This window comes from Myxine glutinosa, chromosome 12 (assembly GCF_964187855.1).
Source record: "Myxine glutinosa chromosome 12, kmMyxGlut1.1, whole genome shotgun sequence".
Classification (NCBI taxonomy): Eukaryota; Metazoa; Chordata; class Myxini; order Myxiniformes; family Myxinidae; genus Myxine; species Myxine glutinosa.
The window spans coordinates 38,111,510-38,255,688 of NC_136272.1; the positions used below are offsets into that span (position 1 = coordinate 38,111,510).

General features: G+C 44.2%; 2 protein-coding genes and 1 non-coding gene across 7 annotated transcripts; 1 reads left to right on the forward strand and 2 right to left on the reverse strand.

Moving 5' to 3' along the window:
* Positions 1–4,921: 4,921 nt before the first annotated feature.
* On the reverse strand, positions 4,922–121,372 carry CORIN (corin, serine peptidase). 5 transcript variants are annotated; one of them, XM_078766745.1, is made up of 17 exons: positions 121,237–121,372; positions 118,808–118,965; positions 82,894–83,649; positions 81,047–81,154; positions 69,521–69,637; positions 54,047–54,278; positions 53,686–53,822; positions 43,470–43,586; positions 39,758–39,868; positions 33,172–33,301; positions 31,200–31,322; positions 19,712–19,761; positions 19,398–19,581; positions 19,256–19,279; positions 18,972–19,105; positions 7,711–7,847; positions 4,923–7,564 (listed from the first exon to the last, which is right to left on the reverse strand). In XM_078766745.1, the coding sequence occupies exons 2-17, from the start codon at positions 118,944–118,946 to the stop codon at positions 7,388–7,390; spliced, it is 2,676 nt and encodes an 891-aa protein (XP_078622871.1). In that variant the 5' UTR covers positions 118,947–118,965; positions 121,237–121,372; the 3' UTR covers positions 4,923–7,387. The 5 variants fall into 5 exon arrangements, with proteins under 5 accessions (XP_067958639.2, XP_067958636.2, XP_078622870.1 ...); XM_068102538.2 differs by having other exon boundaries at positions 4,922–7,564; positions 18,972–19,279; positions 43,470–43,583; XM_068102535.2 differs by having other exon boundaries at positions 4,922–7,564; positions 18,972–19,279.
* Positions 40,017–40,123, forward strand: LOC137416876 (U6 spliceosomal RNA). Its single transcript, XR_010982351.2, has one exon. It is a non-coding gene; the product is annotated as a U6 spliceosomal RNA (small nuclear RNA).
* LOC144888452 (uncharacterized) lies at positions 102,141–103,589 on the reverse strand. Its single transcript, XM_078766365.1, has 2 exons — positions 103,352–103,589; positions 102,141–103,184 (listed from the first exon to the last, which is right to left on the reverse strand). Exons 1-2 carry the CDS (start codon positions 103,466–103,468, stop codon positions 102,141–102,143), a joined length of 1,161 nt encoding a protein of 386 aa, XP_078622491.1. The 5' UTR covers positions 103,469–103,589.
* Positions 121,373–144,179: the final 22,807 nt, after the last annotated feature.

Below are 144,179 nucleotides of genomic sequence, written 5' to 3' on the forward strand. Positions count from 1 at the left end.
TATGTATGTATGTCTCTCACAAACGTACACCAATCAGAGCTGAGGATCTGGTCACATGACAGTGGTGATGTGATGTGATTACGTCTGTGATGTCATTAAGGTGTACAAAGGCCGACTCCACACACCGCCATTTTGATTTCTGTGCTAGCCAGGCTGAACATATCATCAAACCTGTCATATATCACAATCATCATGCTGTACCTTTACATTTTTTTATTCAGTGTAAAACACAAACTAATCGATTGTTAAAATAACCATCAAATGTCGAAAGCATAGGTGGTACGGGTCTTCCAAAGACACAGTATATATAGGCCTTAGGCTTCATGCCTCACCTTCACACCGCTTCGGCCAAATTAGCCCAGGTTTCTTAATACAGTAGTATCGTTTTCATAATATAATAATAATAATAATAACGTTAATAATAATAATAATATAGTAAATATAATCGAAACGCTGCAATCCCTTTGTCGTGACTGCAAAGTTACTGGATTGAAGTGGTGTATGGTTGGTTCATTGTTGACTCGAATCATAGAGAATAAATCAGTGTCTCAATGCAATCTCTTAATTTCCATGGTGACAGCCAGCTTAGAGATGTACAGTACTTCAAAAAAATTTAATACATTATTTGCTAACTGTTATCTCCACCCAGGTCACACTATCCTCTTCAATTAACGTATCAAACAAGCCCGGCTATGCCGTGTTAGACTTTCGGTCTTGGTTTTTTTTTGGGGGGGGGGGGGGGATAGGAGGTGAGGCGGAGCCAGAGACAGAAGGCCATTCCTCAAGTGAGAGGGCAGCTTCCATTCCCTTCCAGTTGCCCTGACTGAATTGCCAGACTACGACTCCGACATCAGCCAGAGAGATGTGCATTTCCACAATAACATGATCAGAAGAACCAACCAAGTGAAACAGTCGAGGAATAGGAGACATGAGAAAGAAAGTCGTTTATTACCATGTCTAGAAGGAAGAATTTGCAATTGCCAGAAATCTGGGTCAGAAAGTTCACAGATTGAGTCAGGCCCAAGGAGTCACATTGTCCTTACTTGCAGTGCCACGGCCAGCTGAAAATTTACCAACTCCCAGCCAATTGGAGAGGGTTGATATGAGGAGGAGAGGGTTGGTGGGTGGTTATAAGTTGGCTCATGTTGGCAGAGGCACAGGCATACATGGAGTCGTCACTGCGAGGATTAAAGTACAGCACACAGTCAAACAAAAGGTGGTGGCAGAGGGAAAATCACAACCAAAGGTACTCCTGGGGGATTACAGTGGTGGGAGCATTTAACGGATAGTGAGAAATGGACTTCTTGATATAAACTGCAACTTTGCCACTGGGACAGGATTTAGGCCTGTCAAAAAGGAGGAAATAATAGTCAAAGACAAGTCAGGAGACGACGATGGTTCACGAGCGAGCGGTATTCAATGACAAAGGACGGACTATAACCGAAACAGGCCCAGACTGTGGGGTCGGGGGCCCACGTGGCAGGTGTCGGCCCCCGACATGCGGTGTACATGCCTATTTACAAAGGGCCCCAATGCGCTGCGTGCGCAGGCCTTTAAGAGCCAGCTGTACGTAATTGAGTGTGGTGCTGGCCTGGAAATGTGAAAACGAAGGTTACTGACCTTGAAATGAGATAGAAAATAATGTATAATTAGTTATGAGGTTAGTTAGCTACACAATACCGAAAATTCGGTTTGATTCTGACAACTTTGAAAATTTGATCTTTGTGACCTTCAAAGGTCAAAGATTCTGAAATTTGTTGGAAAACTTGTATTTCATGATGTATGTGATAATATAAGATCATGTACGACATTTCACCCAATCGGGAAGCGAACAATGTAATAAAACCATCAAAAATCGACTTTTCTAAATTTTGTGACCTTGTGACCTTGACCTTGGGACGAAAACGAAACATCGAGCTCCGTGGGGCTAGACACATGACATTGGCCTAACCAAATACCGAAACCCCTGTCAGATTCCACCAAACCCCTCGGAGAAGATGTAGCTTGAACTCGATTACCCCCTAAAAAGACATCTTTTTCGGGCGTGGCTCCGCCCACAATTGGGCGCAATACGCCCACTCTAGGCAGGACACAACTAGATCATGATATCAACCTCCCACCCAAGTTTCATCAAGATCGGATGATATCATCGGGTAGTTATGCTGCGGACAGACAGACAGACAGGCACACACCCATGACGTACATAGTGGTCACTGTTTGATAATTCGTGAACCAAAAAACACAGAAATATCAGGAACATCCTGTGGGAGGAATGATTCTTTGAATCAATGTCAAATTTATAAGTAGCAGCGTGGATTGAGAGATGTCAGATTGGAGCAGAGGACTCGGAAGTTGGAGGCCCATACAGTTAGGAACAGTGAGCAGATGCGGAGTTGGCTGGGTGAGGAAACATGTGGAGGGGAAGGGGCGAAGGAATATGGAAAGCAGGTCGATGTGGAAGGACATGCGGTGAGGGAGAGGGAATGGTGGCACTTGGATGAGGGGACACAGAGCAGGGATGGGATCATGGGAAGGCAGTGCTGGGCGGATGAAGACACAATGAAAGACAACGCTGTATAAGCGGGATTATGTAGGTTTGCGAGCGATCCAGGAATGAAACAGAAGGAAAGTGAAGTGGAGGAGGCAGTATGGGAGAAAGACATTTGGAAATGAGAGTAAAGGAATGTTGATGAGTGTTTTGTGAGTTGTAAATGTGTTGAAAAAGTTTTGTCTGTTTGGAAAAGAAAGAAGAAGACGGCGAGGGAGCGATGGGTGGGAATTAGGGTGACAAGGATATGTGTGATGGAAAGGCGAGGAAAGAAAGCGATTGGGAAGGAGTTTAGTTGCAGGTGTTTGCGAACACGTGGTCAACACAATCAGGAATGAAACCATCAAGCAGCACAAAATGGGGTACGAGGGCTCGTTTTATTAAAATGAGTGTGCAGAGAAGTTAGAATGAGTGTGACAATAGGGGATCGTACAAGAGGACGGAAGGAAAAAATGACAAACGGGTGTGCGAGTATGGATAGGCCCAAATAACCATGGCAGACCAAGCAATCACACAAGAGGAAATAAAAAAATTGGACAACAATCGACGGCAACAGAGATAATTCTGGAACAGTATATTTAGTTTTGAAATGCGTCAGAGCAATCAAAAGAAGGCGGAAACCAGAAACAGCAATTTTTATCTTTGGACATTTATATCCGATGAAGATGGAGCTGCAATGCTTCATTAAAAAAAAAAAAAAACACCTTTAGAGGCCATTTTTTTCCCCGCAAGCGGGGGTTGGCCTTTTTCGGGGACCGTGGTTGTTGTTGTTTTTCGGTCCCCTTTTTGAAGCAATGTTTTACTTCATTAAGGGGTATTAAATTAAATGAATTAAATGCTTAATTAAATGCTTTAATGCCGGGGTATTAAATGCTTCATTAAGCCATGATATTAATATCATACCTCTCCATAAAAACGTTTTGCTCTAAAACCTATGAAACCAAATATTTTTAGAGAAAGATATTTTTTGGTGGAAACTAAATGTGAAACCAATAAAAAAAACAATATTATATTTAATGAACCACTCCATTTCAAAACCACCTGTATGGGCCTGTAATTGTCACTTCATTCTCTAGAGTCTAGACTCTAGATGATGGCAAATTTCACACATTTATGAATCAAAACATTTATTTTATGACAAAAGAGTGAAATAAACAGAAACATACTTTGGACATCATCATCAGATTTGCATCACATCATCAATAACTATAAAGTACGAAAGATTAATTGAACCAAAGCTACTTTATTTATTTATTTATTTAGTTTAGAAAACCTGTATATTTCGGCAAAACCGTTTTTAAAAATAGATTGCGATGAGAATGTTGATGTGTTTTTCTGCATCTTTTTGAATGAGAGATCTTGATTGAATTTGGTAAAATATTTTGGAGAAAAAATGATGGATATACAGTCCTGGCCAAAAATATTGGCACCCTTGCTCTTTTTTCAAATAATGCACCATTTCTTCCAGAATACTGTTGAAATTAAAAAATCTTATGGTATCCACATTTGTATTTCTTTAGTTTTCAGTGGAATAAAACAAAAAAGCTGAAAAAATGACTAAATCTTACCTTTAGTCATTAAGGAATGATTATTTGTTTCATTCCTTAATGACTTTGTCTTAAATTTCCACACAGAAATCCTAAAATAGCCCGGACAATATTACTGGCACCTTTTGGAAGTTGTTAGAAATAATCAGATTTCATGCAGGTAGATTCTCTTTTACTTTGGAATTGAACTCACCTGTGGTGAGTTGCAGGTGCCTGCAATATAAAAATCACTCATTCAACCAGTTTGAATGGAGAAAAGGAGTCATTCTGCTGTTTTGTGTCACAGTGTGTACCACAATGAGCATGGAGAAAAGAAAGAAAACCAGATAATTGTCTGATGAGGGGATCTTCAAGATGGGATTAAAGCTTTATTATATATTAATCTATATATATAAAAGAAAGTTTTTGTTTGTTTGTTTGTTTGTTTGTCTGCACGCACTAATCTCCTGAACGGTGAAAAATATGAGGAAACCTCTGGAACAAAAAAATGTCGGGACGGGCCCCGGGAAGGTCATAGGCTTAGGAGGTGAGGCCGGTCGAGGCCGCCTCGGCCGGGCTGGGGCCATTTCGCAATAAATCTTCTTCTTCTTTCAAAATTCTCTTTAAGTACAACTTATGCACTTAATAGGAATATCTGACTGATTGCAACACATGCTTTCAAAATTCTCTCTCGCGGGGCCCGACAGAAGAAAGAACAAGGAATCGTTGAGCACTAGCTGATACTGGGCTCATGTCAGACCTATGTACAGGAGATTAAATTCATTCAAAAAGAACCCGGGCAACGCCGGGTGCATTCAGCTAGTTTATTATAATTAAAGATGGGATTAAAGATCACAGTAGCTTTATTGAAGAAATGCCGGTAACAAAGGAATGCACGATAAAATTATGATTCCTAAACGGGACGTCCCCACACAGGTCAGGTCACACACAAGATTGTAGCCAAGCATGGACAATCTCAAGGCTACAAGGCCATCTCCAGAGACCTCGATGTTCCTGTGTCCACCGTACGCATTGTTATCAGGAAGTTTAAGGCCCATGGCACTGACGCCAACCTCCCAGGACGTGGCCGCAAGAGAAAACTTGATCGAAGATTGCAGCGAAGGATTGTTTGAATGGTGGATAAATCACCTCGATCCAGGAAACCGAGGAGGACCCCACTGCTGAGCGAGAGACATAAGAAAGACCGAATGGAGTTGGCCAAAACACACCTGAACAAGCCAAAATCCTTCTAGGAAAATATGCTGTGGACAGATGAGACCAAATTATAGCTTTTTGGCAAAGCACATCATCTCTATGTTTACAGAAAACAAAATGAAGCCTTCAAATTAAAGAACACATTCCCTACAGTCAAACATGGAGGAGGTTCAGTGATTTTTTGGGGGTTTATGTGCTGTCTCTGGCACCCAGGCACCCAGGAATGGTTCAAGACAAAACGCTGGACTGTTCAGAAGTGGCCAGCAATGAGTCCAAATCTAAATCCCATTGAACACATGTGGGGAGATCTGAAAACAGCAGTTGGGAGAAGGCACCCTTCAAATCTGGGAGAACTGGAGCAGTTTGCACAAGAAGAGTAGAGAGGTGTAGGAAGCTCAATCATGGGTGTAGGAAGCTCATTCATGGCTATAGGAAGCGCTTGACTGCATTAATTTTGTCCAAAGGTTGTGCTACCAAATATTAAGTCGCAGGTGTCAATAATTTTGTCAATGCCATTTCTTTTTGTTTTCTGATTCAAAAGGATATATTAAGTTCTGAATCAAAAACAAAGCTTCTGTAATATCAACAATGAAATAAAGAAATGTGAGTCATTTGAAAAAAGTGCAAGGGTGTCAATATTTCTGGCCACGACTGTAGGTCTCCTGCAAAATTTCACAACTACCATTTCTGACCATCAACTTGCTCTTTAATTCAAGCCTGATCCAGACTAATCTCCACAACTAAATGGCATATCGTTAATTTTTATAGAAATTAAACATGCATTGCAACTTCAGTGAGATGTGACTTTATTAGCTTGGCACCATTACAGTGAAATCGAATTAGAGTGAAGCTGCCCAAATATTTCTGTGTGCAGGAAGTGTGCAGGCCGTGTGCTGTGTGCAGGAAGGGTGTCGGAGTGAACTCCATTCAATGTACAATGTGCGCTGAGTGGGTTCATCAAAAATGTAGTGGTCTGAGAGGGTCATTTACCAGTGTGGCAGCTACATTCAAATGTAAGGTGTGCACAGAGGGAGCTGCAGATGGAGGAAATGTTGAGTTGGATCTTGGAGACGGCGTGAAGCTGGAAGGTGTGAAAACATTTTGCTACCTCGGAGACATGCTGAATGGAGAAGGTGGATCAGACTCGGCAACGGTTGCTCGAGTGAGATGTGCATGGAAGAAGTTTCGGGAACTGAGTGGCGTGCTGATGAGGAGGAGAGTGTCGCTGAAGCTGAAGGGAAAGGTGTATGCTGCATGTGTGAGAAGTGTTATGATTTATGGGAGCGAGACATGGGTAATGAACGTAGAGCAGCAACGAAGGCTGGAAAGGGTGGAAATGCGAATGGTTCGATGGATGTGCGGAGTATCGTTGAGAGAGAGGAAGACAAATGATGAATTGCGAAAGATGATGGGAATATTGCCTGTGATTGATGCTGTGAAGAGGAACAGGCTGAGATGGTTTGGTCATGTGTTGAGGAAGGATGAAAGTGACTGGTTGAGAAGAGTGATGGAAATTGATGTAGAAGGAAGTAGAGGACGAGGAAGACCGAGAAAGACTTGGCTAAAGATGGTGGAAGAAGAAATGCGGGCAAGGGGGTTAACAAGGAGAGATGCAGAAAATAGGGCAAAATGGAGAAGATTGTCATGGGGACCGCAAGGCTAACCCCCACTCTAGCAGGGAAAATGGCCTTAAAATGCATGTTGTTGTTGTTGTTGTTGCCCAAATATTTCAATGTCTCAATGTTATGAATCACTACCTCATCACAACAGCATCACAGTCATCTGGTTACACCTTAGCAATTGCTCACTTTTCGAAGTAAGACTACGGTAAACTAGAATTCATGAAGATTAGTATTCTCTTTTCAGTAACGCAGACCTTTGACCCTGAAGAAGTTTCTCCGGTCCCTTTGATATTTGGCCCCTGACCATTGGCCAAGTCCCTTTCACTTTTGACCCATTCCCATCACTATGTACAACCTCGCTCAGCACACAGTCTCCTCTTTTTCTCTTAGGAAAGGGCGAATGTGGCTTTCCACAAAAATGAACAAACTCTTATTGCTTTTCAGTTGATAAAATCCATTTATTTTCCTTGATCGATTTAGCTGACGTTATGAGTGAACATTTTCCAATGAATCCAACTTAGCATGGCAGTCACATTGGTGTATACTCCAGGACCCCCAGCACGTCCAGAGCAGGCCGGCCCGAAGGACGTAAGACCGTATAAAGTCCATTTATTGTCCAAGTCTTGACACACGAGTGGTCCGCCGCTATCTCCCTACAAAATCACAAAAACAAGATATATTGCATAAACCTCACCCATTCAAAATGGAGGAAGTCTATACGTTTATCTGCGGAAGCCCATTATTGTGCAGCATACTTTAATGACAATATAGACAAGAAAAGTGAGTATTTAGGACTTGCCATGCAGGAGTCAACATAGCCAGCATCGTGTCCAGCACAGAGCATTCGAGGAGTGAGGTGGACGCCGGGAAAAAATGCCTCACAGGTCTTACGAGGAACAATTCTCACCTCTCCTTCTTGTAACTTCGAAGGTGTTGCTAGGGACAGAGATATAACATTTGCATTGTCTTGAGATATTAATGTCATGAGAGTACATCAATTATGAAATTCAAAGCAAAATTAAACTTAGTCAGCTAATCTTTTTCCTCAAATCTAAAAGCAACATTGCACATCTCACTTGAGTAAGACACAAGAATGACTGCACTGTGGTCACAACCTGTCACAAAATCTGGTAAAAGGCAATTGGGAAACACGCATTTAAAACTTTCTTAAAAGATGAACAGCACGATTGGGAAACGCACTTTTAATGCGCTACTAAAGTTTAACTCAACACCTCTCATCCATGTCAGCCTCCACCATGGTTATATCAGAATGAGCTGATTCGTCACACGGTCACAGATTGATTAACCCAGATATGGGGCCATTCAAAAATTACATATCACTATTTTTTTGGGAGTCACATACCGTGCGTGCTGACGGATTTGATTAAACCTTACAAATAATTTTTATTTGATATTGATTAGATTTTTTGGGGTTCCCTCATCATGAGTAGTGCTTGACCCAAACAAAGCCAATGGAAATCTGACACAACAAACCCGGGCAGTGTATAATCAGCAGAGGTCTACAGGCCGGATGTCTTGGGCCCACCAGAAAACCAAGATGGCGGCCATACTATTTAGTCTGGGTGCCATGGTGGGTGGAGTCAAGCGACAAATGTGGGTGGGGTCCGGCAGCTATCCGACCAATGGGTGCATATTTCAAAAATCGACCCCCAACAACAACCACAACAGCAACAAAAACAACCATGTGGAGACAACTATTGGGGATGCCATCTTCGCAGTGGTTGTACCCTTTAATGCAAGACTGGCTAAATCTTCCTGCTGCCTAGATTCATCAGGGCAGTGAGGTTACAGTCAGAGCGTCAATCAGTCCCCATGGACTCGCTCACTTCCTCTCATTTTCCACACGAACACATCACACACAAACACTCAAATCACCATACATCACACTCACACATGCATCATATATCCACAACAAACATTTGTATATTTTCTCTTTTTTTTCTTCTTTGGGTAGTGACCTCCCTCTCAACAGACCTCCCCTTTCTCCTCATTCTAACTGGAGACATAGAAACTAACCTGGGGCCCACCACAGTATACATTTGCCCAGCATGTAAAACTCTTGTCACTAGCTCCGTTTGCTGCACAAGATGCGGCGAATGGTTCCATGTGGCCTGTACTGCTCTCAGTAAATTATCAAACCATACAGACTATAGGCACCGACTTCGGACATCACAAAGAAACAACATCACAATATGCAAACGGTACATTAGAGCAGTCGTTGACTATACCAGCTCATCTTGGGCCTCCACCCTATCAAACACACATCTCAACACCCTGCAGACCCTAAAAAGCAAAGCCCTTCACATCATCACATGTTGCACATTAACAACACCCAACGAACACCTACACACAGAAGTAAAAATGCTAAAAATCAAAGACCACTTGGACATGAGAGGTGTATACCAACAGCAAGTACCAACACTATCACCCATGCCACTTCATGTCCAACCACCCACAGACCCCTAGACACATTAGAACCACACCACAAAGATGTTACAATGCCATCCTTTAAAACATCCCCCACCGAATGATGACAACTTCAAAAAACACATCCATACCCACATCACCATAAACGCAATCAATGACCTGGGCCCAAACAGTATCTTAGGCACAAAACCTCCACCTATCGATGGCACAGAGAAACTACTCCCCAGATCTGATCGTTTTCACTTTTCATGCCTCCGCTGTGAACACCACCCACAGCTTTTACAGTACAAACACAGACTCAACTATACCACCGACAACACCTGCAACCTTTGCCAGGCCGCCACACACAATAAAACACATCATGGAAGATTGTGCGCTCCTGGCTTCACTAAGACAAGAACACAACATAGTAGATGTGAGGGATCTCTGGGTCACTCCTGAGAAATCGATCAGCTATCTCCGTGCCACGGGCCAGATCAAGCAGAACTGATCGGGGCTACCCAACAACAACTAACATGTGGAGCTCTTCTACACCTGTGACAAATCAAAGGTAAAAATACTACCACACAAGTTTACCACCTGTATTATGGTAATGAAAAAGTCTCACTTTACTATTGATCATTGTGCAAAAATAGCTCAAAAATAGTGCTCCAACAAATCATGGGAAGATTAGGTTAGGTACATATTATCCCATTTATGACCAATAACATTATTTTATGTATACAATTTTGGCAGAACCTTTTGTGCTTGTATACATGCTTTATTGAATCATGGAGTTACAGTATTCATTATGCTCTTCAGGAGCTACAGTAATAAAATAAGGTTTTATATTTTTGCAGATGTGGCCTCTGTCTATCTTCCCATGCTTCTCTTACATTAACCTGACTATACATACGAGTAACACTGCTATGGAGTAGCATCTCTCTGTCAATTAGGTAGCGAAGTACTAATTTTATTCACCACAAGCTTGAAGTTCTGAAAGGCTCTTGGCAAGCTCATAAGGTCCAGCAAGTGAAACTTAGTATGTCTATGTACAAATAAAAACTTCTTTATTATTGTCTTGAATCTCCTAGAGGTCATCATTGACAAGATGCTGAACTGGGCCTGCCACATAACACTGTTGCTACAATATCAGGACAGCTTTGATACCCTGTGATGAGTAGCTCACCTTCTAGCCCCTCCAGACCTCTCCACCTTCTACAAGGCTCAGGCCAGAAGTATGATAGAATACTCTTCGCTTGCCTGGACGAGGGAGGACATACAAAAAAAACACTTCAGACCCCTTTCCACCCCCTTTCACAATGGCATTGCGTGGCTGCTCTCTGTATTATCTGCAGAATGTACTGCAAGCAACTCACCCTCTCTATTCCATTAATTCCTCCTAGGCTGGTGACATATACCTTCAGGCCCACCTGAAGCATGGCAGTCACAGTAGACTGGTGCGCAGAGCACCAGTAGAACACTGGTACAGTTTTCCAGAGGACCTGGGTTAGATTCCTGGTCTGGGAATGTAATTTTCCCACATATATAAATTTAATAATAAAGAAAACGAAGGTATGGACATCTGAACAAAATGGTTAAATTTATCCGTCGTAAAAGATCACAAAGTGCCGATGTTTTGCAGTTTTTACCACATTTTGCTCTGATAAACGGTAAAGCCAGAAACATCAGCACTTTGTGATCTTTTACGGTGGATAACTAAACATTTTTACCCCACGCACGTGAAGCAAAAAAACGGGGTGAAGCAATTGGTTCATGTCCGCCTGTCCGTCCGTCCATCAGTCTATCCACAAAAGTCAGTTTATGATCGAGGAACAACTTATTTAAATTGAATGTTGTATTTTGAACATGAATCGGAAAACAAACCTGCCATTTTTACCGTACTTTGTCTCTGAATTATTCCCAATCGCACATGCGCAGAGAGGAGTGAGATAATATTTTTAGTCGATCTGCCTGCCTGGCAATCAAACAAAGTTGAAAATAATTCAAAGCAGGAAACTTACTGTTTTTAAGGATGTCATAAAGGCCACAAACAACAGCCATGAAGAGCGAATGTACAGTGTTAATAAGGTGGTGTAATAGACACTGCGTCAACAGTGGTAAACTCCAGAATTAATTTATTTTTATGACTTTTACAACCTTTATTTAATTTAAATTGCATATTTACTTGAACATTGTAGAACACAAATCATCTTCTTATCACTTCCAAGAACCTCTAGTGTTGCAGTACAGAGGCGCGTGCGATTTGGTCTCTTCCGAAGACAGAAGCCTCTTCCGGAAGATTGCTTTGCGCCGAACAGGCAAAAGAGAAGCAAGATGGCGGCCAAACATGTATTACTCACGCTCATGATGGAAGAATTAGACAAAGATGACACTACATCACAAGTTGATGCAAATATCCAGATTGTGTTTTCACTTGCAAGTTTTGCTGCGTAAGTATAACCTCTTCTCTTCCGCCTCTGCCGCCTCTTCTTCCTCTTCCTCTTCTAACCGCCTCTTCTGGATAACGGAAGAGGCAGAAGAGCTTCCGAGAAGAGAAGAGACCAAATTGAACGACCGGAAGAGTCTTCCGGAAGTCTCTTCCTCTTGCAGAAGTGCAAATCGCACGCACCTCAGTACTTGGACATGTTAAATGAGGTGGTGTATGAGACTGTTTCAATAGCGCTAAACTTCCGGAATATTTTAAAAAGATCTTCAAATTATTATTATTTTTTAACTGAAGTACTGTGTATACTTGAACAGCGTTGGGTAACGTGTTCTACTGTTCTATTAACTCTCTAGTATTCTCGTGTTTTTACTCTCTTGCGCCGCCATTGATGATTGCTAGTTCTTTGCTGGAATTTGTCCAGCACTGATACATTTGTTATCGTTTCCTCATTTAGTGATAACAAATATATACCAAAATTGTGCTACCCCAAGCAGTCAATGTTATCATTAAATATATGCCACCTACTATTGGTATAAATAAATCATAATCAGGTCTATGCGTCATGGATTCAACATCAATCACCTGAAATTAAGTTTGCCTTTTCCTATTTGTTGCAAAATTGATTGACTAATACCGAGCATAAATTCTTGCTCCACTGTGCTTCTTTTTTTTCTTTTCTGTTCTTTTCCTCTGAGTAATGGATGTTCCTCACTGCTCTAAGTTAATGTCAAGCACGGAGAATAGTTATTAGATTTCCTGTGAGCTCACAAAGAGTGGGTTGCTTTGGACAGAATTCTATCACATGCTGTACCGCAAGATGCCAGGGTCCTTCAAGGTCATTTTAGCCGACCAATCATTTTCTTGATATTCATCAAAAGCATGCCTTTGTCACTGGACAATCTATTAATTGTATCACTTTGCGCATGACTCCATTCTGTGCAGAAGAGTTGCACGCAACTCCACGAGTAACATTACCTCTCTGTAATCTGGAGAAAATAAGCAACTGGTCATCGACATGGAACGTGTCTTACAGTGAAAAAGACACATATTATCACTTCCTTATAGACAGGCAGGAAAACCTCCTGATCTATTTCTATGGTTAGTCTCTGCCTTGGTACCGTCTCCAAAGCTCCTGGTCTTCAATGTCAATAATAACCTGTTTTGGGCAGATTACATCTCAAAACTGACCTCAAATCTGGCCACTGCCTTGGAATTCTCCACAGGCCCAAGTCTTTCGCCTGTCAACTTCAGCTTACAATGGTGTACAAATCCTTCATCCTAAGTGTCAAGCAACATAGCTCCCCACTGTGAATTGGTATTATAGCTTCCCAGCTTGCCCACCCATGAAGCCCTGTAATTTGAGGCCCTCCAAGCCAATGGGATCTCTCATCAGGAATCAGATTCTCAGGGTGTGCTTCTTGCTTACTGTTAGGAGGTTGCTGGCCTTGGAAGTTTTTAACTGGCTCCATTTCGGTCTTGCACCTCCTATCCCCTCACATCCTTATTGTCAGGCCGTGGTCCCTCCAGACCACATGCATTCTATCAGAAACCCTTTCCTTGTTATCCTCGCAAAAACTAAACTGAACACTCGCCTTCATTTATCTTTGCCTCATTTTGATTGTTCATATATTGCCCTCCTGGTGTTAGCTTAGCGGTTAGGGTGCCGGCTTGGGATCCTAGGATCCCAGGTTCGAATCCCGGTCGATCGCTGAATTAATGCCAGGGGGGTTGACTCAGCCTGTCATCCTTCCGAGGTCGGCAAATTGAGTACCAGTTCACTGGTAATTCCCTGTGTGTCGCAAAAGGCGACTAACAGGGTTGGCGGCAGGAAGGGCATCCGGCCATAAAACATTGCTTCAAAAAGGGGACCACAGTGCCCGAAAAAGGCCAACCCCTGCTCTGCGGGGGAAAATGGCCTCTAAAGGTGGTTCATATATTGCCCTCCTGTTGTTCTGCACTTCAATGAGCCTCGATACCTGCCATTCCAACTTCCATTTCAGAAACGATATTGACACATGACTATTTAGCTCCCTGTTAACTTCTTGTTGGCCAGTTGTGAATGGCAATTTTAGCTGCTGCAGACGCACTGAAGAAAGAGTGTGGCAAAAGGAAAGAATGACAGTGTCCCTCTGTAAGAGGAGCAAGACTGGTTCAGAGACAAGGACCAGGTGACTCAGGCACAAAGGGGAAAAGAGTGAAAAAGGTGGATGGTGAGGGGCAGAAAAACAAGGGAGTGCAGCAGAATGAGGGAGAGGAGGATGGTGAAGATTATGAAGAGCAGCATAGACTGGAAGAAGAGTGAGCCAACAAAATAGAAGAGATGAAATTGATAAAACTCAGACCAAAACTTTATCGCATAGAAAACAATAAATGGACAAAAATTCTTAGTGAGGCGAACCAACCATTCAATTAGAAAACTGATTTCAAAATCACCCACCTTGACGGAAATCAATGTCGTGTAATTCGCAGCGGCACTTCATTCAAGATTCATTCAATTCATTCAAGAAAAATTAACGGGCAAACAACACCAGAAGCAGAAAAAAATCAGGCCCTACAAATAGAAACCAAATTCCACCTCGGAGACAGAGATTAGAGACACAAAGAGAGCAACTGTGGAAGGAAATAGGACACATACAACAGTTCAGGAAAGGAAACAGACACCCAAAATTAACAAAGAGAATCCAAAAAATAAAAAACAAATATAAAATCGAAGAAAAAGACCTAAAGTGCTTGGGTGCTGAAAACAAACTCAAAATAGAAATGATAGCAATGAAGATTTAAAAAAAACTATGAAGAAGGAAACAACAGGAAAAAACAAAACCACATGTTTGAAAGTAATCCAAAGAGATTTTACCATAAATTGGGGAAACAAAAGCAGAATGTGTCAACACCCCATGAAAAAGAAAAACTGGAAAAATTCTGGAAAGGATTTGTTGAAGGTCAAAAAGAACACAACAAGGAAGCAGAATGGATCCCAAACCCAGAAAAGAAGAAACAACATCTCGAAGAAATACCCCCATTGATTTATTGATGAAGAGAAAATTAGAAAACAACTTCAAAAAATGGTAAACTTCAAAAGCCCAGGCCCAGATGGAATTCCAAATTTCTGGCCAAAACAAATTGATGCTCTCCCCAATGACTATGCCAGGACATTTAACGAACTGATCCAAGAGGAAAAGGCAGTGGATGGAATGGCTCGTAAATGGGAACATCTTTCTCATCTCAAAATCGGAGGAAACCCAACTTCCCCATAAATACCGGCTGATAACTTGCTGACCAACCACATACAAACTGCTAACAGGAATCATCGCAGAAATGATGTACCATCATCTAACACAGCAAGGAGGTTTAGAGGCAGAACAAAAGGGATGTAAGAGGGTGTTATGAAACAATTGACCACCTACTACTGAACAAGGCCATATTTGAATATTACAAAATGCGAAGAACTAAATTGTCCACCGCCTGGATAGAGTATAAGAAAGCTTTTGACAGTGTCCCACATTCATGAATGATAAAATGCATGCAAATATACAAAATCAATCCCCAAATAATCAAACTGATTGAGAAAGCAATGGAGCTCTGGAATACCACATTAAATTACAGTACTCAGAAGGAAAAATCGAAATACCAGATGTGAAGATACGGCGTGGAATCTTCCAGGGAGACAGTCTTTCCCCCTTCTGTTTGTCTGGCTCTGGACCCACTAAATACCCTCATCAATGAACAAGGACATGGATACACCCTAACAACCAATAGAAGAACATCCAAATAAATAGGAAAGGTGACACAACTACTATACATGGAATATTTTAAAGCTCTTCTCGCCAAATGACAAAATATTGACAGAACAACTAAAACTAGTAAAACAGTTTTCCGAGGACATTCAAATGGACTTTGGACTAGACAAGTAAGCCAAGTACGCATTTGTACAAGGTAAACCAACAAAAACAGACAACATAAAAATTGACCTTGAAACAACAATACAGCAGTTAGAAAAGGAAGCATCATACAAATACCTCTGAGTATTCCAGTAAAACTGGCCCCAATCAGAAATCAACACGTTAGACATCTAAACAAGAAAACTCCTCACCATACACAAAATATTTCACAAAAACCAGTGCATCCCGAAAATGTACCTGCCGAGATGAGAGAGAGGGAGCGGCTTGGTGGATCTCAACCAAGTGCACAGAGCGACGAGTATAGGGCGAGCTGAGTATGTGAAATGCTCAACAGACTATCAGATGCAATTTGTAAACAAACATGAATACAACAAACCTGAAAAGGTATCCCTAACTCACCTTGCAAATAATTTCCAAAAACAGGTGTGAATGGATGATGCCACACAGGAAAATGAAGCAGCAACAAATACAGCTCCAACAATTGCAAAAAAGACAAAACAAGTGAATCCTCTTGGATTGCGCTGAGGTTCGGGCATGGAATTTCGAGCCTCGATCATGGTTCGAGCCTCGATCTTGTATACAAAAATAATAATAATAATAATAAGAACCTTGGGCCGAATCTCGCGCTTCACCAGTGCACGTGCGCGAATTTACGTCACGTCGGCAGCGAGAAGGGGTTCCCCAACACGAACCAATCAGGAACTGCCACGTCACACTTATATGATCTCAGAATTCCTGTGACAGGAATTTGCGTTACACTGGCTGGAAGTCATTCGCTAGAGGCGCTTCCTCAGCGCTAATAAATACATAAAAGAAATATTATGTTTTTGAGGTATGGATGAAATACCTTAATGAGTTCAGAATATGTAGATTAGCATGCTCCGAGTGTCGCAAAGAAGAAGAACCCACCTCGATGTAAATCAATTTAGGCCGACTGTCCGGGTAAGAGCGTTTATGTGTCTCCACACGGAGGAGTGTTGCTTTATTTAGTTAGGGATTATGGGTAATAAATCCCCTATGTGTAAAAGCCTCTTGTAATTTTGCCCTTCATTTTTATATTCATCAAAAAGCCAAGCCACAAATGCTCCATTCACCCACAACACCGGCAGGGCTAGCAAAAACCCCACAGCTGCCCGATAGGACTAAACCGCACCCCTCCTACAACCGACGTCACATGAACCTTCTCGATAAAGGACTCGGCTCCACCTCGATGACGCGTGTAAAAGGAAACCATGCCCTGAGCTCTGTGAGTGGTTAAGGAACGATGGGGTGATTGAATCGCGCTCGGCAATTGGTGATGTGACGTCAAGCAGTTCGGGCTGAAAAGGATAAGGAGGAAGATTCCGCTTGCTCTTCGTCTCTTCTTGCCTGGTCGCTGATGAAGGAAGACGCGATCGTGCGACGTGCACCTAAGAGACGGTCAGAGCTCGGTTCAGCCGAACGAGAAGGACCAAGGGAGGAGCCCTTGCCTGTTTGCCTTGCACCGGCGGCTGGCTGTGGACGTGACTTCGCGCCAACACATGTTTTCCTGTGCTGGTACGCTGGACCTGTGAACCACACCAAACCCTCATTGAGACTGGAGCTAAGTGGCTGCAGACACTGAACATTTATTTTCGTTATTTTTCCCTTGTTCATGTCTTTGAGTCTGTGTGGAGGGAGCCTCATTTATAACTTTTAATTTACCTCACCTTCCCTGTTACTTTGCATTATTTAAATAAACCCCGTATTGATTGCATTTCTTTGTCATGCCTGTCTTGTTCGTTTATTCGTTTGTGGGGCAAGGAATAACCCCTGTCGCCCCTCCTCCCCCCACCCGTTCAGGTAAAGCCTCGGGTCCTACCCCCGTGCGCAACAAAGAGATAATCCCGCCAGGTTCGGCTTACACGCCTCGGAGTAAAGCTCATTTTGGCCGTCCATCACCCTGAGGTGCTCACTACAGGGTCGACATGACAATATCAAGAAATATACACCAAAAACTGGGAGAATGACAAAAGAGCAGGACAATACAAAAAGGAATTGGACAGAGTGGGGATAGACAAAGAAGGCTCATTGGAATAGCTCAGAAGAGGTCAGCTCAACTGGGACAGCGAACAAATCATAATAAATTCCCAAGATCAAGGACACGACACCAATGGGTTTAAAAAGATGGTGGGACTGAACCAGATGGACAAGTGTCTATTCTGCAAGACAGAAACAGAAAGTACGAGTCACCTGCTCTCAGGATGCAAAAAACTATTATCACAACAACTTTACACACAACGGCACAACAAAGTATGCAAAGTGATTGATTGGCATATCTGCAAAAATTTAAACATCCCAGTACCAGAAAACTAATGGAAACATGAACCAAGGGCAATCATTGAAAATGAGGATGTCATGCTCACGTATGACCTGATGATTCCATCGAGTGTGAATATAGAAAACAAAGCATTGCGTCTGGACATTGTACTCCGGAACAAAAAGGAAAAGACAGTATTGCTGATTGAGATATCATTATCCAGCGATTTTGGCCGAAACAACACAGATATCAAGAAAATGACCAAATACCAGGACCTCAAAAATGAGGTCAAGAGATTCTGGAAACTGAAGAATATTGAAATTGTACCAGTGATGATTGGAGCAACCGGAATGATGAAGAAGAACCTCAATGAGATTTTTTTTTTAAACCATGCCTGGGAATATTACCACAAATGAACTACAACTGGGGACAATCTGGAGTTCGTTTATGCTCCTGAGAAGAACCTTTGGAACAAAACTCTGAAAATGTTGGACAGCTTGTTCCATGAACTGTGATCCCTTACCGAAGCGGAGGTGGATACTTTGGGTCCTGGGAGGAATCTGTTCCACCTCCTGAAACCCGCAAATGGAGATAACAACCAACGACACACACACACACACACACACACACACACACACACACACACACACACACACACACACACACACACTGACACTCACACACACTGACACTCACACATACAGACACTCACACACTGACACACACACACACACACACACACACACACACACACACACACGGACACACACACATACAGACACACTGACACTCACACACACACTGTGACACACACACACACACACACACACACACACACACACACACACACACACACACACACACACACACAACCTATTACAGCCTCTTGTTATGAAAGCAGAGAGACAAATTAATGTTATTTGTGACACTGAAGCTTATAATTGGGTTGTTGTTTGTGTATTAAATGATATTCTTTTTTTTTTTTTAAAGGAAAAAAAAAAGCATACCTTTAGAATCAGTAATGCCCCATCCAGTGATATAACACTTCGAATCCAGTGGACCAGGCCAGACATTCCACCGAGGAAGGCAGGCTTGACCAACAAGAGGATGGCCCTTGCTTTTCATCAAAGGCACCTGTGCCCTGCCCACAGTAGAGGCAAGGTGAAGCAGAGCTATATCATAGTCGAGCGAGGCAGGCCGAAAATGCTCGTGTCGATACACTGCTTGCACAGGCCTTTCTACACGACTAGGAGTGTGTCGTGTGAGTATTCCATCCCCCAACACCACCCACCAATGAGAGTCCCCAGATTGGTACCTGAAAAAATGAATTGGATCAATTAGACAAAGTAAGATCCAGGGAAAGTGATGAGTTGTGGGTAAGGAACAATAAATAAATCATTTTTTAAATGTGCATGCGAAGAAACAATGCATACCGGCTCACACAATGTGCACCTGTGAGGGCCCATTTTGAGGCAATAAGAACACAACCACACACGTGAAGACCATTTGGGCTCTGCAATGAGCATTGCCAGGGCCAGGCTCCAAGACCACTTGCTCGACCACCCACAATGCGTTTACGATGACGACGTAAGGTGACTGGCGGACGAATCCCACAGTCTGCACAGCCCAAGAACAAGAATGAAAATTATATGGCAGACAGCATGTGCTTTGTATATTATGATCCCATGTGCTTTGTGGATCACATCCCACAATTCTGCCATATACAAAGAAAGTTCATTTCATTTACCTTTTGGAAAGCAGGTCAGTGAGATCACATCTTTACTACCGCATGTGACACTGCAATGGAAGCAAACGAGATGAGCAGTGTAGAGCTAGAGGGTGGTGATGAACAGTGGAGATTCTCACATTGGGACATGCACAATGCAGTACTGTGAACCAAACAACGATGTTTGAATCATATATCTATATATACAGGGTGTCCCATAAGTCTGGAACCATAGGGCAAAATAAGTGATTCATGCATTTTTTCGTTTAAGATTTTATCATGATTTTTTTCGTTTCTTGCAGGTATCCATGATGTCACTGAGTAAGGAAGAACTCATCCAGGTAATCCTGCTCGTAGGAAATCGGAGTCATAGGGAGGTCACTGAGGAATTCAACAGATTGCATCCGAACCGTGCACCGATTACACACAGCTGTGTCGGCAAACTGGTAGCAAAGTTCAGGGAAACGGGATCCATAGGAGATAAACCACACAGTGCACCCCCGAGGCCATCCACGGATGACCACACAGCTACTACCATCCTCCCTCATTTCATGAAAAGCCCCAAAAGGTCTCTTCGGTGGTTGTCCACTGAGACAGGAGTGTCGAAAAGCAGTATCCCTGGCATTTTTCAAGCACACAAATGGCATCCTTACAAACTTCAAATCCTGCAGAAATTAAGCGAATATGATCTGGACCGACGGATGGAATTTTGTGAATGGGCTATGGAACAATGTGCTCAAAATTCCGATTTCCCATCCACCATTCTGTTCAGTGATGAGGCCACTTTTTACGCAGATGGTGAGGTGAACCGACAGAACACCAGCTACTGGTTGCAAGACAACCCTCATTGGTTTACTGCTTCAAAGGAACAAGGTGTCGCTCGTGTGATTGTGTGGTGTAGCATTTGGAAAGACCGCATCATAGGCCCCTTCTTTTTTGATGGCGCAGTCACAGGAGACGCCTACTTGCGTATGCTCAACGAGGAAGCATTCCCCATTGTCTTGAACACAGATGGGGATTTCCCAACACGGTTCCAGCAGGATGGCGCTCCTGCCCATTACAGCATCCACATGAGAGAGTGGCTGAACCAACAATTCCCTTTGGATAGGAGGTGGAGGGCCTGTGGAGTGGTCGACGAGGAGCCCTGATCTCAGCCCGTTGGATTTTTATCTCTGGGGTCACTTGAAGGCGCTGGTCTACACGGAAAAAAAAAAATCAGAGTGCTGCACATTGGAGAGAGCGCAACATGACTGCTGACTGGATTCACCGTCTGCATTTTTGTATCAATCACAATAGTGGGCACATTGCACACATTTCATCATTTTCATCATTTTGCCCTATGGTTCCAGACTTATGGGACACCCTGTATGTGTATACTAGCAGAAGTACCCGGCATTGCCGGGCGGGGGAGGGGAGGGGAGGGGGAAGAGGAGGGGAGGGGAACGGGGGGGAGGGGAGGAGAGGGGGGGAGGGGAGGAGAGGGGAGAAGAGGGGGGGGGGAAGTACCCGGCATTCCATGTATAAACGTGAGGGAGAAGAGGGGGGAGGGGGAGGGGGAGGGGGAGGGGGGAGGGAAGGGGAAGGGGGAGGGAGGGGAGGGGGAGGGGTAGGGCAGGGGGAGGGGAAGGGGTAGGGGGGAGAGGGAAAAGGGAGGGGGAGGGGGAAAAGGGAGGGGGAGGGGGAGGGGGAAAAGGGAGGGGGAGGGGGAAAAGGGAGGGGGAGGGGGAAAAGGGAGGGGGAGGGGAGAAGGGGAGGGGGTAGGGTGGAGGGGGAAGGGAGAGGGAGGGGAGGACGGAGGACGGAGGGAAGGGGAGGGCCAGTCAACAATGACGTTGCAGTTCTCATGGTCGGAGAGCAGCACAACAATCGCGACATCGTCCTGAATCTTCGCAACAGCACGAAGCGGATTTTGGAGACTCACCAATCCTGTGACGCCCTCCAGTACCGGCGTTGCCGGGTGGGGGAAGGGAGACCCGTACATTCCCAACCCGTACATTCGCCCTCTCGACTCAAGCTCACTCGGACAAAAGCCTCGCACAAATTACACTGTGAAGGCCCAATGGCCATGTCTATGCCACAAATCAAGTACATGAGCGAGTCGGGCGCACTGAATTGAAAATATATAGAACGCTCATACTCCGTGAAAAGTGAAGCCAACTGGCGGCGGAGATGGAACATCACGTGATCGCTCTGAGCGAATCAGCACGCTGCTCTGCCACCGGTCAGAATCCGTGTATAATATTCCTCGCTGAAAAAAAATCTATGTGAAACATGCTACTATCTATGCTAAATCATGCTAAATGCTAATCATGCTAAAATCTATGCTACTTGCTGTGAGTTTATGGCGGCAAGGAACATCACGTGATCGCGTCACGAACATCATTCGTGATCACGTCATCACGTGATCGTGATCATCAATGAGCGTGAATGAGCGAATCAGCGCGCTGGAAATTTTCCTTCCTTACTCATGGCGTAAATAAATATACTGCCGTAAATACGGTACATTATTAAAAAATAAATGTACTACAATATTTTTGAAAAATTTCATTGGTTGCTAGGAGACGGCAGCATGTAAAAACCGTTTGAATATTTGAAATACAGTTTGATCCAGAGGTAAGTGGTATGGTCTTGCTGGTTGGTGGACACGATATGTGTAAGGGAAATTATTTTGGTGTCCTGTATCTGGTCGTGCTCGTTGGTGAACACGATAAATTTAAGGGAAATGATTTTCTGTCATTCTTCTGAGTGGTTGTTTCTCCTTCCCCGTATTTTTGTTCATTTTATTGTTTTTTTCCACTCTCTTGAGTTGTGGGCCTTCCTTGAGTGGTATTACATTTATCATCATCATCATTGGAATGTCTGTTGTAAAGATATGGACATCAAGTCCGTATCTTGACGCAGAGAGCATCAAGCACCATCTTTTTATACCAGGCAACGGCAACGGCAACGCACTAACGCAGACCTCGCTCGGCCCCGCCCATAGCTGCCTCGCTCGGCCCCGCCCACAGCGACCTCGCTCGGTCCCGCCCACAGCGACCTCGCTCGGTCCCGCCCACAGCGACCTCGCTCAGTCCCGCCCACAGCGACCTCGCCCGGCCCCGCCCACAGCGACCTCGCTCGGTCCCGCCCACAGCGACCTTGCTCGGTCCCTCCCACAGCGGCATCACTCCGCCCTACACGGCACTATCTATATATTATTCGTACAATGCCGGGTACTTCTGCTCGCTGAAAAAAAATCTATGTGAAACATGCTACTATCTATGCTAAATCATGCTAAATCATGCTAAATGCTAATCATGCAGAAGTACCCGGCAAAAACGCAATCGCTTTTCGCTCTGAAATACGTGCGAACGCGTAACTGAGTTAATGGCGGCAACGAACATCACGTGATCGCTCTGAGCGAATCAGCGCGCTGCTCTGCTACCGGTCAGATTCCGGTCATAATATTCCGCGCTGAGGTAAAAATATGGTAAAAAAAATATTATGAAATAAATTTTTAGGTCGGCCATGTTCTTCCCGGGCTCAATGGCCATGTCTGTGCCAAATATCAAGTACGTGGGCCTTTCCGTTTAGGAGTCTATCGGTAACATTACACACACATACACACACACACACACACACACACACACACACACACACACACACACACACACACACACACAAACTGTGTTTTATATATATAGATATATTTTAGGAGTTGCCGAAGGCGAGAAGAAGAGGCCATTTCGTTGGGTACAAAGCTTGTTTATTGTACAGAAATCTCCAGCAACTGCTCGCGAACGGAAGTCGTAACGGCTTATATAAAACCAAAAACCCTCTTCGGAGGGCGTGGCTCCAACAGCCACGCGTGCGTCACAACCACACAACCAAACGCCTGTGCGTGTGGGTTAGACCAAACATATGGTATTGGTAACCGTCATATGCAGATAAGATAACCGCGACATGTGAATAAGGTAACCGCTACATGGGCCCCCCCAGAAGGCACGCCACGGGCGTGTACGTTGTTCGCAGGCGCGCTCGGCAGTGCCGAGAAGGCTCGAGCAGGGCCCGGCCCCGGTACGCGCGAAAAAACGCAGCCGTGGGGTTGAGCTGACCGAGGGGCTGGTCAAGGCCTCGGGGGAGGCTGCCGAGGTTCCTCGCGGGCCTCCCGAGGATGTAGAGTAGGAGTCGTAGTTGCGCGAGTGGCGAGCAGCGGTAGCAGTTGTAGTTGCAGCAGTAGGAGTTGCGGGAGTGGCGAGCAGCGGTAGCAGTTGTAGTTGCAGCAGTAGGAGTTGTGGGAGTGGCGAGCAGCGGTGCGCGCCAAGGTAACGAGGCTCCAGCGCGCGCGAAGGTAACGAGACTCCAGTGCGCGGAGGTTACGAGCAGCAGTGCTCGGCCTGTGTGCGCGGAGGTTACCAGCAGCAGTGCTCGGCCTGTGTGCGCGAAGGTTACGAGCAGCAGTACTCGGCCTGTGTGCGCGGAGGTTACGAGCAGCAGTGCTCGGCCTGTGTGCGTGGAGGTTACGAGCACCAGTGCTCGGCCTGTGTGTGCGGAGGTTACGAGCAGCAGTGCTCGGCCTGTGTGCGCGGAGGTTACGAGCAGCCGTACTCGGCCTGTGTGCGCGGAGGTTACGAGCAGCAGTGCTCGGCCTGTGTGCACGGAGGCTACGAGCAGCAGTGCATGCGAAGACGACGAAGTAGCTGTGCCGCCAACGCCTCGTAACGGCGTTCCTTCGGAGGGTCCCGGAGCAGGCTCGCCCCTCTAGTCGTAGAGGAGGAACCGAGCGCGATGCGCAAACCACATGGCCGCTCGTCGTTGCTAAAACTCCGGCAGTTCGAGTTCAGGTCTTGTGGAAGAAATTGCGGTCGCAATACCGCCGTTTTAATTTGCAGCCCCCGAATATGTTCGGGGGCACCGAGGTCACCAGTTTAGGAGTTGCCGAAGGCGAGAAGAAGAGGCCATTTCGTTGGGTACAAAGCTTGTTTATTGTACAGAAATCTCCAGCAACTGCTCGTGAACGGAAGTCGTAACGGCTTATATAAAACCAAAAACCCTCTTCGGAGGGTGTGGCTCCAACAGCCGCGCGTGCGTCATGACCACACAACCAAATGCCCATGCGCGTGGGTTAGACCAAACATATGGTATTGGTAACCATCACATGCGGATAAGATAACCGTGACATGTGAATAAGGTAACCGCTACAATATGTTATGCGCCATCGATTGATTTGCGCTATCGACTGATCACGCTGCGCTATCAATGGATCCATCGTTCACGCAGGCATCGATCGATCGCGCATATCAGTACCACTCTTGCCTTGGCATTAGTCACATTCGATCATTAATTTGCCGTCATCTGGGCAACGTGTGTAATTTCTCCCCCTTACCTTTTCATTTCAACTAGCTTTTTGTCACTAATGTAAATTCAAATAAAAATGGTTTTAATTAAGTAGTGAAGCGCGGTGCTACGCGCGTTACTTGCTTACCAAGGAGGAAGCGGACAACGCGGTAAATCAAAAGAGTCTTTATTGAAAGAGCCCTACTGTAGCACTGAGGAGCTCGGGGCTGCGAGCCCCGTGTATATCCCGAGGCCACGCCTACCCCTCGGGCGTGGCCGACGCCCACTTGGTGCGCGGAATGATGCCATCACGCCAGTGAGCTTTCGTGTCCACCACACGCGCCCCCCCAGAATTCCCGCGCACCCCCAGAATTCCCAGAATCCCCAGAACCCCAGAATCCCCAGAATTCCCGCGTCGCTCACACCAGTGAGCTTTCGTGTCCGCCACAGTAGCGTATTAAAAATACATTTTATATAGAAACGATTAGAAAATAATAGAACGTTGAAAGGCAAATTAAATAAAGAAAGAGTTTCGCTTTGGTTTTATCAACGCGCCTTCCGAGCCGATTTTAACATCCGTGTGCCAAATCCCCAATGTGATTGCCAAGGTATTTCTCCGGGTACTGTGCGGTATTTCCATGTTTCCCCATGCATTACTTCAGCTCGTGATTGTGGTTGACGTTGATTTGTGTTCCATATACAGCTAATTGTTCCTTCCATTCCTCACGTGAGGAAAGTTACACATTACTAATAATATCTTATTGAAGAGCAACGAGTTTCCAAAGGGAAGGACAGAGTTTCAAACCTATATGAACGGCTACGTGTTCTGATTGGGCTGCGGGGGAACCAATCGGAATGAGGTTTGGAGTAGATGTAATAACGAGTGTGGTGTTTGTGGGCGGGTCTGCTGCAGGTGCGTGTGCATGGATTATTGACTACGCCTCCTGCACTCCAGGCTCGCCCCAGGCCTCGGGCCCACCGCTCGCAACCGTAGGTTGGGGAGGGCGGTTGGTGGTGATTGCATAATCCTCGGTAAGAAAAGCATGAAGGTCCGCATGACGATTAATGGCCGTGTGCCCGACATCCATGCTTCGAGGATTTCCCGACTTGCCCGCCGGGTGCAAGATTTGACGTTGTGGCGGACACGAAAGCCCACTGGCGTGGTGACATCATTCCGCGCACCAAGTGGGCGGCGGCCACGCCCAAGGGGTAGGCGTGGCCTCAGGATATACACTGGGCGCGCAGCCCGGAGCGCGCCAGTGCTACAGTGACCTCTTGTCAATAAAGACACTTTTGTTTAACCGCGTTGTCCGCTTCCTCCTTGGTAGCAAGTCACGCGCGTAGCACCGTGCTTCATTGGTGACTCCGGCGTTTTGGTCAGCCGTCACTGACCACCCGAACCCGCCACAGCCATGGCAACCAACGCGGTAGCAATAAAGCTCCCCGAGTTCTGGGAAGCTAAGGCGGAGATCTCGTTCCTGCAGGCCGAAGCCCAGTTCAGGCTTCGACGCATCACGGCGGACGAGACACGCTACTGCCACGTGGTCGCCTCCCTCGGGGCCGGCGCGGCCACCCGCGTCGTGTCGGTCTTGAGGAACCCACCGGCCCACGACAGGTACGGGGCGATCAAGCGTCTCCTCCTCGCCACATTCGGCCTCACCGTGGACGCACGGGCCGATCGCCTCTTGGACCTCCCCGAGCTCGGTGACACGCGACCGTCAGTCCGAATGGACCATATGCTGTCGCTCATGGGCGACGAAACCCCGAACGCTCTATTCTGGGCGTTGTTTCGACGCCAGCTGCCGGCACGAGTCCGCCTCGCGTTGGCCGGTTCTGCGACAACGGAACCCCGTGCGTTCGCGGCCGAGGCCGACAAGTACTACGCGGCTTTGGACACGCGGGCGAGTTTCGGTGCGGCCGTAGCGGCTCCCGAGCCCGAACCTCCTGCGGGTGCCCACCCCTGCTCCGAGGGGCGCCTCGTGGCGGCCGCCACGCCCCGCCCACCACCACCGCGGAAACCGCGGCCTCCGGCTTTGCCGCAAACCTGGTGCCATTTCCACGCTAGGTTCGGCCACGAGGCTCGGCAATGTCGCCCGCCATGCTCATTCGGCAGGTTGGGAAACGCCCGGGCCGGCCCTCGGTAGTGGCACTGAGCGCCGGCCGATTAAACAGCCTCCGATACATAACGGACACCTTATCCGGGCGCCGTTAACTGTGCGACACGGGAGCGCAGGTGAGTGTCGTTCCCACCGGTACGTCCGACAAGCAGTCCGCGGGCCGGGGCCCCGCACTGCTTGCTGCCAATGGTACGCCCATTCGCACGTACGGAAAACGCTGCCTTTCTCTGCGGTTCGGAGGGCAGGTTTTCCGGTGGTCATTCGTCACTGCCGACGTGCCTATGGCACTGCTCGGCGCGGACTTCCTCTGTGCCAATGGCCTGTTGGTCGACGTCAAGCACAGAAGGCTTGTCCAGGCTGAGACATTCAGCTCACTCGCGTGCGCGCTGCCCGCCTCGTTGAGCAGCTCACTGAGCGGCTCATCGAGCGGCTCGCCGAGCGGCTTGCTGAGCGGCTCGGTTCCGGCCAGGTTCATCTGCACGCTTCCGGCAGCGGACGAATTCACCCGCCTCCTCGTGGGTTTCCCGGCCCTCACGAGGCCCACCTTCTCGGCGGGGACCGTCAAGCACGGGGTGGAACATCACATCCCCACCGCTGGGCCACCGGTCTACGCCCGGACACGCCGCCTCGAGCCGACGAAGCTCGCCATAGCTAAAGCGGAGTTTGCTACGCTGGAGCGGCTCGGCATCGTGCGGCGCTCCGAGAGCGCTTGGGTGTCGCCGCTCCACATCGTGCCCAAGCCCGGCAGGGGATGGCGACCGTGCGGGGACTACCGCCGTCTCAACGACTCCACCACCCCCGACCGCTACCCCGTCCCCCATATTCAGGACTTTTCCGCCCGCTTGGCGAATATGTCCTTCTTCTCGAAGGTGGACCTCATACGCGGTTACCACCAGGTACCCGTCAGACCGGAGGACATCCCGAAGACGGCTGTCATCACGCCGTTCGGTCTTTTCGAATTTCTTCGGATGCCCTTCGGTTTGAAGAATGCGGCTCAGGCGTTCCAGCGCCTCATGGACAGCGTCTTGCGCGACTTGGATTTTGTGTACGTATACCTGGACGACATCCTCGTCGCAAGCGCATCCCGCGAAGAGCACCTACACCATCTCCGCACGCTCTTCGAATGTCTGGGCCAGCACGGCCTGATCGTGAACCCCGCCAAGTGCCGGTTCGGTGTCGCCGAAATCGACTTTTTGGGGCACCGCGTCACCAGGCACGGGGCCGTCCCCCTACCGGCCAAGGTGGAGGTGGTGAAAGGGTTTCCGCGCCCCCGCACGATCAGGGGGCTCCAGGAGTTCCTGGGCATGGTAAACTTTTACCACCGTTTCCTGCCCCGCATCGCCCAGCTCCTGCGCCCCTTGCACGAGGCCCTCCAGGGGAAGCCGGGCAAAGGTGATGTCACCTGGACCGAGCAGATGGATGCGGCGTTCGTGGGCGCGAAGCTCGCCTTGGCTAATGCCACCATGCTCGCGCAACCAGCGCCCGATGCACCGATCGCCCTCACCACCGACGCCTCGGACTACGCGGTGGGCGCGGTGCACGAGCAATGGGTGCGTGGAGCCTGGCAACCGCTGGCGTTCTTCAGCCGGCAGCTTCGCCCGCCTGAACGCCGGTACAGTACCTTCGACCGCGAGTTGCTCGGGCTCCACCTGGCGGTCAGGCACTTCCGCCATCTGCTCGTGGGCCGTGCGTTCACGGCCTTCGTCGACCACAAGCCACTGGTGTTCGCGATGGGCAAGGTCGCCGAGCCGTGGTCGGCCCGGCAGCAGCGTCACCTCTCGGCCGTGTCCGAATACACGATGGACATCCGGCATGTCGTGGGGAAGGACAACCCGGTGGCGGATTGCCTTTCCCGGTCCGTTGCCCACGCGGTCCACCTCGGCATCAACTATGCCCGGATGGCGGCGGACCAGGCCGCCGACCCCGATGTCCAGGCCTTGCGGACCGCCGTTATGGGCCTCCGCATCACCGAGGTGCCATTCAACGGCGCGGGCACGGCCCTCTGGTGCAACGTCTCCCTCGGGCGGCCTCGCCCCATCGTGCCCGCGGGCTGGCAGCGCCGGATTTTCGACTCCATCCACGGCCTGTCCCACCCGGGCACGAGGGCCTCCCAGAGGTTGATCGCCGACAAGTTTGTCTGGCATGGCCTCCGGAAGGCCGTCCGCGGCTGGGCCAGGACGTGCCTCGCGTGCCAGCACGCGAAGGTGCACCGACACACCCAGGCCCCATTGGCCCCGTTTGCGGTGCCGGAACGTCGGTTTGACCACGTTCACGTGGACCTGGTGGGACCTCTGCCCCCCTCGTGGGGTTTCACCCACGTCCTGACCTTGATGGACCGCACCACCCGGTGGCCGGAGGCCGTGCCTTTGGCGTCAACGACGGCGGCGGACGTCGCGCAGGCGTTCATCGCCACCTGGGTCGCCCGGTTCGGCGCCCCCTGGGACATCTCGTCCGACCGCGGCCCCCAGTTCACCTCAGAGCTCTGGGGGGGCGGTCGCGCGGGGGCTCGGGGTCCAGCTGCACTGCACCACGGCCTACCACCCCCAGGCTAACGGCCTGTGCGAGCGGTTCCACCGCTCATTGAAGGCCGCGCTCCGGGCCACCCTCCGCGACGGCGGCTGGGTCGACAGGCTCCCCTGGGTCCGGCTGGGCCTCCGGACGGCGCCGAATGAGGACCTGCGCGCATCCGCGGCGGAGTTGGTCTTTGGACAACCGCTGCGGGTGCCAGGCGAGTTCCTCCCCGACCCCACGGCACCTTGGTCCATGGCGCAGGAGCGCTTCACGCTGCAGGAGACCACCCGGAGGTTCGCCCCGGTGCCGACGGCGCACCACGGGCACCCACCCACGCACGTCGCCCCGGAGCTTCACACCGCGGAGTATGTCTTCGTCCGGCACGACGCCCACCGGACACCACTGCGGCCCCTGTACGACGGGCCTTTCCGCGTGCTGGAGACCGGGGCGAAATTCTTCACCTTAGACATCGGCGGTACTCCGGACTGCGTCTCGGTGGATCGACTCAAGCCGGCCCACCTCGACGTGGACCACCCACCGCCGGTGGCTCGGCCCCCGCATCGCCCCCCCCCCCCGGCGGGCGGACCCCCGGCACCGCCCAGCACCGCCGGCACACCGCCCCCCGGTCCGGCACCCATCCCGGGTACAGCCGGGGGCATCCCAGCTGGCATCCCTGCACCCTGGACGCCGCCGGTCGCCAGAGGGCGCTTCGGCCGGGTCATCCGTTTGCCCCGCAAACTGGCCCTCCAGGTGCGCGGGAATTCTGGGGGGGCGCGTGTGGCGGACACGAAAGCCCACTGGCGTGGTGACATCAATCCGCGCACCAAGTGGGCGGCGGCCACGCCCGAGGGGTAGGCGTGGCCTCAGGATATACACTGGGCCCGCAGCCCGGAGCGCGCCAGTGCTACAATGACCTCTTGTCAATAAAGACACTTTTGTTTAACCGCGTTGTCCGCTTCCTCCTTGGTAGCAAGTCGCGCGCGTAGCACCGCGCTTCAACGTAGCCGTTCCCGGCGAACAAAAAGTGCAGCTGATCCAATCACAGCTGCAGACGTCATGGTTCCCATTACCTCTGAGGATATATACCTGGTGTTGGCCTAATGGTTATGGTGGTGGGCTTGGGGTCCCAAGGTGCTGAGGTTGAATCCCGTTGAATTTAATGCCAGGTGAGGTTGACTAAACCTGTCATCCTTCCGAGGTTGGTGAAATGGTTATAGAGAGGCACTGCATCAGCGGCAGACATGCCCACAGAAATGATGCAACCAGCATCTGGGTGGCTGCACACGAACCACCACCACCTCTGAGGATGGAAGATCCCAGTCTTCCGAAACGAAAGTTGTACAGCAAGAATTTTTATTCTTTACGGCTTTAAGGCGTTTTTTAATCACCGTATAACATGACTCCTTTGCTACCTATTTTTAGTTATTTACATCTATATATATATATATATATATATATATATATACCATTTTTATATGTATTTACTCCTGTTCTTCATCAGCTTTCCATTGCATTACCTGTGTAGATCGTTGCAGAACAAATGTTGGATGAATCCTCGAACTCACCCCAGTGAAAGTGAGCTCTGTACTATTCGTCTTGGCCCTTGGTCCTTGCTGGCAAGTACATGCAGTGGCAGCAATAAACTTTGTTTCCAGTAGCTCGGTACGGCGTGCCATTCTTCTGTACCCCTGCAGGAAAACAAAATGGATAAAAATGGTTTAAAAAAACAACTAAATTTTAGAGTTAAATAATTCCCTTTGGTGGATAAAATATGATGTTGAAATGATAATGCAACATTCAACAAAAGGATTACATTCTTTCTTAAGAAAGAATGAGTGTTTACTCAGAGGGTCTTGCACCTGCATCGTAAATGGCTGCAGGTAATTGGCAAGAAAAAAAATTACTGCAAAAATCACATGGAATCGACACTCGACAGGTTACACAGCTTTAAAATTGACAAGCAGAACTCGTCGATTTGAAAACTTTGTAACTTCTGTAAATTTCCTTGTATCTAATGCCGACTGTCTTGAACAGTCAGCATTAGATACAAGGAAATACAAGGAGTTTCAAAGCAGGGGAACGACATTAGCCATGAGGCCCATCAAGTCTGCGCAACCGTACCAACAACCTAGTATGTGTACTCCCCTTCCTCTTCCCTCGACCTCCCAACTACTTATCATACCTATCCAACTCAATTTGAAAACAACCCACTGACTCTACTGTCATTACCCTTGCAGAGAAACCATTCCATGCATTCACCGCTCTCTGAGTGAAAGACCTGTCCTAACTCTGAATAGTATTCAAGTTGTTCACAATAAAACATGTCACAAAATAATGATTTCAAAATTACACCTTAAAATCGTTGATTATACCAGTTTCTCCGAAAATTCAATATTCATTATAATTCTGCAAATTATGAGATCATCCAGACCACCTTTGGAGGCCATTTTTCCCCGCAGAGTGGGGGTTGGCCTTTTTTGGGCACCGTGGTCCCCTTTTTGAAGCAATGTTTTGTGGCCGGATGCTCTTCCTGCCACCAACCCTGTTAGTTGCCTCTTGCGACACACAGGGAATTACCAGTGATCTGGTACTCGATTTTCCGACCTCAGAAGGATGACAGGCTGAGTCAACCCCCCTGGCGTTAATTCAGCGATCGACCAGGATTCAAACCCAGGATCCTAGGATCCCAAGCCGGCACCCTAACCGCTAAGCCAACCCAGGATCCTAGGATCCCAAGCCGGCACCCTAACCGCTAAGCCAACACCAGGCTGAAATCATGAGATCATCGATGAATAGATATTTCCAAACAGAGATTACATTGATATAACCAGGCCTGTTTTTTTGTCATTTTACTCTGTATAAACTATACATCAAGAACACAAAAAAAACTTTCAACTGAAATTATTCCATAAATATTATCAGAGTTAATTTTCAAATCTAACAAAGACAAATTACAACACACCATATATAAAGAAGGGGAAATAAATTGCTTTTGGCTTTGTGAACTCTTACCGGGTATAACATTATATTGATAACCAAATCATGAACGTTGCTAGCAGAGAACCAACGCTGGGCAGGTGACAGCACACAATAGCATACTCTTGTAAAATACACTGTGTGATCTTTCACGTCTACCAGGAAATACTTAGTAGACAGTAAGCCCAGTTCTCTCTGAATGACGTCATACTCAATGATGAAACTCCATGCCTGCAAATCATCAGGACAGTTTATATAGTCGGAATCAAATCCAGACTAGATAGCTCTAAAGTGTTGTCCACTAACTCTGTGCTACCTTGTCAACCCCTAGATAGCATGTACACAAAAAGATAAGTAATTTGGAGAAGGACAAATGGGGACCATTTGTCCATTTCACATCAATGGCCCTTGATGCTATTTCTAAGTTTTTAACGCCTGCTTTAACGTATTAATTGAAGTAACAAGGCAATTCATAATGAGATTAAAAGTTATTATCATGGTTGTTGGATATTTTTCCCTGTAGGTATTTATTTATTTATGACTGCTTTATTTATTATTTACCAGTAGCCCATTTGGTTACAGGTTATGGTACTGAGGTGAGAGTTCCATCCATCAGCACACACTGTATAGTGCTGACCACCACGCCACACAAGTAGGAGACCCTCATGACCACTTGGAGCATCAATGGAAACTGAAAGGAAGAAAAAGCAACGTAGTTGATGAATTTACCTCCATCAGAATTTTTGGATTCATGAAAATATAAACAAACTCATGATCAAAGTTGCATTTATCAAATAAGCTTATTATATTTATAATAATACATTATATCGCTAGATTCAAGATTACTTGTGATAACCAGCCTGGGATGAGAAGCAGAGTTATGGAGAGGTTAATCACCACAAGCACCACTTCCTGCCAAGTTAACCAGAGGTTGTGTGAACTACAAATGGACTCCGGAGTGTTAATGATTAAAACAGCACTTTCACAAAGCTCTCCCAAGAGGCTATTTTGTAAATTATGTTTGCAAGTTTATATATCATGCTCCTAATCCTGGTGAAAAGTCAATGAGTTCATTAACTGAACTGTCCTTCTAGGCCTCACCTTCAGCCATGACCTTTCCTGGGCCGACCATGGAGCAAAGCTTGCACGCAAAGTCAGTCACACACTGGCCATCCTCCATAGTTCCAAGACTTTCTTTAGAAAATTAGAGCTACTCACACTCTACAAGGCCTTTGGTCACAGCTCATTGGAGTACTGCACATCTCAACTCTTTCACTCCTCGCTTCTTCCGTCGATTGAACCACCTTCCAGAGGCTGCTCTATTTCACTCTTCCTCCAGGGTTTTAAGCAGGTCATGCACTGCCATCTCTCGACACCCTCAATTATGTCCCATGATCATTATTACTCCCATTAACCTTTCCTAAACCAATCATCTTACTTGCTAATTTCAGTGTTTCCTCTTCCCTCTTTTCTCATACCTTTTTTGTATACAGAGTCAAGGCTTGTGTTAGAGCTAACACATTACACACAAGAATAAGCACAGACCCATGAAACATAAAATAAACAAGAAAAGAGCAATCAGATTGCATATCCTCACCAGGATGTATTTTCAGTGGTTTTTAAGGCTTTTGTGTTAAAACAAATATGGCGACCGAACCACGTGACGGATGACGTCATCATTAATTTTTTCTAAACTAATTTATTCCTAGATTATGCTCAAGAAATTTCATCTTGATCAGATGAAGTTTTGTACTTGTCGAATTATGACGTCATAATGGAGACACCTATGACATCATCATTAACATATTTTATTCCCCATGGAGAGTTCTTTACAATGAGCCATGTCTCAATTTTTTCTATTCAGCACTTTTGGAGATAAAGAGGTGCAAAGTTTTTCGGTTTTTCCAAGATGGCGGCCGAACCACGTGACCGATGGCGTCATCTTCTTTTTTTTCTCCACCAGTTTATGCTGACATGGCGCTCAAGAAATTTCATCTTGATTGGATGAAGTTTTGTACTTGTCGAATTATGAGGTCATAACGGAGGCACCTATGACATCATCATTAACATATTTTATTCCCCATGGAGAGTTCTTTACAATGAGCCATGTCTCAATTTTTTCTATTCAGCGCTTTCCGAGATATAGAGGTGCAAAGTTTTTCGATTTTTCCAAGATGGCGACCGAACCACGTGACCTATGACGTCATAATTATCATTAGAAAATTATACAGGTGGAGTTGCATCCATGGTGAAAATTTCCTGTCAATCAGACCAACGGTTGCAGAGAAAATCATATTTATTCTGTGCGGACAAACAAACAGACAAACAAACGGACTCAAATGCAATACCCTCTCCTCTGGCGAGGGTAATAAAGGGAGCGGGAGACAAGATTGGATTGGATCCTGATAAGGGATTGTAGTGAACATACAAGCACAACAACAGTAGAGAACAGGGACGTCGGTAGATCTGTGGAAGAGAGAGGGCCGGTGGGCGAGAGCAGGGGGGAAGGGAGAAGTATTACGGTATAAAACGAATTGACACATCTAGGAATTTCAGGAAAGAAGTTGGAGATTGAAAGAGGTGGATTTGGAGTGTTTTAATGGGGGTAGAAAAGATTAAAGTTTGGGATGGGGGAAGATAAGGGATGGTGGTGAACACCAGTTTTGGAGACCTGGAAGGAGGAGTGGGATTGAAGAGAGTGAGGGAGTTTGTTCCAGAGGCGGAAGTAAAGAGGAATGAAGGAGTGAAGGTGAGCAGAGAGTCTTGATTTTGGCAGTTTCATCAGAAGAGGGTTGCTGGCAGATCTTGTGCGTCCTGCAGGAAAATTTGGGGGACAGAGCACAGACAGAGCAGGGGGAGCAAGGCCAGAGAGGAGTCGGTGGAAGACAAAGACCACCAACCTGCCTGCGGTGAGAGTGAAAAGCCCTTCGAATCAGCTTCATCACGGGAGATTCCAATGATTCTGAAAGCTTTTGATTTCAACAGCGTGAGGCCGAGCTAGGTGTGAGGCAGGAACACCAGCCCAGAGGGTAGAGCAGTATTCCATTGAGCTGCGGATGAAGGCTTTGTATGTGGTGAGGAGCTCAGAAGTGCCCAGAAAGGACTTCGCATGACGACGGATGATGTCAGCGACTGGCTTTGAAGGCCAGCTTGGAAATGTGGTTTTCCCTGGACAGATCATGGCAGATAGTGAGACCCAAAAGCTTGAGTGACAAAACTTCTTCAAGGGAATTGTTGAGAAAGTAGATGGGAGGGTTGTCCAGACGGTCTTTATGGAGAGACAAAATGAGAGTGCGAGACTTGTCAGGATTGAAAGACATGTTCCACTTGTTTGAGCAGTTTGTGATATTGACCAGGTCTGCAGAGAGTGAAGAGGCTGCTGCCTGCCAATCTGAGGGTTGAGATATGGAGCAGCATAGAGTGGAGTCATCAGCTGAGACATAGAGAGGATTTTCCAGAGAGTCGTAGAGATCATTAATGAAGACCAGAAAAAGCACAGGGCCCAGAACACTGCCTTGGGGAACTCCAGCCTGAACAGGAAGAGGAGATGATAGAATTCCATTCAGGGTCACATGTTGACTGCGACCAGAGAGGAAGTCTGCAAGCCATGTGTGGAGGTTTCAATGGATACCGTAGGAGGAGAGTTTGGTGAGCAGGGTCGGGTGCCAGACCGTATCTAAGGCACGTGATATGTCAAAAGAGACAGCTCTGATTTCCTGTTTGGCATTGAGGACCTCCATCCATTGTTAAGACAGCAGAAGCGGCATGTCCAGAGTAGAATAACCTGGTCTGAAACCAAATTGATGATCCGAGATCAAGCCATTGGAGAAGAGGAAGGATTTGATGTCAGAGGCGATGATGGATTCCATGACTTTGCTGATAATTGGGAGCAGGCTGATTGGTCTGTAGTTGCAAGGATCTGTTTTTGCACCTTTTTGTGTAAAGAAATTACCTTGTTCATTTATTGTTCATTCATTCCCTTGATGTTTTTACCATGCTCATTCATTCCCTTGATGTTTTTACCTTGCTCATTCATTCCCTTGATGTTTTTCCCACTGTTGGATCTACCTATCTTTCTCTTCCATTTGCCTCGCTCCTTCAAGTAAATAAACGCCAGAGTAAAGGATTTTCCAGTTGCAGATGACTGGAGTTTTCATTTTGTTTTTTCAGCAAAACTTTAGTTTACTCTGCCTGAAACCAACTTGACATGAAACCAACTGTGCTTTGTTTCCGCCAGACATACAGTCACGTGAAAAAGTAAGTACACCCCATGTAAAGTTTTGACTTTTTCAACATATTTCAACACACAGCTATTTGATCTTCATTTAAACAGTATATATTGATAAAGGTGATATAATTGAACAAAAAACAATGTAAGATTGACTTTGCAATAATTTATTCAACAAAAAATTAACAGAGATGCCATTTCCTTCTGTGGAAAAAGTAAGTACACCCTTGGCTCTAATAGGTGGTATTGCCCCCTTTGGCAGAAACAACCTCAAGTAGGCGTTTCTTGTAACTGTCAACCAGTCTCTGACATCGACTGGGAGAGATTTTTGCCCACTCCTCCATGCAGAATTCTTTCAGCTGTGCGATGTTTGAGGGGTTTCTTGCATGCACAGCTCGTTTCAAATCCCCCGACAACATCTCGATGGGATTTAGATCCGGGCTTTGACTTGGCCATTCCAGAACCCTCCATTTCTTTCTTTTCAGCCATTCCTTGGTAGATTTACTGGTATGTTTAGGGTCATTGTCATGTTGCAAGGTCCACCTTCGGTTGAGCTTCAATTTTCCGACAGATGGCCTCACATTATCCTCAAGCACCCTCTGGTACAATGAAGAATTCATAGTGGATTCTACGATGGTGAGCTGCACAGGCCCTGATGCAGCAAAGCTGCCCCAAACCATAATATTTCCACCACCATGCTTTACAGTTGGTATCAGGTTATTGTGGTCAAATGCTGTCTTTGGTTTTCGCCAAACATGTCTTCTGGTAATGTGGCCAAATAGTTCGACCTTTGACTCATCTGTCCAGAGCACATTATTCCAGAAGTGCTGGTCTTTGCCTAGGTGTTCAATTGGCAAACTTTAGTCTTGCCCTGATGTTCTTTCTGGAGAGCAAAGGTTTCCTCCTGGCACACCTCCCATGTCGATCAAATTTGTGCAGCCTCTTTCTCATGGTAGACTCGTGCACTTTGACATCAACAGTGGCAAGAGCTACCTGTAGGTCCCGTGATGACATTCTGGGGTTCTTAGAGACTTCTTTCAGCATCTTGCTGTCTGCTCTTGGGCTGAACTTGCTGGGGCGGCTGTGGAGTCCAACTGTGTCCAATGTCCACTGAGTCCAATCTCAGAGTCCAACTGTGGTATATTCAACTTTAGAAAGTTTTGCAAATTTATTAAAAAGAAAAACCTGAAATATCACATTGACATAAATATCACATGAACTTGCTGGGGCGGCCTGGCCTGAACAAGTTGGCAGTTGTTTGGAATCTTCTCCTTGTAGATGATCTTCCGGACAGTCGAATGATTGATTTCAAATTGTTTGGAGATCTTTTTAAATCCCTTCCCAGACTCGTAGGCATCTATAACCTTCTTTTTGAAGGCCTCAGAGAGCTCTTTTGATCTAGGCATGGTGACACCGCACACTTCAACAATAAAGAGCAAACCAAACGAAATGTCTGAGGTTTAAATAAGGCAGGTTCCTCCAAGATCCTCTCGAACGATAAATCAGCCAGAAATTTTTATACCCTTCCCCAGATCTATGCCTCCTCACAATTCTATCTCAGAGTTCTACGGACAGTTCCTTGTACTTCATATAGAGTTTCTGCTCTGACATGCACTGTCAACTGTGGGACATTATATAGAAAGGTGTGTTTCTTTCTAAATCATGTCCAATCAATTGATTTAGCCATAGGTGGAATCTAATCAAGTTGAAGAGACATCTCAAGGATGATCAATGGAAATTGGATGCACCTGAGCTCAATTTGGTGTGTCATAGCAAAGGGGTTGAATACTTATTGAATCGAGACAGTTCAGTTTTTCATTTTGAATTGTTTTGTAAAAAATTCTAAAAACATATTTCCACTTTGAAATTATGGGGTATTATGTGTAGATCAGTGACAACAGAAAATCTCAATTTAATCCATTTTAAATTCAGGTTGTAACACAACAATATAAAAAAGTCAAGGGGTGTGAATACTCTTTGAAGGCACTGTGTATACAGTGCATTCAGAAAGTATTCAGACCCCTTCACTTTTTTCACATTATGTTATGTTGCAGCCTTATGCTGAAATCGTTTAAATTCATTTTTTTCCCTCATCAATCTACACTCAACACCCCATAATGACAAAGAGAAAACAGGATTTTAGAAAGTTTTGCAAATTTATTAAAAAGAAAAACCTGAAATATCACATTGACATAAGTATTCATACCCTTTGCTATGACACTTGAAATTTAGCTCAGGTGCCTCCCATTTCTCTTGATAATATTTGAGATGTTTCTACACCTAGATTGGAGTCCAACTGTGGTATATTCAATTGATTGGACATGATTTGGAAAGGCACACACCTGTCTATATAAGGTCTCACAGCTGACAATGCGTATCAGAGCAAAAACCAAGCCATGAGGTCGAAGGAACTGCCTGCAGAGCTCAGAGACAGGATTTTGTCGAGGCACAGATCTGGGGAAGCCTACAAAAAAATTTCTGCTGCATTGAAGGTTCCCAAGAGCACAGTGGCCTCCATAATTCTTAAATGGAAGAAGTTTGGAACAACCAGGACTCTTCCTTGAGCTGGCCGCCCGGCCAAACTGAGCAATCGGGGGAGAAGGGCCCTGGTAAGAGAGGTGACCAAGAACCCGATGGCCACTCTGGCTGAGCTCCAGAGATCCTGTGTGGAGATGGGAGAAACTTCCAGAAGGACAACCATCACTGCAACACTCCACCGATCTGGGCTTTATGGCAGAGTGGCCAGACGGAAGCCTCTCCTCAGTGAAAGACACATGAAAGCCCACAGAATCTTGTTTCTCACAGTCTGAGAGTCCTTTAGGTGCTTTTTTGCAAACTCCAAGCAGGCTTTTCTTGTAAATTGCATATAAGAAAAATTGTAAAATGTAGGTTGAAGGCAATATTATGAAATAATCTTACCACAATCCCACTCATCAGATGCATCAGGGCAATCTGGCTGTCCATCACACCAGACGCTTTGGGCGATGCAGCCACCCCACTGGCACATCACTTCATTTTCTCTACAGCCCACTGTATACAACAGGCAGTCATAATGATCAGTTCTCTTGCTATGAACTCAACTTTCATCAGAGTGGTTAATATTTTTTTTAAATATTCAACATTTATGTTGCAATATGAACTGTTGCAACTGGAATATAAAACATTTATGTTGCAATTTGTACTCGCTTTGGCAATACATATGCAAAAATTGGGCGGATATAGAGAAGGTTAGCATGGCCCCTGCGCAAGGGTGGCATGCAATTTCGTGAAGCGTTCCATATTTGAACATCCCAAACATCCGGCCGCACCAAACTGCTCCGCACCCACCCAGGATCCCAAAGGCTGACCGGGTTGTGGAGAGGACATGTGGACAATGGAGTCACAATGCATGCACGAGCAGAGCCATGCAGGACAGGTTTCTTTGGCACATCATTCTCCTCCTGAGACCTATGTTTTACCCCAAATAAAGAGGTATGGTGTAATTGCTGAGGCCTTGTGGTTTCAGGGTGGAAGAACCACCTTTAGAGGCCATTTTTCTCCGCAGAGCAGGAGTTGGCCTTTTTTGGGCACCATGGTCCCCTTTTTGAAGCAATGTTTTTGGCCGCATGCCCATCCTGCCGCCAACCCTGTTAGTCCCTCTTGCGACACACAGGGAATTACCAGTGAACTGGTTCTCAATTTGTCGACCTCGGAAGGATGGGTTGTTTCCACCTCGGAAGGATCAGTTTCAGGGTGGGTTGTATATAATTCATTTATTACTTGCAAAATCGAAGATTTTTCAAGTACATTGGTCGGTTGCGTTTGTTATTCCGTCTGTCTGTCTGTCTGTTTGTTACTTGGCAAAAAAAAAAAAATTTATTGCAAGTATGTTGCTCACCGGTTTGTGTCTTTGTCTGTCCGCTCACTTATACTTGCCTCCAGGTCACAATTTTAAACCGATCTTCACGGAACTTCACCAAATGGTAGAATTCGTGGTCCGACAAAATTCTATATATTTTGGGGGTCAAAAGGTCAAAAGGTCAACAAAGGCCAAAGGTCAACCACTTTTTTTACATTTCTAAAATCCTCAATTTTCATCCGATTGACTTGAAATTTGAATATGATTTACATATCGGCTAACTGAATTCAACCACCAACTATTTCTGAGATCAACATCGGTCAAAGGTCAACAACAATTTCAAATTTCTAAAATCCTCAATTTTCATCCGATTCACTTGAAATTTGAATGGGATATACACATCAGTGAACTGGATTCAAACACCAACTATTTTTGAGATCAGCATCAGCCAAAAGGTCAACATAAGCCAAAGGTCAACCACGTTTTTCAAATTTCTAAAAGCCTCAATTTTCCTCCGATTGACTTGAAATTTGAATTGGATTTTCATGTCAGCTAACTGAATTCAACCACCAATTATTTAAGAGGTCAAAAGGATGCTCTACTGAGTGCCATGCTACTTTGTTATCTTTTGCCAAGTGTCGCTCTTTGAGTGATTTTTCATTTGTCTGTTTGTCACCGGCCAACAGGTCGCAATTCTAAACCGATCGTCACCAAACTTCAACAAGTTGTAGAGGTCGTCCCAATTGAGAAGCCTATTGATTTTGAAGTCAAAGGTCATCTGGAGGTCGATTTTTCTAAAATCGCCATTTTAAATCCGATTGACTTTAAAATTGAACAGCATTTGTATATTGAGTCACTAAATTGGGAACCCAACTATTTTTGAGGTCAAAAGGTCAAAGGTCAAGTCAAGGTCAAACTTCCAAAATCATCAATTTTCATCTGAAAAACTGTCAATTTTCATCCGATTGACTTGAAAATTGAACAGCATTTGTATAATGCCTCACTGAATTGAGAAACTTACTATTTTTGAGGTCAAACGGTCAAAGGTCAACTCAAGGTCAAACTTCTAAAATCATCATTTTTTTCATCTGAAAAATCGTCACTTTTCATCCTGTTGACCCGAGCTTTGATCAAGATCCTCAATTTTAATCTTGATGAATGGACAATTTGCTGTATCAATGGAAACCTTTTTAGGGGGTGGGGAGCGGCGGATTTTTCAAGTATCGTGCTCTGCATGACGTCTTCTTGTTTAATCGTTGATTGTCGCTGAGCTGCTGTGCTTGCTTACCTTTTCAACATTTCCTCTGTCATCAAATACCTCTGATGCTTGGCCATCAGGAACAGAATCCATAGCACTTGGAAGTTGGCTCATTACCCCCGCTACCAAAGGAGGATGGAGGTTATGTTTTCACCCCTGTCTGTCTGTTTGTTTGTCTGTTTGTTGTTTGTCTGTGAACAGAATATCTCAAAATGTTGCGGACGGATTTGTACGAAATTTGGTGGACAGGTTGTGTGTGTGACAAGGACTAATATATTCGATTTTTGGTGAAGATTTGAATATGCATACGGATGTGAGAATTATTTAATTTTTGAAGTGATTCTTCACCATTGAGAGACGAGGCTAAAACCAACATATAGCATGATATCTCAAAAGGTTATGGACGGATTTGGACGAAACTTGGTGGACCGGTTGGGTGTGTAACAAGGACTAATCAATTCGATTTTGGTGAAGATTTGAATATGCTTTTGGATACGAGAATTATTTAATTTGTAAGTGATTCTTCACCATTGGAAGATCGGGCAACATTATCTATTCCAAAACAATGGTAGAGAGTTAATGCACTTACCTTTCTTTGAGCTATCTTGCCTGGCTTTGATTCTTGACCTGACTATAAACTGTTGCATTTTACTTCAATAAGAGGGCATTGTATCATAAACTAGAACCTTCGCCATGCTGAACAGTTTACATTTTCTATCCCAGTAATCCCACTAATACACCAGATCTGGATCCGGACCTGAACCAAAATCGAACCAGCTAGTTCTTGTCACCCAACCAACTCATCCACCAAATTTCGTTCGAATCCGTCCACAACTTTTTGAGATATCCTGTTAACAGACAAACAGACAGACAAACTGACAGACAGGAGTGGAAACATAACCTCCGTCCACCCTTGGTGGCAGAAGTAATTATGCTGCCCTTCAGATGCACATTAAGCTGGTTGTCTTGTCTCTGAGCATTAGTTGGTGGATGTTCAAGATCCCAGGGTGTGTTTCTTAAAGGGTTGGTGAGTTATCTATCGCCAGCACCCAAGACAAATTACAAATTCTTGCCACAAATATACTAAAATAGGGGTAATACCCTTGAGCGCTCACTTGGTAGAATAAAGCAGCATACTACACCGACTAAAGGTATTTTAAACAGTATCAAGGTATTTTAAAACAATTTCAATGGTTGCTAGGAGACAGGGTAGCATGTAGAATCATACTAACGTAATCATAAGACCCCCATAGACCCCATTAGACTCAATTTTTCTCATGACGTGAACAAACTTTGGTGCATCATGGGTAATGAAGGTTGTGGTCAAGTGTTTTTGAAATTGTGGGTGTAGTTTCGGAGAAGAAACCAAATACCTACTTTGGAGGGCTCAAACTACCCGTAGACCTCCTTAGACCTAGACTTTTTTTTAAATGTCATGAACACACTTTGGTGCACGTGCATCACTTCTCCTGCGGCCCAAATGGCCACACTCTAGTCTATTTTTAAACATAATATATCTTATTTCTAATATTTACCACAATTTTGCTCATCACTTGCGCCATGGCAGTCAGCCACACCGTCACAAAGCAGGCCCGGATCGATGCATCGCCGATCAAATGGGCATTCCCACATTCCACGTTCATTGCAACCTGCTGAAACAGTACCCCAGAGATGGGAAAAGTCTCAATTCCTTCAGCACACATTTTTAAAGTATGACCTACGATTCACACTTTAACCCTGCTCGAATGGTCAGCCGGATAGGTTTTGAGTGTAACCTGTAGATTTGAATCTAATCAGGAAGTCGGTAGGACTTCCAATGTAGGGATGGCACGGACACTCCACATGTTTAATACAAGACAAATCCTCCAAAAAAATCTACCAACACACAAACTTATAAACCTATAAAGTACCTTCAGTAGTCTGCGGGGGATTCCAGATCCAACAAAAGTCATGAAGCTCTTGGACAGCATCTGTGAGCTACAAAACTGACAGACCCAAAACAGCCCATTTGTAATTCTCCTTCTTCTTCGGCTTCTTATTATTCTTCTGTTCCGACAGCCTAACTCAAAATTAGCTCAAGCTCAGTACTTGGATTCGACATGATTTGATAGTGGGAAGTGGGACGTTCCACTCCAAATGTTCATAACTTCAAAAGGATTCCACAAAGTGGGCATATTTGCATACCTACGCATATGATGGCAATGCAGGGACCAGAAGGGTGGGTGGGCCAATGCCTGTCAATCAGTCTGGTGGGGGCGGGCCCACGGCGACACAATTGACCGAGGGCCAATCACACACATATATAGGTGTGGTTAACGGTGGATTATTACGTGGAGTCCTACAACAGAAAAGCATTTTCAAGTCTGTCTAGTGTCCAGTCTTCACATCCTTTGTGTTCCTCTGTTCGTGTTGAACCAGCAGTTTTAACAACAAGATATTTCATATTGCAGTCAAAAGAAAAATTTTCCACCATGTAGATACTTATTTTTAAGTACAGAAACAAGAAATAAAAACCTTTTTAAAATGCAAAAGAATGTCGGGATTGTTTGCCAAAACAAGCGTTACGCCTAGGTCCCCCATCGGTGAAGTGATGCGAGTTGACAAAGTGGAAGACGCAAGACGGCCATCTTGGATTTTGATGTGGCGACCCAATTTTCAATGCGTTCTTCCTTATGCGCAGATACACCCACACACCAGATCAGACGTTAGTAGTTCGTTTATTTTTCAAGATATTTTTCTCACAAGGATCAGAAATATATATGGTGGCCGCCATCTTGGATTTTGACGTGGCGACCCAATTTTCAATGCGTTCTTCCTTATGCACAGATACACCCACACACCAGATCAGACGTTAGTAGTTCGTTTATTTTTCAAGATATGTTTCTCACAAGGATCAGAAATATATATGGTGGCGGCCATCTTGGATTTTGACGTGGCGACCCAATTTTCAATAGCGTTCTTCCTTATGCCGAGATACACCCACACACCAGATTAGAAGTTGGTACTTCACTTATTTTTCAAGATATTCAGCTCACAAGGTTCAGACATACATGGCGGCGGCCATCTTGGATTTTGACGTGGCGACCCAATTTTCAATAGCTTTCTTCCTTATGCCTAGATACACCCACACACCAGATTAGAAGTTGGTACTTCGCTTATTTTTCAAGATATTCCGCTCACAAGTTTCAGACATACATGGCGGTGGCCATCTTGGATTTTGACGTGGGTTGCACCCACACACCACATTTGAATGCGGTCCTTCGCTTACGCACGCACGCACGCCCGCCCGCACGCATGTAGATACTTATTTTTAAGTACAGAAACAAGAAATAAAAACCTTTTTAAAATGCAAAAGGATGTCGGGATTGTTTGCCAAAAAGATTGTAAACAAGGTAGGGATGGTCACAAGAAATTATCATGTGAAACCATCCCTACATCTATCTTTGAATAATGGTTGAATACTATCTTTGAACAGCAGACACCCGTCGTGTTTTTGACAATTTTAAAGGTAGGTTACGTGTACGTTTCATTGCGATAAGACTTTCGTTTTGGTACTTAGGGTGTCTATGCATCAATAATTCAAATAATGTTTATGCATATAACCTCTGCACCAACTTGAAGCTTGATATCAAGCTTCAAACATGTGAATATTTGGACGACAAAATCGAAAGAATTAAAATTACAAACAAAAATCCTCCCCCCAAAGACTTCAAATGAACGTCCCCAGAAAGTGCAGCAAAGCCATAAAATTCGCGGAATTTTTCTTCGCTTTCTGCGCTCGCACATCATTTCTCACATTGAAGGAGCGATCGACGCTCTTGGCCCTGGGCCACCATGGTTTTGGCATCTTCTGCAGTAAATCCCACACATGGAGGAAATGAACGGTGATGGACGATACAAGCAGCAATAAAGGGAAATCCTGATTTGATGAAGTATCCAAAGGAAAGAGGTTTTCTTAACACTAGAACAAATGACTCGATCCACATTGTTTTTGCTAGCAAAGTGACAACTGGTGATTGCAGTGGAAACCGTTTAGCAAAGCAATAAAAATGTGGATTATAGCTTTGTTACTTGTGCAATTACTGTGAATTTACGGATTTAATAAACATAATAATGAAAAAAACATGCTACGTGCTCTGTAATAATACATGGTCAAAGTCGAATTATGTCAAATTATGCATGTCACAGTCAAATTATGTATAATATATGCAAATAAAATATTTGATTACATACAATTAATCTGTGAATATTAGTAAAGTTTCGAATAAACAATTTGTCATAAGATAACTCTGATGTCTTTTTTTTTGTATAGATAGTCGTGGCTCATGGAGGAGCTAGGAGACTGATCAGGACATAACAGGATGCAAAATGAACAGTAGAGAGAGAGAGAGAGGGGGGGGGGGGGGGTGGACAGCAAAGTAGAAGGCCAAGATAGTGGGGGACTTTGACAAGCAAAGGGTGTGCGGAGGAATGGGGGGCATAAGAAGACGCATGGGGTGGACAAGATAGATACAGAAGGAAACTTCAATGTTATACAAAACACTAATGTGCAGAGGCAAATTAACATGAGCATTGATGGATGTACTAGTGGAAATTTTAAGTGGTCAGCAGATGTACAAGTTGAAAAAAAATTAAAGCTAACGCTACAAATTGAAAAAAGTAGCATAATTATATCATGAAAAGGGGTTTTCAGATTTATGATGATCTTTTTTGTATACAAAGTCAAGGGAGAGCTAGAACACAGAACGGATCAGGAATGAATTGAACAAGAGAAACAGCAGAAAGAGAGGGGGAAATACCAACGGCAAGGCTGAAGGACAAAATAGACGGAGACAGACAAACACGGGGTGCGGGTATGAATAGTGGGGGATGCAGTGGGTGAACAAAATGGATACAGAAGCAAATTCTCCGGAAGGAAAAACTAGAAATTTGAAATGAGGTGGGCTTAACTACTTAAAGTGAGCCCTTAAAAATCGAAATTTCAAAAACAAAGGAAATAACTAAGTTAGGCTTAATCGACTCAGTTTTTCATGCTCTTTCTATAATGGTGCAACTCCCACTAATTTCCATCCATTTAGCCACCCCAAGTTTGGCTCATGGAAAAAAAATTGAGGTCGAACTTCAAAGAGGGAAATCTTTGACCCCCTCACCTCCTCTCCATGACTTTTTAATATAAAAAAAACAGATTTCCAGGATTTAGAAACATCTCTAGCGGCCATTACGAGGAGGGAATTTGTTATACTCCCCTCCCCTGCCCATACGTCGAGCTCAAAGTTTTAATCACTGAAATTGAAAACTTTCAAATCGATTTAGCTTTTTCTTGGTTGAAAATAAAACATCTAAAAACACCAGAAGTCGAGAGATCTCGCAGAGCTGCTCATTTTAACCGATATAAGTATTGGTATTTCACACCTGATATTTGGGTATGCGGGTGTCTTCTGATACCTCAGGGAGATGGATGACCCTGCCTCGCATAACCCCAGGTCACCTGTGGGCAAGGTGTAGTACCTGTCAGCCCCCCTTACCAGGGTAACGGACCGCAGCCATGTGGCTTCGATGTCAGATGTCTCTGCACATCTGGTGGTTGAGAGTCCAATCGACTCCAACACCACGGGCGGGAGAGGGTGAATTCCCCAACAGCCAGCAGAAGGACGGAGAAGAGTGGCAGAGAGGGACAAAGAGGACCCCACGTCTATACCACACACCGATTCGTGTGTACCAGCCATATAAAGGCAATATGATGGCAAACACGCCATCATTGCCCGAGGAGACTCGACATCATCATCATCATCTGATATCACCTGCTGGGCTGTATCTGGCTACAGGAGGATACAAAAAGTTGGAAAAAGACCAGGGCGAGTGAGCTAGAAGCAATGAGATGGAGGAAACGGTCATCGGTCACCGGTCGGGGCACCAGGGTGTGGAATCAAGACTTGGTTTATCGAAGCCCAGCAATGAGTAAATGGGCCTGTGTTAGGAAAGCTGCATTAGTGATTGCGCATTGAAGAAGTTGTCTGAGGATCATCTGTGAGGTGAGCAGCTTCAGGAGGTCCGATGCACAGCCTGGGCGTGCACGCATGTGGTCTGCATACTTTATGTTAACTGAGCAGCCCGATCAGCCTTGGAACCGGCCACTTGCAGAGACACTCACATATAGTATGTGGCTCCAACAGATTCAACGATGGGGCAGGAGTTTCCATATATTGCGGTTACCCTTCTGGGATCCCACTACTATTTTGAGCATTTAACTAAGTTTGAAGTTTGTTTTAGATACTTTGGGACATTATCTTTAAAATTAACTCCAATAACTTTCCCTACAGATTCACTCAAGGTATCTCCTCTGGGTTGTTCTGGGTGCTAAGTCCATCTGTCATACGTTTTACACACAGCGGCGCTTGTAAAGACCCAGATTGTTGTTTTATTGGCATCTCAATGAAAGACAAAAAGCAAAATGGCTGCCGTGAAATCCTATTTCGGTTATAGATTCAACAAATTCATGTACAAATACACACTGTGGATATGCCTAATAGGTCTATGGCCTTTCCATTTGACTATTTACAATATTTATTTTTTTTGTATACAAGATCGAGGCTCGTGTAAGAGCTAAGATTAATGACCAAAAAAAACAAACGGACACATAAAACATATAATAAAGGGAGTGGGAGACAAGATGGGGAGGGAGGGGGAAGGACACAAACACAACATTTGAGAGCAGGGACATCGAGAGATGGGTGGGACGTAGAGGGCTTGGGGGGAGGAGGCGTGGGAAGGGGGGGGGGGGGGGAGAGGTAAAAATAAACACATGGACACAGCTAGAACTTCCAGGAAAGAAGTTGGAATTTCAAAACAGTGGATCTGGGGTGAATTAACGGGGGTAGAAAAGATCAAGGTTTTGGATGGAGGAAGATAAGAGATGGTGGTGAACAGCTGTTTTAAATACCTGGAGGGAGGAGTGGGATTTAAGAGAGCGAGGGAGTTTGTTCCAGAGGCGGTAGAAAAGAGGAATGAAAGAGTGAAGGTGAGCAGAGAGTCTTGAAGGTAAAAGAATTGTGAAGGTAAACAGCATTCCAAAATGCCACCAATATAATATTTTGATGTCCTTAGCCGACGCTAACAGGAAAGGCCAGGATGGTCATGTAGATTTTAATTTCGCAAATTTATATTACAGTGACCAGACACAATCATGACTGATCATCAACTATCAAGACCACTGCTGTAGACACGGCCTGAGGATGTATGTAAAATAAAATAAAATACCTACCCAAATGTATACTCTGTGGCCAAGAAATCAAAGGCGCCGTGTTTCAGTTTAAGGAAATGTCGGCATGGGAAAGAGAATGAGGACACAAGTGTGGGTTGGCCCAGGTACGTTTGCCAATCCATTTTTATCAAGGTGACTGGGCTAAAGAAGGTATGTCTGGAACTAGAATTGTCACAGGCCACAACAGGGCCTCTACACCAGAAGGATGTTTGCATTTGGTGCATTTGACCGGCTGATATGAACATACCAAAAGGGCGTCTACTCTTGCTGACTCAGGTGAAATAGGTTTCAATCACTCTAAACAGCAGTTTCATCGCTACAAACACGATTATATATTTATTTTGTCTTTTATTCTCAACAGAAACAGGCTTGAGATCAGTTTAAATCTGCCACTGTGTGCCTCAAAGGTGATGCTGTGCAAACAAGAATTTTGGCATTTTTAACAGAATTGCTGATTGTGATGATTTCTGCGCTTAGGAGATCCCAAAGTCTGCTGGGACAAGTATGTTTCTAAGAGCTACAGAGATGACGGGCCATCCCAGGATATTACTCCTGCTGGAAACTCTATGCACTCGTGTTCAACATGGCAATCGGGAGGCAAAATGGGGCTGCAGAGTTTCAGCCATATAGGATAGTGAGCACAAGCGGAGAGGTAGTGCTTTGATTGGCGGTAGCAAGAACATTTACATTAAAGCTCAAAATAAGTTTCTGTCTGTCCGAGAGCTCAGCCCAAAGAAAGGTTCCCATTTTGGAATGTCGCCAACATGAGGCAGATTCCAGGGTCTTCCTCCATGCACATTGTCAGGGTCAGAAAGACCCCGACACAGCAATCATTGCCGATGCTGAAGATACAGATGTGATAGCAGTGGCTGCGTGGGTTTCCCATGAAATCGCAACTCCATTTCACTTGTACAGAAGAGAAAAAACTTTTCACTAAAAATTTATTTTAACTTTAAAAACTTCAATGAAAAAGTTAACGAAAAAAACTCAACTTTAATAAAAAATAAAAAGAACTTTAAAAACTTCAAAACTCCCACACTCTCTTAAATCCCACTCCTCCCTCCAGGTCTTTAAAACAGCTGTTCACCACCATCTCTTATCTTCCCCATCTTCCCCCATCCAAAACCTTGATCTTTTCTACCCCCGTTAAAACACCCCAAATCCGCCTCTTTCAATCCCCAACTTCTTTCCTGAAATTCCTCGGAGTGAAATTCCTAGAAGTATTCATTTGCTTTATACTGTGTACCCCTCCCTCCACCCTAGCCCTAACCCCTTCCACAGGTCTACCGACGTCCCTGTTCTCGACTGTTGTGCTTGTGTTCTTCCCTCTCTCCCCCTCTTGTCTCCCACTCTCTTTATTGCATGTTTTATGTGGCTGTGCATGTTTTCATGTCTAATGTCCAAGCTCTTACACGAGCCTCGATTCTGTATACAAAAAATAAGATAAAAAGTCTTTGCCTCTCGCAAGCTAATCACAGAAGAGGTATCTTCGGTTATCCATCAACTCCATATCTTCTCAAACGATTATTGCATATGGAGATTTTTTTTGGCTATAGAAAAACATCATTGTTACCCTGTGCTCGCGAAGCGAAAAGCGGGGTTAAGCATTCAAGTGCGTACGTGTGCCGTGTGCCGTGTCTGCATTTTAAAAATTCATTTTCTCGGCAACCGTTGGTCCGATTGACATGAAATTTCCACCATAGGAGGGCCTCCAACTGTAGAATATTGTAATGATTATTATGACGTCGTAGGTCACGTGGTACAGGCGCCATCTTGGAAAAACGTTACACCTCTATATCTCTGAAACCACGACATGGAAAAAATTGAGACCTGGCTCATTGTCAACTACTCCCTATGGGGAATAAGATATGTTAATGGTGATGTCATCGGTGCCTTAATTATGACGTTATAATTCGACAAGTACAACGCTTGATATGATCAGCATGAATAAAACAAAAATTCCTCTGCAACTGTTAGTCCGATGGATACGAATTTTTCAGAATATGTGCAGCTCCTCCTGCAGAATTTGATAATGTTAATTATAACGTCATAGGTCACGTGTTGCAGACGCCATCTTGGAAAAAAATCAGAAAGAATTGCACCTCTATATCTCCGAAACCGTTCCATGGAAAAAATTGAGACCTGGCTCATTGTCAAGTACTCCCCTTGGGGTATAAGATATGTTAATGATGATGTCATCGGTGCCTTCGTTATGACGTCATAATTCGACAAGTACATGATCATTGTGAAATTTTTTTCTCAGCAACTGTTGGTCTGATGGACACAAAATTTTCACCATAGGAGCACCTCCTCCTTTAGAATATTATAATGATAATCATGACGTCATAGGTCATGTGTTACAGTCGCCATCTTGGAAATACTGAAAAATGTTGCACCTCTATATCTCCAAAACCGCTGCATGGAAAAAAATGAAACATGGCTCATTGTAAAGAACTCCATATGTGGAATAGGTGTTGTTAACGATGACGTCATTGGTGCCATAATTATGACGTCATAATTCGACAGGGACAATGCTTAGTCTGATCAGTTTGAAATGTATTGAGGGTGATCTATGCAACAATTATATTAGAGAATATAAATTTATGATGTCATCGCTCACGTGGTCTGGCAGCCATATTGGATCAAAGAAAAAAATGTTCAAAAACATGTTTGCCATCTATGAATACCATCTAGTTTGCCATAGTAACAGCTTCTCCCAAATCCCGATCCCTATTGTCAAAGCTAGGGAATAGCCTTTCACTCAATGCGACTTTCTTCTGTGATCTGGAGATGTTCACCCTTCATTATGTTTATGGCAACAAGCATGCAAATTCCCTTTTGGACAGGCGCATGCTACGAAATGGAAGATGATCAAGAAAAAAGTGACATCCAGACTCCACCTGACGCTGACTCCGAATCTTTCCATATTCTGAGGGCGAATTAATCAATTGTGGATTTTCAAGAACTCCAGCAACCCAAAATCCACTCTTTCACCACTGGAATCCAGCTGGATGAGATACACCTCTCACACAATTGTGCCTGTGATCCACTCCAAGGCCATGATTCCTGAAGACCCAAGGTCACGTTCGTTGTTCTCATTCTCATTCAGAGAACAGCAACGACAAAGAGGAAACCGATGAGTGAATGGTGTTTTGGACAAATCTACATCTAGATGATCCAGCATTTGAATTATACTCATATATTACTGTCTGAGGAAGTTGCATTAATGTGAAGTGAGACTCTTGCCGAGGCAAACAGCTCTGCGAGTGAGATGGCTATCAATCTCATATGAGCAAATGGCATAAAATATAATATATACACTGGGGCTATGAATACGTTATTAAGTTTGGATTTATTCGCCCTCTTTGGAAGCAAAGTAATGAAGAGCTCTGTGGAGACCTGTTTGTTGTCCTTATTGATGCCATTAATTGTAATTTATCCCACTTCTCTCAATGGATGTTGTTTGGCTGTCTGTTTGTCTGTGAACAGGATATCTCAAAAAGTTATGGACGGATTTGGATTAAATTTGGTGGAGAGGTTGCGTATGTGACAAGGATGAAATGATTCGATTTGGGTGAAGATTTGGACCCGGATCTGTATCTGAGAAGTTTGTTAAGTGATTCTTCACCATTGAGAGATGGAGCCAAAAACGATATATAAGCATGATATCTCAAAAAGTTATGGAATAATTCAGACGAAATTGGGGGTGTGTGGCGTAAGTGACAAGAACAAGCTGATTAGATTTTGGTTTAGGTCTGAATCCAGATCCGGCCTATCAGTAGAATACAAAACGTAAACTGTTCAGCCTGGCTGTCTCCAGAGTGCCGTTCTAGTTTTCCATGTTACCATCCTGATTAGTGATTTGTATGTGTCTTGAAATGCCATGAAAAGTATTTCCAGTAGTTATACATGCCTCTGAGTAATGTATTTGTGAAAGATGAATTCAGCATCCATACAAAATCCAGAGCAGACACCTTGGGTCTGTATATCTAATATATAGGACATTTTCATGGCAGCCATTTTGGAAAACTCCCTCTTGTGGCTGTTCCCCACCTTTACACGAAAGTTATCGGAGTTAATTTCAAAGATAGTGTCCCAAAGTACCTGAAACCAACTTCAAACTTGGTTCTGCTCAAAATATTAGCAGGATCCCAGAAAGGTAACCCCAATATATGCTTCTATGTTAAAGGTGCCCTATATATCACTGGAGGACAGTGTCATACGGCCTCCCCTTAGGAACTTATCTTCGTTAGGAACTGATTTTAGTTTGGAAATTACCTAAGTTAGAAACTTATCTAAATTAGGAATTTATCTTAGCTATTAGCTTGCCCAGTGGGCCATCTCGTCTGCTGATCACATGACACATGTTTCAAAGTTCAAAAGCAACATGTCCAATTCATAAACCACAGCAGCTTTCACTTGAGAAATAATGTTTTAAAGCTACAAAGAGACAGGCTAAAACAATACACCAACATTGCCTTCAAAATTACCTACAGGTGGGTCTTCCGGTAGCAAACAGGTTTTACTGAGGTCAGGCAAGTGTGCACAGTCTGCGCCTACTGGCCAAACCAGGCCAGCTGCCCTCAACACACCACCACAACCTTTCATGACATCTTCACACAAGGACCTGGGGAAATAGAGACATAAAGCAAGCACATTTGCAACTGAATTCTTATCACGCCAAATGATGCAAGTCTTTAGTCATTATTGTGATTTCAAATTGCTCTTGGCCTACCATGTTTGAGGATAAACTCCAGCTGTCCAACTGTTTCGATAGCATTGCACGAGGCATACAGATCACCTGTTGTCCGACATGATTCGTGTGCCATGGCAATGCCTTTGAGAGCATACCTGCAGGGTAACTTTGTTTGCTGTGATCCAGGTTCACATGGTGGAGCTAGCAGGGTACAGGCCAAAAAGGGCAGCTGAGGGTGGCAAGCTGTGTTTGCAAGTGCTGGGAAAAGAGTAGCCTCCCAGCTGCTGCCAGCTTCACCCTGACTGTGATGCCCCAGTACATTAGGGTATCTTGTTAGACCATAGGGTTGCGCCTCACAGAGATGGAGGTCAACGGGCTCGCAGAGTCCTGGAAAATAAAAAAGTCGCAGTACAGTATTATAGATCAAAAAGACAAACTGTTTATATTATAATCTGCTTTGTAACTGACTAAGACATTCGAATATTGATATGTAACTTTTTTTTGGTCCTAGAAGCATAATAATCTGATTAAAATGTTGCTGATGACGAGAGCTCCCTGACCACAGCAAGCACCTGCCACTGCTGTCATCGAGAGTCTGCAGGCTGTAACACCCCTAGGTGTCTGTGCATGTGAGATGTGCACAGCATGATAATGAAACGTCACCACAACAATCACACCAGACACAATAACAGCCGGATCCCATACTGCTTTTTTTTAAAATCACCTGTACCCCTAATCGGTCAACTTGACTTTACTTACTGATTCTTCACCATTGAGAGATAGGGCCAAAAACGATATATAGCAACAAAATAAAATAAAAACAACATAAAAACTAAAGCAATGTGACTGTGTCGCCAATATGCCTCCGCGCAGTCTCTGCCAGGCATAATTAACTGTGACAGCAATATGGCTGAAGGATCTGATCTGTTTGAAGTGGTGCCAGTGGCAGTTTTACCTTTGCACAAACCCCAATTAGCAACGCATTGCTCAACAAACAGTACACTGTTTAAGTATTTTCGTAATCAAGCAGATCATCAGAAGGATTTCACATCAATATATGAAGAAAAACAATGACAAACCGAGAATCATACAATGAGACTATTGAGCAAACACCATGTTGTAATAAAGAGAGATGCAGAAAAGGAAAGAAAAAATAGCTTCTCTTCACAAGAAACAGCCAGATTAAATAAAGAAGAAAGTGAGAGAAAAGGACAGACAGAGAAAAGCCTCTGTTCAGAATAAACAGCCAGATGAAATAAAGAGAAAAGAAGCAGAAAAGGAGAGAAAGAGGAAAGCTTCTTTTCAGAATGAACAGTCAGATGATAAAACGAGAAAAGAAGCAAAAAAGGAGAGAAAGAGGAAAGCTTCTTTTCGGAATGAACAGTCAGATGATAAAACGAGAAAAGAAGCAGAAAAGGAGAGAAAGAGGAAAGCTTCTTTTCGGAATGACCAACCAGATGATATAAAGAGAAAAGAAGCAAAAAAGGAGAGAAAGAGGAAAGCTTCTTTTCGGAATGAACAGTCAGATGATAAAACGAGAAAAGAAGCAGAAAAGGAGAGAAAGAGGAAAGCTTCTTTTCGGAATGACCAACCAGATGATAAAACGAGAAAAGAAGCAGAAAAGGAGAGAAAGAGGAAAGCTTCTTTTCGGAATGAACAGTCAGATGATAAAACGAGAAAAGAAGCAGAAAAGGAGAGAAAGAGGAAAGCTTCTTTTCGGAATGACCAACCAGATGATATAAAGAGAAAAGAAGCAGAAAAGGAGAGAAAGAGGAAAGCTTCTTTTCGGAATGAACAGTCAGATGATAAAACGAGAAAAGAAGCAAAAAAGGAGCGAAAGAGGAAAGCTTCTTTTCGGAATGACCAACCAGATGATAAAACGAGAAAAGAAGCAGAAAAGGAGAGAAAGAGGAAAGCTTCTTTTCGGAATGACCAACCAGATGATATAAAGAGAAAAGAAGCAGAAAAGGAGAGAAAGAGGATTGCTTCTTTTCGGCATGAACAGCCAGATGATAAAACGAGAAAAGAAGCAGAAAAGGAGAGAAAGAGGAAAGCTTCTTTTCAGAATGACCAACCAGATGATATAAAGAGAAAAGAAGCAGAAAAGGAGAGAAAGAGGAAAGCTTCTTTTCAGAATGACCAACCAGATGATATAAAGAGAAAAGAAGCAGAAAAGGAGAGAAAGAGGAAAGCTTCTTTTCAGAATGACCAACCAGATGATATAAAGAGAAAAGAAGCAGAAAAGGAGAGAAAGAGGAAAGCTTCTTTTCGGAATGACCAACCAGATGATATAAAGAGAAAAGGAGAGAAAGAGGAAAGCTTCTTTTCGGCATGAACAGCCAGATGATAAAACGAGAAAAGAAGCAGAAAAGGAGAGAAAGAGGAAAGCTTCTTTTCGGAAAGAACAGTCAGATGATAAAACGAGAAAAGAAGCAGAAAAGGAGAGAAAGAGGAAAGCTTCTTTTCGGAATGACCAACCAGATGATATAAAGAGAAAAGAAGCAGAAAAGGAGAGAAAGAGGAAAGCTTCTTTTCGGCATGAACAGCCAGATGAAAGGAAGAGAAAATAAGCAGAAAAGAAGAGAAAGAGAAAAGCTTCTTTTCGGAATGACGAACCAGATGGTATAAAGAGAAAAGAAGCAGAAAAGGAGAGAAAGAGGAAAGCTTCTTTTTGGAATGAACAGTCAGATGAAATGGAGAAAATAAGCAGAAAAGGAGAGCAAGAGCTTCTTCCTCATATGTGGTGATTTCAATTGTTACCATGCCAGTTGGCTGGGTGTGGGTACCTCTCTCACCAGCCATGGCTCTTCAGCAAAGGACTTCTGCGACTCACTGGGACTGACACAATCTGTCAATTTCCCGACCCGGATCTCAGTCAATGGAGCATCTTCTCTTCTGGACTTGGTTATGACTAACTTCCCTGAAAATGTCTGCTGCTCTTCTTCTGCTCCAATCGGCTCATCTGATCATGTGCTTGTCAAAGTGGACATCTCTCTGACCATTCTCAGAGAGCCTCCTCAGCGTCGACGAGTCTGGCATTTCACTCAGGCCAACTGGCACGGTCTTCAAGCAGCCATCAATCATCTGGACTGGTCTTCCATCTCTACCGCCTCTGACATCAACTCATCCTGGGAATTCTTTCAAAGTAAATTGCTCACTCTCATGCACAGATTTATCCCATCTCATCTTCAGTTGTCATACCCTTCCTCCCATCCATGGTACACGGAATCTTGTGGTGAGGCTGTTGCCCTGAAACAACTTGCTTTCGTCTCCTGGAAAGCAAATCCAACGGATGGAAATCTCATTTCCTTTCACAAAGCCCGAAACAAGTGTGTGTCCACCCTCAGGAGAGCCAGGAAACAATATCTCACCGTTCTCAAGACCGAACTCTCTTATCTGTCTCCCTCTTCCAAATCCTGATGGCGTCTGGTCAAATCTGTTTCTGGTGTTTGTTCCCCCTCCATCCCCTCCCTCACCTCAAACGGCTTAACGGCTGACTCCGCACGTGAAAAAGCTGAATGCCTCAACTCTGTGTTTGCCTCTAAATCTTGTGTCCCAAACCCATCCCTCTCTGTACCCACCGTAACCAGTCGTACCCAGTTGCTCCTGGACTCTGTATCCTTTCCTCCTGACAAGGTGGAAAAATTTCTGTCAACCCTCGACTCTGATTCTGCAACTGGTCCTGACGGCATCAGCCCATGGGTCCTAAAATCATGTTCTTCCGCTCTTTCACTCCCTCTTTCTGTTCTCTTCACCCTCTCTTTTGCTCAAGGTCATCTGCCATCTGCTTGGAAATCAGCCAACATCACCGCTTTGCACAAAAAAGGGTGCAAAAACAGATCCTAGCAACTACAGACGAATCAGCCTTCTCCCAATTATCAGCAAAGTCATGGAATCCATCATTGCTTCAGATATGAAATCTTTCCTCTTCTCCAATGGCTTGATCTCTGATCATCAATTTGGTTTCAGACCTGGTCACTCTACTCTGGACATGCTGCTTCTGCTTTCTCAACAATGGATGGAGGTCCTCAATGCCAAACAGGAAATTAGAGCTGTCTCCCTTGACATTTCACGTGCCTTCGATACGGTCTGGCACCTGCTCTGCTCACCAAACTCTCCTCCTTTCGTATCCATGGAAATCTCCACGCATGGCTGGCGGACTTCCTCTCTGGTCGTAGTCAACGTGTGGCCCTGAATGGGTTTCTCTCATCTCCTCTTCCTGTTCAGGCTGGAGTTCCCCAAGGTAGTGTTCTGGGCCCTGTGCTTTTTCTGGTCTTCATCAATGATCTCTCTGACTCTCTTGAAAATCCTCTCTATCTCTTTGCTGACGACTCTACTCTCTGTCGCTCCATTCCTCATCCCTCAGATCGGCAGTCTGCAGCCTCCTCACTCTCTGCAGACCTGGACAAAATCACAGACTGGGCAAACAAATGGAACATGTCTTTCAATCCTGATAAATCTCACACTCTTACGATGTCTCTCCGAAAAGACCGACTGGACAACCCTCCCATCCACTTTCTGAATAATCCTCTCCAAGAAGTTCTGTCACTCAAGCTTTTGGGTCTCACTATTTGCCATGATCTTTCCTGGGAAAACCACATTTCAAATCTGGCCTCCAAAGCCAGTCGCCGACTGGGCATCCTCCGTCGTGCGAAGTCCTTCCTTGGCACACCTGAGCTCCTCACCACATACAAGGCTTTCATCCGCAGCTCTATGGAATACTGCTCTCCCCTCTGGTCTGGTGCTCCTGCCTCACACCCAGCTCGTCTTCACGCTGTTGAAACCAAAGCGTTCAGAATCATTGGAATCTCCCGCGATGAAGCTAACTCGAAGGGCCTTCACTCACCCACCGCAGGCAGGTTGGTGGTCTTTCCGTCTTCTACCGACTCCTCTCTGGCCTTGCCCCCCCCCCCCAGCTCTCTCTGGGCTCTGTCCCCGAAATATTCCTACAGGTCGCACAAGATCTGCCTGCAACCCTCTTATGGTTAAACTGCCAAAATCAAGACTTTCTGCTCACCTTCACTCCTTCATTCCTCTTTTCTCCCGGCTCTGGAACAAACTCCCTCACTCTCTTCAATCCCACTCCACCCTCCAGGTCTTTAAAACACCTGTTCACCACCATCTCTTATCCTCCCCCATCCAAAAACTTGATCTTTTCTACCCCCGCTAATTTCGGTCCCCTTGTGTTTTATACCTCTCCCCCCCCCCCCAACCCCCCCCTTCCCACGCCTCCTCCCCCCAAGCCCTCTCCCTCCCACACTTCTCCCTGCTCTCAAATGTTGTGGTTGTGTGCTTCCCCTTCTCTCCCCATCTTGTCTTCCGCTCCCTCTTTTTGTATATTTTGTTTGTCTGGTTGATTTGTTTGCGAAATAAATGTTAGCTCTTTCACGAGCCTCGATTCAGTATACAAAAAAAAAAAAGAAAAAAAAAAAGAGGAAAGCTTCTTTTTGGAATGACCACCCAGATGGGAAAAGAGAAAAGAAGCAGAAAAGGAGAGAAAGAGGAAAGCTTCTTTTCAGAATGAACAGTCAAATGAAATGAAAAGAAAAGAAGCAGAAAAGAAGAGAAAGAGCATAGCTTCTTTTGGGAATGACCAACCAGATGATAAAAAGAGAAAAGAAGCAGAAAAGGAGAAAAAGAGCAGAGCTTCTTTTCGGAATGACCAACCAGATGATAAAAAGAGAAAATAATCAGAAAAGGAGAGAAAGAGGATTGCTTCTTTTCAGAATGATCAGTCAGATGATAAAAAGAGAAAAGAAGCAGAAAAGGAGAGAAAGAGCATAGCTTCTTTTCGGAATGACCAACCAGACGATAAAAAGAGAAAAGAATCAGAAAAGGAGAGAAAGAGGTTTGCTTCTTTTCAGAATGATCAGTCAGATGATAAAAAGAGAAAAGAAGCAGAAAAGGAGAGAAAGAAGAAAGCTTATTTTCGGAATGACGAACCAGATGATATAAAGAGAAAAGAAGCAGAAAAGGAGAGAAAGAGAAAAGCTTCTTTTCGGAATGACCAACCAGATGATATAAAGAGAAAAGAAGCAGAAAAGGAGAGAAAGAGAAAAGCTTCTTTTCGGAATGAACAGTCAGATGAAATGGAGAAAAGAAGCAGAAAAGGAGAGAAAGAGAAAAGCTTCTTTTTGGAATAAACAGCCAGCTGAAATGAAGGCAACAAAATCAGAAAAGGAGAGAGAGAGGAAAGCTGTATATCAAAGAACACTCTTGGAAGATGTGAAAGTTATGCAGGCTGAGCAGCACAGAATCCGAAGAAGTTATGTTCGAATGAACGTAGGAGGTGGTGAGAAAAGAAAACGTCAAGAGGTAGACAAAGTCGGAAGAAATTAAAAGAAATTAAAACATCACCCATCCACGACAGACAAAGCCATTTCTACTTTCTGGCTTCACAAGAATGCATCTCCAGCTTATGTGTGCACTTGTTGTCATCGTCAACTATGCAAACAGTCTGTGCTCCGTTTCGAAAAATTGCATACTCTGTGAACATATCCTTCCTAGAGAGCTGCACAAACAAATATACAGGTTTTGCTGGAGTAGATTGGATATGTAAGATCTGCAGTGCTTACTTGAAGAAAAAGAAGATGCCGCCCCAATGTGTACCGAACAAACTTCAACTACATGATGTGCCAGATGAACGTAAATCACTCACAGAGTAATGCTTCAGTCACATTTGGCTCGGCGGCCGTAGGGTCTAAAAAATCTACGGCCACTATAGTCCTTGAGCCAACCGGCCATATTTTGAAGTGAATGCTCCGGCGGGGGGAGTAATTCTCATTATGATTTTCCATTAGACCAATGTCTCAAGTGTCAGAAAAGGTGTGATGGACATCTGAGAACGGTAGCTTAGTGCCCGGATGGACGCCATCTTTGAAACCACCCAGCTCGAAAATGCCCATTTGGTGGGGTACATTGTTGCACGTGTATCTGGACTTCTATACTAGCTATCGATGTGCGGTTGACGACTAAATATACGTCCGATGTGTACCGTCTAAATAAAAAATAATATGAAGCATTTTGTTTTAGATTAATTATTATAAAAATCAATTATCGAAAAAAAATCATATATTTTTCAATATTTTATTATTAGACTTGTACTTTTTTTAGTGAAACAACACTGGTATGATTTTCCAAATTATGCATTGTGCTACACCGTTTATCTGTCTATAAAAATAACTCAAAAACTAAAACATATCATTCACCACGAGTTTACACAAAAAATATATGAAAAGGCATGCACTTTCCACAAACCGAAACTATGTCAGTTGGAATTTCCCGCCGATAATCAACCCACAGAACCCAGTGCCGAAAGTGACGTCAGTCTATTCTATATCTATATTCTATATTCTATATCTCAGTCTGAGATTTGTTGCGGTGACCTGATTAATTTCTGATGGGGGGGGGGGGGGGGGGTGGGTGGCTTAAGAACTAAAAGTGAACATGTTAGATGGCGCCACATACAACTCTATTATAGAGTTGTATTGTGGCGCCATCTAACATGTTCACTGACTTGGATGAGTATGTCTATGTAAGCTGGCGAGCTTTTCGGATATCGGAGTAATCTAACGTCAGTCTTTTTGTTCTTTCAGCTGAGATGGCCGGTGTCGAGGCGAAACGGGCGAAGATTGAACCTGAGTCCGGAACGTGCATCCTGTGCAGCAAGAAGTCGCCACTCTCTGAACTAAGCAAGGCAGCGGGCAACAGTTCTTGGAAGACATTGTGTGACGCAGCCGCAGTTAGAAACTTTTATCCAATTCTAAAGCTAGTCCAAGAAGGCGCAGTTGAACTTCCTAATATTCCAATATTATACCATAGGGCTTGTAGATCAGACTTCACTCACAAAAACCACCTAGCTACTTTGACCAATGCAGCTAGAAGTTCTTCAGTTGATACTGGCGATGCGGTGCGACGGCGATCATCACGGGAAGAGACAGGATCAACTTCAACGGTCTACGATGATAAATGCATTTTTTGCCAGCGTGCTTCAAAATTCATAAAAGGCAGTCGTACCCGTGAAACAGTTGTCTTGGCTGTTGAACTTCGAGCAGATAAGACAATAAGAGATGCTGCGACAGCTCGCAATGATGAGAGAGTTTTGGCATTGACTACACGAGATATGGTTGCAGCTGAGGCTCACTACCACTTCTCCTGCTATAGAAACTACACACGGCCCCAAAAACCTCAAGTAGAAACTGACATTGAAGATAATATCGAGAAAAAAGAAATGATACGATGTATATTCAATTTCATTCGCACTGACTTGTTCTTGAACCCGAGGATTGTTCCAATAGTTGATGTTGCAACAGATATCCTGTCTTCAGATATATTTTCAGTTGATGTTCGTGACTCCATCAAGAAGAATCTGCAGCGCACATTACAAAGAGAGTTTGGAGAATCGCTCATCTTCTTCAATGTGAAACACCGTGTATACTTGATGCCCGATAATCTGACAAAGCGAGAGATTGCTGCAGAGTGCGTAAACCTGAAAGCAGAAGTGAAAGCATTTGAATGAACGGACGGTGAAAGTAACATTGTGCGTGCAGCTACTTCACTGCGACACCAGATCAAAGATGCTCATTACAATGAACGTTGGCCGCCTCAGCCAGCAGAACTCACTTCAGATTACGTGAAGATACCAGATTCTCTTCGTGTATTTCTGCATACTTTGATTTGCGGGAGTGGGGGTAGCTCTGCGCGTGCCGACACACTGGTATGGTCGATGGCTCAAGATATCATCAATGCTGTACACCGGGGTACCATCAGAACATCGAAGCATGTCCTACTTCCGTGGGTCATGAAAACGCTCACCGGTAATACAGAGGTCATCAGAATATTGAATCGACTCGGGCACGGATGTTCGTACACAGTTCTGGAAGAAATCGAGACAGCGCTATGCATAGACAAATTAGCAAGTGTGGAGAAAGATACAGTACCACTTCCGTCACATGTGCACCCTTCGGTCCCGACTGTATTAGCATTCGATAACATCAACAGGCTAGAGGAATCGCTGAGTGGTGGCGGAACATCGCATCGCGTCAACGGTATCATCGTCCAACCGAAGTCGCAGTCGTGTTTGCCGCCCCAACCTCCATCGGCAGTATCCAAAGCAGATAAGAAGCGATCTATCCCGTCATCCAGCGATTTAGTTCCAATATACAGCGGTGGGAAACGAGAGGGCCCACCTGCAATCAAGCCTGCAGATCTTTCTGACACTCTTGCAGGCGCAACATCCCTTGCGCAGCGCCGAAATCACGTATGGATTATGACTCGCATGCTGGAACCATGCGACCAGACAATCAGTTCGTGGACTGGTTTCAACATCATGACTAGAGATCGTGTTCAGGTGACGGAAGATGTAGTTGGCTACCTGCCGACTATAAACGCGCCTGCCACAGATATGGCAACAGTGCAAGAAATCCTCAGAGAAGCTCTGAACATCATGTCATCACTTCAGCTTGAGCGTATACCGGTGGTGCTAGACCAGGCACTATTTGCTAAGGCGACCGAAATAGCATGGAAAGATGTCGATCGATATGGAAGAATCGTGCTCAAGATGGGGAACTTCCATACCATCTGTAACTTCATGTCGAGCATTGGGAAAATGTTTGGAGATGCAGGCCTTCGGGATGTAGCTGTTGAGTCAGGAGTAATCGCTGAAGGTTCCATCAACAGGGTTCTGGAAGGCAAGCAATACAACCATGCTGTGCGACTCCACAAGTTGATGTACGAGGCACTAATGCGCATCATTTGGAAGGGCTTCCAGGTGTGGATAGAAAGCAATCATCCTGACAAGGAACCCCAGATTCGAAGCACTGACCTCAAAATTCGCAGCATCAAGGAGGATGTTTGCCACGAGACTCTCGCTGCTGCTCTCGATGATGATTCATGTGTACAGAGCTTTGACATGTTCGCGAAATACCTACATTTTCTGCGAACCAAACATGGAGACCTGGCTCGCTTCTGGATGATGTATATTGATATGGTAGAGACCCTGCTGGGGTTGATTCGTGCGGATAGAGAAGACGACTGGATGCTTCACTTGGCTTGTGTCAGAAGAGTGATCCCTTGGTGTTTCGCAATGAACAAGGTGAACTATGCTAGATATCTACCAGTGTACTATGCACAGATGACGCAACTCCACGAAACATGCCCCGAGTTGTACAGGCATTTCAATCAAGGCTACTTCTCCGTACAGCTTAGACCAGGGAATCCATTTGCCAGAATCGCTGTTGATCAGACAACAGAAGAAACAGTAAACAAAGATACACAAACAGCTGGAGGAACACGAGGTTTTAGTCTTCGACAAGGGGCTGTGTCACGATACTATCTAACTGCAGAAAATCGGGCTACTGCACTGAGGCAACTACGAGAAACTATCCTTGTGAATGGCAGCGACACATCTCACGCCAAGCACCCTGACTTGTCTACTTCTCGCATCAAACGTGATGAGTCTGGCGTCACAGCTATCTGTGATCTACTGGAAAATGACTGGACCAATCCATTCGCCGATGATCCGTCATGTCTTCTCAGTATATCTACCGGAGCGGCTGCGAGGGAGGACGTTTCTAATGACCTACTCAACACCCTGCAAAAGGGGGAAGCGGCGTATCAAAGCTTCCAGAAACGTCTTGAATCTCATCTCATGCACATGCAGAAGGATGTGTCGACCGTCAGATTGCTCCTGCATACTGAATGGGTTGAAGTGCACTGTTGTGTGTAAGCTGCAGGGATGCTCCAACATGGTGCAGGATGATGCTATCGTGGCTCAGGATGCCAATGACTCTGATGGCGACTCTGATGATTAACTTTGTGTGCACTGTATATTGTATAGCATATGTTGTTCTCTATTATAATGCAGGCCAAATTGCCTGAAAATCTTTATAGACAGATAAACGGTTTAGCAAAATGTATAATTTGGAAGATCATACCGGTGTTATTTGACTAAAACATGACATGTTCAATGATACCTCCGCTTGCTTATTAGGAATATACATCGTATGGTGTTAAAATCAGCTCCATACGTCTTTCCAAACTCTAGTAATGAATAATTAATATAATTGGCGGCCATTTTGAAATCCAAGATGGCCACCAAAGTGCAGATTTCCTATGTAACAATTTCCGCCTGCTTATTAGATATCGTATGGTGTTAAAATCCTCTCCGTACGACATTCCTAACTTGCGTTATCGTCAGAATAGATAATGCCAGCGGCGACCTAAGTCATTTTATGCCTCTTTACATTTATTTGTTGTAAACTCGTGGTGGATGATATGTTTTAGTTTTTGAGTTATTTTTATAGACAGATAAACGGTGTAGCACAATGCATAATTTGGAAAATCATACCAGTGTTGTTTCACTAAAAAAAGTACAAGTCTAATAATAAAATATTGAAAAATATATGATTTTTTTTCGATAATTGATTTTTATAATAATTAATCTAAAACAAAATGCTTCATATTATTTTTTATTTAGACGGTACACATCGGACGTATATTTAGTCGTCAACCGCACATCGATAGCTAGTATAGAAGTCCAGATACACGTGCAACAATGTACCCCACCAAATGGGCATTTTCGAGCTGGGTGGTTTCAAAGATGGCGTCCATCCGGGCACTAAGCTACCGTTCTCAGATGTCCATCACACCTTTTCTGACACTTGAGACATTGGTCTAATGGAAAATCATAATGAGAATTACTCCCCCCGCCGGAGCATTACTTTTGGTCTGGCTCAAGGACTACTAGCAATTATAGGGCGGCCGCAGTATTTCCACGGTCACACAATGTAGCAGTCACATATGTTTTTATTTTTCGGGTAGCCGCACGGGGTATTTAGAAATTGTGGAGACCGAAAACATGGGGGTGCCGTACGGTCTTTGATTTGATGTCGCACGGTGACCTTAGGGCGTCCCTGCGGCGGCCATAGAATTTTCAAGGCAGACGCAAGGTAGCCTCAAGGTGCCCGCAAGGCGACCGCAGGGGGGCCCTAAGGCGAACGTGCGGCCAGACGGATGGTAACGAGTGGGTATATATACCAGTTCTTTTTCATATGTATAACAGCACTTACAGTTGTCATGGCTACAGCTTGTCGAATTGCTACGGCCAACCTAGAAATGAAAAAAGTTATAACTCCGCGCTATAATTCCACGGCGACCCCTACGGCCTGTAAAAGATAGCCATACGCCCTAGGGCCACCCTGAGGCTACCTCAGAAACTCTGCGGCCGCCGCACATTTCTGTCAATTTAGGGGGGGTACGGCCGCCGTATCCTAGCCGTAGAGCAAATGTGACTGAGGAGTAAGAAGCAAGACTTCTTGCACAAATATACCCTTTTATGAAAATAATAGCACTTCCAAGAGGAAAACAAGCAGGCATAAAGGGTGCTGTTGTCAACGGCCCTGTGACTGCAGAGAAGGTTTGTAGAAGTCTTCCCCGCACTCCTTCACAAGCACGTATCATCCCACTCAAGTTGAAAATAAAAATGCAGTACAAAAGTTATGTGACCTATCAGAACAACTGTCCCAATATGGTGAAAATTGCTCTAGCATAACTGAAAAATCTTAACAAATCCTACAAAGAAACACAAGAAAATGTTGATTGGGAGGAGCAATGCGCATAGGAAGATCCAGAGATGTGGAAGGAATTAGTTGTCGATGAAGTCAAAGAAGAAAGTGAAGAACAGATGAATCATGCTACTGCTGTGTTATATTCAGAAAGCAAACATCTTCCTGATACGACATCACAAATGTCATGTTCTACAACAGAAAACCATCAGCATGATGCACAACAGGTTAAAATATTGGAAACAGAAAATGAGGCAGAAACCGATCGGACAGATTGTCTACGTGGTGTTAGATTTGATACTTGTATCCAGCCTACAGACCCTGGTCTGAATTTGGATAACATCTACAGTATTGCCCCTGGTGAGGGAAAGAAACCAATTTCCATTATGATGGATGAACACTGTGAGGAGCAGGCCTTTCCCAGCTTATTTCCAACTGGAGAATTTGGTTTCACAGTTGACAGAAACACAAAACTTTCTCCCAAAAAGTATTTCAATGCAAGACTTTTGAACAAAGATGCACGATTTGCCCAAAACATTGAATACTTGTTCTTTGCTCAGTTTGTAGCAGAGTATAAACAAGTAATGGATAACATTTCTGTTGCCTTAGGGAAGGTGAGGCTCAATACTGATGATGCTGAATGTGTGACAACTGGTTTCGTCAATGATCCTCAGCGACCGAACCGCATTATATTCAGAGACAAAGCCTGTTCGTGGTTCATCACCTTACTGGCAAGCGATTATGTACAAGATACTTGCAGTGGTGAAACAATTAGGAATATTCACTTGGTTTCTCACCTTGTCTGCAGCGGATCTCAGATGGTCAGACACTCATTGTTGTTCACAACATCAGATCACTGCCAGCTCACCATGAAGACTTAAAGCTACTCCCATTCCTTGATAGATGCACTGCTGTGTGCCTAGCAGAGACCTGGCTAAACCCTCATCACAGCACTGACAAATATGCTCTCCCAAAGTATCACCAGTTATGCAGAGACAGATAGACCACAGATGTGGGTGGAGGTTTATGCACATTCATCAGCTCATCTGTAAACTATCAGTCATGTGAGCTAGTATTGGAACCGTCTGACGTAGAAATTCAGAGTGTCATCATTCAGCCAATCAATCACCCTCAGTTCTGTTTGGTGTCTGTCTACAGAAATCCCCAAATCATCTATGTCTCGATTCAATGAAGCATTCTGCCATCTTCTGAGGTCAGTGGCAGAAACAGAAATGCCAGCTATCATTGTTGGTGACTTTAACATCAACCTCCTAACGTCTCACCATTCCAAGGCTGTGCAACATGAAATGCAGCGCTGTGGTTTCCTGCAACATGTGAGGCATGCAACACACATCAGCGGCTCACTGCTGGATCATGTCTACTCTAACACAACTACCACAATTTGATAGACTCCAAGTTATTACAGTGATTACAATGTCATCTGGATCTCGGTCAAATACCAGGTCCTCATAGTAAGTGACAAAATAGAAAATAAACACATTGCCTCTGGCCACCTTCAGGGGCTGAGGCATAAAAACAGGTAACAAAAGATTGCCAATTCAAGCAATCTGGGAAAAATAGTAAGCACATATTGACACAATGGTTGAAGTTGGAGCATCAAACGGGGCCAACTCAAGTTTCAAAGTTTGTAAGCACTATCAACGGCACTTGAGGTATCAATACCTTGAGGTATTGGTACCTCAAATTAAAGAAAATAGGGATCATTGATGGCATAATAGTCGTGTAGAGACAGGTGTGTTGTTTTGGCTTGTTAGTGTTTACTCTCTGAATGCCTTTATCTATGTGTCTACATTGGTTCACATCACCTCTTTGTATTCATTAGTTTGAAAGAAAAATGGAACAGCTGTGTTTGTACAGGTAACTGTCTGGTTATTTCATTTCCACCACAATAATGTGCTTTCTCGTTGACTGTCCTAAAAATAAACAAGTTTGATTTAAATCCCTTCAGCTGTTTTCAAGTATCACATTTTCAGCAGCTATGACAGGTTTTGCATCGATCGGTGAAGCGGTTTCAGAGAAGGGATTTTTTTTTTTAATTGGCTTTCAAGCTAATATGGCTGCCACACCACGTGACATATGACCTTAAACGAGAGTAACAAATGTACACTCTACATATGCATGGGTAGGGGATCACATTTGTGAAGTTTTGTGTTGATCCGATAAGGTTAGTTTTTCTATCCAAGATGGCTGCCAAATCACGTGACCTACGACATCATTTCCAAATTATATGCAACAGTGGTGTTAGATGATATTTAATAATTATTTAATATTTTCCTTCAATCCAATATGGCTGCCACACCTTGTGACCAATTATGTTTTCTTGATAATCTTTTAATCGCCATGGCTAGTCAATGACACACGTAAAGTTTTGAGTCAATCGATTCAGTGGTTTGGGAGAAGATGCTTTTAAAAGGTTTTAGGTTCAATCAAATATGTCTGCCAAACATGTGACCTATGATGTCATAAATTTAATATTTCGATACAAATGGGTCACAGATCATGTGCATGCAATTTCAGATTTTTAGGATAAGGAATTTGATTCAAGCATTTTTGGCTGGTATACCACTTCACCTATGATGTCATCATTATCATGCTTTTGTTCCCCATTGGGAGTACTTGACAACGTACCAAGTTTCAAATTTTTCCATTTGGCGGTTTCCGAGAAATAATATTTTTAACTATTTGCGTTTAATCCAAGATGGCTACCATTCCACGTGATCTATGACGTCACAATTATCATAAAAACATTCTGTATGGGTGTCACTCCTACCCTCAAAGTTTCCTCTCAATCAGACATGTGGTTGCTGAGAAAACAAGGTTTAGCCCGTACGGACGGACGGACAACCCGAAACCAATGCTTCTGGCCACCTTCGGGGGTGGAGGCATAACAACACTTGTGTACACACCAAAGTTGGTTTATATAGCCCTAGCTGCTTTCTCTAAATGCTGTACCTCGTTCCGTTCTGGAGTTATTCCCAAGGGCAGAGATATCATGAACAGAAGAAAAATGATGATACAAATTGTGTTCCACAATAAAAGGCTTACCAATAGGACAATTCTCCTCATCAGAGCCATCATCACAGTCCGCATCTCCATCACAAACAAATGCTGGCGGAAGGCATCGCCCACTGTCACATTCTTGCAGACCCTGGCTCCTACATGCTGGGCACACAAAAGCCTGATAATGATGGAGTGACAGAAGTTGTCAATAATTTGTACAATCATATACTACTATGGTTTATTTGTGCTTCGTCACACATAGCCCTGATCTTGATAATCTAAAATTTGAAGACACGCCTTGATATGTTTTGTTTTATAGTCGTCAAATCGTCAATTTCAATTTCCATCTTCCATAACATGTTTTATATCAATAAAATATTGATTCTGGTATTTGAGAAGTTATGGCATTTTTAGTAACTACGGTAGAAACACCCGCTACCTACAGGAGCACGCAGGGGGGTCACGTATATGGGCATACCAAGTGGATGGCAGTGTTAATATTATTATTATTATTATTATTATTCTTTAACAGCCACAATTATTACCAGGTTGCTGTGGGGTTGGCCAGGGGAAGCTTGACTCAAGTCTTTCACGAACAGGCTGGCCATTTTTTCTAACATAAAGCACCTCTCTTAATTGCTTGCCCCGCATGCCGAGTGGCTAGCCGAGCAGCTTGCAAAGCGATTGATATGAAACGACTGGCTTGGAAAGTGATAGCGAGCCGCTTGATAACGGAACATACACCTGCTTATAATTATGCTTTATTTCCAGTAGGTGTGCAGACCAGCGACTCGTAGTCTATACACTGCCCATGTACAAGTACATCCACTTTTCTCCATATTTCAAAGAGTATTAAACAATATAGCGACTGTTGAAAAGGGTAATTTTATGTTTGACAGAATTGACTGAAAACTGCAGTTTGTGGTTGTAGTAATATGTTTTACTTTTGGAAGGTGTGGCCCACGAAACACCACAATGAGGTATGAATACACCTGAACACAGAGTTCGTCCAAAGTGGCAAACCTCCTTGGGTATGGAGGGAAATTGGTCACTACAACCTCCATGGTATTACTCCTACTCCCCCTGGCAAGTTTGGTTGAGAGCAGATAAGTAACGGCCGAATGTATTGCAGTCAGACAGACAGACACCAAATTGAGTATTTTAGTATGATCCAGACCAGTATTGTATTTATATTTAACGAGCAACAGTACCCGCCCTACGGGCGGGGCTTCAATTGGGAAGCCCAAATGAAAAGGTAAAATATCAGAAATTGAAGGCTATTTTATTTTAAACGATTCATATAAACATCCGTTGAATCATATCACACGCAAATCATCAAAATCTAAACAGTACATGGCTAAACAGTACATGGACGATCACGTATCACGTTCGTCTCGCGTCTCGCTCGCTCTCATGTTGTCCCGATAATGATCCTTCCGCAGGTTCACCGATGGAAACCTTGTTACGACTTTTACTTCCTCGAGACAGTCAAGTTTGCTCATATTTTCAGTGCACCGGCACGAGCCGAGAACGGCCCGTGCAGGGGCTGATCCGAGGATCTCACCAAACCGTCCGATCGGTAGTAGCGACAGGCGGTGTGTACAAAGGGCAGGGACTTAATCAACGCGAGCTGATGACTCGTGCTTACTGGGAATTCCTCGTTCGTGGGACACTGTCTCAAGCCCCAGTCCCCATCACGGATGGGGCTCAGCGGTTTACCCGAGCCTGACGGCGAAGGGCAAGGTACACGCTGGCCCGTCCAGTGTAGCGCGCGTGCGGCCCCGGACATCGAAGGGCATTAAACGTTCATTAAACATTAAACGTTCATTAAAGGATTACGAAACGAAAAACATTACGAAATTACGTTCACACCGTCACGTCAAACACTACCATGAACACATACATTGTCACAACATCGTCACAATGAGAACATCATCACAATGAACGTTATGCGAACGCGAATGTTATGCTGGAGTCCAAACCTGAGAATGCTGGAGATCAAAGCTGAAATTGGGAAAACTAAATAGCCTATTTTACTCCTGGAGATCCCAGGATGACCCACCCAAAATATCTTTGCGATCGGTTCAGCAGTTTTTACGGTACCTTCGAACAGACAAACAGACGAACATTTGGTGGATTATAGTAAGATCGTCACAATGAGAACATCGTCACAATGAACGTTATGTGAACGCGAATGTTATGCGGGAGTCCACACCTGAGAATGCTGGAGACCAAAGCTGAAATTGGGAAAACTAAATAGCCTATTTTACTCCCAGGGGTCCCAGGATTACCCACCCAAAATATCTTTGCGATCGGTTCAGCAGTTTTTACGGTACCTTCGAACAGACAGACAGACGAACATTTGGTGGATTATAGTAAGATCGTCACAATGAGAACATCGTCACAATGAACGTTATGTGAACGCGAATGTTATGCGGGAGTCCACACCTGAGAATGCTGGAGACCAAAGCTGAAATTGGGAAAACTAAATAGCCTATTTTACTCCCAGGGGTCCCAGGATTACCCACCCAAAATATCTTTGCGATCGGTTCAGCAGTTTTTTACGACGGTACCTTCGAACAGACAGACAGATGGACATTTGGCAAATTATAGTAAGATGTGTGTATATACAGGGTGTTTCAAAAAGATTGATACAAGTTTGACTTCCTGCCATTTCTTTGTTTTTTGACCTATACCGGTTTCCTTTTCAGGGTTTGGTGGTGTTATCGTTGTATTTGTTCCCTGGGATTTCTAGCTCCGTAGCTCAACTATGCCATTGACAGTGGAGCAGAAGATAAAAGTGGTGGCTCTGTGGTATGAGACTAAATCATATATAGACACCTGCCGGAAGTTCTGCGAGGAATACGATCTCAGAACACGTGATGGACCCACGAATTTTGCCATTCAACGTATTGTGAAACATTTTGAGTACAAGGGTACAGTGCACAACCAGAGCAAGGGCAACAGTGGCAGGCCAGCATCAGTAACCAAGAGCCAAGCCAAGATCGACGCCGTGTGGGATTCTCCAGTGGACAGTCCCAAGAAGTCCCCACCGCCGATGCTCCCAGGAGCTGGGCATCAAACCAACATCAGTCTGGCGTATCCTCACTAAAGAACTGAAGCTTTTCCCAAACGTCATCTCTATGAGGCATAAACTGAGTCAAGATGACATGAGAAGACTTGTTATGTGCAATTGGCTCAGTGACAGGATGGAACGGTACCCAACTTGGATCAACCTGATGTGGTTCAGTGGTGAAGCCCATTTCCACTTGAACGGTGCCATCAACAACCACAACAACATTTTCTGGGGGGGCAGAACCACCTGAGGAGATCACTGAGGGGTACCTGAAAGGGCCTAAGGTTCTATGCTTCTGCGTCTTCAATGCCAGATGGGGAATGCTAGGGCCTTACTGGTTTGAAAACGACAACAGCAGGACGGTGACAATCAACGGTGAGCACTACCAGGCCGTGCTGCAGAAGTTGCATAATGATCTAGCCCAAAAGGTCACTCCAAACCAGCTCAGCATGACCTGTCTATGCAGGATGGTGCACCCCCGCATACAGCTGGTGACACAATCACTTTCCTGCAGCAGCTCTTCAGAAACCGCCTCGTTTCCCTGGGTACCGCTCATGACTGGGCATCACATAGCCCAGACTTGAACCCTCTGGACTACTCGTTCTGGGGGGGGGGGGGGGGCTGCCAAGGGCTCTGTCTATGTCAACCGCTCTGCCACACTGGATGATCTGTAGCAGAAGGTGTCAGACTACCTACAGGCAGTGCCACATGAGACCTACAGGAAAGTTGGACAGAACTTTGGAATGAGGATCAATGCCTGTCTGAACTGCGGAGAGGCACACATCGAGAACGTCAATTACAAGGATTTTCCATCAATTACAAGGACAAGGGCACACATCGAGAACGTCAATTACCAGGATGTTGCGTAAATGCCAATTTCAGACCTTGGGCTCTCACTAACTCTAACAGTGACTTACTGCAATAGCAATCAGTGATAGAAAATACCATGTCATAAGCTTTCAATAAATGTTTGGTTCACATTCCTGAGGTTTCTGTTTCTTTGTAAATAAACGTTTAAAGTTGTATCACTCCTTTTGAAAACCCTGTATTGATAAGAGTACCGGGTGTAGCATCATGGAGACCCATCTATCTATAATTCCAGTAATCTCTCTGTGTGTGTGTGTTTGTCTGTGTGTCTGTGACCGCTGTTTCTCGACAACCACGGGTCCGATATACTTGAAACTTGCCAGGTATATTGCTGGGGACCTGAGGATGCGCCTTTTCAAGATTTCATATTAATCGGAGAAGTAGTTACCGAGCTATGGCGATTTCTTTACCAAACTCCGCAAGCCGTTCGCTTTGGACCAAACCATTTCATGTAAATAGAGGGGGGGGATTGTCACTGTACTCGCAAGCCGTTCGCTTTGGACCAAACCATTTCATGTAAATAGAGGGGGGGGGGGATTGTCACCGTACTCGCAAGCCGATACGATTCGATATATATATAGTACGGGCATGCCCTAGTTATATTAAATTTAACAGTGGAAATGGATGGGATTGGAAGGAATGTATGTCAGCTTTAAAATTGTTAATATAGTTTTATAGTATAATTCACATCCCTATATGCTTGACGATGTGTTTTTCTACATCTTTTGTTTATTTTCTCCAAAAACTATGTGCCAGCCATGATAGAAAATATTGATATTGTTACGTTTATAGGGGGTAGGCAATGGATTACCTTAGGGCCAGGTAGGAGTATATAGTATAGTGTGCGATGAAAGGGAGAAGAACCCCCATGTACCATAAGTAGGGGTCTGTTAGACCAGATGTCGTGTAAGAGTGTATCTTTGTCCCTATGATGACGAGCATGTCTATGTTTATTAGTTATGGATTAAGGGTAAGTAATCCTCTGTATGTAATTGCCTCTGTAACCTTTTTACTTTGTTCCTTATGACAATGCACTACACACACCATAACCAAGTCAAGCAATTGGCATGCATTATAACACAAACTAAAATAACCGGAACCAAGACATTGAACAATACCGCTGGCGCAGCCAGCCGCCACATCGTAACACCAAGTAGGCAGGGCCGTGAGGCCATGACCCCAAGGGTGGTGATTGGTTCAAGCAAGGACTGCTGAGATGGGACTCTTGTATTGGAGGACACGCAGACGTCGTCGGATGACGTAAGAGCCTTGGGAACAAAAGACTGTGTCCCGACATTTTCTCTCTCTCGGTTTCTGGTGTTGGTGGAAAGCAGACGCATTTGCGTGTTCTCTTGCGCCAGAGACATTGAAAGCGAACGGTCAAAGATATGGTTTGCTTGAGTCAGGGACATTGATTGTGCACAGTCGCTTTTGCAACTGATAAGACATGGTTCTTCTCAGGACATGGTTCTGAGAAGAACCATTAGAACATGGTTCTTCTCAGGGTCCGGGGTTTTGACGACAAGTGGATACAGTTGTCCTCGCTCTTCGTTTTGACGTTCGTGGCAAAAGGCGGTTTGCAGCTCGTGGACTCTGGTGCTCTGTTGGGTGGATGACGAGGAGGGACCTCTGCCTGCTCACTTCACACTCAGAGGCTGGTGTGAACGGACTGCACGCAGAGGCCTGTGTTTCCCACGCACAGACTGTGCACCGAGGCCTGTGTTTCCCATGCACAGACTGCGCGCCGAGGCTTGTGTTTTCCCACGCATGGACTGTGCGCCGAGGCCTGTGTTTCCCATGCACGGACTGTGCACCGAGGCCTGTGGTTCCCACGCAGGGACGCCGGGCCTGTGACGATCCTGGAGGATCAAGGGGACCAGACCTAAGTATACAAGCATTCATTATTGTACAGTTATTTTTCCCCTTGTGTTGTATACGAGTCTGTATGGGGCACTCCATTTAGGAATCTTGGTTTTATCGTGCATTTTCTTGTTTGCTGCCATTTATTTTATTGAACATTTTTATTGTACATTTTAATTCCGTGTCGGTTTGAGTTGATTAACAGATTTGAAGACGTCCTGTGGGATCCGTGCAGTTAATAGCTTCGCTACCCTTCGCTGTCTCATCCCCCACGCGTATTAACTACGCCATAGTTGGATTGAACGCCTCGGAGTGTTCAGCTTTCTCGGCTACCCGTTACCTTGGAGGATTTTAATCTCCAGGAACACAACAATATTTTACCGACAAGAAAGACCAGTGTGCGTGGACAACATGCACAGGCCTTGGGCCCGACCTGGTTGGATAAAAACCTAAAATAATGGGGGCATTGCATGCGCCCTGAGCTTTGAGACCTGGACTCGTCTAAGTGAAGACTCGACCCAGAACGCGATGAGCAAAGAGTGTGAACTAATTATTGCTTGGAATGATGTGGACTGACAGGATGGCCTGGAGGTACACACACTCACCTCTAACCTGTCTAGCCAGGGTTTGAATTCTGACCCAGCTATAAACTGTCATCTCGGTGTTTCACAGGTAGGGCGACTCATCAATGTGTGTGCCATCTAAACAAGAAGAGGAGCGATTCTGGATGCACAACCCATATGACAGAAGATAGCAACATATGAGACTGTCCCATTGGGTCCCATACCAGGTCAGTTCCATTCAATCATCAGGTGCATTCACATATTCATGTTCTCATCGGAACTGTTGACAATCTTGATGCAGGGAAATTTGGTTAAAATCCCAAATACCATATGTATTTGTCAATGTTCTCCGAATGTCTTTTTAATTCATGTAAAAGCACATTGATGTGTCGTCATGTCTTTGTGTTTCTGCATTGAGCCTTAGACATGAATGTTACTTTCATGTTTTTGAGCCCAGGTCTGGACGCTGTCAAGTTGTTTGTGCAAATGTTGCTTGTATGTCATTCTCAGTATTTAGCATCACGCATAATATCTCGACAAATGAAGCAAAATATACTCGCCTACATGTGTTGCTTCATTGTTAGAGGTATTAAGAAACGTAGAACACTGAAATGATCAGTGAACAGTCCCACCCACACTTGACCTTATGATGGATGGAAGGTCATTGGTGAAATTGCTACGTCATGACATGCGACATGGTTCTGGCAGTATTTGGATGACATATTAGTCCATTCAAAAAGGTTTCAATTGGCTTTGCAACAATGAAAAAAAACGGGCATTCTCTTGCCTTTCGCAGGCATGCTGAACATTGACTACTGTGAAATTTGAACTATTTCAGATGAAGGCCTCCGTGTTGGGGCAGGTAAATCAAGAGGAGGTGTCGACTGATCCTGAATAAAAGTTTGTTTGGTCGTTGGAGTCTGTTTAAACATTCAGAGAATTCAAATGTGCATTGACGGAAGCTCCTATCTTGGCCTATCCTAAGGACACAGGGAGTTTTATTTTGGATGTCGATGCTAGCCAGATTAGAATGGAATGGGAGCTGTGCTTTCACAAAGATAGGCTGAAATGGAGGACAATCCCTTGCTTTGATAATAGGAGCAAAAGCATGGAGTAACTTTCCTGGGTTGGGTTGTGGAGGTGTGTGTTGGGGTGGTGCTGAGGCGTCGTCCACCAGACGATGGTCTCCTTGGGTTAACCTGAGGCAGTCCCTTCGGGTGGGTGCCTGGAACGTTCTTAGTCCAAGAGAGGATCATCACCTCTCTCTGCTATCATCTGAGCTCCAGCATTTGAACATCAGTGTTGCAGCACTTTCTGAGGTTTGGAGGCTGAATAGTGGTGAGATCATGGTGGGTGGTTACATCTACTACTGGTCTGGTCGCTTTGACGGTTTCCATGCCCGGCGAGTTGCTATAGCTGTGTCCAATAAGCGGACATCCATGATAGTCGAGGTAACACCGGCCAACGAGCGTATTATGAGACTGAGGATTCGTCACTCCTTGGGTGTCATTTCCCTGGTATCTGTATATGCTCCGACTGCGGAAAGTGATCTCACTGCGAAGGAGGCATTCTACGCCACACTTGTGTCTGTGGTTGATCCGTGCCCCAGGAGAGATACTCTTCTAGTCTTGGGGGATTTCAATGCATCGACTGGAACTGACAGGGTTGGTTATGAGGCATGTGTTAGTCTCCATGGATCTGGGACTCTGAGCCAGAATAGCACCAAGTTCCTCGGCTTTGCAAGAAGTCATGGACTTAGGGTGGCTGGCTCATGGTTTCAGCGCCTACAGCCTCATCGCTGGACTTGGTATTAAAATGCTGGTGGTGTGGCGAAGGAGATTAACAATGTGCTCATTGATGGTCGATGGTGGATGCTCCAGAACTAACTGCAGGGTCTACCGGAGTGCTCAGTTCCTCAACACTGACCACAGGCTTGTTGTAGCAACTCTGACATTGCAGCTCAAATCCAAGAGAATGCTATCATCCCAGCCTAGGCTGGATGTGGGCAAGCTCAATGAGGAGAGGGTAGCTGAGGAGTTTGCAAGCAGGTTGAGTGGTGTTTTGGGGGGTCTGGATGCTTCGGGGGATGCTGAGGAGTTGTGGAGTGCCTTCAAGACCACAATCCTTGATGTTGCCGGTGGCCGTCTTGGAACCGACCGTCAGGCGAAGAAGAACTTTGTCTCTCAGGAGACGCTTGATACCATCGACCAGAGTCGCAGGGCCAGGCTCGATGGCAGAGTTGAACTGTTCCGAGAGCTGAGGCGTAAAACTGTACGCTCGCTGAGTGCGCACAAAGAGGCCTATGTGTAAGGAATCTGTGAAAGGGTAGAGTGGACATGTGATTGTACATTCTACCCATTCATATGACATGTGACAAACTTGTGGACATGTGATTCTCGTCCTGCTTACAGAGGAATCTGTGCATTGCGTTCCTCTAAGCCTCACCATAGGTGTACTGCAGTTAGAGCAGAGGGTAGTGGCCTCTTGACAGAGGATTCTGAAGTGAAGGCCCGCTGGGCCGGTTACTTTGAGTAGCTGTACCAGGCTGACCCACCAGCTGTTGAGTTGGATGTCAGGGTGTTGCTATTCCAAATGCTGACCCCCCAATTAACTGTGAACCGCCTTCACTTGTGGAAACACAGGCGGCAGTGAACCGGCTGAAAGGGGGCAAGGTTCCTGGTATTTGTGGCATCCATGCTGAGCTTCTCCAGGCTGGTGGAGATGCTGTACTTGAGTCGTTGCATGCAGTTCTGTGCTCTGTTTGAAGCACAGGCATCCCAACTGACTGGAAGAGGGGCCTTGGTGTCCCCCTCTGGAAAGGGAAAGGTGATCACCAGGACTGTAACAACTACCGAGGGGTGATGCTACTCTCGGTGCCAGGCAAGGTCTTTGCTTAGATCATTCTTGAGAGGGTTCACCACCATCTCCTTGAGCACCAGCAACCAGAGCAGTCAGGCTTTACACCAAAGAGGCCAACGATTGACCGTATCCTTGTGCTTTGGTTCCTCACCGAACACAAGTGAGTGTTTCGTCAGGGGCTGCTTGCAGCCTTTGTTGATCTCCACAAAGCGTTTGATTCGGTGAATCGGGATGCCCTCTGGAGGATTATTGGTCTTCGTGGGGTGCCACCAACGCTGATCAATCTGATCTCTGAACTATACTCTGGTACTGAGAGTGCTGTGAGGTGTCGTGGCTCCATCTGTGACTTATTTCCAGTTGTTAATGGAGTTTGGCAGGGGTGTGTACTGGCTCCCACACTCTTCAGCGCTTGTCTGGACTGTATTCTGGGGAGGATGTCAGAGAGGTCAGGCTGCGGTGCATCGTTTAGGAGTGTCAAGTTCTCTGACCTTAATTTCGCAGATGATACAGTCATCTTTGCGGAGATGCTGGTTATATTTACGGGGACCCTCCAGGCACTGAATGAGGAGGCGGATCCACTGGGATTACAGCTTTCCTGGGTCAAAACCAAGATCCAGGCTTTCAATAACATCTTGGATGCTGCTGTCTTGTCTGTGCCTATTTGTGGCGAAGATGTTGAGGTCATGAAGAGATTCACTTACCTCGGCAGTGTTATTCATATCTCCGCATGTTGCGAGCCAGAGGTTGATAGACGTCTGGGTCGGGCCTGGGGAGTCATGGATTCACTGGATCATGGAGTGTGGTGCTGTCAGTATCTATGCAGGAGGACGAAAGTCAGAGTCTTTAACTCCTTGGTGCTACCAGTCTTGCTTTATGGATGCGAGACTTGGACCCTTACCAAGGGTCAGAGAATGAGACTTAACTCCTTTGGAACCAAGTCTCTTTGGAGAATCCTTGGCTATCGCTGGTCGGACTTTGTGTCCAACGAGTGGTTGCTGAGAGAGATTCAGATGAGATTTTTTTTCTGTCTGGTCCGTGGGCATCAGCTGCGGCTGTACGGACATGTGGCTCGTTTTCCGGACGCTGATCCAGCTCACCAGATACTCTCAGCAAGGGAGCCTCATGAGTGGAGTAGGCCAACGGGGCAACCGCGTGCCTCGTGGTTGCAGCAGGTTGATCGGCATCTCAAGGAGATAGGGATGGGCCAGGCATCAGCCTGGGGGATGGCCAAGCGGAGGCCCCTGGAGTACCGTCGGAAAGTGGATGCGGCGACGTGCTGCTCCGGCGCATGCTCCCATACCTGACCTGAATCCCTTGCTTCAGCAAGACCATGGCCCATTTAGGGAGGAGCTCCTGCCTGATTTACTGGCATTACTTATGGTGGGCAAATCATTTCCATCCTTACCTTTATGGACAAAAGGCCAAACTAGGCATGAATCATACCTTCCTACACCAACTGGTGATTAATGGATTTTAAGACATCTGGGAACAAAATTTGGTGGGTTGAAAAATTACAAATAAGCAAGTTAAATACAGGAAGGAGCTTTCAACATCATTCTATTGTTGTGTGTTTGTCCATCTGTGTATCATTTTGCAAATAATTGTTCGTACTTCTCTATGCAAAGACTAAGAGTATAGCTGAATTCTCTTTAACATTAATTTGAACATTGAAGTGTAAAATATATAATCTTATCAAGGTGTTATCACTTTTAAAAAGAAAAGTAATTAGCCCGTCCCCTTCACAGCAGGAGATGGGGTTTTGCAATCACTTCTGTGTGTCTGTCTGTCTGTGTATGTGTCTGTCTGGGCCGTAACTTCTTTGCCATTTGAGTTTTGTCATCAAATTTTCACCAAAGATTTATTATGATAATATGGAGAAGACAAATTAATAATTTTGTCAAAAGGTTAAAGGTCAGTGTCACCTAAAATCATCAATTTTCATCAGATTGACCTGAAATTTTAAGAATTTGCATATTGGGTCACTGAGTTGGTTCACTAATCAAAAGGTAGGGGTCAATAATTTTTTAGATCAAAAGGTCAAAGGTGAAGGTTGCATAAAATCGTCAATTTTTAACCAATTGACCTGAAATTTTAAGAATTTGCATATTGGGAATGAATGGAACGCAGTTTTCATAAGATGAAAGTCTAAATCCCTTCATCACAAGCCTTTCACTGGCATTTAAACCCGCAACCTCTGGCATGCTAGACAAGTGTCTTTACCATTACCTTGTACAAGTAACTGCAATTTTCTTGATCAATGGATTATTTTTTTATCATCTGATTGAATTCATTAAAAAAAAATGTCAGGAATTTGAAATGATTTTTTGCTTTACAAAACAAACTCACAGCAATTCACTTCATCACTTTGGTCTCCGCAGTCAGCTTCTCCATCGCAAATCCAGTCTCGACTGATGCAGATACCATCGCCACAGCGAAACGTATCATTGCTGCAAACTACAGACACATAAAGGAGGTATGGGAGAATAAATAAATAAGTTATTAATTGTGAGAAGGTGACTGTTTAAAACCCATTGTAATGTGCATCGTGGTAAAAAAAATGTGATCCTATAAATTTTTGCTGCGATTAACCTTGGGAGCTCAGAGGAGTGGGGTCACAAATAAACAAACAACCTCTCATTCACTTTTATATAGAAGATATATTATTCTATACTATAAAAGGAGTCGTGTGCTTTTCCGTGTGTCCATGCATGCGTCTGTGCATTCATGCGTGTGAGTTCCACCTATTGGCTGGAATGATTGCCTGACTCCACCCACAATTTCTGTACTACTGCCACTACTCATTATGGGTCTGAGGTTTCACAGGCCTTTTTTATAACTCGTTTTTATAACTAGAACTCGTTTCACAGGCTTTCTGACTCGTTCAGGGCTTTATCTCAACTCTAATTCAATATCTAATTTCATTTTTCATCATCAATAAGATCGTTTAAGACTTGGTTGCAAAAGAACGGAAAGAAAATCGCACGGATATTGATGTCTTATAAGGCAAAACATATTGTAATAGCTGTTTTTGGTAGGGAGGGGTTGTAGGAAGGGGGAGAGGAAGAAGGAGGGAGAAGAAAGCGAGGGGGGAGGGAGAGAGAGAAGTGGGAGCGGGGGGTGGGGGGGGGCGGGGGGGAGGGAGTGTGGGGAGACAGATTGTGATCGATGCTTTTGAAGCACTTCCGTTGTACCTTGTTGCCAGAAGTCCTCATCCTCGCCTGGTCCTGCTTGCTAACCAGAGGTTTTTATGCATACATTCTTCTCCTAGCTATACTGTCCATAAATTACATATGCTCCCTCCTCAGCATCACATGTAACAAGACAACTTACTCTGACAGGTCCCTGTTACATGGCCATCTAACCTACTCGAAACACACGGTCCATGCTATTCTCGACAACAATCCAGCTGTGGATACACCCCCCTCCAAATATTCATTTTATAACAACAAGTAAAAAAAAATTAAATCGTTCATTAAAAAAAAAAAGTTATTGTTTTTTTAAATAATTTTTTTTCCCTTCAAATTTTATTAACATTCTTCACATGTCATTTCTAATAAGCGAATTTAGTAGCTTTCAATACCATTCCAAAAGCTCAGATGAAAATAAAAGCAACACGATACCAGAACGGCTCTTGGTAGAGAGCATAACGCCGCCAGGTTGAACAGTTTATGTTTTGAATCCACTGATAGGCCGGATCTGGATTCGGACTTGAACCAAAATCTAATCCGCCTGTTCTTGACCCCTAACCAACTCATCCACCAAGTTTTGTCACAAGTCGCTCCCAAATATTTGAAATACAATGCTATATATCGTTTTTGGCCCTATCACTCAATGGTGAAGAATCACTTGACAAAAATTTAAAATTCTCGGATTCGGATGTTCACCAAAATCGAACCTATTTGTTATTGTCACACACCCAATCTCTCCACCAAATTTCGTCCAAATCCCTCCACAACTTTTTGAGATATCCTGTTCACAAACAGACAGACAAACTGACAGACAAACTGACAGGGGGAAACCTTCGGTGGTGGAGGTAATAATGCAGTCAGTTTCAACAACAACAACTAACAAAAGATAATATGCAGCAACATAATAAAAGTAAATACGTCATGGTCCCAACAAAGACATTTAATATAGATAATTGTTTTTAATAATTCGGGCAAATAGCAATCACTGAAACAACAAGAACACACCTTGCAGTTCAGAGTTTCCTTCAGGAGCAGATGTAGGGCCTCCTTGGGGTGGAGATTTTGTCATGATAGACAGTTTGGAGTTTGGAGTCAAAGAAGCTTCATCAAAAGGTTGAAACATTTCAACTCCAATTTCAGTTTTTCTGTTGCTTTCCAGAAATATTTCTCCTATATTCAGTGGATTCGTGGTCGATTCCATTATCGAAAGCCTGGCAACTTTTGTAGCAAGACCTTCATATTCAGTCATTGAAACGTTTATGCTTCTTCGATTTTCAGTTGTGTTGATCTCATTGGTTTGTTCTGTATATTTGTAGGAATTTGAATGTTCACTGTGGACTACAATTGTAGTTGTAGAAATGTCGGTAGGAGTTGGCGAAACTTCCTGTTGATTCGCAAACGTATTATAATTCTGTTTGTTTTCTTCGTTTTGAGATGACAATTGTTGTGACCCTTGCGTTGGTTGAAGCAAATCGGAATTGATGGCTCCTGATCCCAAATTTTGCCAATCTTGAAGGATGTTGGAAGACCAGTCTCCATGGCCACTTGGCCAATCACTATCACCACTCTGATCCTCAAGATCGTCAGAAGTCACCTTGGTGTCCAGATCCCAGCCTGAGCCTGCATCTTCTTTGAGATTCATTCCTGACTCGTTTAGTACAGTAAGACTATATATCTGCAGGGCTCGCAGGTTTGAGAGCCATTTTGCATCACCTTCTGTAAGCATTGCATGATAAGCTAGATGTTTTTCATCCCAGAATCCTGCAACACAGAAGTATCAGTGTTCATAAAAATCCAAACATTGATAGTTATGTACAAATCATAAAAGGATGACATGAAATATAAATGAATTCCTCATCCTTAGTAATACTTTTAATGGGATTATGCACACGATAATTCATATTTTATATACAGTCAGACCCCGCTATTCACGGTTCTGCTATTTGCCGGTTCTGCATATTTACGGGTGATAAAATACGACCTGTTTCTCTATTCACGGAAAAGTGTCCAGCAAATTCGTGGGGTTTTTTCTATTCGCGGCCGTATTCCGCAAAATCGTGTTTTTCTGTTTTTTTCCTATTTGTGGCCGTGTTCCGAGAATTCGCGGTTTTTCAGGGGTGCAAAAAAAAAATTCACGAGCCGCTAGCTTGACACATTTATAAAACCCATGTTTTACCAGCAGCTGGCCATACGTACGCAAAAAACCTCTACGAGCCGCGAGCATGACCTGCTTCTACATTCACTGCTGTATGCTTTGAATTTTCATGGCTTTTACGGCCGCAAATGTTAGCCGCACTATAATCGAGATGTTCCACAGGGATGTTCCACCAGCTTCATAACACGTCATCTGCGCAAGTTACTGTACAGAATGAAAACACTCCACAGTATCTATTAGTGCAATTAACTGTCTCCATTTTCCTCATTGACACTGGCACGGCAGGCATCAACGGATTTTCATCGACATTAGCGGGATTTGCCTCGCCATTTCCGGGATTTTCATCGACCTTCGCGGATTATAGTCGACATTCTCGGGATTTGCCTCACCATTCGCGGATTTTGCCTCGCCATTCGTGGTTTGTTCCTGTCTATTCGCGTATTTTCACGACTCAGGAACCTAACGCCCCCTTTTCCATTGAAACAATGCCCTGCTATTCGCAGTTTCACAAATTGCATATTTTCCAGGAACATATCCCCCGTGAATAGCAGGGTCCCATGGTATTAAGATGCCAGATATTTCCAAAATTACATAAATTATCATGCAACTATTAAATGCATTGTTTGTAATATATTTACAGGGAATTTTCTTATGCTTGCACAATCTATCAATACCGTATTAAATCCCATTGATGTGATCAAATTAATATTTCATATTATGCTACTGGGTGCTACCTGTTGGTTTATCAAAATTGAAAAAATAAATAATAAACAACAATGAATGTGTTGGTTACGATGAAGTTAGCATCGACAATAATTGGAACAGTAAAGTCACAGATGTTGTCAACAATCAGATCAAAGTATAAAGTTTTCACACAGTCCAATTCAATCACATATCAACTGTTACAACCTCCTAACCTAAACAATTATGGGGAAAAAAAGTTTATGAAGCAATCAAGCACACACACACACACACACAGAAAGCAGCATGCCAAACAACCTGATTCCCCCCAAACACTTGTCAACACCCACAAGAACCTCTATTGCATGGGTGCCCACTGGTGGCCAACAGTAAAAGTACCAATTTATGTCAGAACATCGTAAGGATATCACATCCTTCCTTCTTCAAATGTATAGGTTGCCACATACCATTGGATCTGTAAAGTCAAATAACTATTACAACAGACTTGGTGACAGTGGTTACTGGTTAGACTCGTTAGAGCATCCTGGAGACATGAATGATGGTGTCGTTAGACCCTGGTCGAGTCGTACCAAAGTCTTCAAAAAAGATACGTGCTCCTTCCTTGCTTGATGCTCAGTATATAAAAGGAGTGAGCATCGATTACCATCAAGAACATCTTTCTCAAATGTGGTTGGTCATAATTATTGGCAACATAGGACCAAGATTGGTCGGGTCATGTCCATAGATGTAAGAATGGTTCTACATGAGCAGTGGCATTGTCCTGGCATAAAGATTGAATGGAAGACTGAAAGTCTTTATCTATATTTAGCCACCAAATGTTCCACCTGTGAATGTGAGAAATGCCTGGATTACCTGCATCGAACTGCTTTAACATATTTTCTTTCCCAAGTGGAAGGATAATGATGCATGCTTCCAAAAGTAAACAATCTTGGACACTTCCTCCGCAAAATGATAAAAATTGAATTATCGGTTGAGCTTGTGAGATGGCCAGATTCTCCAGGATAAAGTTCCTCACTTATGAGGAAAATAGTATCTTGTTAAATCTACGTTTTGATATGAGTGGCCTTGACCAGAGACTAATAATCTGAGGTCAGCGGCTCAATGGTTCAGTTTTGTAACACCCAGATGTGAATTAAATGTTTGTCATCGATTACGATGCAGTAAGACGCAGTCAAACGAGATCACAACTTCCACACCTCAAGTCCCGCTTCGGGACGCTGAATTTTAATGAAGACTTGCACACTTTTTGAAGTCGCGGTGAATCCTAGTGAGCTGTTTGTGACGTGTCAACGTCTGCGGCAGCCAATCAGAAACCGCATAGAAACTGTTTTTACTTCAATCGCACTACTTTTCCGATACATCAGAATCCTTGTGATTTTTTTCGTGAGGGTAAGAATTGTGAAAGATGCGCTGTTTATTTCATGTCGGATTGAAGATTCCTGGACAAATTTAAAAGTTTGATGTGAAGAGTTGGAAAAGAGTTTGGGATTTTTCTGCCCAGTGACGTGAGCTCAATGGAGAGGGGAAAAATATCACAAACGACAATTGAAGGTATGTGAGGGTCAATTTTCATTGAAAATAAATAATCGAGGCAAGAAATTTGACAGAAATAAGTTAATCAATGCACGATAGTTATTTTAACTGTGTCCTCAATTAGATAATGCTTTGTAAGAATCGGAGGTTGTTTATAGATTGCGGCGCCATGTTTATAATATCACTTCCGGGAGTGCGTCTTCTGGCGTGAGCATAATGCACCAAAATATACATTATACCACAAAATATAAAAATAAATGATACTACAAAATATAAATTATACTACAAAATATAAATTATACTACAAAATATAAATTGTACGACAAAATATTAATATAATTATACTGCAAAATATAAATACAAATTATATTACAAAATGTAAATTATACTACAAATGTAAATTATACTTCAAAATATTAATATAATTATACTGCAAAATATAAATACAAATTATACTACAAAATGTAAATTATACAACAAAATATAAATACAAATTATACTACAAAATATAAATTATATTGCAAAATATAAATTATACTGCAAAATATAAATTATACTAAAAAATATAAATGTAAATTATACTACAAAATATAAATGTAAATTATATTTATACTACAAAATAAAAATTGTATTACAAAATATAAATCCATTAATTATACTACAAAATATAAATTGTACTACAAAATAGAAATTATACAACAAAATAATTATACTGCAAAATATAAATTATACTACAAAATATAAATACAAATTATAATACAAAATATAAATTATATGACAAAATATAAATATAAATTACACTACAAAATAAAAATTGTACTACAAAATATAAATACAAATTCTACTACAAAATACAAATTATACTACAGTAGTGTAATAATGTTGCTTCTGGGACACCTCCGTTTAACATGGGAAATCCCTATCTAATGTCATTTACCCCCTTGTCTTTTTCAAAAATCATAAACACCTCTATTTCTCCCACCCTCATCTTTATGAACCTTTTGTCTGTAGTACCTATCCTTAATGTTGTTCATTAGACCACTCAAACACTACAAATATTTGTTTTCTCTTATAGACCTATCATCCTTCTTCTACATATCATCTGGCAGATGAATCTTTGACCCATTCACTTCCATATTGCCCCTAAAGACCTCTATTTCTCTCACCCTGTTCTTTACGAACCTTCTAACCTTTTGACATGTTATCCTTATTCATTAGACCACTTAAACACCTGTGATCCTTCTGACCTTATGAACCTTTTAACCTTTTACTCTTAATATCATCTGGTGAATATAACCCACTCAAACAACGACCCTACAAATATTTGTTTATGTGTGGGAAATAATTTAATTCTCCTACAACTCTCCTCACCGTCTAATACATTAACAAAAAATATGTTTGAGTTTGGTTCTTTATTAAGATATTTTAACTGAGCTAAGATAAAATGGTAAACCTCCCTCAATGTTCTTATTTGAGCGCCTCCAGTGCCACATACCATTTTTAAATTAAAGTATATATTTTCCTGACAACCATCAAAGTTTTCCGTCCACTCAAAAATATTTCCATCTTTTTTACCCAATTCACCGGTATTTAAATTAATTCTCTTATTTGTTTTGTGAACTTTTTTACCAGTTGCCTTTTCAATTATACCTATTTGATATTTTTCACATTCATTATGTTTTCCATTTATATACCAAGGTTGATTACACCTCCACTCTTTAGTCTGGTTGATACTTGGTTCTATCATTTATATAATAGTAAAAAAGGCGGCGGTAGCCCGTTAAAATCCCCAACCCCCCCCCCTTTTTAACTTATCACTTATATATATCTTATCACTTATATATATCTTATCACTTATGTATATCTTATCACTTATATATATCTTATCACTTATATATATCTTATCACTTATATACTTATATAACCATAAGGGAGACTATCAATTCCATTTTCTAAAATAAACCTCTTATCATCAAAAGCCCCCAATGCTTTCTTATTTATCTCTTCTGAATATAATTGATGTTTATAACTTCTTATTCCATTAATCTTTCTAAACTCTTCTTTCTTTGTTGTTAAACAGTTATAATAATCCTTAAAGTTTATTGTTTCTTTAATAACATTTTTCTTTACACCTTTTAACTTCTTGTCAGTCTTTTCAACGTTATTCACAATGTATTTATAAGCATAAGCCTTTGACCTCAATCCCACAAATTCACTCATAACATTTCCTCCTAATTCATCCTTGAACTTTCCAATCACCTTTTTATTTTTAGAAGAGAACAACTCACTCTCTGGACTGTAATTACTCGTGTCATAGATATTAATGTCTCTTTTCATGTCTGAATAAACATCGTTGGTATTAATTTTCAAAATAAAACTATCTGTATCCATATAAAGTAGATTAACATCATTTTGATATTTCTTCCTCAAGTTATTATAAAAGTAATCATACATTAATGACTTTGATAAATCAAGAATTGTTGTTCCAATATAAATAGGTTTGTTCATTTCAATACTCTCTTTAATCAAATGGATCGCACAAAAGTTCTCAGTAAAGACCTCAGCTCGAGTAAAACTCGGTCTATTAATTAATTTTGATGCTTGTTCCCAAGATGTTGATAGTCTGATATTTTGTCTTTTCCTCACATTCTCCATAGTCTTACCAAAGACCGCATTATTCATTAATTTATAAAAGTCTTTCTCAAAATCTGTTTTTGACTCTGTTCTTCTTTGTGTATTAAAATCAATGTACCCCTTTAACCAATGACTTTGATTGAACTTTAGAACCCTATGGATCTTCTCTACTCTTAGACCTTTTGATAAATATTGTCGCAAATTTCTTTGGTGTAGAACATAATTTTTCTTGTTATATAATGTAGTAAGTAATTTTTCTGTTGATTCACCTATATCAAACGATCGTTGATAATCACTCAACCATTCTTTCTTTGGACTTTCTTTCTCACAAGCAAATGGGAGATCTTTGTGTAGGTTATGGAGTTCCTCTGGATATTTTAAATCAATTTCAAAATAATAACCAACTTTTTCTTCATCCAATTCTTTTTGTGTAGAGATACATACATCTTGTAAAACGTTTTTGTAGTCTTTTTCCTTTACCCATCTAAGTTTTCCATAAGGAAGAGCCTGAGACATTGCCCAGCCATACAGGTTGTTCGCGTCATAGTACATCAAGTAAGAACTCTCTTTCGTTGGATCATAATTTGGAAGATATTTGTTATTTGCTTTTGCGTATCTACTCGAGCAGACTTGTGAAATTCCACCTCTTTTTGCCTTTTCAATCATCAAAAGCATATCAACATCGATTATCAAATCCAAATCTTGTTTTGTCATTTTCAACATCGCACTCCAGGCCAATCCAGGTGCTGTGTAGTAGTGAGCAGGATCCAATCCATATCCAGTGCGACAAACAGATCTAAAGGCTTCAAATACATTGGCCAATAAAAGCACATCAGTTTTGAGATACAAATCGTGATACTCGCCAAGATTCTTGATGTTATATTTTTCCCAAACATTTTGTGCGTGTACATAATCTTTATCAGATATATGACTATTATTTAATTTGTTATAGAAATTTTCTTTTGAAGGAAGTTGTGTTTCATTGAATCTCTCAAATGAGTCCATATAGTCATAGGGGTAAATTCCCTTTTGTGTTAGAAAATCTTTATCTAAAAAATACTCTGAAAGACATGGAAACTCTTTTAGATTTTGAACCAAGTTAACCAATGGACTTGCCATGAATTTAAATGTATCAAGAAATCTGATATGAGTAATAGGAGATGTGTGAATTGTTTTTGTGAATGAAATGTATTTCTGATCCGTGTTTGGAATTGCTGAGATACTTCCAGAAGTCTTTGAGAGTTCCTTGATAAATAGATGTGTATCATAATGAGCGTTGTTATGAAGAAAGACAGGAATGAAAGAGGGGAGTTGATAATTAATATTACAACTTTGATGAGCCGGACCTCTATATTTACCAGTGAGATGACAATGGTCTCTAACCTTTAGACCTTTACCAATTTTCTCCTCACAAATATGACAGACATTGTTTTTTATAAATTCCCTTTTTTCTTTACTTGTTAAGGACATTGGTTTATTGGTTTCTCTCATTATCTTGGTTAATCGAACACAGTCTTTTTCTAGTCGTTTCACAAACTCCTCTGGGGTATTTGAGCCTCTATACATCTCTAACTTGTTATATTTATCACCAACGGATGATTTGATATAATAACAAAAACCACAAGGAGTATGTTTTTGATATTTATTTGTGTATGATTCTTTTGGATCTTGAGAAGCAGTATCAATTTTTTCTAAAATACTTTCAAAATCAGCATATATAACAAATGGATGTTTGATCTTTTTATTTTCATCTTTGAATGTGATCTTTGAGCCTTCTTTAGGCAATTACCGTTGATTTATGTTCGCCACAATAATTTGAATGTTTATCTAATCTTTCTTGTGAATTGAAGAAGTTAAGACAACGCAAACAAATATATATTTTATTTGTTCTCTTACAGACTTGTGGTTTTATTAATTTAGCAATATCTTTGATGTATGTATAATGTGAATTTTCGTCTGAATTAAAATATAGAAGATTAATATGAGTTTGTTTACAATTGTCAGAAAGCTTTAAAACCTGAATGTTGTTTGTTTCTGTTAGACCATAAACATTAACTGATAAATTATTCATCTTTTCAAATTTAGGAATATCATTTAAAGTCATCGGAAACTTTACATCTTTTGTATTTAATGTATTCTCATATTTTTTATAATGAGATACTCTTTCATCATGAAAATGTGGAGGATGTAAGTGTGCTAAAATAGACCAGAGAAAACATTTATTGTCTTTATTTTTGATATTGATAACTGCTTTTCTATTTTTGATAACACTGGGTAAATCAATGTAAGAAGAAGCTTTTAGAGGATCTGATTTAAGAATATGAATGTCTATGTAAATAATTTTTCCTATATTGAATCCACTTCCTACGATTGAATTATCCACATCTTGCTCTTGTTTAATAAGTTCATCATAGACTCCTGATGTTTTAAAATCTTGATATGAAGATATAAAGTGTGGCTCAGTTCTCATGTATGGTGCATCTATAACTCCTTCATCCTTTGTCATTTCTAATTTTACTCCCATATAAAATTTAAGTGGTTTCATTTCCTTTAGTGTTTTTTCAATCAACGTTTGAACAGCAGGTTTAACTATTTCTACAGCATCAACTATAGACTCTGGTTCAGGAGGTTTGAAGTTAAAGACTCTTATTTTAATATGTCCTTTGAATGCTCCATCAGAGTTTTTAGTTGTGATAAAATTTGATAAATGTAGATTTGTTTTAAGATGTATTTTGAAGCCTTTCTTGAGGATATTTTTATTACATGTAGAACAGTGTTTTGTTTCAGGTGGAAGAGGGGAAAGTTTGTTAAAAATGTTGTATGTATGTTTTGCGGTGAGAATATGTTGTTTATAATATTTTACTTCCTTCTCGCAAGTATCACAATAAACCATATTTATAGCGTGAGAAAACGTGGTGTTTTATATATATCACTGTGCTTAAAATAAAACACTTTTGAGCTTTACAGCTCCGTTTTATATATATCGCTGTGCTTAAACTAAAACACTTTTTCACTCAGAATCATCTAAGTCATAACTATCACATGAATACTCAGAATCATACTCAGAGTCATCAATAAAGCTACTCTCATAACTATCATTTGAGCACAAACTATTAGTATCATAACTATCATCTGTGTTCAATGAAATACTATCATCACCATCGTCCAAGTTCAATGAAATACTATCATCACTATCGTCCGAGTTCAATGAAATAGTAAAATCTTCACTGCTGTATTGACTCATATTTAATTAGCACGAAAAATATTCCCATCAATATCTATATACTTTCTTTCATTAACAGATTCAATCTCTACAATTTTTATATCAAAAGTTATCTTTAAATAATCTCTAACTATCATAGAACGAAATGACATTTCACCAGAAATATTAACATCATTCATTTTACTTAGATCTACACCCTTTGGATTATTAAAGAAAATACAAATGTCTCCTCGAGAATTATTAATGGTCTTATCATTCTTTTTCAAAGTATCGTGGTCAATCACTTTTTCAAGCTTTGAATAAATTGCCAGGAGTAGAGGAGAAACTTTTGTTAGATTTACTTTAATGGATGTCTTTCCAGGTATAGTTAGAGCTCTTCCTTTAAATGAAATAGAGGGGCTCATGTTATTTTCCATAACTGGTTTTACCCAAAAATTTCCATATTTATCTTTGTTCAATTTAACATCTTTGACATATTTTTCTATATCTTCCACCGAAGTAGAGATTGATTGAAATTTGTCTTTTGTGCTTTGAAACATTGTATTTATTAATGAATAAACTTGCGTTTAGTTTAAGTAAAAATTTACCACATAAATATGATAAGTTCTGAAGGATATTTAGAATTTCCAGACTCTCCATATGATAAATTAGAGAATTGTCCGGCTTGTGATAGAGTGGGGCTTAATGATGAGGATTCATATAAACAATGTTTATTCTGTGATTATATTCTAATTAATGATAATAAGAAATATAAAAAAACATATAACTCTTTTAAATTAGAACCAAAAATGAATTACTTTACAAGATTAATAAGAGAGATGAATGTTAAGCATTATGGTGATAATACACCATTTCTTACAAGGAAAGAGACTCTTTGTATTGAGGAAATGTATAAGGGTTTAATGATATTTATTATTCAAAATTATTTTAATGGAAATGTTAATACAAGATACTACATAAATAAAATAATGAATTATTTTGAAATTAAACCAGAACTCAGGATAAAATATAGAGTTTCTAAAATAGCTCAAAAAAAGTTGGATGACTTGTTTTCCAAATATATAAATGAATGATTTTTTACCCGTTTGGGAAAATAAGATAAAATTTAATAACCATAAAAACATTCCAAATTCATTGAGATGTCTAATAGTTGGTTCAAGCGGATGTGGGAAAACCTGTTTACTTTTAAAGATGCTCCTTGGTCCTAATTTTTTAGATTATGATAATTTAATAATTTTTACAAAGTCAAGTTTTCAACCCGAGTATCAACTACTCTCACAGGGTTTTAATGCAGGTCTTAAAAAGGAAGACATTATCGGTTTATTTAAACTTCAAAACAAACTGAATGATTATAATATTGAAGATATAATACAATTATTTTGTGATACACAGAAATCAAAATCGAAACCCATAACTTGTATTCTCAGTGATAATACGGATGATATACCTTCACCTCAAGATTTAGATAAATCAAAAAAGAACCTCGTCATCTTTGATGATTGTGTTAATGAGAGAAACCAAACAGTAATGGATAGCTACTATACAAGAGGGAGACATTCTTCTTGTAATTGTATATATCTTAGTCAATCATATTTTCAACTCCCTCGACGCTCAATAAGAAACAATGCCAATACTTTTATTTTATTTAAGTTAAATTCAATAGATGTAAATAATTTTTGGAGAGATAATTGCTCTACGTTATGTAGTAAAAAAGAATTTGAAAATTATATGAAACACACGATTGGAAAATATAAATATATTGTTGTGAAACAAGATGAGATACTAAATGATATTTTTCAATAAATAAATACAGAAAATGAATACTGAAGAAAGAGAAAGAAAGTTTAAGGAACATCAACAATTAGTTTCAAAAGTTGTTAAACAACAGGAAGAGATAAAGAAGAAACGGAGACAGAAACTAACTGGTGAAGAAGCCTTTGAAAGAAAACAAGAGAAATTCTTTAAACCACTTTTGAAAACTCAACACTCACCTACAGTTCCCACGGTAGAATTTACTCCGAAAAAACTTCAAATGCTCAAAGATTTTAGTCAGATAACAAAACAAGAACTTGGTGAATTAGAATATGATGACGAGGGATTATTTCGGAAACTTGAGGAGGTAAATCAACCCCCTAATTATGTTGTGGAAGCTCTTCAAAACAATGAATATTCGGCGGGTTCAAAAACCAGAGCAGGTCTCATTCCAACAGAAGAACCAGCAGTGTTTCATCTTGTGGAAGAAAAGGTATTGATATTTAATGATGAATTGATGTTCTTGAGTTCTACTCAACCAAATGTTAAATTAACTCCAAGATTAATGTTTCTTCTAACAAACCCCGGATTCAGCGGTTCAAAATATTTTGAGGAACCACTTGATATGGAAAGAGAGGAAGATAGGGTATATATTGAGTTGCTAAATGCACTTGATTATGGAGTTTCTGTTGCTGGTAAAAGTAAGAAGAATGAGAAGGAGAAACATATTATTGATGCTTTAAGTAAGCTTGGTTCGGGTGTTAGTTTTCTTCCAAATGACCCATCACAATTAGTTAATAGGCTATTATTGTTGTTAGGTAGTAAGAAGGCTGGAAACAACAATTGTTTTAATGAATCCTCAGCCATTTTAGATCAGTTGATGAATATGAAAATAATTAATAAATGTCAATACAAAGATATTTTATTAGATATTAAATAAGATGAGAAGCACAATTCTTAGTTTTAATTTCACAACGAGCGATTACACAGCTTCATTCCCTTACCCACTACAACTTGACCCCCTTACCTCATATGAGGCATCTTTGTTGTCAATGGAAACTTACAATACCCTTTTTAATATCACAGAGAAAAACAACAAGTTTAGTTATAATCCAGGAAGTGGATATAAAACTATAACCGTTTCACCTGGAGCTTACGAGATTTCTCAAATATCTTCAGAAGTCTCTCGCCTTATGAAAGAAAAAGGTGATGAACCAAAAAATATTGTAATAGATATTCAAAAACACACTTCAAAATCAACTATTAAACTTAAAAATAATTATAAAGTTGATTTCACGATTGAAAATTCGTTTAGAGAGCTATTGGGTTTCTCTTCAAAAAAGATTGAAAATAACGGGACGTTTTACAGTGATAATGTTATCCAAATATCCTCCGGTATAAATTCAGTATTAATTCATTGTGATTTGATTGATGGTGCTTATAACGATGGAATAAGAACAAATACAATATTTTCATTCAGTGCATACTCAACCCCGATTGGTTATAAATTTAATATGGAACCAAAAAATCTTGTCTATTTACCTGTGTCAGGAAAAACCATATACAGAGTAAATTTTAGGATAACCGACCAAGATAATCGTATGATATCCTTTAATGATGAAATTATATCCATCAGAATTCACCTACGTGAAGTTTTTCAATAAATAAATAATGGTTATTGTGAGAAAACACGAGTTGGGAAAATATAAAATAATTACAGGGGAGGGCATGTTCCTTTCACCAGACTATACAAGGTATGTGGGTAGAGGATACTATAAACCTAAGAGACAACGAGGTGTAGGTCATCAATTTCGAAATAAAGGAGATGGGATAATTGATACTCTAATGGGTATTGGTTCAACCATCCTTAAACATAAAGACCTAATTGGTTCAACTGCTTCTGCCGTGGGCTCCGTTGCGGGTGCTATAAAGAGTATAAAAGATGCTCAAAAGGAGTCTCATAAATTACAAGCAATCAAAGAAATAAAAAAAGGTAAAACTCAACTATCTTCACAAGAACGACAAAAAATCATTAAAATACTTGGGTCAGGGTTTCAACAATTTTAATGCTATATAAATACAAGTATGGAAGCGATTGATAGTATCTATGATTTGGATGATACGATTATCATTTCAAACTCCACTAAAAAGGAAGACTATTTTAAGGTAAATGCTATAACAGGAACAGACTGGAATTCAAACGGAACAAAAAGTTTTGAAATAAATAATCAACAAACTTACTTGAATATAGCTGATAGTTTCTTGCTGTGTAAATTTAAATTCACTAAGGCTGCGAATAATACTAATGCTACACTCGTAAATGATTTCTTCTGGAAAATGTTTGACAGTGTCCGCCTGTATATTGGAACACAAGAGGTTGAAGCGGTTGATTATGTCTCTGCTACATCTGAAATGATGAAATTTACACTATATTCGTTTAGTGATAGAATGGGTAAGGGAGCTGTTGAAGGTTTTATTCCTGATATGTCAACGGGTACAAACGCAGACCCTGGTTATAGTCAAAGGAAGTCAATGTATAATGATGACGCAAAAGCTGAGAATAGTTTTACCGTAGCAGTACCTCTGAAAGGTATATTTGGATTTTGTGATTATGATAAAGTTTTGTATGGGCTTAAAATTAGATTTCAACTACAAAGGAATGATAATGTAAATAGATTGCTTTTTGGGGATGAAAATGCTTTTGGAGAAAATAATAAATTTGTTATTAATGATTTGTGTTGGTATATCAGTGAATATACTCCTAATCTTAAAATGGAAGAGATGTTAAATAGAAGACTTAACTCAAAGAAACCGCTAAATGTATCATACCTTAAAAGAAGATGTCAACACGTTAAACTGGAACACACTACCTACACTTGGAATTTAGGTGTTCTTCAAGGAAAGCCACGATACCTCTGGCTCATTTTTAAAAAACCAGATGGAGAGGACGGTACTAATAAGAATAATGCCCTGAGTGATAATGCAAAGGTGAAACAACTTCGGGTTTCTCTTGATGGCACATTTTATCCGCGAGATAGATTGGAAATTGATTGGGAAAAAAATGATTATGCGGAAGCCTACAAGTCCTACCAAAAGGTGTGTGAAAGTAATGGTAATAATGATCCTATTTTGGATATGGTTGCGTTTCAAAAACTTTATACAATCTACACAATTGACCTGAGTTCTCAAAAGGAAACTATAAAGTCTAATCGAGTGGATACTTCTCTATACATTGAAAGAGGGGAGAGTGAAGAGGTTAATGCATATTGTTTGCTTTTGGAGGAAACAGAATTACAGATTAATACAGATAATGGTGTTATGATTAATATCACATAGGTTTTTTCTCATAAATAAATGGTTGGGGTATATGTTAATCAAATCAATCTTAATAAATTAACATCTTGTATTCAAAATCAAAAGCCTTGTATTATTAATGTTAATACAATTCAAAGAAAAGGAGCTGTAAGAATTGATGTTTTACTCACACACACACAAGTAAAAACACTAAATGATGTTGGATCACTTAAAATTAAAATGACGAAACCTATGTTAAAGAAATATTCAATAGACGAGTCAAGAGGAGGATTTCTCCCGTTTCTAATTCCTTTATTTGCTGGTTTAAGTGCGGCGGGAGCATTGACTGGTGGTATTTCAGCAGCGGTAAAAACTGCTAACGAAAGGAAGGCACAACTAAAAGCTCAAAAAGAATTGGAAAGACATAACAAGGAGTTGGAGAAACAAATTAGTGGAAGTGGTGTAATTGTAGATTTTGCTCAAAAACTTGAAAGTCTACCTGATAAAGCTAGATTGTTGGTTGGAGATATGCTTTCCTCTATCGCTCAAGCGGGTGTTAAACTAACTAAACGGGGTAATGGATTGTATCTTTCTCATAAATAAATGGATAAATGGTTTAAACAATTTGGAAAGAATACAACGTCAAATATAGAACTAGCTAAGTATTGTAAAACACTAAAAATTGATAATGTGGTTATTTGTATGAGAGATGAATTAACACATATAAATAAGAATACAAAGAATATTATTATGAATTTAGACACACAGAATGGTTCTCATTGGGTTTGTATTCATAATAGTCAGGATAAATATTATTTTGATAGTTATGGTATGCCACCACCTGTTGAAGTAATACAATTCTTACAGAATGGTGTTTATCAAACATTCCAAGTTCAAGAAATTAATTCTAAATGTTGTGGCCAATTATGTTTATATGTATTATTTCAACTCAACAATAATGAAAATTTTTATGATATCATTTTTTATCTAATATAAATGACCTATGTTGGAAAAGATGGTTCTATCTTTGGAAAATCCTCTCAGGATATTGATTTATCAAATTATTATACAAAGGCACAGGCTGAACGACAAAAATATAGTGTAAGTAAAAATATTAATATGAAGAATACTTATAAATTAATCAATTATCCAAACCCTACAGATGCGAATGACTTGATTAGATTCAGTGATTTATCACAATATATATCTTTAAAGAAAACAGCACGTTTTGTGAAACAAGTAAAATTTACAACCACAACACCTGGTTATACTGACCATACACCTTTCCTCATTGAATTTAACTACCTGCTTACAATTAAATTTTATAAAGAAGGACATTTAGTTAATATGCGAATTAATAAATGGGGGTATGATATGCCTGATTTAGGGTATAATTGGTCTTTTTCAATAAACATAGAAGACCTACATGATTTAAATCAGTCTCGTAAAGAAGAATATTATCCACTTGGTGAAGATAAGGATTTATGTGGAAGTACAATTAGTAAACAACAAATACGTGATTTTAAGAAAATAAAAATATATGATAGTATAGCGATGGTTCGCATGACAAAGAAGGAAGGTAATGAGATAAGGATAGAAAGCCGAGGAATACAAACCGATTTGGTAGTGGGAAGATGGGGTGGTATTACCTGTCATAATATTAATCTCACATATATTTCTGATACATAAATGGCAGGAAGAAGACTACAAGAGAATTATAATTTTTGTATTCAAGGATACCTACAAGAAAAGGGTGCTCGGTATTACATACCTTATGATTTGGAGCATATACATGGGAATTTTGTCATTAAAAACTGGCCTTATACTGATATTGTTAAACCCACAAATAGAGACTTGTTTAAAATATTAAATAAAAATGAACTTCTCAAAGTTATGAAATATAAAACTCTTTTAGAAATCGTCAACAAATCTTATTGGTATCCTATTATGAGAAAAATAATTATAGATACAAGAATATCTCAAAATCCAGATGAGTATATGTATAATATTCTTTGGGGTTCAAACTCAAGGGTAGCAAGGGATGAGGAAGGAGTTGAAGAAGAGAAGGAGGAAAGAGAGAAAAAGGAGAAGGAGGAAAGGGAGAGGGAGGAGAAGGAGGAGAGGGAGAAAAAGGAGGAGGAGAGGGAGAAAAAGGAGAAGGAGGAAGGAGAGAAAAGGGAGAAGGAGGAAAGAGAGAAAAAGAAGAAGGAGGAGAGGGAGAAAAAGGAGAAGGAGGAGAGGGAGGAAAGGGAGCAAAGAGAGAGGGAGGAAAAATATAAAAAGATGGAAATCAGTGAGATTCGTAAAAGATTGAGTGTATTACAGCAAATAAATCAATCTCAACGCACCGAAGAGGAAATTAAAGAATTAACAACTCTTATGAAGATAATGGTTTCAAAAATAACAACGTCAATGTCTTCAATTTCAGGGAGGAGATTTAAACGAGAAAGTGGTGAAGAAGAAGAAGAAGAAGAAGGAAAAGATTATGTGATTGATGATGTTGGTGTCATTGACTTTAGTTAGTTTTTATTTGTAAATAAATGGAGGAGAGAGTGAAGGCATTCCTTAGGATTCTTTATGTTTTAAAAATAAAGATTGAAATGTATATGTTGAAAACCAAAAAGGTTTTGATACTCTGTCGGAATTTTTCTGATAAATAAATATGAGTTATTGTCTCAAATGTAAAAAGAAAACTAAATCTAAAAATATCTCTTATGTTAAAGCTAAAAATAATAGAGTTTATCAAAAAGGAATATGTCAAGTATGTGGCTCTAAAAAGTGCCAATTCATCTCTCCTAAAAGAGGAGGAGACATACAAAAGTTTCTGTCAGGAAGTAAATTTACAACAACTGGAATTCCAGGGGAATTACACCTTCCAGGGTATTCTTTCTGTGGTCCAGGAACAAACTTGGATAAAAGATTAGATGAGGCTGACAATCCTAAACCTTGGTCTAAACCTACAAATAGGGTTGACGAAGTGTGTATGAAGCATGATATTGCTTATGGGAAAACCACTACGTTGACTGAAAAACATAAAGCCGACAGCGAAATGTTGTATAATTTGTCTTTGATACAAAATCCAACGTTGAGAGAGAAAGTTGATAGGTTTATTGTGAGAAATTTGATAAATGCTAAATTGAAACTTGGTCTTGGTTATTCCTCAAAAAACTATTAGGCTCTAATGATGTCATCAAGACTGAGGAGCTTTTGGCTGAAGAATTACACAAACCTATAATCACAAAGTTTAAAAGAAGGAAGGTTTATTCTAAATACACCGACCACATATGGTCCGCTGATTTAATTGAATTGAATAATGACAGGGGATACAGGTATGCTTTAACCGTTATTGATTTGAGGAGTAGATTTGCCTGGGTTGTCCCTTTAAAAAATAAAAGGGGTGATACTTTAATGTTAGCCTTTAAGCTAATATTTGATCGGGATAAAAGGAAACCAAAGAAGTTATGGACTGATGAGGGAACAGAGTTCTATAACAAAATATTCATGAAATTTCTTAAGGGGAAGGGTATTAAATTATACAGCACCTTTAATGAAGGAAAAGCAGTTGTTATTGAGCGTTTTAATCGTACTTTGAAAGAGAGACTATATAAAAAATTCACACAACTCGGTTCTCAAAAATGGGTGTATTTAATTCAGGATATTGTAGATAATTACAATAATACAGTTCATTCATCAACAAAATCAAAACCATCGGAAACATTTACAAAATTAGAATATGAAAAGGAGATTAATTTGAGAAAGCCCAAGTTTAAAGTTGGTGATATTGTAAGAATATACAAATGGAAAAGTCATTTTGAGAAAGGTTATACACAAAAATGGACTCGTGAATTATTTAAAATCATTGATGTAATGGATACAGTCCCTTGGACCTACAAATTATATGATTTAAATGGAGAAGAAATCTTGGGTTCATTTTACTCACAAGAATTACAAAAAACACAAGTAAGCAGATAATACCCTTGAAAATAATAAATAAATAAATAAAATGTAATGGGGATACGTTTTTAAATCTGTGAACCCCAAACACAGAATCACACAACTTTTTAGTTGGGGCTTAACTTTTGTGTGTGCATAATGGGGATACGTTTTTAAATCTGTGAACCCCAAACACAGAATCCCACAACTTTTTAGTTGGGGCTTAACTTTTGTGTGTGTATAATGGGGATACGTTTTTAAATCTGTGAACCCCAAACACAGAATCCCACAACTTTTCAGTTGGGGCTTAACTTTTGTGTGTGTATAATGGGGATACGTTTTTAAATCTGTGAACCCCAAACACAGAATCCCACAACTTTTCAGTTGGGGCTTAACTTTTGTGTGTGTATAATGGGGATACGTTTTTAAATCTGTGAACCCCAAACACAGAATCCCTCAACTTTCCAGTTGGGGCTTAACTTTTGTGTATGTGTGTGAGTCATAATAATATACAAACCCTAACCCAACCCCATCCCTAACCCAACCCCATCCCTAACCCAAACCCATCCCTAACCCAACCCCATCCCAAACCCAACCCCATCCCTAACCCAACCCCATCCCTAACCCAACCCATCCCTAACCCAACCCCATCCCTATCCCAACCCCATCCCTAACCCAACCCCATCCCTAACCCAACCCCATCCCTAACCCAACCCCATCCCTAACCCAACCCCATCCCTAACCCAACCCCATCCCTAACCCAACCCCAACCCTCACATTCAAAATCCCAACCCTAACCCAATCCCATCCCTAACCCAACCCCAACCCTAACCCTCACATTCAAAATCCCAACCCTAACCCAACCCATCCCTAACCCAACCCCATCCCTAACCCAACCCCATCCCTAACCCAACCCCATCCCTAACCCAACCCCAACACTAACCCTCACATTCAAAATCCCAACCCTAACCCAACCCCATCCCTAACCCTCACATTCAAAATCCCACCCAAACCCTAACATAATCTTTATTTTCTTCTTTTTTTAAATACGTATTTCTTTTTTCTTTTTTTCCTCTTCCTCCAATTCTGTCTTTCAAGGCTTTCAAGTTTAAAGAAGTAGAAATGGGAAGAAAGAATTTTCCAGCATTTTCTTCCTCGAACTTTCTTGATATTGCTTAAATCAAGCGTCATTAAATAAAGAACATTGTTCATTGCTTTAGAATCCAAAGAGTCTCCAAGAGGAACCCCACAGGTAGAGTCTCCAAAATAAAACCAACTTTCCAAGTTCCCAAGGTATAACCACATTCCTGTTGAGCCTCCAAGATAGGTATCACATTCCGAGTCATCAAAACAAAACCCCCATTCCGAGTCTCCAAAAATATAACCATCTTTCCAAGTCCCCAAGGTAGAACCACAATTTTCAGAAATATTGGGGGTTTCCGTGATAAGTCTCACATAGTATAACTGCGGACCATCAGGGAAAACTTCCCTTTCCCAATTTTTTAGGGTTTCTATGATGTGTCTCACATAGTATAACTGCGGACCATCAGGGAGAACTCTCCTTGCCCAATTTTTTAGGGTTTCTATGATGTGTCTCACATAGTATAACTGCGGACCATCAGGGAGAATTCCCATTTCACAATTTTTTAGGGTTTCTATGATGTGTCTCACATAGTATAACTGCGGACCATCAGGGAGAACTCTCCTTGCCCAATTTTTTAGGGTTTCTATGATGTGTCTCACATAGTATAACTGCGGACCATCAGGGAGAACTCCCCTTTCCCAATTTTCAGAAATTTGTGGGTCTCCAATGTATGACTTGTATTCTGGCTCATCAAGGTAGAACTTGTTCAGTGGGTTTTGTTTTGATAACTCACAACAAGTATCATCATGGTAAAACTCTTTTTCAGGATTTTGTGGATCTCCAAGGTATAACTCTTTGGCTGGGTCATCAAGGTAGAACTCGTTCTGGGGGTCTTGGTTGTTCAAAATGTCTTCAAACAAAAAAATAACTTCATCCCAAGTTGTGTTAAAAGCAGAATTTTCATTTCGTATCTCAGATACAATTTCCTGTGAAAGAAAATAACAATGTATTAATTTAATACAATATTTTTATTTGTATAAATCAAGCTCTATGAATATTAAAATAAACTTTGTTAACTCTTACATGAGTCTCATCTAAAAAAAAAAAAAAAAAAAAAAATTAAATAAATAAATAAATAAATAAACAAACTTACCTCCATTGATAAGAGGTTCGAGTCCAGTTCATCAATCTGAAGGTTGAGTTCTACACAGGTAGTAGGACTCCAAGGAATAGCAAAGTTATCCCATTCCATTTCGGCATAGGAGTCCATTCTCAAGTGAAGCAGAAAGCGTGTTTGAAAAAGCCTGTGTGGTCGGTGCCTTTTATAAGAAGGGCTGGGTGTGTGTCATTTCCTGTGGAAATTCCCTGGGCGTGTCTTAACTGGAAATGATGTGATGGAAATTCCCTGAAAATGATGTAATGTTTTACCTGGAAATGATACAATGCTGAAGAGTTTATAAAGTGGGTGGGACTTAGCAAAAGTGGGCGGAGCTTAGCAAAAGGGGGCGGGACATAGCAAAAAGTGGGCGTGGCTTAACAAAAAGTGGGCGGGCTTAGTAAAAGGTGGGCGTGGCTTACCAAAAAGTGGGCGGGGTTTTTCCAAAAAGTGGACGGAGCTTAACAAAAGGTGGGCAGAGCCTACCAAAAAGTGTGTGGCACTGGAGGCGCTCAAATAAGAACATTGAGGGAGGTTTACCATTTTATCTTAGCTCAGTTAAAATATCTTAATAAAGAACCAAACTCAAACATATTTTTTGTTAATGTATTAGACGGTGAGGAGAGTTGTAGGAGAATTAAATTATTTCCCACACATAAACAAATATTTGTAGGGTCGTTGTTTGAGTGGGTTATATTCACCAGATGATATTAAGAGTAAAAGGTTAAAAGGTTCATAAGGTCAGAAGGATCACAGGTGTTTAAGTGGTCTAATGAATAAGGATAACATGTCAAAAGGTTAGAAGGTTCGTAAAGAACAGGGTGAGAGAAATAGAGGTCTTTAGGGGCAATATGGAAGTGAATGGGTCAAAGATTCATCTGCCAGATGATATGTAGAAGAAGGATGATAGGTCTATAAGAGAAAACAAATATTTGTAGTGTTTGAGTGGTCTAATGAACAACATTAAGGATAGGTACTACAGACAAAAGGTTCATAAAGATGAGGGTGGGAGAAATAGAGGTGTTTATGATTTTTGAAAAAGACAAGGGGGTAAATGACATTAGATAGGGATTTCCCATGTTAAACGGAGGTGTCCCAGAAGCAACATTATTACACTACTTACTACAAAATGTAAATTATACAACAAAATATAAATACAAATTATACTACAAAATATAAATTATACTGCAAAATATAAATTATACTGCAAAATATAAATTATACTAAAAAATATAAATGTAAATTATACTACAAAATAGAAATGTAAATTATACTACAAAATAAACATTGTACTACAAAATATAATTTATACTGCAAAATATAAATTATACTGCAAAATATAAATTATACTACAGAATAATTATACTGCAAAATATATATTATACTACAAAATATAAATGTAAATTATAACACATAATATAAATTATATGACAAAATATAAATATAAATTATACTACAAAATAAAAATTGTACTACAAAATATAAATACAATTATACTACAAAATATAAATTATACTACAAAATAGAAATTATACTACAAAATAATTATACTGCAAAATATATATTATACTACAAAATATAAATGTAAATTATAATACAAAATATAAATTATATGACAAAATATAAATATAAATTATACTACAAAATAAAAATTGTACTACAAAATATAAATACAAATTATACTACAAAATATAAATTATACTACAAAATATAAATTATACTGCAAAATATAAATTATACTACAGAATATAAATGTAAATTATACAACAAAATAAAAATGTAAATCATACTACAAAATATAAATTATATGACAAAATATAAATATAAATTATACTGCAAAATAAAAATTGTACTTCAAAATATAAATACAAATAATAATACAAAATATAAATTATATGGCAAAATATAAATAATACTACAAAATATAAATGTAAATTATACTACAAAATATAAATTATACTGCAAAATATAAATTATGCTGAAAAATATAAATATCAATTATATGACAAAATATAAATGTAAATTATACTACAAAATATAAATTATACTACAAAATATAAATTTACCACAAAATATTAATATAAATTATACGACAAAATATAAATATAAATTATACTACAAAATATAAATATAAATTATACTGCAAAATATAAATTGTACTACAAAATATACTACAAAATATAAATTATACGACAAAATATAAATTATACTGCAAAATATAAATCTAAATTATACTGCAAAATATAAATATAAATTATACTACAAAATATAAAAGTAAATTACATTACAAAATGTAAATTATACTATAAAATATAAATTATACTGCAAAATATAAATTATGCTGCAAAATATAAATTTAAATGATACTACAAAATATAAATGATACCATAAAATATAAATATAAATTATACTACAAAATATAAATTAAACTACAAAATATAAATGTAAATTAGGAATCGTGGATAAATCCAACATATACATCAAACTACAAAATATAAATATAAATTATAATTATGACAAAATATAAATTACAATTCAAAATATAAATATAAATTATACTAAAAATTATAAGGATAAATCTCTTTCTATGGAGTCATATTTTTGTAAATGAAACCCTTAAAACAGAACAATATTTTGTGTTGAGCATCGACCAAGGATAGCACAGGCCTACACACAGATAAAAACAAGACCAAAAGTCTAACAGCGGCATAGCCGGGCTTGTAAAATATGATAAACCACAAACACATATTATTAGCTTTTTAAACAGTCGCTAATGCTTTTTATAACATTAAACAAAGAAATTTGGAGGAATTCCGACTTCCATGAGGTAAGTTTTACTTACAGAACTGAGCGAAGATCTATTGTAATCTATATACCCCACAAGGGTTGGAGGTGTGCTCATTTACCAAGCAGCTAGCTAGCACTTGCCAAGCCAGCCATTCCTTAAGGGTTTTGAACGGCGTGCTTGCTCGAATGTTTAAACCACTTGGCGATCTCTCCACAAGAAACTTGGTAAATGAACACATCCAATATTCTTGAGACCCGACCATAGATCGACTGTAATCTATATTCCCAAAAGAGGAATGACATTTCCTGCAGCTCTCAAAGTGAGCAGGTGTTTACGTCATAATGACAACATATACGTAATGACGTACCATGATGCCCGGACACAAAACTACCGCTACTTTAATATATTTATATATAAGATATATATATTAACCTCCAGTAACGTTGCAGTCACTACAATGCGATTAGTGTTATGATTAGATTTACTATAATAATAATAATAATAATAATAATAATAATAACTGCGTTATTGTTACGAAAATTCTATTATTTTTAAAAAACCGAGGTGAATTCCTTACTTCCGCTTTTACACCGCTTCAATCCATCAACTTTCCATTCACAACATTGGGATTAAAGTGTTATGGTTATATTTACTATAATATTATTATTATTACAAAAACGATACTGTTGTATTAAGAAACCTGGGCTTAATTTGTCCGAAGTGGAAGGTGAGTCATAAACTCCGAAGGCCTATACGTACTGTATTGTTGGAAGAGACATAACGCCGATGCTTTCGATATTTGATGGTCATTTTGACAATCGATTTGTTTGTGTTTCACACTGAATGAAAACCGTAAAGGTAGAGCATGGCGATTGTGATATATGACAGGTTCGACGATATGTTCGGTCTGAACGGCATAGAAATCAAAATGGCGGTGCGTGGAGTCAGCCGCAGCACCGCCGTAATGACATCAGACATAATCACATCACCCTGTCATGTGACCAGATTCTCAGCTCTGATTGGTATACGTTTGAGGGGACATACATACATACATACATACATACATACATACATACAGACAGACAGACAAACACTGTTCTAAACGGCTTTGCCCGATGGGCTACGCCATTAAAACAAGCGTTACACCTAGGTCCCCCATCGTTGAAGTGATGAGAGTTGACAAAGTGGAAGACGCAAGGCGGCCATCTTGGATTTTGACGTGGCGACCCAATTTTCGATAGCATTCTTCCTTATGCCTAGACACACTGACACACCAGATTAGAAGTTGGTACTTCGCTTATTTTTCAAGATATTCCGCTCACAAGGTTCATACATACATGGCGGCGGCCATCTTGGATTTTGACGTGGCGACCCAATTTTCAATAGCCTTCTTCCTTATGCGTAGATACACCCACACACCAGATTAGACGTAAGTAGTTCGTTTATTTTCACGATATTTCGCTCACAAGGCTCAGAAATATATATGGTGGTGGCCATCTTGGATTTTGACGTGGCGACCCAATTTTCAATAGCGTTCTTCCTTATGCCGAGATGCACCGACACACCAGATTAGAAGTTGGTACTTCGCTTATTTTTCAAGATATTCTGCTCACAAGGTTCAGACATACATGGCGGCGGCCATCTTGGACTTTGACGTGGCGACCCAATTTTCAATAGCGTTCTTCCTTATGCCTAAATACACCCACACACCAGATTAGAAGTTGGTACTTCACTTATTTTTCAAGATATTCCGCTCACAAGGTTCAGACATACATGGCGTCGGCCATCTTGGATTTTGACGTGGGTTGCACCCACACACCAAATTAGAATTCGGTCCTTCGCTTACGCACGCACGCACGTTCGCACGCATGCAAGGATGGACGCACGGCCGCACGCACGTTCGCACGGATGCACGGACGCACGAACGGACGCATGCACGGACGCACGAACGGACGCATGCAAGGACGCACGCACACACGGACGGAGGGGAAAACCATAGTCCCCCTTTCGCTCCACGGTGCGACGGGGGACAAAAAATCCCCCTGCTATTATACTGTATATCCTTACAAAATGTGGAGTAGTTGTGATAGAAAACAATACCCTCGGTTCCTGGGTCAAGCTGTCTGGTCATTGATGGCCTGGCACTCGTTATGGAAATGGGAAAACTCCTGAGGCAAAGAACCACCTTTACCTTTAGAGGCAATTTTTCCCCGCAGAGTGGGGGTTGGCCTTTTTCTGGCACCTTGGTTCCCTTTTTGAAGCAATGTTTTACGGCCAGTTGCCCTTCCTGCCGCCAACCCTGTTAGTCACCTCTTGCGACACACAGGGAATTACCAGTGAACTGGTACTCAATTTGCCGACCTCAGAAGGATGACAGGCTGAGTCAACCCCCCTGGTGTTAATTCAGCGATCGATCGGGATTTGAACCCAGGATCCTAGGATCCCAAGCCGGCACCCTAACCGCTAAGCTAACACCAGGCTCCAAGCCAAAGACATTGGCAATTATGCAGACAGATTTACCCAACCATTGGACACAGATTACAAGCTTATTCTGGGCCCTCCCTGTGTTAAATGACTATTCACTGTACTACCTTGTGTCTGCAGTGCAATGATATCATCCTGCCTCCACCATTACTTGGTAATTCACATGTAATAGCATCTGTACTGTGCCAAAGAGAAGATGAAGTCTTATCCCTAATTACCCATCATTTTCAAATAAACAATGCTTCACTTGTGTCAATCAATCAAAGCTGGCGAGTTAGTCAGATGGATGAGCATTTTGTTGGCCGAGTGGGGAATTGGTCATTTAATTCAAAGGAATTCTTTGTTTAATCTAGTGGTTCTTAAATTCATTCATTGTTTTGTTGTTGTTGTTTTTTCACAGATGTACCAGATGACTGTGGATATCACAGTTGTTGCTATGGCAAGTTCATAGATTAGCAGAAGGTTGCCAGAGCTCTGAAAAGATGTGCTGCCTCAGACTCTTCTGCAACGGTTGGGCCAGGTCGTTCCACAAGTGGACAGAGACAACTGCGGTCACAGGTGTCAGTCACCCCTCCAACAAAGAGAGCAAAAATACATGTGCTCCCGAGTATGTGCGTCATCTACAAGAAGCTTCAGAAAAGAATCAAAATTGTTAGGCAATTGCGAGATGATTAGCTGATGCAAGCATAAACTGCCGATGCAGGTTTGTAAATTTTCATCAGTTTGGCCCAATTGTTTGAAATGTAATGATGTGATGGTGACAAATGTCACAAACTGATGAAAGATTGCATCTGTTGAGTAAAAGAGTTGTGTAGTGACCATGAACATGCAGACACCAGACTCCTGCACGTCCAACTTATAGCACAGGATTCACCCAAAATCAATTGTCCAAGTCAGAGGTATGGACACAGATGTGGGCAATTTGCTACTCGGACATATGGATAAATTGGATATCGCTGTACATTTTCACACCGGCAAAAGAAAAATAATCTATCCATCGATGTGAATACAATGCACATCTCTCTTAGAGATGTATGCCAAGCCCTCATTGGCGTGCATACTTTTTCAGGATGTGACACGACTATATGCTTTCGGGGGAGAGGTAAAAAAAACGACCATTTGAAGTGATGTCGAGCTCTCCTGGGTATCTTGAAGTATTCACAGGGCTTGGCCAAAGTTTCACTCTGCTAGCAATGCTCTGTGTCAGCATGTAATAGTTTGTGTTCCAATTATCAAGCAGCAATGCACCGTTGGGACTTACTCCAGCGAATCGACACACCCAGTCCTCACGGCCATGGATGGAAGAGGGAAGGAATTACACTCAACCTGGTCTGGATGACGAAAGATGCCACCCCCCCCCCTCCCCCACCCCCCGAAACAATGATTCATGTTTTGCATTGTAAATATGAGAAAAGAGGATGCAAAAAAAACAATGTTCATGTCAGTGCATTGGCATCCCATGCACTGACCTTTGTGACTGTGTACATTGCAAAATATAACTAGAAAGAGCAATCAGAGATTGCAGACCCTCGCCAGGATGTGTTTTCAGTAGTTTTAAGGGTTTTGTTTTAAAACAAATATGGCGGCCGACCACGTGACCGATGACGTCATCATTATTTTTTCTCAACTAAATTTATCCCTCGATTATGCTCAATAAATTTCATCTTGATCGGTTGAAGTTTTGTACTTGTCGAATTATGACGTCATAATGTAGGCACCTATGACATCATCATTAACATATTTTATTCCCCATGGAGAGTTCTTTACAATGAGCCATGTCTCAATTTTTTCTATTCAGCACTTTCGGAGATATGGAGGTGCAAAGTTTTTCGGTTTTTCCGAGATGGCGGCCGAACCACGTGATCTATGACGTCCTAATTATCATTAAAATATTCTACAGGTGCAGTTGCACCTATGGTAAAAAAAATTCTGTCTATCGGACGAACGGTTGCAGAGAAAATCATATTTATTCTGTGCGGACAAACAAACAGACAAACAAACAAATGCAATACCCTCTGCTCTGGCGAGGGTGAATACAAGTTACGTGGACAAGTCGGTGCTTTTCCCAAGCGAATTGCCCGACATCGACCAACCGAGACAATCAGTCTTAATACTGTACTTTTATTTGTCTATTTGCCTTTGATATTTTTCAGTTCTCCCTCTTTAGGAATGGAATTATTTAAGTTTAATAAACCGAGCAATTGTTTCAATAAAGTTTACTTTAAATAAAGTTTAGTAATGGTTTGAGTAAAGTTTACTTAGCAACTGAGCAATAAACTTTCAGAAACTTTGGTGTGTGCATTTTATTTTAAATGTCAATTCTTTCTCACTCATAATTTGCATGCATTTCAATATTTATAATCACAGAAACGAACAGGAACAACCCACCAATTGTGTGTGTGTGTGTGTGTGTGTGTGTGTGTGTGTGTGTGTGTGTGTGTTTATATCATAAGCCTTACATACTAACATTGCAAGTAGCTTTGTTCCATGTTTGATCATTATCACTTCATTATTGGGGCGAAACTATATTGTAATGGGATTAACCGATTGGATTCGCACGTGATCCTGCCCCAGCAAATGCTCTGCAAAATGGCCGAGCGACTCGGCGAATATGTTGAGAGCATTGCAAAAAGACTTGTGCGGGGTTCATGTTTGTAATTTAAATCGGGAGTCAAAAACGTGGTGCGCTTTTGGCTCGGAGGAGTAATTTGTCATTCTGTCACAACCAAGATTCATTGACCAGGAAAAAAAAAAGGAAAGGAACAGGTTTAACAAGAGGGTGAATTGCTTGGCAAAAATATCCCCGACCGATGTGAAATTTTCGGAATCCAAAAAAGGCATAACTCTGAAAAATTGACAAAACTCAAGCTTGTTCTGTAACTTATCATATTATAAAGCCATTACATGTACCAAGTTTCAGTTTAATATGTTAAAGGGTAATGGAAGAAAGTCTAGAAAACCACAGGTGGCACGGACAGACAGAAAGACAGAGAGCAAACCTATAGTCTCCTCTGGTGAAACCGGTAGGGGAGTAATACAATAGGACAAGGAACACGGCAAGCAGTAAGATGAGGAAGAAAACCTGATTGGTAAAACCGATTATCTCAACAAATTCAGGATTCGCCTGATCTTAAATCTATCCTTTTTACACACGAGCACACAGGAAGAATTGGGAATTCAATTATGATTAGCGACTCTTCATGAAAATGAGGCGCTGAATACGAATCTGAACTTCCACAAGCGATATTCCACACCATATTCCATTCCAAACGTGATATAATTAACCTTTCTTCGATATTCCCTGAAGGGGCATGGTAAAACATACACACACACACGTACACCCACCCACACACACACACACACATACACACACACACACAAACACACACGCACGTACACACACACACACACACACACGTACACACACACACACACACACACACACACACACACACACACACACACACACACACACACACACACACACGCACGTACACACACACACACACACACACACACACGTACACATTCATTTTTAGCCGCGTCGCAGACGCTGCTCATAGAGTGCCCTCTGCTGTTGTACTTGTTCTTCTTCTTGTTCTTCTTCTTCTTCTTGTTCTTGTTGTTCTTGCAGAGAAGACAAAACCTCAAAGCTCCACCCATTCTGGGAGAGGCTTCATATAAACAAATATCCACCATTTTATTAACTCGCATAGCTTTGAGGCCTGTTTTGTAGGCCCGTGGTGTCTTGCTCTCACACAGTTTTCTTTCAAATCAAATTCGATATTGTGGAGGACACAAAAGCCCACTGGCGTGGTGACATCATTCCACGCACCAAGTGGGCGGTGGCCACGCCCGAGGGGTAGGCGTGGCCTCATGATATACACCGGGCGACCAGCCCGGAGGAGTTCAGTGTTACAGTGTAGTCTTACAATAAAGACGTTTATATGTTACCGCTTGTCCGCTTCCTCCTTGCTCACAAGCAGCGCGCGTAACGCCGCGCTTTACTGGTGACCCTCGACGTTGGATCTGCCGGAGCGATCCTTCCACACGCGACGCCATCGCCATGGCCGCCTTCGTCAAACTTCCGGAATTTTGGGAGGCTCAGGCCGAAGTCTGGTTCGTCCAGGCCGAAGCCCAATTTCAGCTTCGGCACCTCACCGGCGATGACACGCGCTACTGCCACGTCGTCGCCTCCCTCGGGCCCGGCACGGCCGCTCGAGTTGTGTCCGTCCTTCGCCACCCACCGGACGGCCACAAGTACGAGGCACTCAAGCGGCTACTCCTAGCCACGTTCAGCCTCACGGACGACGCACGGGCCGACCGCCTCCTGGATCTCCCCGAGCTCGGTGAGACGCGCCCGTCGGTCCGAATGGACCATATGCTGTCACTGTTGGGCGACGAAGCCCCCGGTTCGCTATTCCGGGCGCTTTTCCGTCGCCAACTTCCAGCGCAGGTTCGCCTCGCGTTGGCCGGGACCGGGCTAACGGAACCCCGAGCATTGGCGGCCGAGGCGGACAAGTACTTCGCCGCTTCGGACACGCGGGCGAGCGTTGGCGTGGCCGTCACGGCCTTCGACGCTGATGTTCCACAGCATCATCTTCTACAGCACGCTGAAGTTCAGCAGCATGCTGATACGCACCTCGTGAACGCCGCCACGCCCCGCCCACCGCCGCGGCGAAAACCGCCACCGCGGGGAAACCCGTCGACTCCACTGGCCTGGCGGAGCCAGCCGCGCTCCTCCAGCTCCACCACCTGGTGCTGGTTCCACGCCAAGTTCGGCCACGAAGCTCGGCGGTGTCATCCGCCGTGCTCCTTCAACGGGTCTGGAAATGCCCGGGCCGGCGCTCAATTGTGGCGATGAGCGCCGGCCGTTCGAGCAGCCTGCTGTTCATAACGGACACCTTCTCCGGGCGCCGTTACCTGTGCGACACGGGAGCGCAGGTGAGTGTCATTCCCGCCGGCACGTCAGACAAGCACGCCGCGGGTGGGGGCCCCGCGCTGCTTGCCGCGAACGGGACGCCCATCCGTACGTACGGAAAACGCTGCCTCTCTCTGCGGTTTGGAGGGCAGGTTTTCCGATGGACGTTCGTCACCGCCGACGTGCCCATGGCACTGCTTGGCGCGGACTTCCTGTGCGCTAATGGGCTCCTGGTCGATGTCAAGCGCAGACGGCTTGTCCAGGCCGAGACGTTCAGCTCGCTCGCGTGTGCGTTGCCCAGCTCAACGAGCGGCTTGCCAAGCGGCTTGCCGAACGATTCGGTTCCGGCCACGTTGGTCTGTACGCTTCCGGCAGCGGACGCATTCACCCGCCTCCTCGCCGGCTTCCCGGCCCTCACGCGGCCCACCTTCTCGGCGGGGGCCGTCAAGCACGGGGTGGCCCATCACATCCCCACCGTCGGGCCACCGGTCTACGCCCGGGCACGCCGCCTCGAGCCGACGAAGCTGGCGGTGGCAAAAGCGGCGTTCGTTACCCTGGAGCGACTCGGCATTGTTCGGCGCTCAGAGAGCGCTTGGGCGTCGCCGCTGCACATCGTGCCGAAGCCCGGCGGGGGATGGCGACCGTGCGGGGACTATCGCCGTCTCAATGACGCCACGACTCCCGACCGCTACCCCGTCCCCCACATTCAGGACTTTTCCGCCCGTTTGGCGGGCAGGTCCTTCTTCTCGAAGGTGGACCTCATACGCGGCTACCATCAGGTCCCCGTCAGGCCGGAGGACGTCCCGAAGACGGCGGTCATCACGCCATTCGGACTCTTCGAGTTCCTGCGCATGCCCTTCGGTCTGAAGAATGCGGCTCAGGCGTTCCAGCGACTGATGGACAGCGTCCTGCGCGACTTGGATTTTGTCTACGTCTACCTGGACGATATCCTCGTCGCCAGCGCGTCCCGCGAAGAGCACCTACGCCACCTCCGCACGCTCTTCGAACGCCTGGGCCAGCATGGCCTGATTGTGAACCCCGCAAAGTGCCGGTTCGGCGCCGCCACAATCGATTTTCTGGGGCACCGTGTCACCAGGCACGGCGCCGTCCCCCTGTCGGCCAAGGTGGAGGCGGTGAAGGGGTTTCCGCGCCCCCGCACGATCAGAGGGCTGCAGGAGTTCCTGGGCATGGTGAACTTTTACCATCGGTTCCTGCCCCGTATCGCCCAGCTCCTGCGCCCCCTGCACGAAGCTCTCCGAGGTAAGCCGGGCAAAGGCGACGTTACCTGGACCGAGCAGATGGACACGGCGTTCACGGGCGCGAAGCTCGCCTTGGCTAACGCCACCATGCTCGCGCACCCGGCGCCCGATGCACCGATCGCCCTCACCACCGATGCCTTGGACTACGCGGTGGGCGCGGTGCACGAGCAATGGGTGCGTGGAGCTTGGCAACCGCTGGCGTTCTTTAGCCGGCAGCTTCGCCCGCCCGAACGCCGTTACAGTACCTTCGACCGCGAGTTGCTCGGACTTCACTTGGCGGTCAGGCACTTCCGCCATCTGCTCAAGGGCCGGGCGTTCACTGCCTTCGTCGACCACAAGCCGCTGATCTTCGCGATGGGCAAGGTCACCGAGCCGTGGTCGGCCCGGCAGCAGCGTCACCTCTCGGCCGTGTCCGAGTACACGACGGACATCCAGCACGTCGCGGGGAAGGACAACCCGGTGGCGGATTGCCTTTCCCGGGCCGTCGCCCACGCAGTCCACCTCGGCATCGACTATGCCCGGATGGCAGCGGACCAGGCCGCTGACCCCGACGTCCAGGCCTTGCGGACCGCCGTCACGGGCCTCCGCGTCACCGAGGTGCCGTTCGACGGCGCGGGCGCGGCCCTCTTGTGCGACGTCTCCCTCGGGCATCCTCGCCCCATTGTGCCCGCGGGCTGGCAGCGCCAGGTGTTTGACGCCATCCACGGCCTGTCCCACCCGGGCGCGAGGGCCTCCCAAAGGCTGATCGCCGACAAGTTCGTCTGGCATGGCCTCCGGAAGGCCGTCCGCGGCTGGGCCAGGACGTGCCTCGCGTGCCAGCGCGCCAAGGTGCACCGGCACACCCAGGCCCCGTTGGCCCCGTTCACGGTGCCGGAACGCCGGTTTGACCACGTCCACGTGGACCTGGTGGGACCTCTGCCCCCCTCGCGGGGTTTCACCTACGTCCTCACCATGGTGGACCGCACCACCCGGTGGCCGGAGGCCGTGCCCTTGGCGTCGACAACGGCGGCCGATGTCGCGCAGGCTTTCATCGCCACCTGGGTCGCCCGGTTCGGCGCCCCCTCAGACATCTCATCCGACCGCGGCCCCCAGTTCACCTCGGAGCTCTGGGGGGCGGTTGCGCAGGGGCTCGGGGTCCGGCTGCACCGAACCACGGCCTACCACCCCCAGGCTAACGGCCTGTGTGAGCGATTTCACCGCTCATTGAAGGCCGCGCTCCGGGCCACCCTCCGCGACGGCGGCTGGGTCGACAGGCTCCCCTGGGTCCTGCTGGGCCTCCGGACGGCGCCCAAGGAGGACCTGCGCGCATCCGCGGCGGAGTTGGTCTTCGGGCAACCGCTGCGGGTGCCGGGCGAGTTCCTCCCCGACTCCACGGCACCATGGTCCGCGGCACAGCAGCGCTCCGCTCTGCAAGAGACCGCCCAGAGGTTCGCCCCTGTGCCAACGGCATGCCACGGGCACCCACCGACGCACGTCGCCCCGGAGCTTCGCACGGCGGAGTACGTCTTCGTCCGCCACGATGCCCATCGGACACCACTGCGGCCCCCGTACGACGGGCCTTTCCGCGTGCTGGAGACCGGGGCGAAGCACTTCACCCTGGACATCGGCGGTACTCCTGACCGCGTTTCGGTAGACCGCCTCAAGCCGGCCCACCTCGATGTGGACCATCCACCGCCAGTGGCCCGACCCCCACGTCGGGGCCGCCCTCCTGCGGGCGGACCCCCGGCACCGCCCAGCCCCGCCGCCACGGCGCCCCCCGGTCCTGCACCCATCCCAGGGGCAGCCAGGGGCATCCCACCTGGTATCCCTGCACCCCGGACGCCGCCGATCGCCAGGGGGCGCTTCGGCCGGGTCATTCGTCTGCCCCGCAAACTGGCCCTCCAGGTGCGCGGGAATTCTGGGGGGGCGCGTGTGGCGGACACAAAAGCCCACTGGCGTGGTGACATCATTCCACGCACCAAGTGGGCGGTGGCCACGCCCGAGGGGTAGGCGTGGCCTCATGATATACACCGGGCGACCAGCCCGGAGGAGTTCAGTGTTACAGTGTAGTCTTACAATAAAGACGTTTATATGTTACCGCTTGTCCGCTTCCTCCTTGCTCACAAGCAGCGCGCGTAACGCCGCGCTTTAATATATTGTTACAGACGTGGCTTGGATGTTATTTACCGAGCGGTTTTATGGTATGACCACGTCTGCACAAGTTACTCGATTGTGCCCGAACGTTGACTAGTCGCGCGATGCTGGCTCAATAAGAAAAAGAAGACACCCGGCTGGATTACAATAACACAATACGACACCAAGGGTTCAGTTCTCAAGACCTCCGGAGGAGGTTATATTAGGCGGAAGGTTAGATTACAACTACAAGAGGGACAGCATAGAAAGACAAGCACTTAGACACACTCTTATATTAACCCCAACAGACGACAGATAAACGGGACAAAAGGCTGACTCACACGGGGATTGATGGCAAGGAAAGGCAGGCAGTCGATGGCTCAAGGTGCACTCTTGGCTCAAGGCAGAATCGACTCGGTCCGGTCCAGAGATGCAGGGAGGTCACAGCGCTCGGAAGGCGACGTTCTTTCTCCAAGCTGAGGCGCATCTGACGTCACATCCGGCGCGGGGCCACGTATATCCGGCGGGGAGTGACACGCCCTCGGCTCGTTAGCTCCGCCCCAGATGGAATCGGCACGTTGCTTCTCATTGGGTGCGTGGGGGGGTTACTGGCTCCGCCCCTGACGAGGAGCTGACAGCCAGCCCCTTCGGGGTAACGCCGTGGAGCGCATGGTCATGGCGGGTAACCGAGCCGGTGTGAGGACGCACACTCCCCGCCCCTCTGTTGTTGTAGTCGTAGTTGTAGTTGTAATTGTTGTTGTAGTTGTTGTTATTGTTGTTGTTTGGGGAAGAAGATGGGAGGAGGTATGGGAAAGGTCCTAAACTCACTACTGATGCCATATAATCACATTCTGGTGCAACGAAGAGTCATAATTAATGGAAACGAGGCCTTAACTGACATAGATTAAGAATAACTAGGAAGATGTCCGAAAGTTGTCTACGTGTGGTGCGGTGGACCTGGGCACGACATTTAATGGGGGAATAAGGGGAAGGTCGGCTCTACTGATTGTTGTTTACATGCAATGGGACTAGGGAATGGGGGATTGGGGAAAGTTGGGGAGTATTGGAGAAAATAGGGGAATATTTACAAGCGGATATGGAGGCCAAATTCCATATTCGCAACAATATCATTTCATTTTTCACAGTCGCCAACATAGTTTTAGACTCGGTTGAAAAAAAACGGGAAGAAAATCCGATGAAAGTTGCCCTTTATAGAACGAAATGAATTCTCAAAGGCCTGTAACTTCAAGTCCATTGAGATTTTTTTTTTTTTAATCGCGGCCTGGTCAGTCATACACCGCCCGAAATAACAGACGGGAAAATGCCGAGATATATTAAAAATTCGTCCATTTGATGACAATCGTCACGATGAAATATTTAATTTATACGTCGTCACAATAATGTGGAGAGAGGAGCATAGCTTCGTTCACGTGTCGCCACACACGGGAAATTGCCGAGATATATATTTTTTTTACATCGCGGCATGGTCACTCATACACCGCCTGAAATAACAGATGGGAAAATGCCGAGATATATTAAAAATTCGTCGCCACACACGGGAAATTGCCGAGATATATTTTCACTTTGCACAAAAATAACATCAAGTAATCGAATCAATAGGAATGTCCTGTGCCTATAACATCGACGTTATAGGCACAGCTGCATCTAGGCATTGTGTAACATCGACGCGGCTTTTGTTTTAATTAAAACTTTTTGTACTTGTTTCCATTTAATTTGAACCTAAAAGTTTGAACTTAAAATACATTGACACTTGATTCCAATCATTGTATTATTTATACTATTTGACATAGATCAGTACACTGTATATGAAACTGGATGTAATATGAAAATAGCAAAGACTGAATGAGGCTGCAATTGGAGTTTAATACCTGAGCCTATCAGGGCCAGGACAGCCAGGCAAAGGCCTGAACCAGCGCATAGGCCGAGGAGAAGAGCCACAGCTCGGCAAGACGGTGAGCGGATGAGGTGGAGGAAGCGGCCCACAGTCAGCGTGCTTCGCCACGGCATCGCACGTAGATAAAAGCACCTAGAATCAGAAAGAGATACGTATAGTAAGGCAATTTGTTTAAAGCAAACAATCACAGTAACCACCAAAAGCATATGAACCAAGTTGTTCAGTTGTTGATAAGTACAATACAAACAATAATATACAAACCTCAGCCTCCTCCTCAGCTAACTAACTCCAATGAAGCTGATTCTGAGGGTCTTTCACTCACTCGCCACAGGCAGGTTGGTGGTCTTTCCGTCTTCTACCGACTCCTCTCCGGCCTTGCTCCCCCAGCTCTCTCTGGGCTCTGTCCCCCAAATATTCCTACAGGTCGCACAAGATCTGCCAGCAACCCTCTTATGGTGAAACTGCCAAAATCAAGACTCTCTGCTCACCTTCACTCCTTCATTCCTCTTTTCTCCCACCTCTGGAACAAACTCCCTCACTCTCTTCAATCCCACTCCTCCCTCCAGGTCTTTAAAACAGCTGTTCACCACCATCTCTTATCTTCCCCCATCCAAAACCTTGATCTTTTCTACCCCCATTAATTCACCCCAGATACACTTTTTCGAGATACCGACTTCATTCCTGGAAGTCCGAGCAATGTGCATGTGTTTTATACCTCTCTCCCCCCCCCCCCACCCCCCCCCCGCCTTCCCATGCCTCCTCCCCCAAGCCCTCTCCCTCCCACAGATCTCCCGATGTCGCTGTTCTCTACTGTTGTACTTGTGTGCTTCCCTCTCTCTCCCCATCTTGTCTCCCGCTCCCTTGATCATATGTTTTTTGTGTCCGTTTGTTCTTATGTGATTAACCTTAGCTCTTACACGACCCTCGATCTTGTATACAAAAATAATAAAAATAATAATAGGAAACAGTTGAGACTTGCATTGAGAAGTCTTTGCTTTACTTGACAGTCATAGATTTGATTGCATTGCGACAAACAATCATTTGTTTGTTTTCATTAATAGTCCATGGGCCACTGGGCCAGGCCAAATGTCAGTACCACCTGAGATGGAAAAACTTCATTGGTGCCAAATGATTTGTACCACCCCTACGAGTAAGATAACATGTGATAACCTTTTCTTACAAGTTAGTAAATGGGCCAGAGGGGCCTACCGTGTGAATGTATACAAATCATCAAATGAAAAATGTATTATATTTTGCTTTTATTAACATCCAGTATTCAAATAACTGTTTGAAATATTCACGTGATACACCAATATGCTAATTAATCCTTTGCATATAATATACATGTACATATACCAATACAAATATTGTACCTCCATGAACAAATTACGCTTATTTACTTGAAGGTTGCAATATCTCCCCAATTACTAACTCAAATCTGACCATCAGTTACATTGCAGTTTCTTTCAATTGTGAACAAAAGTATCACAAACACTTATTTTTAGTTTAAACAAATGTTTTGTGCAATACTTAATGACGTCACAATGCTGAAAAACATCATACATTCTGTAGTTAACGCATTTAAATGAGATTTAGTTATTTTTGTTCTGGTTAGAACAAGTATTGATGTTGCAGTTGGAAATAAATAATATACAGTATAAACTATACACATATAACAACTAATTTATTTATAAGCAAACATGCAAATTAACTTGTTTACTAATACTATATGTATTCTAAAAATAACTCACGAGTCGGTCGTGACATTACTTTTTATTGTAATATATGTAGATCAGCAAAATCACTTTAATTCCAACAGTTTCATTTACAACTTCTGGAACATATTTTGTGGAGATTGATTGTCTGACAGAGTATCAACATATTTGGGATATTTGATTTATTTCCTGGTTATTTCATGAAGACTCTTTGTTGATCTTTGATAAGTTTATCAATCCATGTGATGTTTTTGTGGAAAGGCAGACGAAGATTTTTTTCCCCGTTTATGGTTCTCAGATCTAAAACAGTCTATGAGTAAACAATTCAATACAATTCATATTGTTACGTTTATGGGGGTAGATAAAAGGATCCCATAGGGAGGGTATGATTGTATAATTGTAGCATGGGCCATGGACGCGTAGAAGAAACCTCGATGTACAGTAAGTAGGGAAACTGTAGCATAAGGTTATTTATGTGTACACCACATGGAGAGGGGGGGGGGGGGGTGTTGTGCTAATTTATCGGTAGGGATTAAGGTTAGTTTTCCCTAGTACATGATTTTTCCTCTGTAATTTTCCCTTACGTTTTCCCTTACGACTACAGCCTCAATATCAACACAATCGTTATCCCTGCCTTGCTTCGTTTTCTAAAAACGCATCATTACATTACAGACATTGAGCACCTTACCTGTATGGCCCAAATCCGCTTACAAGAAGGAGTTGCAAACACCTGATGGATCATAAACAGTATATTCAACATAACTGGGAATTCCAACTACACGTATTGCTTCTCTCACCACCACTCCCACTCTGCCCTGGTAAGAGAACAGGTCATAGTTACTGTCAGCTATATCAAGCCTCAGCTGTTTCACAGCCTTTATCTGCAGCTAAACATAGCTGTGCCACATATCTACACTAGAAAAAAAGCTTGTTGGTGGAAAACCTAAAATGTTTTTTGGTCTGCAAGATATTTCACCATGTTAGAAGAAATTGTGGAGCTTCCGAGAATTGTACTGTATTCACACGTGCTGCATTCATGTTTCTTGTGTGTGTGTGTGTGTGTGTGTGTGTGTGTGTGTGTGTGTGTGTGTGTGTGTGTGTGTATGTGTATATATGTATATATACAGACTCGGCATTTAATATGGAATATTTTTTTTGTGGGGGTGAACTTACTTTTCAAGATGTCTTAGAACCAAAAGTTCATTGGAATTATGTTGAAATTATTCTAGATTTTGTTAATGTGACCTTTAAAAGAAACAAAAACCACATTTGACATTTCGAAACAAATAAATTGATCCTTGAAAGTGATGTAAACTGATATCGAACTCAATTCATGGACAGTACTGTGTTAAACTTCTGTACGTTTTCCAGAAGTATCTCTTTATTTTGCGCATTAGCCAAATTTTTTTTTAACAAAAACAAAAGTTCAATTACGACTGGGATTACGGACAGTAAAATTACAGTTCAGTACTTCGTGTAACCCCCACGAGCATTCAGGAGAGCACGTACACGTTGAGGCATGCTGTTCACGAGATTTGACACGGTTTGGACAGGAATCGCTTGCCATGCAGTGACAATAGCCTACTGCAATTCACGCACAGAGGTCGGCTGCTGGTCCAAGTGGTCGATTTGATGCGTAATTCTGCCCACAAGTTCTCTATCGGATTCATATCCGGGGACATGGCAGGCCACTCCATATGCCCTACACCACGGTCAGCAAGAAAGTGTTGGATCATTCGAGCACGATGAGGCCATGCATTGTCATCTTGGAAGACAAAGTTTCCTCGAAAGGCTGCACGAGCAAATGGAAGCAATGTTTCTTCCAGAATGACCCTGTACTTGAACTGGTTCAGGTTTCCATTCAGAACAACCAGGTCAGTTTTGCCCCCTGCATGAAAAGCAGCCCAAACGGTCACCCCAAAACCTCCAGCTTGGACTCTTGGCACTATACAATCTTTGTTGTAGGCTTCATGCACTTGTCTGTGCACTCGGATGTGGTCATCTTGACGATAGACCCGAAATCCAGACTCGTCACTGAAGATCACGTGATTCCAGTGTCCTGGCTGCCATTGACGGTGCTCTCTGGCCCACTGCAATCGGCGCTGGTGGTGTTGTCTGGTCAGTCGTGGCTTTCTCAAGGGACGCCTGGCACGATAGCCTGCTTGAACCAGTCGTTGGTTGACTAGCCTTCTGGATACAGGCACATTTGTCAGTTGCTGCCACTCAGCCCTAAGCTGATTAGCTGACTTGGTACGGCCTTTGCGGACTAACCGGTGCAGCTGGCGATCATCCCTCCTTGTGGTTCTGCAGGGACTTCCTGGCCTTGGTATTGGGGTAGGGACACCCCTCTGAGCATTTCGTTTCAGGATTTTTGACACCTGACCTTGCGTGATGCCATACTGCCGAGCAATAGCACGCTGTTTCATGCCGTAATTTCATAAAGCCACCACTCCATGACAAACAGCATTGTCGAGTTGACGGACCATCTCCAGAGGAAGCGGCAATAACTTTTGGAGACGTGCAGCAGTTGTTTTCCACGAATACAGAACGCAACAACCCTTGTATACCCGACTGTGAAGCCAATCATCAAATGCACCTGTCCGTACATTTTGCCATGCCACCTGTGATATAATCCTGTTGTTGACTTCTTGCTGCGACAGACAATCAGTGACATGGTTCTTTTAACAAATAAATCACCAAAGTGTAAAAGAAACTCACCAGATTGATATACTGAGTTAAGAAAGTAAACCCACGTCAAGAAAAAATATATATTCCATATTAAATGCCAAGTCTGTATATATATATATATATATGAATGAAAACATGGACTATTGTTATGAGCTGGGATATCCACAAAATCCCAGAGATCAAATTATCACTTTCAGGGAATGACATGCTGTAACCACGATGGTCTAAAGGAAAACGTGGATCTCGTATCAAGCTGGGGTCCGAGCACAGCCACAAAGTTTGTATTGTCGTTTTCAGGGTTTGACATGATGTAACCGCTATGGTCCAAAATACCTTCTTCCTCTGATATCCAATCACAAGGTTTAGCTCAGCAATGTATTCCTTGCATGTTGTGATCATTAGTTTTCGTCACAGGCGTCACTGATATATATATATATACATATACATATTGTTACGGATTCCGGATTTATGTGAATTACTATTCAGGTCATTGCTTATTAATGTTTATTCTATTAAAGGTTGTTGTGGTTAAATGGTAGGAGGCGCTCCTGATAACAGGAGACCGGAAACGGGATGGTGAACCGGAAGAAGAAAAAGACACGAGGTCCGGGAGAAAGCGGCCATCTTCTGCTCCTCGCCCAGCTCCGACGCGAGCGGTGTCGATATTGATCAGCGTTGGGAATGCTGCATTTGAAAAGCCCGTCTGGCGAGAGGAGTTACCGGCGCGGGGTAATTACCGGTTACGCGTCAAATTGCCGTGGGTTCCTGCACGGAACCCAGCGTCTGGCACCGTTTACCTCAACGTCTACAAGGACGCGTACAGCAGGCGCCTTGGGCCTCGCGCGCTTTGCGAGCCCCGAAGCCGCGATCACGAGCACCGACCTCGGTGGGCTGCCGAGGAGGCGTTCCCGGTACGGGACGTGCATGGTGGAAGCACGTCAGGAAGGGTCCGTTCAACCGCCCGCGTGCGGAGATCGAACTACAGGAGTACAGAGACATTGTGAGAGACATTGACCATGGAGGGAGTCGTGAGTGGGGCTCAAGGGAGGAATGTATAAGATGGCCATCTTAGAGCTATTGTTGATGAGTCTACATCTTAGTAATGTTGTTGATTGAGGGTTGATTATTATTTTTTGATTGATTGGGAAAATATTATCCATTAAGCCGGATCCTTGGTGTGGGGGTTTCCTATTGACTTGAATTGTTTGTGTCTTTCATATTGATTGTGTTGCGAAAGCGTATAAATCATATATCTTTCTGGCGGGGTTCCTCCCATGGTCCGGGGGTCACTGAGACCAGGTAGTTACCGGGAGGACCCCGTAACAATATATATATATATATACAGTCACGTGAAAAAGTAAGTACACCCCATGTAAAGTTTTGACTTTTTCAACATATTTCAACATACAGCTATTTGATCTTCATTTCAACAACATTGACATATAAAGGTGATATAATATAACAAATATCATGAAACATTTACATTTTGTAGGCCATTGTATAATTTAAATAAACATAAATGCAAATTTCGCATGTCGAAAAAGTAAGTACACCCCTACATTTATCACTACTTCAAATACCTAAAATTTGAATCAGGTGCACCAGCTCAGGTGCAAATGATTAGAACATCGTTAGAGAGGATCTTGGAGGAACCTGTCTTATTTAAACCTCAGACATTTAGTTTGGTTTGCTCTTTGTTGTTGAAGTGTGCAGCGTCACCATGCCTAGATCAAAAGAGCTCTCTGAGGCCTTCAGAAAGAAGGTTATAGATGCCTACGAGTCTGGGAAGGGATTTAAAAAGATCTCCAAACAATTTGAAATCAATCATTCGACTGTCTGGAAGATCATCTACAAGTGGAGAAGATTCCAAACAACTGCCAACTTGTTCAGGCCAGGCCGCCCCAGCAAGTTCAGCCCGAGAGCAGACCGCAAGATGCTGAAAGAAGTCATTAAGAACCCCAGAATGTCATCACGGGACCTACAGGTAGGTCTTGCCACTGTTGATGTCAAAGTGCACGAGTCTACCAATAAAAAGAGGCTGCACAAATTTGATCTACATGGGAGGTGTGCCAGGAGGAAACCTTTGCTATCCAGAAAGAACATCAGGGCAAGACTAAAGTTTGCCAATGAACACCTAGGCAAAGACCAGCACTTACAGAACAATGTGCGCTGGACAGATGAGTCAAAGGTAGATCTATTTGGCCACAGTACCAGAAGACATTTTTGGCGAAAACCAAAGACAATATTTGACCACAAGAACCTGATATCAACTGTAAAGCATGGTGGTGGAAATATTATGGTTTGGGGCAGCTTTGCTGCATCAGGGCCTGGGCAACTCACCATCATATAATCAACTATGAATTCTTCATTGTACCAGACGGTGCTTGAGGATAATGTGAGGCCATCTGTCGGAAAGTTGAAGCTCAACCGAAGGTGGACCTTGCAACATGACAATGACCCTAAACATACCAGTCAATCCACCATGGAATGGCTGAAAAGAAAGAAATGGAGGGTTCTGGAATGGCCAAGTCAAAGCCCGGATCTAAATCCCAACGAGATGTTGTGGGGGGATTTGAAACGAGCTGTGCATGCAAGAAACCCCTCAAACATCGCACCGCTGAAAGAATTCTGCATGGAGGAGTGGGCAAAAATTTCTCCCAGTCGATGTCAGAGACTGGTAGATAGTTATAAGAAATGCCTACTTGAGGTTGTTTCTGCCAAAGGGGGCAATACCACCTATTAGAGCCAAGGGTGTACTTACGTTTTCCACATGCGAAATTTGCATTTATGTTTATTTAAATTATAGAATGGACTACAAAATGTAAATGTTTCATGATATTTGTTATATTATATCACCTTTATCTATCAATATTGTTGAAATGAAGATCAAATAGCTGTATGTTGAAATATGTTGAAAAAGTCAAAACTTTACATGGGGTGTACTTACTTTTTCACGTGACTGTATATACAGTGCATTCAGAAAGTATACAGACCCCTTCACTTTTTTCACATTTTGTTATGTTGCAGCCTTATGCTGAAATCGTTTAAATTCATTTTTTGTCCCTCATCAATCTGCACTCAATACTCCATAATGACACAGAGAAAACAGGATTTTAGAAAGTTTTGCAAATTTATTAAAAAGAAAAAACTGAAATATCACATTTACATAAGTATTCAGACCCTTTGCTATGACACTTGAAATTAGGTCAGGTGCCTCCCATTTTCTCTTGATCATCTTTGAGATGTTTCTACACCTTGATTGGAGTACACCTGTGGTAAATTCAATTGATTGGACATGATTTGGAAAGGCACACACCTGTCTATACAAGGTCTCACAGCTGACAATGCATATCAGAGCAAAAACCAAGCCATGAGGTCGAAGGAACTGCCTGCAGAGCTTAGAGACAGGATTGTGTCGAGGCACATATCTGGGGAAGCCTACAAAAAAAATCTCTGCTGCATTGAAGGTTCCCAAGGGCACAGTGGCCTCCATAATTCTTAAATGGAAGAAGTTTGGAACAACCAGGACTCTTCCTAGAGCTGGCCGCCCGGCCAAACTGAGTAATCGGGGGAGAAGGGCCTTGGTAAGAGAGGTGACCAAGAACCCGATGGTCACTCTGGCTGAGCTCCAGAGATCCTGTATGGAGATGGGAGAAACTTCCAGAAGGACAACCATCACTGTAACACTCCACCGATCTGGGCTTTATGGCAGAGTGGCCAGACGGAAGCGTCTCCTCAGTGAAAGACACATGAAAGCCCACAGAATCTTGTTTCTCACAGTCTGAGAGTCCTTTAGGTGCTTTTTTGCAAACTCCAAGTGGGCTCTGCATACCCCTGGGCCATTGCCCCCAACATTTGCCGTGCCACATTATTTCCACATGCAGAAGGTCAACGTCACAATAAAAACTTTTAGCTCTGAATCAAATTGAAGTTGAAACATGAAATAACGACATTTTGGCCGAGAGGGGTGGAGTGTGAATAAAGCATAGGCACTTCCAAGTTGCCTTTGAATCCTATCTACGACATACATGAACATGAATATATATAAACATCAGAAACCCCTGTGTGTTTCTTTAGCAAGCAGCTTGCTTATCGTTCGCCAAGCGGCTTGCATGATTCATAGTTTAGCGGTTGCCGAAGACGATATGAAGAGGCCATTTCGTTGTGTACAAAAGGTTGTTTATTGTACAGAAATCTCCAGCAACTGCTCGCGAACGGAAGTCGTAACGGCTTATATAAAACCAAGCACCCTCTTCGGAGGGCGTGGCTCCAACAGCCGCGCGTGCGTCACGACGACACAACCAAAAGCCCGTGTGCATGGGTTAGTCCAAACCCATCGTAATGGTAACCATCACATGCGGATAAGTTAACCGCGACAAGTGAATAAGGTAACCGCGACATGTGAATAAGGTAACCACTACATGCGCCCCCCCCCCCCCCCCCCAGAAGGCATGCCACGGGCGTGTACATAGTTTGCGGGTGGAACAGAGCCGGGCCGCGGGTGGAACAGAGCCGGGCCGCGGGTGGAACAGAGCCGGGCCGCGGGTGGAACAGAGCCGGGCCGCGGGTGGAACAGAGCCAGGCCGGGGGTGGAACAGAGCCGGGCCGCGGGTGCTGAGCAGCGGTAGCCGTTGTAGTTGCAGCAGTAGGAATTGCGGGAGCGGCGAGCAGCAGTGCGCGTGAAGGTAACGAGGCGCCAGTGCGCACGAAGGTAACAAAGCAGCCGTGCATGCACAAGAGATGAGCAGCGGTAGTAGCTGTAGTTGCAGGAGCATCAGCCTCGGGATCCGCCGTAGGAGCAGTAGTAGGAGTGGCGAGCAGCAGTACTCGGCCTGTGTGCGCGGAGGTGACGAAGTAGCCGTGCCCGGCCTGTGTGCGCGGAGGCGACGAGCAGCAGTACTCGGCCTGTGTGCGCGAAGGCGACGAAGTAGCCATGCCGCCAACGCCCGTAACGGCGTTCCTTCGGAGGGTCCCGGAGCTGGTTCGCCCCATTAGTCGTAGAGGAGGAACCGAGCGCGATGCGCGAACCACATGGCTGCTCGCCGTTGCTAAAACTCCGGCAGTTCGAGTTTAGGTCTTGTGGAAGAAATTGCGGTCGCAATCCTGCCGTATTCATGTGGCCCCCGAATACGTTCGGGGGCAACGGGGTCACCAGTTTAGCGGTTGCCGAAGACGATAAGAAGAGGCCATTTCGTTGGGTACAAAAGGTTGTTTATTGTACAGAAATCTCCAGCAACTGCTCGCGAACGGAAGTCGTAATGGCTTATATAAAACCAAGCACCCTCTTCGGAGGGCGTGGCTCCAACAGCCGAGCGTGCGTCACGACGACACAACCAAAAGCCCGTGTGCATGGGTTAGTCCAAACCCATCATAATGGTAACCGTCACATGCGGATAAGTTAACCATGACAAGTGAATTCGGTAACTGCGACATGTGAATAAGGTAACCACTACAATAGCACTGAAACAAGCACTTCTACGGAATGGAGTGCTCATCACCGCTTAACAACATGGCGGCCTCTAATGTTAACAATACTACCGTGTTAGTTGAACAAATTCTGTCCAGGCCATCGTTTTCAGTTTTACTTGATCATCGTGTGACAACTTCGCAAAGTGAATTGATTGTGTTAGCAGCAGTTACGGAAAGTAATATATGAAGAGTAAACGAAAGAGAAATAAATGGGGAGTCAGAAGGGGGAGCCCCCCTACCGAGCTTATATCTATGGACCTTCCACTGTGCATTTTGGGGTGAAGGGGTTTGTCGATTTTAAATAATAATTTGGATGAAAAGCAGAAGTAACAGTGAAAGTATTAACTGCACATTTCAATATCGTCCTCTGTGACAGTAGAATTGAAGAAATAGCCACCAATCGTTTTGAATCCGACTGTTGTGGCCATTTTGCTAACATAAGTGGGCGTGTTCCATTAGCAAGTGGTAAGCAGGTGGTAACTTGCACCTTCCTTGATCGTCTGGCTTGCAAAGTGGTTAATACTGAACAACTGTCTTGGAAAGCGATGGCAAATACTTGCTAACGGAACACCCCGGTGTTAAGTTTAGGTCAATTTAGTTTAGTTTTTATTTCCACTCTGTAATGTCTTTGTTATAAAGATGCGGACACGCAGAGAGCAACAAGCACCATCTTTATTCCAGGCAACGGCAACACAGGCCTCACTCAGCCCCGCCCACAGAGGCTTCACTCGATCCCGCCCACAGCGGCTTCACTCGGCCCCGCCCACAGCGGCTTCACTCGGCAGTACATGGCACTACACACTCTTGAATCAAATTCATTCTAAAAGACGCAATTTCGTGTCTGTCTGCCCGTCTGTCTAATGAATTTTTCACGCCAATACATTCTGTCATTACTTATCCAATCTCAACCAAACTTGACAGGATGACCAAGGGTTACATAATGAAGGTTGTAGCACATACATTTGCCCCCCTCCCCAAGGGGGTTTTCTCCCCCGAGCGGGTTTACCCTGCCATTGCTGTCAATGGCGTTGCGTGTTGAGGTGTATATAAATTTTTAATTAGCTTTATCGTGGCGTTTGTCCAAAGAAGAAGATTTATCGTGGCGTTTTTCCAAAGACGCTTTTTATAACAAAATTAATGATAATCGCATATTGTTAATGTTATTACAAACAATATTAATACTCATAATGTCCCACTTCCCCAAGGCATTTTTCCTGCAGTGATAACGTGTTTAAATAGCTTATAGTTATAATGGCGTTTCCGTGGGAACAACGGCTTCTACAGGAAGTAAAAAATATTATAAATCACAAACACATATGCTTAGCTTTTTTAACAGTCGCTAATGCTCTTTATAACACTAAATGAAGACATTTGGAGGAATCCCGACATCCGTGAAGGAAGTTTTAATTGCAGGACTGAGCGAAGATCTACGGTATTGTGGCGGACACAAAAGCCCACTGGCGTGGTGACATCATTCCACGCACCAAGTGGGCGGTGGCCACGCCCGAGGGGTAGGCGTGGCCTCATGATATACACCGGGCGACCAGCCCGGAGGAGTTCAGTGTTACAGTGTAGTCTTACAATAAAGACGTTTATATGTTACCGCTTGTCCGCTTCCTCCTTGCTCACAAGCAGCGCGCGTAACGCCGCGCTTTACTGGTGACCCTCGACGTTGGATCTGCCGGAGCGATCCCTCCACACGCGACGCCATCGCCATGGCCGCCTTCGTCAAACTTCCGGAATTTTGGGAGGCTCAGGCCAAAGTCTGGTTCGTCCAGGCCGAAGCCCAATTTCAGCTTCGGCACCTCACCGGCGATGACACGCGCTACTGCCACGTCGTCGCCTCCCTCGGGCCCGGCACGGCCGCTCGAGTTGTGTCCGTCCTTCGCCACCCACCGGACGGCCACAAGTACGAGGCACTCAAGCGGCTACTCCTAGCCACGTTCAGCCTCACGGACGACGCACGGGCCGACCGCCTCCTGGATCTCCCCGAGCTCGGTGAGACGCTCCCGTCGGTCCGAATGGACCATATGCTGTCACTGTTGGGCGACGAAGCCCCCGGTTCGCTATTCCGGGCGCTTTTCCGTCGCCAACTTCCAGCGCAGGTTCGCCTCGCGTTGGCCGGGACCGGGCTAACGGAACCCCGAGCATTGGCGGCCGAGGCGGACAAGTACTTCGCCGCTTCGGACACGCGGGCGAGCGTTGGCGTGGCCGTCACGGCCTTCGATGCTGATGTTCCACAGCATCATCTTCTACAGCACGCTGAAGTTCAGCAGCATGCTGATACGCACCTCGTGAACGCCGCCACGCCCCGCCCACCGCCGCGGCGAAAACCGCCACCGCGGGGAAACCCGTCGACTCCACCGGCCTGGCGGAGCCAGCCGCGCTCCTCCAGCTCCACCACCTGGTGCTGGTTCCACGCCAAGTTCGGCCACGAAGCTCGGCGGTGTCATCCGCCGTGCTCCTTCAACGGGTCGGGAAATGCCCGGGCCGGCGCTCAATTGTGGCGATGAGCGCCGGCCGTTCGAGCAGCCTGCTGTTCATAACGGACACCTTCTCCGGGCGCCGTTACCTGTGCGACACGGGAGCGCAGGTGAGTGTCATTCCCGCCGGCACGTCAGACAAGCACGCCGCGGGTGGGGGCCCCGCACTGCTTGCCGCGAACGGGACGCCCATCCGTACGTACGGAAAACGCTGCCTCTCTCTGCGGTTTGGAGGGCAGGTTTTCCGATGGACGTTCGTCACCGCCGACGTGCCCATGGCACTGCTTGGCGCGGACTTCCTGTGCGCTAATGGGCTCCTGGTCGACGTCAAGCGCAGACGGCTTGTCCAGGCCGAGACGTTCAGCTCGCTCGCGTGTGCGTTGCCCAGCTCAACGAGCGGCTTGCCAAGCGGCTTGCCGAACGATTCGGTTCCGGCCACGTTGGTCTGTACGCTTCCGGCAGCGGACGCATTCACCCGCCTCCTCGCCGGCTTCCCGGCCCTCACGCGGCCCACCTTCTCGGCGGGGGCCGTCAAGCACGGGGTGGCCCATCACATCCCCACCGTCGGGCCACCGGTCTACGCCCGGGCACGCCACCTCGAGCCGACGAAGCTGGCGGTGGCAAAAGCGGAGTTCGCTACGCTGGAGCGACTCGGCATCGTTCGGCGCTCAGAGAGCGCTTGGGCGTCGCCGCTGCACATCGTGCCGAAGCCCGGCGGGGGATGGCGACCATGCGGGGACTATCGCCGTCTCAATGACGCCACGACTCCCGACCGCTACCCCGTCCCCCACATTCAGGACTTTTCCGCCCGTTTGGCGGGCAGGTCCTTCTTCTCGAAGGTGGACCTCATACGCGGCTACCATCAGGTCCCCGTCAGGCCGGAGGACGTCCCGAAGACGGCGGTCATCACGCCATTCGGACTCTTCGAGTTCCTGCGCATGCCCTTCGGTCTGAAGAATGCGGCTCAGGCGTTCCAGCGACTGATGGACAGCGTCCTGCGCGACTTGGATTTTGTCTACGTCTACCTGGACGATATCCTCGTCGCCAGCGCGTCCCGCGAAGAGCACCTACGCCACCTCCGCACGCTCTTCGAACGCCTGGGCCAGCATGGCCTGATTGTGAACCCCGCAAAGTGCCGGTTCGGCGCCGCCACAATCGATTTTCTGGGGCACCGTGTCACCAGGCACGGCGCCGTCCCCCTGCCGGCCAAGGTGGAGGCGGTGAAGGGGTTTCCGCGCCCCCGCACGATCAGAGGGCTGCAGGAGTTCCTGGGCATGGTGAACTTTTACCATCGGTTCCTGCCCCGTATCGCCCAGCTCCTGCGCCCCCTGCACGAAGCTCTCCGAGGTAAGCCGGGCAAAGGCGACGTTACCTGGACCGAGCAGATGGACACGGCGTTCACGGGCGCGAAGCTCGCCTTGGCTAACGCCACCATGCTCGCGCACCCGGCGCCCGATGCACCGATCGCCCTCACCACCGATGCCTCGGACTACGCGGTGGGCGCGGTGCACGAGCAATGGGTGCGTGGAGCTTGGCAACCGCTGGCGTTCTTTAGCCGGCAGCTTCGCCCGCCCGAACGCCGTTACAGTACCTTCGACCGCGAGTTGCTCGGACTTCACTTGGCGGTCAGGCACTTCCGCCATCTGCTCGAGGGCCGGGCGTTCACTGCCTTCGTCGACCACAAGCCGCTGATCTTCGCGATGGGCAAGGTCACCGAGCCGTGGTCGGCCCGGCAGCAGCGTCACCTCTCGGCCGTGTCCGAGTACACGACGGACATCCAGCACGTCGCGGGGAAGGACAACCCGGTGGCGGATTGCCTTTCCCGGGCCGTCGCCCACGCAGTCCACCTCGGCATCGACTATGCCCGGATGGCAGCGGACCAGGCCGCTGACCCCGACGTCCAGGCCTTGCGGACCGCCGTCACGGGCCTCCGCGTCACCGAGGTGCCGTTCGACGGCGCGGGCGCGGCCCTCTTGTGCGACGTCTCCCTCGGGCGTCCTCGCCCCATTGTGCCCGCGGGCTGGCAGCGCCAGGTGTTTGACGCCATCCACGGCCTGTCCCACCCGGGCGCGAGGGCCTCCCAAAGGCTGATCGCCAACAAGTTCGTCTGGCATGGCCTCCGGAAGGCCGTCCGCGGCTGGGCCAGGACGTGCCTCGCGTGCCAGCGCGCCAAGGTGCACCGGCACACCCAGGCCCCGTTGGCCCCGTTCACGGTGCCGGAACGCCGGTTTGACCACGTCCACGTGGACCTGGTGGGACCTCTGCCCCCCTCGCGGGGTTTCACCTACGTCCTCACCATGGTGGACCGCACCACCCGGTGGCCGGAGGCCGTGCCCTTGGCGTCGACAACGGCGGCCGATGTCGCGCAGGCTTTCATCGCCACCTGGGTCGCCCGGTTCGGCGCCCCCTCAGACATCTCATCCGACCGCGGCCCCCAGTTCACCTCGGAGCTCTGGGGGGCGGTTGCGCAGGGGCTCGGGGTCCGGCTGCACCGAACCACGGCCTACCACCCCCAGGCTAACGGCCTGTGTGAGCGATTTCACCGCTCATTGAAGGCCGCGCTCCGGGCCACCCTCCGCGACGGCGGCTGGGTCGACAGGCTCCCCTGGGTCCTGCTGGGCCTCCGGACGGCGCCCAAGGAGGACCTGCGCGCATCCGCGGCGGAGTTGGTCTTCGGGCAACCGCTGCGGGTGCCGGGTGAGTTCCTCCCCGACTCCACGGCACCATGGTCCGCGGCACAGCAGCGCTCCGCTCTGCAAGAGACCGCCCAGAGGTTCGCCCCGGTGCCAACGGCATGCCACGGGCACACACCGATGCACGTCGCCCCGGAGCTTCGCACGGCGGAGTACGTCTTCGTCCGCCACGATGCCCATCGGACACCACTGCGGCCCCCGTACGACGGGCCTTTCCGCGTGCTGGAGACCGGGGCGAAGCACTTCACCCTGGACATCGGCGGTACTCCTGACCGCGTTTCGGTAGACCGCCTCAAGCCGGCCCACCTCGATGTGGACCATCCACCGCCAGTGGCCCGACCCCCACGTCGGGGCCGCCCTCCTGCGGGCGGACCCCCGGCACCGCCCAGCCCCGCCGCCACGGCGCCCCCCGGTCCTGCACCCATCCCAGGGGCAGCCAGGGGCATCCCACCTGGTATCCCTGCACCCCGGACGCCGCCGATCGCCAGGGGGCGCTTCGGCCGGGTCATTCGTCTGCCCCGCAAACTGGCCCTCCAGGTGCGCGGGAATTCTGGGGGGGCGCGTGTGGCGGACACAAAAGCCCACTGGCGTGGTGACATCATTCCACGCACCAAGTGGGCGGTGGCCACGCCCGAGGGGTAGGCGTGGCCTCATGATATACACCGGGCGACCAGCCCGGAGGAGTTCAGTGTTACAGTGTAGTCTTACAATAAAGACGTTTATATGTTACCGCTTGTCCGCTTCCTCCTTGCTCACAAGCAGCGCGCGTAACGCCGCGCTTTAGTATTCTATATAACCCAAAATGTTGAGTTAATAACATGGCCCTTTCTGCCACTACCGTGGCATTTTTCGTAGCGAACTTTTGAAACTCGCTCCTGCTGTTTGATACGAAGCTGAAAGGGAGGAAGACCGGGGTGTGCTCATTTACCAAGCAGCTAGCTAGCGCTTGCCAAGCCAGCTGTTCCTTAAGGGTTTTGAATGGAGTGCTTGCTCAAATGTTTGAACCACTTGGTGATCTGTCCACAAGAAACTTTGTAAATGAACACACACCCAATGTTCTTGAGATCCGACCATAGATTGACTGTAATCGATATACCCCAAAGAGGAATGACCTTTCCTGCCACTCCCATAATCAGCGGGTGTGCTGGTGAGTCAAACACAAAATACAAGAAAGACATCATGCAGAGCACGATACTTGCAAAATCCACCCTCCCCCAAAAAAGTTGCCATGGATACATCAAATTGTCCATTTCATTCAGAGTAAAATTAACGATCTTAATCAAAGCTCGGGTCAATCGGATTAAAATTGATTCTTCTTCAGATGAAAATTGATGATATTAGGCGTTTGACCTTGAGTTGACCTTTGACATTTTAACCTCAAAAATATTTGGTTTCCTAATTTAGTGACTCAATATGCAAATGCTGTTCAATTTTCAAGTCAATCGGATGAAAAATGTCAATTCTAGAAATTTGACCTTAAGATGACCTTTGACGCAAAATCAATAGGCTTCTTGCTTATGATCACAGAGTTCTATAAATAAACAAGAGTGCGCACCTATCACGTGACGCTGTGCCGTTTAGAAGAGTGAGCCGCCATTACCAAAGAGGGCAAATCAGCACTGTTTACATCAGCCGGCCGTGACATTAGTCAGGTTCACAATGTCAATAAATTATATTTCGTTCAAAATCATGGTAGATTAGCAAACCTATACATTTTTGGAAAGGTTATAGCATAAGGAAACTAAAAATCAAGGTTTACATTTGGAGAGATACCTGTATGGCGGCCATTTCGGATTTTCAAAATGGCCACTGTAAAATACATATTTTGTTCTATTTCTGCCTCTAATTACCCTAAAAACTTTTTAAAATATACTAAACCTATATTTTCAGGGACAAGGAATCCAATGAAAGTATCAAATTAGTGCTATGGGGAATGGTAAGACACGAATCAAAGGTTTTGAATTGCAAAATACTGTCTTTATATTCGCGATAAGTTGCATAATCAAATACATGTTATCATTTTGTACAGGCAGTTAATAACATCAAAATGTGTCACAATAATTCATATCACCAAACATACACAGGCAGTCAGCAAAATCATATATACACATGCAGTCAGTATAACTTCACATCTACACAGGCAGTCAATGACAAAATATACACAGGCAGTCAATGGCATCAAACACACACGATTACAGAATATGCCATTTAGAGTTCGTCATCACTGTCCTGTGTGTCGTATCCGACAATATAGTCCGCATCGTTTTCACAGTCCGTTCCACACAAGCAAAGGTCGGTCAAATTGATTGGCAAATCGAATTGGTCGAATGGTCGAACGAATCGAATTTGATGAATCGAATCGAATCGATCGAATTGGTCGAATGGTCGAATGGTCCATCGAAGCGATTGGTCGAATGGTCGAATGGTCGAATTGGTCGAATCGAATTGGTCGGAATTGGCAAATGTAAACATTGATTTTCAGATTTTCCATGTAATAACGTTTCCAAAAATGTATAGGTTTGCTAATCTACCATGATGTTGAACGAAAAAACATAGTGAACCTGACTACATTCATGATTCAAAACACCACAACGGTTCAGTTTTGTTGATGTTTTACTGCTTGTGATGTACTAAAGCTGCAAGAATATTGCTGCCAAAATGCCACATTCCTGTGCTGTTTGGCATTGCTACAACAGAAGAAAAGTGGGGATAAATATTTCTTCCCACAAGTGATTATTTCGAATATTTTTTTAGTGAAAATTGACTTCGTTTCGTGACTTTTCAGCATATAGTCGGTGGCGCAATGTAAGTCAAATGCACATCATGCTGCATAAGCTTAGGCCTATTTCAGGCACGTGAGTCCGACACTCGGCAGCTAGTTTGACTGTTTGATGACATAAATAAACCTTTCACAATCTTTTTGTCAAAGTTATTTCCTCGAAAAGTGACAGACTTTACTCTGAGCAAGCTTAAAATCATAAATTTATAGTTAGCAAGAACATGAAGAACGGCAATGATTATGAATATGAATGAATGCCTGAATGAATGAATGCATGAATGCGTGAATGAATGCATGAATGAATGCGTGAATGAATGCGTGAATGAATGCGGGAATGAATGCATGAATGAATGCGTGAATGAATGCCTGAATGAATGCAGAGAATGAATGCCTGAATGAATGCCTGAATGAATGCATGAATGAATGCCTGAATGAATGCCTGAATGAATGCCTGAATGAATGCGAGAATGAATGCCTGAATGAATGAATTAATGCATGAATGAATGAATGAATGAATGCCTGAATGAATCCGAGAATAAATGCCTGAATGAATGCCTGAATGAATGAATGAATGCAGGAATGAATGCCTGAATGAATGAATGCATGAATGAATGCAGGTCATGACACAACTGAATTCATTTTAGTTTCGCTAGGACTTTAACTAAACTTACTTTTATGTCCCCACCTTCAGTCCATGCATGCAAGAAATCTAATTTATCTATCATAGCATGCCTGGAGGTAGATTGGTAGAGATTACAAAATATTATAGGCCTAGCCCTAGAACAAATATAAGGCTATTATTACATGATTAAGCCCTTACACTCTCACACTTGTCTAATGTCTAATGTCTAATAATGTCTAATATAATGTCTAATAAAATCTAATGTCTTTTATATTACTGGTGACCTGTACATGTGTAATGTATAGCGACATTGCATACATGTTATGCTTTGGTTCACCTACAAAGCGTCTCCTCTACCTGTGCGCTACACGTTTCTTGTTGACCGCTTTTGTTTGCACGCGTAAATATTATGATGCAATTCCATGGACAGTGCGCACACATTATAGCTGCATAACCTAAAACATGCAATGACGTCAGACAGGCTACCGATCTTGGATGTGAACCAATGCACAGTGAATGTGAGGTCGAGGTCAAAGGTCATAGGTTTTCTCGTGTTGCTGATGTGCTGTGCAGTACGTCCGTGCTGCCTTTTCGGTTTACAATTTTTTAAAAAGTTTATTTATCTTTCAATTTTAGGAAAACATTGTGTAGTACTTGTGGTGAAAATGTAAGTTGAACCCAGGTGTGACGCTCACTTAAACCACTGGGCGGTGTCTATAAGACCTCGGACGTCCGCGACTCGAGGCCACTCCTGCGACATCATTATACAATGACATGTAGAATTGAATGGTACGTACCCACTTATATTCTAGGCTTGCTTGCATTGACTGATATATCCAATCTTTCTCATATGATGCCTTGATCCTGACATATATGTTGCATGGTGTATTTTACAGGATGATGTTACGATCTAATTGAAATTAAACCTATCTATGGACGAGTTGTGGATCTGGTTGATTTTTCACAACACTTAATTTCAATTATGATCTTCGGAAAGGGCGGGACACGAGTCTTGCGATGGCCGGATGAACGCAGATCACAGACGAGCGTTCCCGACATTCTCTGCGCTCCTGCGAGGCCCACCTCGGAGAAGGATGACCGGCGGAGGACCCGTCGAGCTAGCTCCAGCTACGCAGCTCCGACTACTCTCGCCGCCGGTCTGCCTCAAAAGGACCGGATGCGATGGGACCTCGCAAGCCTTTTGCGGGACCGCGTCGACAAAACGCAAACTGCTCTCCTGAGGCCCGAACGCCGGAGCAGGCATGACAGACTCCGGCAAGGTGCCTGCTAAAGGAGGCCACTGGGAAATGTCCTGGGCCGCAAGTCCGTCGGAACGACGGACCCGCTTGGCGCCGCAGGTACGAGTCAAGCCTCGGTTGCTCGAAACGCTAACGGCTCCGTCCGAGAGAATTCATCCTAGATTTGCGTGCCTCGGCCCGAGATGAGATTCCCACGCGAGTGATCACGACTCCCATGTCGGCCATGCCTCCACACGGCCGGCACACTCCGACCACTCGCTACTCGGTGGAATCGCCTCCTCCGCGGGGGCCGGCACACTCCGACCACTCGCTGCTCGGTGGAACCACCTGCTCCGCGCGAATCGCGCACTGCTCGTCGGGATCACGCCGTGCCTCACACGGTCGGCTCACCCTGACCACTCGCTTCTCGGTGGAATCGCCTCCTCCGCGCGGATCGCGCACTGCTCGTCGGGATCACGCCGTGCCTCACACGGCCGGCTCACCCTGACCACTCGCTTCTCGGTGGAACCCCCTCCTCCGCGCGAATCGCGCACTGCTCGTCGGGATCACGCCGTGCCTCACACAGCCGGCTCACCCTGACCACTCGCTTCTCGGTGGAACCACCTCCTCCGCGCGAATCACGCACTGCTCGTCGGAATCACGCCGTGCCTCACACGGCCGGCTCACTCCAGCTGCTCGGGCCCTGCGCCCTTCGCGGGCACCACTGTGCGAGGCCGGCGATTCTGATCGCGGCCGTCGAAATCCCACCTACATGTGGCTACTCAACGAGGCCGGCGAACTCCGCTGCCCGGAATCGCCTCAATGGAGGCTCGCTTGGCACCATGCGAGGACTCGTCGCAGCACGGATGAGTTTCTAAGGACGTCGAGCGGGACCTTCATAGCCTTTCACGACACTCGGGCTTATGCTTATGATAGATGATCGTATACCATGTGTATTCTATAAGATGATCGTATACCATGTGTATTCTATATGGCTACCTATGTCTAAAACTCCGGACAAAACGCGGCCCGAAAGCTGAACAAATGAGACGCTACTTCAGGGCGTGATATGTATTCGATCCTTTGACCCGAAAGCTAACAAACGAGACGCTACTTCAGGGCGTGATATGTATTCGATCCTCTGACCCGAAAGCTAACAAACGAGACGCTACTTCAGGGCGTGATATGTATTCGATCCTTTGACCCGACAGCAAAACAAACGAGACGCTACTTCAGGTCATGCAGTCTATCACTGCCAAGCATGCTCGCCCTCTCGACTCGGCGTGCTCGCCCCTCGACTCGGCGGGCTCACCCTCTCGACTCGGCGAAGCCGCACTGGTTCAACGGGCCAAGCTCAACTTTCGGTTTCCCTCGTACGCGGTGCGCCCTAGATAATACTTTTCGCTCGTCGGCCGGGTTCGTATTCCGCATACCGATCTCGAGCCCGCTCGAATGCTGCTGCCCAATGGACACGAGACTTTAGATTTCGGAGTGCTACTTTACTCCGTCTGGGGATACCGCTCAGCTGGAACTCGCCGTCAAACCCGCCCGCACGCGCCCGAACCAATTGATGACATCATCGACTAAATCACGCGTTTGCTTTACAGCGTCATTAACGTAATTGCGTGCTTCGCGCGATCTCATCGGGGATTCGTTTACATTTCCATGTACCTTGGTAAACTACGTACCAAATGTCCTTTACGTAAACGACGTAAACTACGTAACGCGGCGCTACCTCAAGGTCGCGCGCCCGCGCCGTTTAGGGAGTACACGGTGACCTCGTGAAATGGTGACATTGAGCGTCGCGCCCGACTCCCTTGTCACCTGCGCAAGTAACGGGGGCACCGTACTGCCTGCTCGCCCTTGACTCTGGGCTTGTTGTTTATCGGACAGAGCTCTTGGCTCGTATCCACGCACATTTCGAGACTGCGCAACGCCTCGTCTGATTCCATTTTCCCTCTGCCCCAGACTGACTGTGGCTCAGACTGACCCAGACGGTGAAGGTCGTCTGACTTCGGTATGCAGCGCGCTGCATTTTGGGATCCCTGGAGGTTATTGTTGCTCGCCCGGATGCCGTCCGGTATAACGCCTCCCACCTCGCCCCTTTGTGGGGACCCAGGATGGCGTCCATGGATGTCTTTGTGTCTTTGCGTGCGTCTTTGTGTCTTTGCGTGAGTCTTTGAGTCCATGGATGGTCGATCCGAGCCATTAAATGAAGGCGTTGAATGGATGGATTGGTCGGACATCCGTGGATGGTCAATCCATCCGGGACATCTAGATGGTCAATGGTCAATGGATGGTCAATCCATCCGGGACATCTAGATGGTCAATGGTCAATGGATGGTCAATCCATCCGGGACATCTAGCATGGATGGACAGTCCATCCGGGGCGATGGCTGTCTTTGGGTCTCCGAGTCTTTGCGTCCGTGGATGGTTGATCCATCCGCGGTCCGGCTGGATCCGTGCCATGCAATGAAGGCGTTGAATGGATGGATCTGTCGGACATCCGTGGATGGTTTGTCGCCCATATCACGCCCATTAAACCACCAGCCGGGACTCTCTCTCGGTTTGTGAATGGGACAATTCAATTCGCTTTGAATGGGACAATCCTTCCATCCGGGGCATCCTCTCGGTAGCCGGTATAGCCGATCTTCTTCGATCCTCCGCGCGCTGTACAGCAGGACAGGATTGCCATATGCATCCCGGAGGTTCTGCGCGCTTCGCTGGAGAGGCGCGTTTCGGTCGTTTTTGTCGTCCATCCGGGACGTTCTCTCGGCAGCCGGTAAACGGCAGCCGGTAAAGCCGGTCTTCTCCGATCCTCCGAGCGCTGTACTGCAGGACGGGATTGCCGTATGCATCGCGGAGGTTCTGCACGCTCCGCTGGGGAGGCGCGTTCCGGTCGTTTTGTGCGTCGTCGTAATCAGCCATGCCGGTCGTTCGGGCAGCCTACGGAGGGCACTCGTGGCAAACGTTTTGCTTGAAACTATTTGCCGGAGCTTGTAATTCGTACGCGCTGCCCATGAGGTGGACCCATGAGGACATCCTCCAATCTGTTGAAGTCAGTTCAGTTCGAGGTCCTGAATACCGTGCATGGTCGAAGTCCTGAATACCGTGCATGGTCGAAGTCCTGAATACCATGCATGGTCGAAGTCCTGAATACCGTGCATGGTCGAAGTCCTGAATACCGTGCATAGTCGAAGTCCTGAATACCGTGCATGGTCGAAGTCCTGAATACCGTGCATGGTCGAAGTCCTGAATGCCGTGCATGGTCGAAGTCCTGAATACCGTGCATGGTCGAAGTCCTGAATACCGTGCATGGTCGAAGTCCTGAATACCGTGCATGGTCGAAGTCCTGAATACCGTGCATGGTCGAAGTCCTGAATACCGTGCATGGTCGAAGTCCTGAATACCGTGCATGGTCGAAGTCCTGAATACCGTGCATGGTCGAAGTCCTGAATACCGTGCATGGTCGAAGTCTTGAATACCGTGCATGGTTCTGTGGAAGTGTAACTCATTGGTTGGGACTAGTAACGGAGCAGGTAGTCCAGGTGGTTCGTAAGAATGTCAGGAATGTATCTCAGAACATGGAACCTGGGAGTTCCTTTGTCCACCTTTATCACGGCCCCGGGCTAACACACATTCCCAAGCCCGTACTATTGTTTTGGACATCGGGATGCAAAGAGGGTGAAGGAACTCCCCAGCAGGGGGGCGAGCATGGATGACCTCGGAGCATTTAGCGGAGAGAGGATTAACACGAGTGTGCCCATATAAACGAGAACATACTTTGAGTCAGGACACTTGTCATCAGAATCTCTGCCCAACGGAACGAACGAGTACGGAGCGAGGACAGCGCAGAAGGCCGAAGAAGAAGAACCAATGACTTGAATTACCAAATTCGTTATTGTATTGTAGTTCTTTATTATATTGAAACAATTGAATTATTAGTTAATAAAGCTTTGCTTTTGTAAAAGCTGTTTGGTCATATCGGAGCCTCCTGAGTCCTTTAACATTCCCGAACAATCTGGTGGCCCTTACGCGGATCAATTGGACACATCGGCAAGATCTTTCTGAGAGGTAAGCATGTTCTTGTTCTTGTCCAATATGATGTACGAACGTGGGAATAGTTATTCTGTATATACATGGAGGATGTGGTGTTTGGGCTTCTCCACGCACTATTGGTGCATGGAAGCCCTGATAAGGAAAATGTAGATGAGACCCTTTTGCTCAGGTGCTGTGTAATTAATAAACACAAAGATCCATATGAGCGGGGCCTGGGTGCTGTGTAATTAATAAACACAAAGAACCAATTACTAGGGTGCTGTGTAATTAATAAACACAAAGAACCAATTACTAGGGTGCTGTGTAATTAATAAACACAAAGAACCAATTACTAGGGTGCTGTGTAATTAATAAACACAAAGAACCAATTACTAGGGTGCTGTGTAATTAATAAACACAAAGAACCAATTACTAAGGGGCTGTGTAATTAATAAACACAAAGAACCAATTACTAGGGTGCTGTGTAATTAATAAACACAAAGAACCAATTACTAGGGTGCTGAATAAACACAAAAGATCCATTTTTTGAGCTGGTTCTCCTGGTGCTGTGATTTCTTCAAAGAACCAATTTTTGTAAGAATTAAGATATGATTTTTGTCGACATTATAAATACTTTAATATATGTAACGATTTTTGTCACGATCGTCCTGCAAAAGGCCTGCTGTTCCTTTGAGTCGTAAAATCCTGTTGAATTCTCATTAAAATGCGGAATTAAGTACGCTGTCTGATGATGGAGATCCTTGATGCGAATCAGGAAAAGTGAATGAGCGGACAAAGTCACGGATGGAACATCAACAAACGGTTTTAGCTATTATTTATTCGTGTTTTTCTAGCGATCTGTAAATACGGGTTTTTGCGCTGTGTAAATAAATGCGCCAGTTCGTCTGACACGCGTCACAGAGAAACGCGCGTCTGTAGGCTTGCCTGCAATTGGGACCGTGTGTTGGCGAGGATGCGTACGTTATACGCTCGTTATTAAAAGCCTCACTCTGTACTGGAGGCAAATCGACCCATGAAGTGCACCATGGAGCGATTTGTTTGCCGGTTCTGTAAGGCCCGTACACGTGTACAATCATGTACACTCGTTTGTAGCACTTACAACATACTTTTGAGTTGCCTGCCCAAATGGTAGGCGACTCGCTTGGTGGAGGAGAGGAAGCAGACAATGGAATTATATATATATATATCTTTTCCCCCATTCCAATTTATGATACCGTGACAAAACGGCTTATATCTTTGAAACGGCGAGTTGGATTTAGACAAATCAAACGAAATTGTGTAGGACGGAAACCGTGGGTCCAAGGAAAGAAAAAAAGAAAAAAAAAGGGTGCAGGAGAGGAAAAAAAAATTCCCGCCATTTCTTATAACACCTAAAACTCGTTCGATTAACATATAAATTAATGACAGACAACGCCATCTGATGCCGGTCGAGAATTATTATGAAAGATGGCGATTGGATGAAAATTGCATACCGACGCCCCAGGGTAAAAAATCGAACATTTTTCCATCATTGTCCCTCATTGTCCCTCATTTCCATTTCGGCTACCTGTCTCTTGCTCCCGCTCCTTCTCCCTCCCCTCCCTCTAGTTCCCATTGGCGG

What these genes read in the sequence shown, in the direction of transcription:
- LOC144888452 (XM_078766365.1), bottom strand. Translation starts at nt 103,468, where the DNA reads ATGGACTCCTATGCCGAAATGGAATGGGATAACTTTGCTATTCCTTGG. An exon ending in CGAACCTCTTATCAATGGAG is followed by an intron (nt 103,185 to 103,351) that starts GTAAGTTTGTTT and finishes TTTCTTTCACAG; the next exon opens with GAAATTGTATCTGAGATACG.
- CORIN (XM_068102535.2), bottom strand. Translation starts at nt 118,946, where the DNA reads ATGCCGTGGCGAAGCACGCTGACTGTGGGCCGCTTCCTCCACCTCATC. An exon ending in TGTAACCAAATGGGCTACTG is followed by an intron (nt 31,323 to 33,171) that starts GTAAATAATAAA and finishes GTTTTCCTGCAG; the next exon opens with GGGTACAGAAGAATGGCACG. An exon ending in ACTGACCTGCTTTCCAAAAG is followed by an intron (nt 19,582 to 19,711) that starts GTAAATGAAATG and finishes TGGGCTGTGCAG; the next exon opens with ACTGTGGGATTCGTCCGCCA.